We start from the raw sequence: 144,179 nt of genomic DNA on the forward strand, positions 1-144,179 counted from the left end.
TCGCCGCGGCAACATGCCCGGAGGATGCTCAAGAGAGGCGTCATCAGTGACAAAAACAACAGAGGAGCAGAAAGTGAGTGAGAGCAAAGCTGGAGAAAAACAGCCCTACAGCTGACTCTGGTTATGTCTCCTCAGTCAAAGAAGTGCGAGTTTGACCTTCAGGGTCTTAGCTAAGAAGTTTAATGAACGCTCATTTGTCATTTTGATTAATGTTTGGATACCCCAGTTAAAGTTTCACCAGCAGCGACGCCAGCCATGTTTATGGGTGTGAATATCACTGATATCAGCTCAAAAAAAAAAGAGAGAGGGGACACTATTATGAGATATGAAATTGGCAGAGTTAATCAAACCGAGGCTAATGCCGAAAATTTTGAATTAACGAAGCCATTAATGCAGCGAGCTGCTGGTCTGCTAGATAGAGTGGTTAAACCACCACGGGGCGAAATTAAACAGGTTAATTAAAGTCTCCAAATTTTTCATACACTGCTCCTTGGTTCATGGAAACACACACAAACATAGACACACACATGGTTGCTGTGGCTTTCTGCTGACTAGTTTCTAGTTTTCTGTTATTAATCATACATTAAACTCTGAACCCATGTTGTGTATTGTGAATCTAATATAATCATATTTCACCAAAAAAAAAAAAAATACTTCTTCTTCCAAAGACCCTAGAGATTTAACTATTCATTTAAAACATAAGAAATAACACAACTACAGTACTTTTATACGGCGTGTTTTCAGTTATCAGTCTCGTACCAGTTCACAGAAACAGTGTGGACAAATAAGAGCAATAATGTAAGTGAGAGGAGAGTATTAATAAATGCAGATACGTGTGCTGCTGACACGAGGGATGAGGCATCAGTGAACATTTAATGAGTAAAATAAAAAATGAAGTGAATCATATGTGATGGCCTTCACAGTTCTAATATTCCAACTCAGCCGAATAAACCAAGGCGAGATGTGCACTGACATAATATGCTGGGTGCAGAATATCAACTACAGTGTGTATAATGCTGCTTACATTATACCTTGAATATGATGATGCAGATTGCAATTTTTGAAATGTATTTATTCAAAGGGGACGATGCATACTGATGAGCGTATCAATGTAAATATGCCAGAATTAGCCAAAAGGCTACGCTACATCTGTTGTGCCTGGCAGCTTGTGACGAATACAACAAATCAGGGAAAAAAAAATAACACAACAAAACAGACAATTCACAACATGAATGAGAAACCAGAGTGCAGCTAGAAAAGCACTCGGAGAGCGTAGACCTCCACCAAGGCAGCTCAACCCCCCTCCTTGTACTCTTAGCGTTGTAACCAGTGATAGCGTCTACAGATCACGCCCCAAAATTTAATCACGTGTTCCTGGTCCCATTGCGGACATTTCCTGAAAATTTAATCCAAATCTGTCTGTGACTTTTCAAGTTTGTTGGTCAATAACAGACAGACAAACAAACTCCAGCGAAACCATATAACTCATGAATGTTTATCAGCATACTGAAACTCTCGGGTTTTTGGAGAGTTTGTGCACTGTGGCTAACTGTACAAATGAGATGATACACAAAGTCAGGTCAGATTTTTATAAACTAGTTTGGACCTTGAGTGGTCAAAGCTATCAGCTATCTTTAATCACATGTACCCAGCCTGCCAGCATGTCCATGTGGGCTACATCAGGGTTACATTCAGGCTGACAATACGGGTCCCAACAGGTTTCTTTGTGGTTTCCATGGTGGCCTCACTCGTGACACCTGTGTGAGAACTGCAAACTTCAAGCCTTTACCCACTTCGTACCCAGATCACCTGAAAAAGGTATTACTAAGCGGACAAACCCAGCTTCAGACGCATATTTTCAGCCTAAATTTGGACACGCTGGCTGGGTAAACTGGTCCAATACCACCATCATGGCAGTTTGCCCTTTAATTTGTCACCTCAGCTTGCAGGGTTTCGTGGCTGTTGGCAGAATTTTTCGAATAGCGTCCTCGTAATGAGGTGATAATGATTAAACGTGTGATGTTGCTCGCTGCACATGGCGCCACAGTCTTTTAGTCAAAGTGAACGCTGAACAAAAAAAACACACATGATTGTGCTCGATATTTTCCAAGCACGTTTAATGGTTTGTGAAAATGAACGTTGTGCTTCATTGTGTTTAAACTGTTTCTTCAAACCGATCGTACACACGCGTTTCAAAACATCACTGCAATATTCTCTCTGCTCTTTTAATTAAGAGCTTATATTTTTCCCTAGACAGTTATTGAAACACACACACACACACACACACACACACACACACACACACACACACACACACACACACACACACACACACACACACACACACACACACTGAGCATGTTTTGAGGGGGCGGGGCAGCTGAGAAGATGGACATGTGAGCGCATCTCTGCCATCAGAGGGCGGGTTTGTGGTGTGGTGGTTGTGTGTGGACCCTGCTCCTGCTCCTGCTTCTCCTGCTGCTGCTGCTGTTGGTGATGATGATGATGATGATGATGAGAGGAGCGGCACAGACACACACCTTCATACGGAGACGCAGCGTCTTGGATGAGATTCTAAAGCAGTGCAAAGAAGACAAAAGGCGCAGCTGTCAGTTGTGAGTGCAGTCGCCTGCCCTTGTCCTCTCTCTCCACCTCCTCACAGCCTGGCCGTTGTTGCAGACTTGTCAAACAAAGGCACAGACTTGAAAGTGCGCATAGATTTGGCACAAGTGCAGGAAACTCGGCCGCGGTCTCGTGTGCGATGGCTTTTGAGTTGAAGAACACGTAACCACGCTTGCTGTCACCCTGGTTCAACCCGTCGTTAAGGCAACACCGGGAAGTTGAAAACGGCGTCTTTTGGCCGCTGGGATGTTGTGAACGACGCGTCTGTGGGACAGAAAGAGCCGGGACGCAGAGCGCAGAGAGGGGAACCGGGACTGGACGCGCACCGGAGGGGGATTATGGCTCTCGCAACGTTTTTTCTCAGCCTCACCACGCTGGCGCTTACAAACTTGCACCTGTCGAGAGCCAGCGACCGGCATGCGGTGTACTGGAACAGCTCCAACATACTGTGAGTGTTTGATTGTTTGTTTGTTTGTTTGTTTGTTTGTTTTTCTGCAGCGATAGCGCTGCTTTCTCCCTGTCCACAGCAGTGGATGAAGTTGTTATTGCGCACCTGTGCTGAGAACTTGTTTCCAAGACAGCGGTCAATGTCTGCAGCGACGTGTTTCTATTTGTTTTTTTTTGCTGAATGAAGTCCAGTGAATGAGTGAAAGACACAGACGTAGATGTGACACGACAATTAGACAAGAGAAGACAGTTTATATGCAGAAGTGTGAAGATAATCAAATTAATTTCATGCGTTTGGGTCATTTTTTTCCATCTTAAATATCAAAATGTCTTTGTTAAGCAGTCATTTAGAAAAACCCCTCCTCCTCCACCTCCAGGTAAGAAACCCCCAGAAAAACTCTACTGACCACTAGAAGGAGCCAGTTTTCAGTTCAGTTATTTTCTTATCAGCTTATCTTTGACTAATTTCAATATTTAACTGATGTAATAAACACAAGTGGTTTTGAGTTTTTTTTGTGACATTAATAGGTTACTTCCATTGATCAGCCACACAAGTGTTATCTGTAACTGCAAATCTGTGAGCCATAAATAAATGGACGATGATGACTGAACCCACAGAATAGGCCAGAGATTCACTGATGAGACACAACATCACAACCAGTTATTCATGTTGTGGCTGATGGTGCAGAGTAGAGTAGAGCTGAGCTATTTTGAGTACATGTCTAATTTGCGATTATTTTGGATGAAATTGCGATTGCGATATAAATCGCGACATCAGAGGGAATGGTCATTTGTATATCGTTATTGTCATTTTCATTTGAAAACCATATTTTAAATGATTAGATCTGTGAGAATCAAAGTCTGTTATAGTATCTGATGTGTTCAGATCTCACATTTTGGCAAATTCTCATTCATTCAGCCCTAACATTAGAATCGGTCATATTATGAAGGGCGATACACAAGTTTGAACTAAAAATACTTGTCTGTGTAGTATAAGAGGAGAGCAGATGCTTTCTGTCATTTCAATAGGAACTCATCCATGAGTCTGCAATTTATCAAGATTAGAAAAGCGAGGCGTTGAATAGTCGAGTTTTTTGCTTTGGGCTGAATTATGTGTGCCCTCGATGGTTGCCATGGTAAAACACATTTAAGACAGTTGTCAGTGACTGTGGTTTTAAACGTCTCTTCGGGCAGAAAATGGTAAATGGTCTGTATTTATGTAGCGCTTTTATAATCTTGATAACCACTCAAAGCTGCTTTACACTACGGTTTTTTGTGCCACCCATTCACTCCCACTTTCATACAGCGCATCTTTGTCTATCACTCAGCGTTCATTCACACACACACACACAGACAGCCGCCAGGAGCAACGTGGGGTTTAGTGTGTCAGTAGACTAGTGGGGAATCGGGAATCGAACCCACAACCTTCAAGCTGAAAGAAGACTTGTTTCCGTCATCAAGAAAAACGGTGTCAAACAGTTACTCAACATCGGTAAAGTGTGTTTGAACTAGAGCTGCAACTAGCCATTACTTCCGTAATCGATTAATCTGTCGATTATTTTCTTGATTAATCGTTTGGTCCAGAAAATCCTCAGTGTTTGTCAAATCAGGAAATGACGATGTTCTCGAATGTCTTGTTTTGTCCACAAATCAAAATGACTCAGTTTGAATGATTTCTTTGTTATGTGGAGCAAAGAAACAGAGAAAATATTCACATTTAAGACGCTAAAACGATCGGAAATCTTGTTTTAATAATGAAAAAAATCTTTCAACCGATTCATCGATTATCAAAATAGCTGACGATTAATAACTGCTTACTTGTTTCAGCTCTAGTTTGCACTAAACAGTACAGTTATATACTGAACTTTAGCTATTGCCACTGAAGGAAATTACATATATTATGATAATTATTGTTGTTGAATTATTCCCCAACCCTAGATTTGCTAATGACTGAGCTCAGATGAAGTATGTGCAGCGTCATGTAACAAAAACACAGTAGCATAAATGATGAAGTAGGTGAGTTTATATAATGAAAAATGACATGAAAGTTTGATTTGTCATTCTGTTGTTGCTACTGTTCTAATGTAATCTAAGCATTCATGATGTGTGTGTGTGTGTGTGTGTGTGTGTGTGTGCACGTGCGTGGTAGTAAAGTGCGATGATGTTTTACGACATCACTTTTTGTAATTACAAAGTCATCTCACCCAGTTCCAAGTACAGCGATTCATCTCCAGGTCGAGATGTGTTCCATCTCTCCGGCCCTGCATGCAGAGTGGTTGCGATATAAATATTTAATTTCTATCTCACTTTGAGTCCATACACTGCTTTACAATAATGACTCATTTAGGCCATCATCGTTTTCATCCAGCCACTTTCACTTGTGTGCTCTCCGTCATCCGACCTGCTGCATCTATGCAGCACAGATCGCCTTCATAATTCATATGCACGGCTCAGAGTCCCATAGATCTGCATGAGCATGTACACTCACTATAAATAAGTATGGCTGACACACACACACACACACACACACACACACACACACACACACACACACACACACACACACACACACACACACACACACACACACACACACACACACACACACACACACACACACAGTGAGGATGCCTACCTCAGGTAAGCTTCCCCAGGCTCTTCTCTGTTCCTCCACCTCCACCTGTGAGAAAGCTGCCTCTCTGCCCCACAGAAAGCCGCCTTTCTGTGGGGCAGAGATCAATGTGGATTCCACTGCCTTTGTCTCCTCATTAGGCAACAGTGAATCCATCTTTTTCACATTCTTTTATCTCCTCTCTTCACTCAACCTCCTCCTTCGCCCCCGCTACTCCTCCTTCTCCCCTATCTGTGTTCCTCCTCTGTCCATTTGTATTCACCTCAGATGCAGGTCTCTCCTATCGCCTCTCTCTATCTCATACTTGCTTATTTTCTTCCCTTTCTTATTTTCCCCCACCAGCAGGCCTGTCCTCCTCAATTCTCTCTTTTTTTTCTGCATCTCATTTGCCGGCCCCTCCATCTGCTCCTGGTCTGCCATTCGCTTCCCGAACTCAGCTGGGATGCACACACATACAGTGGATAATTAGAAAATATATTACGAGTCATTTGAATGTATGCGAGTGTGGGACGCTTCCAATATTCAAAGGTTTCCTTGAGTCAAAAAGCCATAAAAGTGCTGTAAACCTGCCTGGATCAGTTGAGACGGTGTCACTTCCTCATTAATGTTAATGTGTGAATGGCACAGTCACATCCAAAACTATTGGAGATTAATGGCTGCAGTTAATCCCATCAGTGTGACTTGAATATAATAGAAATGGAGACTTTGGTCTCATTTAAGTGTTGTAAAAGTGCACAGGTTTTTGAATGTCACATGTCACTATTAGTCCCATCTATCAGTTTTCATGAGTGCGTGAGCGTGTGTCCATGTGTGCAGGCTGAAATGATTTTCACAGCTTAGTGCTGTCATTCATTACTTTGTTAGCACATTTTTTCGGCTTTAAATTGACATGCATGTGTTAAAGTGACAAATATGTCCTCATATTAATGAATTCAGAACACTTTCATAGTGTGTGTGTGTGTGTGTGTGCGACAGATAGAGAGAGATGGAGCGACACAGATAGAGTGAGGGAGGGAAATAGAGTGAGACAAAGTGCAGGTGTGGGTCCACATGCCTGCGTGTGCAAAAGCCCTTCTTCCCCCACGGTGAGATACAAATCTCTAAAATAATGCAAAATTTGACCCAGTTTGCAGGTAGCAGACAAATCCTCAGAGGCTATTGCAAGAATACTGATGGTCACCTCGCTTTAAAAGGCCTTATGCTTCTGGCCACTTTGCCACCTCTCTGTCCACATGCATGGAAAACAAACCCAAGCCCTTGCATGGTCAATGAAGCAGCTCCGTCCCCGTATGCCGATCTGAAACTCAGGAGGGAGCAGGAAGAGATGAATGCATTGACAGAGCCAGAAAACTAAAGGCCTTTTGGGCCAAACCCGAGTTGGGGCCTCAATGTTTTACCCTTGAGCTCAGCATTTAGCACAGATGGTTATGGCACAGCTGCAAGAAATGACATCAGTTGGACGCTAAGCTGTTTGTGCCAAAGCCATGAAAATGCCCTTTTTATGATAACGCGCAGCTAAAAATGTCCTGCTCTGGTTGTACTGAAAGACAACAGGGAGATTGTCGCGTCGTCGATACCGTGCGTGCGAGGAGTTTGATTCTTTTCCAGGTGAACAACGTCAGGCGGCATTTTTCTCCGCCTCAGACAATGTGAGAGAAGTTAATCTTGATTATCATATCCCAAACGAAATAAGCTCAGGGTGCTTTGATTACCGCCCGAGCCTGTCATGACCACACTCTGCCCCATTAGAAAGTGTTTCTCTCAGCTTCCTCTCTCAGCAGTGCGCCTGGCCAACTCGTTACAGATGTCCCTGCTAATGGCTGACTGAGGCAGGAAAAAACACACGCAGGCCATTAAATCATCCACGCATCTGAGGCCATCTGCCAATTAGAGAGGGGAGATGCAGAACATCTTGAGAGCACGCGGGAGCAGCGGTGCACTGCAGTAGCCTCGCCTACCTACAAGCAGCCTCCCCTGGTCTTGCCACCTCTTCCCATCAGGTGTTTGGCCCTCGCTGCATAGGCAGGCTGCAGCTCCATAATTGGGCACCCTTTTGTCAGCGTGATCAAAACAGCAGTGCAAGCTTTCATTCATCCTGCCACTCAATTTCCCCAAAGTTAAACAATGTCTCTACAAATGTTCATAATTTAACAGGACACGAGAACAAAAAAAAAACATCGCTTCATAGCGGCGGTTAGGAACTGACTTTGAAACGGTGTCACACGTCTCTCTTCTCCTGCTCGAGATGAAAGTTATATTGTGCCGTTTGTTTTTGTATGAAGTCACAGCTCTGCATGTTCCATATGACACGTTATGAACCTGAATTATACAGTATGTGAGAAAGTGTCTGTCAGGCTCTTAGTCTCCACACACACACACACACACACACACACAAAAAGCCAATCCCTGGCACACCAAAGCTTGTGCTACAAAATAAATTATCAGCTTGACAAATAGCTTCACCGAGAGTTGGAGGTACAGAGGCCTGGTGACAAATGTTGAGTCGAGGTGCAGTCTTACTCAACAGGCTCATTAACCGCCAGGTCAGTCTGTGTGGGAGTGTGTGTGTGTGTGTGCAGACGGTGTGTGAGACTTGGAGGTGGTTTCCTGCGGAGCACCAAGATGTCCTGTAGGGAAAAAGTTTGTCGGTATTTAGTCACATGTATTGGAGTCATTGCTGGGAAATGAAGAATATAGATAGTCAATGATGGAGAAGGTTATTTGGGAAGAATAAATTAGAAAATGGATGGCAGGAAAGAGAAGAAAAATGTTACTGTAGGGAGGAGGTTGGCTTAATGGAGAGAGAACATGATGGAAAAGTGTGAAGCGGTCTCTGAGGAGGAGAAAGAGAAATATTGAAAAAGTTAGAGAAGTCAGAAAGGTTGAAAGTGAGGATGGGTTTTTACCGCTACTATAGGTATGACTGCTGTTTTCTGAGGAGATAATACTCCTGGGAGTTGATCCATGCTAATGTGGACATAGACTGGGTCATTCATGTGGACCAGTGCTCAGAGACAATAGCAACTGTCACTCACCTGCCCCCTCGCCCTGGGCAGCCCGATGCTAACGGAGCGTACAGGAGACAAGCAGATTTGCTACCTGATTACATGCGTGTCTGTCTGTCTGCCTGCAGCCTTGTCTCTGGGCTGCCTCGGCAATTTTTGCATACAAATGCATCTTATTCACTCGCGTTCGCGTTCTTTCATATTCATCGCGCCCCACAAGTGCCTCAAAACGACGTGGGATTGAAAGGTTTCTTTTTCAGAGAATGTGTAATCTACAGTAATTTAAATTTGAAATAAATATTTATCTGTGCAACTATGGAGAAGATGGGTTTGATGTGCTGCACTGTCGAATAGACGGTTAACTTGATTGATTTATCACCTGGCTTCATTAATGCTGTTGATCTGCTGTGTTGTCTCGTAGCGTATTGCTCTGCTAAGTGGTGCCGTGTCCAATTTTAGCTCATTCAAATCTGCTATGAGTTGCATAAATGGACGGAGAAACACTGAAAGGATGTTTAATGGTTTTCGCATGGATCCAGGAGTGGGTGCACAGATCAATACTTTTATATGCTATGGGAAGGTGAATGGACCTTGGCTGAACAAAAACACGACAGTGTTGCTGTCAGAGCAGCAATCAATCTGGGTGCATCAGGTGATCAATCTCCAAATGCATTTTTAATTTGATTTCACAGTGTCAGTAAATTGCCATGAAGTGTTTCGGAGCTCAGCTTAGCAGTCTCAGATTGAGTATTGCCTTGGAACAGTGAGCTTGAGAATTGATTATTACAGACTTGTCTGTCACTGCTTTGGGTTCACGCACCATGGAGGCTTTAACTAAGTCTGCATTTACCAAACGCTCCGTTGTGGATGCAGAGGCAGCTTAAGGGAGGGTAAAGGTTACAAAAAACAATGAGCGTGCACAGATTAAAAAAAAAAAAGTGTTAAAAAAAACATTGAAACGAAAGAACAAAATGCAGTTAAACGTCTACGGAACATAAACTGCAAATAATCCACAAGATAAAACTAAGAGCTTTTCATTAGCGCATACTTCAGTCTGCACTTGTTTTGCCAAATTTCTCAATGCTAATTTGCATATCAAATACAAACCTAGTCAAATACCATCTTGTTCAACCCGGATGCCAACTGTTATATACAGGGGTTTTTATTATTACAATCAGTCTCTGAACACACCGGCTTTATCATCTGGCAATTACGCTCTGGGGCCAGTGGTAAATATTGTGGGTCCTCCAGTGTAGAGAGTGGACATTCAGGCCAAGATTTTAGCTCCTGTATTCTGAATGTAATCTGTTACCTTCAGGCAGATGTTATACTGCAAGCATTATGCAAAAAAAAAAAAAAAAACTGTCTTCAGCTCTCTTTTATTCCAACACGTGTCACTGTACTCAAGGACGCAGGTTAATTCCTGCTCTGTCACTTTACTCTTGCACATTTTGCATTGAGGCTTCTGCTTTGTTTTAGATAATTTTTTATCCAGTCTACTCATTTTGAAGATGATAATTATTTATGTACTTACGTACTTACTTATATACGTATCCTGTGAGTTACGTCTATGATGGCGGTCTGTCGCGCTTTGCCTTGTTCTGCAGCAACTGTAGCGCCTTTGCAGGGACAGTAAAGTATGTTTGATTTCAATGGATTTGATCTGATATTAAGATTTTAGTTCGCTAATGCTTTTTGGTTAATCTCTGTTAGCCATCTGCACACGAATGTAGGCAATCTCAAAAAGCCGATTCATTTTGGTCAGTGTCTTTTCCCTCAATCAAAGTCTGCTTGAATGAAATTGGTACCTCCAGAAATGGAAAGCAGAAGGCTTGTGGCAGATTCTGCATATTCACATTCAGGATGTGGTTATAGAGATTATGTGGCCATATGTAAAGGATTTTCTACACGTACACACAAACCCGTGTGAAAAGAAAAGTCCACAGATGTATAATTGTTTCTTCACAAATCAGATTCTACAGTGTGATGAGCTCAATTAAAAAAAAAGGTAAGTGGTAGATGTAGATGAAACCCCACGAGGAGGCACTTTATCAACCTGGAAGTTAACAGCTGTGAAGTGAAAGGAAATAGCAAAAAAACTTTGACTAAAACTCCATCCCAAAATAAAATCTCCCGTCTTGGTGTTTCAACTTCACTGTCCTCTATGTCCCTTCTGGAGCTCCAATTCCCAAAGCCTGCTCTGCTTCATTATGGTGAGGAATTGGCAGGTTTGGTGGACTATTATAACCTGTTCTTGGGCTCTGATGGGAAGGTGCGACGGGACTTATCTAAGAGTTACCCCAGGCGAAGGAGAGCGCCGCTTTCATCAGAGGAGTCCAACGAAAAAACACAGTTTGGCCCTTCATACGCCATCAAAAGCCATTTGGATTCCTTGCGCTCCGAGGTTATAAAAACTGCTCTTAACTGGCAGTGGGAACCCACAGGAGATAGTTCCGATCCCAGACAGGTAGAACCAATTTCAAACTTAATGATTTGAATGCAAATGCTTTCTACAAAGACGGCTTTTCCGACTTCTGAATGGCGCCTACACAGTACATTACACTGGGAGTCTGCATTGCAGCACCCGTTTACCCACTGGGAAATTACATTGCTACTATGATGGAAATGGCTGCCATGTAGGAGGAAGATCAAAGCTATTGATCGTTGGATAGTCACCAGCGGAAGTTTTGATTATTGGGGAAACGGACCTTGTTGCCGCACGAGGCCTGTGAAACGATAAGGCAGCCACAGCGGCTGGACAAAATAATTCATTTTGTTATTGAAGCAGAAGGCCACTCTTGGCAATTGAGGTGGTATTTTGCACCAACAGGCGCCCTCAGAGTTATCAGTGTCCCCTCATAAAAAAAAAAGGCAGCGAGTAAGGACACAGGTTTGTGCTCCGTCATATCTTGTTCTCTGCTCATTCCCTACAGGTCCTGAGCCGTGACAGGTCTCCCCTCTAATGCTCTTGGGTGCTTAACAGCAGCGTTACGAGGAGTGCAAACTGTCCTCGCAGCTTAGTGGATGATATGGCTCCAGTTTTCCTTTCATGCGAGGGCAATTTCAAATACGAGTGGCTTAATAATTAGGTATTATGTTATAATTGAGATTTTTCCTATTGAAGATGTAATTATATGAAGGTCTGAGACCCTTTGGCAGTCTTCGTTTTCTGTAATGGGAATATTTGAAGAAAATTGAAATCTCTTTCAAGAGCTCTGTGCATCCAGAATGACTGAAAGTAATTTGACCCTTCAGCAGCGGCAACTGCCACCTCCAGTGGCTTAATGTACCCGCTCAACCCCCCCCCATATTGTGAGAGTGAACATTTAAATCAGTACATCTTCAAGCGAAACTGCTCTATTACAAATATGATAGCAAAGTCTTTAGAGCTTGAAACTAAGATATAATTGGATTGGACAGTAAACTACCGCCTTGAAAAGAAGGATTTATATTGTGGTGAGGAGGCTGGAGGCCTGTGCAATCTTTGACTTTTACATCGCAGGTATTAAAAACCTGTGAACTGTTACCATGTAACTTGTTGTTGTGTATCGCACAACATGACAGTACTTTCCTGGTGCACTGCAAATAAAACACTCTGTCTTTTGCGGTTGAAAATATCAGATATCGCAGTTCTGGTTTGATTCAATAAATTTCAGTTCAGTATTCACAGATTTAAAATATGATGTACCACGTGACAACATTAAAACAGGAAGTATTCTATTGCACGGATGAGATCTTTATCTTATTATTAAGATTAATCCTATTATCTCATTAACTCCTTTTTTGTAATTTGCACAGAAGATAGATGAAATGAAATATTGAAGAATTAAATTGCAGAGCAGAGGTGGCAACCTCGCAGCCCGTGGGGCACATGTACCCCCCACCACTTCATATCATGTCCTAATGAAAACATGGCCTGCGACCTCATCTTCCTTGTAAACACAGTGTGTGACTGAGACACAGCTGCCAGAGAGGTGATAGAATATAATATATTACATTTGTTAGCAATAACAGCAATAATAAGACATTCGGATGTAATTATTGCATTAATATGTGTATTGAACTCAACATTTAATGACGCATATATAAGTTTGTTTTTATTAATAGATTTATTTAGCATCACACGTTTTCATCTCATTCCATGTCAAAACAAACACTTTTACTTCTGATAAATATTATCGTGAATATCTTTATTGCTGTAGCATGATGGAATATTGTGTTTAAGCTCACATAGAACGGAAGTTCCAATTAACGCTGTTTTTTTGGTGTGTATCTGCGTCATTACCTTGTTTATGAAGCCCTGAAGGTTCCAAACAAACAGTTCAGCCACTGCTGAGAACGCTGTGTTTTATTGTAATCTCGGGCTCAGCGAGATCTCTGAAAAAACCCGCTCTGGTTATGTAACCAGCATTTCTCCTCAAGAGCGGATCCTACTGCTCCGGGCACTAGTCCGGGTACATCCGGTTGCGTACATTGAACCGCAGAAGAAGAATAACGTCCGTTGAGGAGGTTTTTCACGAGCGACAGTGTCTTCTGACTCTGGGTCTGACCCCAGGGAGTCGTGACGAAGCTATTTTTAAACATTGTTAAAGCAATGTTTTGATAATGAGTAGCGGTGCATCCACCGTTCCAGAGGGGGGAGCTGTGCTTCTGAGAGCGGGTGTGCTGAATATGTCACTTCTGGGTATTTGCCAATCACAAGACAGTTGGGAAAGCTCTCGTTGGCTGACCAATCACAACACAGTCTGTCTTCCGGGAGTGAGATTTCAGTCTGAAACAGCGCAGCTGACGAGAGCTTCAGTGAGGAGAGATTTATATCAGCTCATTTACAGCAACTAGGGTTCTTTTTACCATAAAAACAAGTAAGTGTATGTAAGTAGACCTCCATAAACCACATATGTGCGATAGGACCACTCTATGTGAGCTTTAAAATGTTTTCTTTTGACCAGACGAGACAGCTCATTGTTGCTCAGGTGATTTTGGGAGTTTGACATCCCTGATATAGAGGGAAAATGGAACAGTGTCACATTATACTTCCCCTTTCATCAAGCCTTATCTGTGGCACTGTATTGTATTCTACCACTTTATCCTCCATATCAGGATTTTTCATATATTCAGTACAAGAATAATCAAGCCGTACCTAACCCAACAGGCTGACCTAGTACAGGCTTTGGTCATCTCCCGCCAACTACTGCAACGCCCTGCTAACAGGCCTCCCGACCTGTGCTGTGAAACTCCAGAGTGCGGCGGCGTGCCCGGTCTTCAATCAGTCTAAAAGGGCACATGTCACCCCTCTGTTCATTGAGCTCTACTGGCTGCCCTTAGCTGCCCGCATCAAATTCAAATCACTGATGCTAGCCTACAAAGTGCTTCATGGGTCTGCTCCCACCTACTTAAACACTCTCATAAAGGCTTATGTTACCACTCGACTACTCCGTTCATCAGAGGATTGTCGTCCGGCATTGACAACACCCCGCACAAGACAATCCTCTTTTTGTGTGTCGTTCCACACTGGTGGAAAGACCTACCAAGTGTTACCAGAACAGAGGGGTGTCCCTGTCTATCTTCAAGAAGCTCTTGAAGAGCCAGATCATCCAAGAGCATCTTCTGCCCTAGCACTTACCTTTACCCCCCTCCCCAACACCATCTTCTTCTGCACTTGGATCCACTTCTGCACTCTCACCCGCTGTGAGTCCACTGTTCCTATCTAGTGGAATTCTTCTTTGTAGCTTATTCCTCTTTTGTACGTTGCTTTGGATAAAAGCATCTGCTAAAATGCTTAAATATAATATATATGAGGGTTGCAGGGGGACCAACAGAGCCAATCCCAGCCGACATAGGTCAAGGTTGTACAGGTTGCCAGTACATCACAGGGCAAACGTATAGATCCAAAAAAAAAAAAAAACATTCACTGTCATATTCATATTTATTGTTAATTTAGATTGTCCAATTAACCTTTAGACTTGTGGGAGGAGAATGGAGAACCCGGAGATAACCCACCTGCACATGGGGAGAACATGCAAACAGATAATACACACATTAACCTAAGCACCTGAAATGTACTCTCCTTTATTTGACTCATTACATTGCAGTGGAGTCACATCGGACAGTTAGATACTGCATAAACTGATTGTAGACAGACTCTTTGTGTACCCTTTGAATGGCGTGCTAATGTGAGAGCTAACAGAACAAGCTGGTGCTCAGCTCACAATGACACTGATTAAGGTAATTAAAATGTTAATATGGTGTATTTTAAGTGTAGCGAGAGATTCCAATGCAGTGTTTGGTAGAATGAGCTGTTGGTTAGTGGCCAACAGCTCCTGTGCAGAGCTGTAACTGTCACCTGTCAGTTATTTTCTCAATTAATCAAGTACTTGTTTGGTCCATAAAATGTGAGAGAAAAATGTTGATTGGTGTCAAAATGATGATGTTCCCAGTTTTAAGGGTTTCTTTGTTATATGAGAGCAAAGAAACCAGGAAATATTGACATTTAAGAAGCTGAAAGCTTGTTTTAATTATTACATCTTGAATAATTGATTAAGGAAAATACCTGACGATCAATCAAATAATTGTTGCAGCCATACTGCTGTTTAACTACATAATACAGGAGTATAAATCCCATGTGCAGGCACTACATTTACTCTTTGTTTGAGCCTTTGACACGTCAAAATCATACATCGGTTCATTTTGTAGTTTTGCTCAACAAGTAAATGTTGATACAGCTCATAAAAACGTGAAATGAGGAGCCTCTTGACAGCTTTGATTTCTGCCTTTGTTTTTATGGGAAACAACCGGGTGCTCGGAGCTCGTGGTGATGGAACATTTTATATTTTAAAGGGGTCATTGCCACAATGGCAGTCCATGCTCTGGCTCCAACACTGAACATGTTGTAAAAATGTCAGAGTAAGATCAGACTACACCAGCAGAGCAGCACTCTCTTCTCTCTGTCCTTGTTCCCTTGTCTTCAACCTCATCATTTAATCAGGTCTCGTGTTGGTCTGGATCAAAAATCTATTTGGAATTCATTTGCTGCCTTGATGTGTAAATTCAGTTATGGTTTATACATGAGCTACGGCACATGCATAATCATGTCTGCCTACTCATACACGCGTCTTCTCCTCTTCCTCGTATCCTCGCTCCATTGATTGATGCGGCCAAATCGTGACTCATATACTGGTATTCTCCATCAGTGGGAGGTTTCCTTCCCTTTTCTTCTCTCTCCGGATCAGTTCGAGCAACAACTCTCCAGTTGCAGTCGTTTAGTTAGTCGTGTGATTTGAGGAGGAATGAGGAGGTGGGGCCCTGTTTGTTGTGACTACATTTTGAATGCTTAATTGTAAGTGACAGATTAAAGAGGAGAGTCACAGCAGAGTCAGAAGTCTACCAGCTTACTATATACTCTGGCTTTGTTTGCTGAGGTACTTATTTGGCTTGTTCAGCTGCTTTCCAGTAGCTGTGGGTACTTGTACTTCGTATTGTTTTCCCTGTGCATCAGAAAAATGGTGAACAACACGTTTTCTCGTAGTAAGAATCTCTTTAGTGCTGCATGCGACTGTGTCTAGACCAACACTGTAACTGAAAGACACGCAGAGATGAGCCCAGATCCTTACCATGCGGTGTGTGTGGGTGTATAGAATATCAATGTCCTGCTGCGCACGCTCGCTCGCTGTGTGTGTGTGTGTCTTGCAGTCATTATGTGTCATTTAAGGTGTTTTCATGTCTCATTGTTTTGCTTACTTGCTAGTGCGTTTGCGTCTGTGCATGCATGCTTGTTTTATTGATTGCAGGTGAAAGCAGGGTAATGATTCTGTCTCCTCGTCTTGGCGCTCTCTGTCTCTTTCGGTCAGCCTCTCTACCTCATCCCCGCGGTTCCTTCGCCGTATACCTCGCTTATTGCCTCGCGGAGCAGCAGCAGCAGCAGCAGCAGCAGCAGCAGCAGCAGCAGCAGCAGCAGCAGCAGCAGCAGCAGCAGCAGCAGCAGCAGCAGCCCTCTCCGTCTTCCTGCCGTCATTTCGAGTGTTTCTGCTCAGCCGTCTGTTCCTGCTCCATTCTCACCTTGTGTGGAGTCAATGGGAAGTCCCCGAAGACCGCTTCGCACAACCGCATTGCCGTGCGTGGGAGGAGAGTGGGCGCCTTCCACACATTTTCCTTGCCTTTAATTTATGACTCCATGTATTGTATCAATTCTTAGAAATAGTTACACTCACTGTCCATGCTGTTCCTTTTTCTATTCCAGCATGCAAGCACACATCAGTGAAGCCTTTTCCTTTTTCCTCTTGCTGTCTGCGTTTGTGTGTCTAAGTGTGTCTTTTACAGCATAAAGTGTAGGCTATGTACAGTAAGAGATAGATGGTTATGATAAATAGATTTGCTTTTGCAGCACTTAAAGGGATTTCTGTGCCACTTCCCAGGAGGGGAAGAGAAAGTGTAACCAAAGGAAGAAGAAGAAGAAAGTACGGTTGGGGGCAGGGAAGCGTTGCACAAAAGGAGACGGAGGAAAAGGAGATATAAGGCAGTAGAGACGTGTAAAATGGGGGTACGGGAGGAAGAGGGTGGTGTTTATGGAGAATATTAATGGCGTGTCAGGAAGTGGAGTAAGCTTTAAAGACCTCAACCTTTCTTTTGGTGCTTATGTGTCAAAGCGTATCAGAGAAAGCAGCTTAGAGACGCTGCTGTGAAACCAGGGAATCGACAACTGCATTTTTAACCCTATCTATCTATCTATCTATCTATCTATCTATCTATCTATCTATCTATCTATCTATCTATCTATCTATCTATCTATCTATCTATCTATCTATCTATCTATCTATCTATCTATCTATCTATCTATCTATCTATCTATCTATCTATCTATCTATCTATGCATGCAGTATGTATTCATTCACTCCATTACTTGTGCTTTTTTGGGGGGGTTTTTAAATACACACATCGTGACACGCACTCTCTGATGCTGCTGTGTCAGGACTCCCTCCCTGCTCCTGTCAGTGCTGGGGTCCTCAACAGTGTTAGTGTGTGTGTGTGTATGTGTGTGTGTGTGTGAATTGCATACTACAGTAGAGGAACAGTATCCAGAGAGAGAGAGAGAAGGAGGTGATGCTCATTTGCCACATGATGTAAGGCAGAAACATGTGCGCTGCCGCTCGTGGAGGCCCGTGTCACAGGTGACAGTGTCACAGGTGACAGTCAGTGACAGGGCCAGGAGCACGGCCTGTCACTGACACAGGAAACAAAGAGGGGAGGAATCCTGGGAAATGAATGTGGTATTCCTCATATGTGGCGAATGCCAGAGAGAGAGAGAGAGAGAGAGATGCAGAGTGGGTAAAGGGCGTAAGAGTATTGTGGGCATAGTGAAGCAACAGTGAAAACACATTGTTAAGAGTTAAATGATGTAGAGAGGAGAATAACATATACAGCCTGGGGTTGTGTTTATGATGGGGAAAGCAAGTGTGACACATGGCGACTGCAGAAGATGGATTCCTCCTGTGGAAATTGTTCTAATACCAGGAGGCTTATTCCTGGGAGCCCTGACTGCATTAAAGAATATTGTAAGTTGTACTTGGGGGGGGGGAGGGGGGGTAGGGAGGAGATCTCTACTTGTTATTTGATCTGTAGTAATGTAAATTTGAACATCAAGCTCTTGTTTCTTTGGCAACATAAATCCTGTCTGCTAGTTGTGCTGGCATTGTCACACTTTCCTAATGTCTTTTCCGCCACATTCTGACTTGGCATTTGCAATCCCTAATACAGGCTGTAATCCGTAATTATTGGTCTTTAATTTTCCTAATGGAAATGAACTTTTGGTCAAATTAACGGTTCCATTATGTTTTCATTCCCCACCTCCAGCGCCTGCTGTAAAGAGGTAAATTAGTGCCAAGGAAACTATATATCGCTGGGTAATGTGCAGTGGCAGGAAGATAACAGCAGTTTCAAAAATGCCAAGGACATTAGCATTCCTGCATTGTACTGTGTGTGTGTGTGAGGTCTCCGTTTTTAAATCTATAAAAATAAATAACCCTGCTGTTCGTCAGCAAAAACCTCACACGCACACACACACCCTCTCCCTCTCTTCGTTAGACAGTTCATCAGCAATCTATTATAAATGTATTATTTATGAGCAGAGCCAATTTCATCTTTAACACCTCATCAAGTTGCACTGTATATTTACAGTATGTAGAAAGAGAGGAAGAGCGCACTCTGAACTCAGTGTCTTGTATGCAACAATTCATTAAAAAAACAAAAATACCAACATTGTCGTTCATTCTTAAGTCGTATTCACACCTGATGGTCCACTAGACTCGGCACGATTGACTCGGTTCAATTGGGGTTTGCAACATTCAGCTGGTCTGAGTTTGCTTTCACACTTTTGCACTTTGGTGAAACGAACTGAACGTTTTCATAACGTATTCCCCTCCTCGCCTGAGGTGGCGCTGCTTCAAGAATCACTGAAGGAGAGGACGAGACAAAAAATGAACAAGAAAACTCGCTCATCCGTTGGTTAATGCAGGACAACTTCTGCTTCCTCTACATAGGAGCAAAACATAGAGTTGCGTCAAATCCTATTGTTTTATGTGAACATACGACACATATACGCTGCAACAATGGTTGTGTTTACCCACAATGCCCTGCGTTGTAGGCTGCTTGCTGAAGTGAACCGAGACCTATGTTTTAGGCGAACCAGAGTTTGCCTCTTTGGTGCGGATCGGAGTTCAAACGAACCGGACTTTCCGAGCAAACGAACTTGGATTTGAATAAGAAGGGCTAGTGTGAATACTACTTTAGGGTGTATTCACACCTAAAAACGTAGGTCTCGGTTCGCTTCAAGTGAGCCAAATGAAGGAAACGGACTACAACACAAGGTAAACGCAACCAAAACATACCCACGTGTAGAACGATAGCCGGGAGAAATGTCTAAGCCCATTGTTGCAGCGTATATGTGTCGATAGGATTTGATGCAGCTCCAGTTCTTATGTGGCGGAAACAGAAGTTGTCCTGCATTCACCAGCAGATGAGCGAGTTTTCTTGTTCATTGTTGTCTTGTCTTCTCCTTCAGTAATTATTGATGCAGCGCCGCCTCAGGTGAGGAGGGGAATACATTATTCGAAGCAAACTTGGACCGGCTGAATGTTGCAACCACCAATTGAACCGGGTCCCCAACAGTATCGAGTGTAGCTGAGACTATTAGGTGTGAAAACAACATTAAGCATTACATATGAATATGCCCTTGTGCGAGGTAATTTACCCAGAATTCCTTTGACCCCCAAGGCCACCCGGTGATCTCTCTGTGATCGCAGCCTTCACAGAGATAGAGACACAGAGAGGTCACTAAAAGTGAACTATCCTGAGTTTGTGTTAAGTGAAGGTGCTGGTGATTGTGCCACGGCCCTGACGACAGCATCACTGACTGCTGTAACACCTTAATACATAATCGAGCCAGAATTAAACCACCAATTGATAAAACTAATGAAGGAAATAAATATTGAAAGAAGAAAAAAAATCACACTAGTCGTGTCACACACGGTTAAGAACAAATCTACAAATATACATCAATTTTTTCATCAAGTTTGTGTTTTTATAGTTATTTTTATGTTGAGATGAGTGTGAAGGTTAAGGAAGGCGTAGGCAAGTAGTAGTTCAGACCGCAGCAAGGTTACAGCCACACTAATGCGATGTCATGTGGCATTGTTAGATTGTGATAAAATATGAAAAATGATGTGGATGTAGCTCCAGTGTCAAGGAAATGAATGTAAGTACTGTAAATGCAACGTCCTTTGAAATTACTCTTACTCTCCCTCCCTCTCTCTCTTCTTCTGTTCAGGCCTGTGTGTGTGTGTGTGTGTGTATGTGCATGTGTGTGTGTGTGTGTGGTTTCTTGTCTATTCAAATATTTGAACAAAACCCTGTGATTTACATCCAAATCCTCTGTCAAAGCTGGAAGTCATGTTGACTTTATGTGGAGGTAAAGTGTAGAAAGACAGGACTGTACAAGACCTGAATCAGGAGTAGGGGTGGGAATCACAGGGTTCGTCACGATACACGATACCAATAATATCACAATACAACAATTCTGATGATAATCGATATATTATGAAGACGAAATCTGTCTAACTGAAGAAAACAAAATGTCATTGGAAGTTAAAAGTGAAGGATTTCTCTGTTCATTCACAACATAGAGAATAAAGTCCATGTATTGAACGTGGACGGGGCATCTCTTAACGTAGCTTTCTCCGCCATTATCCCGCGGTGAACTCCCTCTTCACAAGAGGATCCTGTCTTAGAGCTCAAATTACGACAATTTTCCCGTAGCTACTATTTATTTTCCATTGAGTATTTGCACATATATGCACAGCTGCGGCGCCGCATTAAAAGGCAGCGGTTCTATCAATAAAATATCTGGTTTTAAGTCCTTGGAAGAGAAGCATTTTGGTCACTTTCAACATCAGTGTGCCTTTAAGCAAGACACTAAACTTTTAATTAGTGAGGCAACTTTGGCCAGCTGTTTTTGTCTGTGTGTGTAACTCCCTCGTCATTGTCACTGGAGGCCACTGCTGTAAAAAAAACAAATGTTCTTTCTAAACGAGTCTGGATACCTAAAGCAGTGAATATGGTGTTGTCTGAAAGTGCAGGGAGGAGTCATACGCTTACTTTTCTGATGCTCACCGACCTCAGCGTCCACTTCCGACAACTGTACAGTTTATAAGGTGATAGAGCAACAATCTGTGCAAGAGGACACTTCTCCTAACACCTTAACTCTCAAACACAAACACCAGATATTCTTTGCTTTCCCCCTTAAGCCGCGTGATTTATAGCACGACACGTAACAAATCCATCTGAAGATAATGTTCACACCAGCAGACACACACACATGTACGGACAGTTTTGTTTCGACAGTTTTTTGGTTGGTTTTGGCTGTCAGGAAATTGTGCAGAAGTGGTCATTAAAATTGATTGAAGTTCTGATTGGGGAGGCATTTTTGGAGGCTGCTGATTCACCACTAATGTGTTTTAATAAAAGAGGTAATCAGACAAAAAAAAAGTATTCGGATGATCTGAGAAATCTGACTAATGAAGGCGGGAAGGGCACGCTTATTATAGCTTTTCGATGTAAAAATGTAAAAACTGTGGCTTTAAATGAACATCTCTGCATAATAGCAACACAATCACAGTCTGAAACATGTGATTAGCAAAGAGCAGGATCAGTTGGAGGACCCACTCTCAGTATTGGGGCATGTCTTCATACCTGCTGGTTCGGTGTCGCTGATCTGTGACCCAACTGCAGGATTGTAGCTCTTCAGTCTCAGGCTTGCGCGTGTACCGACTCCTGTTGCCTCTTCTGTGATCTAAGTGATTTCCAAACAGCTTATTATCAATCTGAAGTGAGTGATGCACGATTGAATAAACCACCTGGAGGGAGAGGAGCTTCCACGGGGAGATTTGGGGGAAAACGTGCATACTGTCCATAATTCATACTGTAGAGCAAATATGTCCTGTCTTGTTTTGCATTGTAGTGTCAAATGATATTTTATTATTTATCGAAATATTATGATTATTTATTCAATGTCCCCTCAGGCAGCGGCAGCACTGCACACAGACACAAACATATGCACGAGCAGAAAAAAACAAAACAGATTCTTCTCTGTAAAGCCCTGCAGGTGTGGTCCACTTCTCCGGCTCTGGCTATTAGCACAGCCGAGCATTGGTATTCATTTCCCGCTCTTAATTCCCCCACAGTATTTTTTTCCCCCCTCTCACTTGACAGAGGACCGTGGGTTAAACACCAGGGGGAGGGCTCCATCATGACTAGATCTGATCCAATTAAATACAGATTTAATCAGCCGCACAGTCGGTGAGTGAATACAAAATGTGATCAGGCTGGTGGTAACTAGAGCCCCAGCAGCGAGGACACTGATTTCCATCCCCAGGCCGGACAATAGGCTTAGTGGCTGAGGAGGATCTGGGATCGTATCTGAAACTGTCAATGGAGCACATCCACATATATATATGTACACAGATTTAGATTTCCCTTTTAATAAGCCGGCGACATGTTGAAGCTGTTTCTTAACTCTCTGCAGTGTCCTTAAACTCTTGCTCCAAAGACTCGTTAAACCGGGGATTTAGTGCTGCTTTGAGGGAGATACGGAGGCAGTGATGACACAGGCTCCTATGGAAGAGCTGCAAAATTTACTGTTGATGAAAACTCTATTAATTAATGATTTAAGGACTGGATTATATCTGTGGTGGGCAGCAATGATCTGGAGGAGGTTAATCTTTCCTTTGCTGGCAGAAAATCGGAGCTCATCTACTATCAGCCATGTTGAAATCATGGAGCAAAAAGTACGTCTCCCCTGCCAGAGAAGGAAGATTTTCCTTCTTCTTCCTCTCCCAAAAGGCTGCAGCTGCTGATTGTTGAAACCTTTTACTCTGCAGAGGAAGCAGTCCTGTGATATGAAGTACAGCTCCCCAGTGCCCCATCAAAGTCCACTGTAACTGCTGTGTCACCTTCAGAGTTCCAAGGGAGAATTGTAGATGGGGAGCTGCTGCAGAGCCTGCTAATGAGAATTCATCTGGAAATTGGTTGTTTTTCAACGTAGCCTGGTGTCTGGGGTCGTTTCAGTTATGACCCGAGACTTAATTACAAATCCTGCAATTTAACGTATGGTGGTGTGGCTCTCTGTGTGGCGAGATGTTGCTGTGAAAAAAATAACGATTCTGGCTGGGGATTAAATGTGCAAATAATGATGCAAACATGATACACCGTGGTATTAAAGGTACAGTTGGCAGGATGGTTAGAAAAATAGATTATTGTTGAGCTTCATCCACTGGTTGTCAACGGATGATGTTTTTAAATGGCAGTTTTTCTCACCAGATGAACATCTAGTAATGCTGCACTGATATTGATATGTTATTAATTGTGTTCTCTTGTAGATTATATATATATATATATATATTTTTTTTTTTTTTTTTTGAGCACAGGCAGTTGTTGCTTCCATCGAAGGTATCTGTATGCAGAGTATAGTTAGATGTCTGTGAATGTATTCATTGATCCAGGTCATAGTCATCTTCAGGAGTTAGCTGCAGTGTTGCAATGTAACAAATTACAGATACTTTGTTACTGTGCTTAAGAACAAAATTCACGTATCTGTACTTTATTTTGTTATTTATATTTCTAGCAACTAATGGTGATGGTCTGTTTTTTGTATAGAGCTTTTCTAGTCTTGATGAGCTACTTTATGCCACAGTTTTACCCTTTCACAGACTTCAACATGGGGTTAAGTGTCTTTCTCAAGGACACACATAGATTGGCAGAGCCAGGAATTTAACCCAAAACCACTGAGCTACCATGGCTCACTTCTTCTCACACTCAGAAAATTGCTTTTGATACTTAAGTACAGTGAATGTCATATACTTTAAGACTTTTACTTAAGTAATATTTAAAAAAAAGGTGACTTCAAATTCCACCAAAGTCATTTTCTGGTAAGATACTCATACTTTTACTGAAGTATTCCTTTAAGGTACTTTATACAAGACATGGTTAGCTGTAGGCAGCTGGATTTGTCTGAGTCAGGTTTGAAGACGTTTCATTTCTCATCCTTTCGGCTTCTTCAGTTCATTTCAAACCTGTAGTTATATCTGCTGCTCGCACTAAGTCGAGGAATGATGTTGTTTTCTCATCAGTTCACACAAAACACCTTTCACCTGTTGTTTCCGCTCTTTTCTCAATAAAACTGTTTCCATTGCACTCATTCGCAAATACCTTTTCTTGATACGCCAACCTCTCCACCTCCCTCAAGCATATAAGACTTGAATGCAATATTTTTGAATGTTCTGTTTCCATGCAGTGTCAAAAAAAACAGCTGTCAGGATCTATATATATATATCTGTGTATATTCTCATCAATACAGGTCATAGTTCTCTCAAAGTAATTGAAAGTAAACAGAAAGTAATTGGCTTCTTCAGCTCTGTATGCAGTGTAAGTTAAAGTAGAACGGGCAGGTCAGAGCCTGGACACAGAGCCTGGAAGAGTTCCAGAAGTCTAGTTCTGGCTCTGATGACTTGTTTTTACATTATGCTGGAAGTTTATTACCGAATCATTTATCATGACAAAAATATGCTGCCTCCTCCAACTTTAGGTACACAGTTTAGTGTCTAAAACAAATCCGGGCTGGCACGCAGATCACCTTGATCGGTGATTTCAACAAGCTGGAAGATTGTTCCTCATTGAGCGTGCCAGTCATTCATGCTGATGCAAAACAAGCCCTCCATTCTCTGTCCATTTAATATTTACAGTGATGAATTGCGTGTCAGATCGAAGCCTCGCATCCTGTGTGTCATTGGCATTCGACTCATTCCTGCAAAGCTCCCCTGAAAAACCACAGAGGACAGATTTGTTGAATTCTTTGCATTATTCAGAAAAGCTTATCTCAGCCTTTTGTTTGGGAAAACTCACAATTATATTTCTGCGTGATCTCCCTGCGTTTCATAATGAAAGGTCTAAAGCGGTATAATTCGTTAATTACACCAAAAGGATTCCCAGGTTCTCGCTGTTTGCATTTTAGCCACACTCTGCCCCTGGGATGTGCATCTTTCTCTCTTCTTCCACCTCAGATCAGCAGCCTTTAATTGCCTCGAGTGTTTGCGTGAAGACTTACCTCACTTGTTATTTCCTGGTGTAAATGAGATGAGGAAAGAAAGGTTACCCCGAGTCCCACCAGACAGTTCCTCGGTCCTTCAGGGTGGCCTTGGCTCAGCCTTACCGTCGTCTGCTATCTCAAACAGAGCTGTGCTTGAAGTGCTCGGTCGGGTGCCTGCTCGGTCTGCACTCGGGCAAGAGTCACGGTGCTTGTTCAACTCCGGCAGTCCCTCTGTAACTTCCTTCTTTTTTGTATTTGCATAAGGAACAAACAGGAAATTGTGTTCATTTGTATGCAAATGTGTTTGTCCCCAAGGCTGGGATTTTGAATTAAAAGTTTTACCGTCCCATTAATTTCAAATTACACACAGGCACTAACATGGGCTCCTCCACGTGACGGCGGGGGTATCCAGTTTTGCCATCCAAACTCCGTCTCTGTCACTTTAAACTGTTTGGATTGCCATCTGCAAAACAGAGTCGGAATTTGGATTTAATCTGGTCCACTGATTTGCAGATTGATCATCTGCACCGCGTCGCAATCTCCTCTTAATTATGCCGCAGAAAATATGCAAAGCTTTGGGTGTGATTGATATTCGAGGATACTACTAGAGACAGACGTTTGGAGGCCTTGGACGGGTTGACTGACAGGTTTTGAGCAACGTGGTGAACGAGAGGGAGTGTTGAAGGCTTTCCTTCATGCCAATGTTGCACACCTCATCAGCCCTGCTCATTAAAATACATGTACAACCTTATGAAAAATGCATGACCCCATCAATGATGTGTGGCATGTATGGCTGGATACTGACAGTCAAGGTAATATGAAAAATTAGCACATTCACATTGGCTTCTCAGCGCCGAGTCTGATAAGAAAGCTTTGTCCATAGTGTTGCCAATCAAGGGCTAACATTGTATTAATTCACCTAATCAAAGTATTGATGACAGTGATTGAAAACCTGACTGTAATGTTGAGTTTGGGATTTGCATTTATGGTTAAAGTTGAGCATGATTTGACCCCACACGGTGGTCGATGTATTCGTTCTTATTTAATTCAGGATTGAGATGTGAGCAAAGCAGCTCGGCGCGGTCCAAAGTGATGAATGAGAAAGAATGATGAGAAAGATGAATTAATCACAGGAACCAATGGATCGATCCATGTTGTGAACTAAATCACGCCCTCCCCAACCTTCCTCTTTTCAGCCATGCCGAGTAAGAAAAAGAATTTGCTGTGGTAATGGTTCTGTCTTTATATCAGTTAATTTATTCATCCACCGTGGACATTTATGGGAAACCATAAAGGAATAATACACATTTTATTTTAAGTTTAACCTTTTAACATCTAAGCCTCAAAATGTCCCTCTGGACTTTTTCTTTTCTTATTTTAACCATAAAAGGGTCAGAAAATGTCCTGTAACTAAGTGGCTTTGCCCATTTTTCCAGAATAACTTTCAATATCTGGCAGTTGAGCTGAAACAATTAGTCGATTAATTGATTATTAATCCATTACTAAATTAAACCTCATCTATTTTGATAATTGAATATATAACAAAGAAATCATTAAAAACTGAATACTGTAGTAGCACATGAACACCAGAAATGTGAAGAGTTTAAAAGATATTTAACATAATATTTGTTTGAGTCTTTGTCTCAATGTCCAATAACAGGCTAACAAAACTACAGTGTGTACAGGCGTTTTCCAACTCGCTTCTCTCTGGTGACTAAGGGTGAATTCCAATTCCTTGCTTACCCCTCAATCTCAAAAATGCGCGCTCCCTCTAGTGCAAGTGGTGTCACGATTCTCAGAAAAATTAAGTTGAGGGGCGAGTTTAAGGGCTGTATCGCCCTCAATATTGAGATTTTCCGAGACCACCCTTGGGAGCAAGGGCTACCCAGAATGCTTTGCGTGTTTTGACATAACAAAGATGGCGCCAAAAGCAGCGAAGCGAGTGTGATACAAATTAAGTATTTTCTTTGTTAATAGAGATATAAAAATGATGAAACCCATTGTATTATCTTAGTTTAGGTCCATATTATGGATTACTGACGTCATTGTTGCGTAACATTTATTTTACGATCTTTTGTCAATAGCCGACCGGTGCGCACTAGCGATCGTTTGCTATGGTTTACTTTTCAATAAGCCGTGGTGTGTGGTAACTGTCAGCTGAATATGTCCGTGGTTGTGGTATTTGTATGAGTATCATCTTATAACTAACTGACAACCTAATAACTTGACTGACAAACGGATCGTAATAAATAATCGTGATGTTAATGTTTTCTTCTTCTTTTTTGGAGTTGACAGACTGGACGCAGCTTTCGCTTTATTCTGCCCCCTACAGTCTGAAGACGTAACTGTATTTAAGGGGTGTCCCATTTCTAAGTGACAAAATAACCCTCAACACTTGGTTTTGAGGACCAGTTAAGATTAAGGGTTGAGATTGAGGGTTAAGATTGAGGGTTAAGATAGGAATTGGAACTGGCCCCAAGACTCTGATTTCGCCGCCTTCCTGAAACAATGCAAGTGAAATTACCGAATGGATAGAACGAATACAGTGTTGAACTAGTGATAAACTGTGCACACAAGGAAAACCCCCCCCTCACATTCACACGGTAATGCTCACAAATGAATAATGTATGGTGCGCATCATGACGAGCCAATGGGGAAGCATCGTTTTTGACTCTCTCGTCAGAGAATGACGGCGGCTCAGTGAGCAGCTCTGCTTATGAAAGAGGGGAATTGAGCTTTGTGTAGTTTTCGACCCAGATAATCACGTTACTGAAGATTGGAATCATTGATTTTAATCTATGTGATATTATATTTGTGATATCACTTTTTTGTATACTAATATTTGTATGTTTTACTGTTATTTAGTCAAAAAATAAAGACACCATTACCTATAAAAAAGTACATCTTTCATCACAATCTCCTTGTATTGATTATTGATTTTCACAAATGTAGTTATTTTTGGCCATACGTGAATGAGCAACAGTAAAATAATATTCCTAACATATATTTAAAGATATTGGTTTGCACACGTCATGCAGCTGCTTGTTATTTTAGTCAACGTGAAGCCTTTTAAGAACAGATGGAAGCTTGATTGTTTTTGCACCTGAAATAAATCATCTTTGCACTTTGAAGGCAGGTTTCTGCTTTCATAAACAGAACTGGCAGCTTCACTGTTTGCTCATTACTCGGACTGAATAAGTGCTTATAAAACCACTTATCCCTGTATACTGTATGTATAAAGTTAAGTATTTGAATATAAATAAAATTTAATGGCTCATTTAATATTTAACGTATATGCTACTAAGAATGTTTGCCAAATTGTTGCAAAATGATAGGTTTTTGTGGTTACATTTAATATAATAATAAAGTAGTTTCTTATGGTGCAACTGTTTGTTTGCATTCTGTGTGGTGTGCCGTTAGATTCAGGTAATTGGAGAGAAAATGGAATGGAGCTATGATAGTCATGTTACTTCCTCGCAATTTCAGAGATGCTGCCTCTGTGACATGTGCGACAGCATGTGCTGCTTTGTAATGAGCGTTGTTGATATGTTTCTGCACCAATACCACTGAAATAACACAGAGACACTTTATTGGACTTTGTGAAAAAGGTAAAATGTGAAAGGATAAAATGGAGCACGTTTTTGAATGAGCCTGCAGGCTGTGCAACAAAACACTGAAGCAAAGTATTGCGTTAAATAAAATGATGAGACACTGTTGATGTGTTTTGTAATGGAATTTAGATTGAAACAATGCTCTTTTTGTACCATGGAATAAATAGTAACAGTAAGTGAGTACATGTGGGAAATAAGAAGTCGTCATGTGACAGTTGATTAATATTCGTCAGAGGGAAAATACTACGCTTTGCTTCGAATCTTAATGCAAATGTGCTATTGCATTGTAACCATAGAATCCCTTGACTGCTGTCACACGTCTTTACTGTTTCCATCCCCTGCTATTGTTCTCTTCACAGTCACAGAGCACAGTATAGACTAGTGTACATTTTGCCTGGAATCATAATAAGCCACTCTCTTTTGAGACGTTAAAAGAAAGGTGGTTACTTTGAGCAAAGACTGTCGGTACAAAGGCTTCCAGGACCAAGCTGCCAAAACCTTTTCTGCCTCTCTGCATGACTCCCAGCAAGGGTCAGCAGGAGTGTGTGAGTGGGCAACAGCCAGCAGTCACAGCCACTCACAGACACCCTGGAAGGCGGAGAGAGGAGAAAGCTGACCACAGCTTGGCAGCTCCATTGGAGTCTGATAAGCTTTAATGGCACTGCTACAATGATTCACACCCTGTGAGACACGCACACAGTGACATGCACGCCCAGAAACACACACACACACACACACACACCTCTAGCAGCCTTGTGAGGAATCATTTCTGGACCCCGGATAAATTTGCAGTAGCAGGGAGTCTCTATTTACCAGTAATTGCATTTCTCTGCCCTCTTTCAGCCCTGCCTTCAAAAGTGCTCTGTGCCTCAGGAAGTTGAAGGTGGCTGAGGGAAAAATCAACAGAACATGTTGTCAGCCTCACACACTGCTTTGCCACAAGTTGACACTTTATAGGCCATTCTGTACCATACATGAGCGCAAGCTGTGTACTGTACATGAGCTGTCACATAGACGTGTTGCATCGTCCGCGAGCCCGTTCGGCTGGAACAGAATATATTTAACTACAGCGCATGTTTGTCGACTCGCCCGCACAATGGCTTAATTGATCCATTTACTCAGCATCACAGGAGCAGCAGAACTACGCTTCGGCGACTCAAGATGTTCAAACATAACATCTGTATTCGCCACGGCTGTCCGCTGCTGTAAATGATGATAAATGCTCCTAATAGTCGGTTAATTTTCCGTAGTACAAGTGGCCTGTTTGGCTCCGAGGCAAACGGGTGAGGAAGAAACGGCTCTCTATCACAAGGAATTATGGTCTGTAACGCGCGACGCCGGCCACTGCCAACATTAAGTTCGGTGCAGGAAAGATGGCGAGAGGATATCAGTGTTTTCATCCAGTTACAACACAATCATTCACTGAATTATGTCAAAATCACATATAGTAGTAGTTTAAGCTGGTATGGATATACTCTATACAATTTTTCACACAATTCTTACCCTATTAAACATCGCCTCGTACATTTCCCATAATACATCTTGATAGATAGGTGTTATCATCCCTGCTGGAGAATCACATACATTTTTCAAAACACCAAACAGACAATTTGTAAAACAAGCTCCTGAATGTAATTATTTCATCCCCCACGCTCAATCAAAGATAACTCTGATTGCATCACGATGACATCTACAGTGTTATCTTCTCATCAGGTCCCAGAGGACATCATCACCAAAACACATTACTAATACATAACTAGAGAAAACACACTGGGTGAGTGCAAAGCTCTGCCAAGGCCACTCAGTTTCACACAGTGTCAATATACTTTTCCCTATTGTGCAAAGTTAACCATTGTTTAAAAAAAAATCCTGACTCCAGATCCATAACTGGATCGCTACCAAATTCTCAAACTTCCCCCATGGACGACAGCCTACAGTACATCCTGAGAAAACAGACAGATTTGGCCAAAAACACAACCTTCTTGTCAGAGGTAACAACTATCACATACAGACTCCCCCGAAATGTCTAATGTTTGTTTGATTTAAACTGCAAATAAACAATTTAATCATTCAGCTGTGAATGTAGTTTCACATTTTTGCAGACAAGGAGTGTGTGTGGTGAAATGGTGAGAACGCGGTGAGAAATGCACCAACTGTGATGTACGGCAGACAGACTCAGAGTCTTTGGTGACTGATCAAACATACCATTAATATGGTGCTGTGCGCTGTGCTCAAGAGAAGTAGGCGTTGCATTTATGTGGGACAGAAGGAGCGCACTTCAACCAAGCAGTGCCACCAATTAACCCCCACGCGACAAAGGAATCGATAGTCTGAGAAGTAATAAAAAGCAAACTCGGATCAATGTAGTTTTTGAAGCTTCGCCCTCTCTCGGAAAAATGAGGAAATATCTGTTCCTTGTTAGCGGGAAGTGACCACAATGCGATAATCTACTTAGCAGAGCGTTGTCCGTGGTGAGTGACTGCTGTGCGGACTGTCAGCAAGTGGAACAGATTGCACGATTGCATGTGACTCAAAATGTCCATTTGCCCCCGTTATGTGTGCAGTTTCTTTTTTCCGCCTCTTTTTTTTTGCTGCTTTCAGCATTATGCCTGAAGTGTGCTTACACATCTCTCTCTGCTTCTGGGAGCTTTGTTTTTTTTTGTGCATGTACACACACATACACACACACTCTGGTTTACACTGACTTCCTGGAAACTCACTCGTGAGGCAACGGTAGCCCAGTGGTTAGAGCGAGTCGTCTTTCAACTTGAAGGTTGTGGGTTCGTTTCCCTCCTGAGATGTACTGAGATATCTGCAACATGCCAACATGTCCTTGGGCAAGATGCTTAAGTCTATGTTTCTCCTCTCCGCTGTGCACCGGCAGCAAAGATGAGTGATAGAAAATGGATAGAAAACATAGATGCGCTGTACGAAAGTGTAAGTAAATGAGTAGGTAAAGCAGCCTGAGTGGTCATCGAGACGAGAAAAGTGCTATATAAATACAGACCATTTACCACTGACGTTTCCTCCAACCTTAACCATAACTACCGACCTAACCCTAAACTTATTCTGACTGTACAACGTGTCCTCGGCTTAACCCTTAGTGCTCACCGCAGGGGCACCATGGTAAATTACTGTAGGAATAATACACAAGTCCTTATATGGACATCCATAGGGTTTGTGTTTATAACTCACATATTCAGGCTTTAAAATGTGTTGTTGAGTTTTTTTTTTGAGTGTTATAAAGTAGCAATAATTGTGCAGAAATCACAAAATTAGACCGTTTTTCTTCCCTTTTTGTTCATAAAAACGAGTATTTACAAATTTCATTTTGAGCACTTTTTGCTCAGGTGTGTTTATGTAGTTAGTGAACATTAAAGGTACAATATGTAGTATTTATGGGTTTATATGACCCAAAATCCACTTTTTTATACATATTATGTGCTCCTGCATTGTCTAGTCGCTGTATAATAGTTTTTGTTTCTTTTTTTTCGTAGTGTTTCAAAAAGTCATGTTAAATAACATGACCGCGGACCGCGGTTGCATAGCCACTGTTAGCAGAGAGACGCCATGTTTCTACCGGAGCCTGTAAGGACAAACGCGAGAGAACAAATCAAGCGTCTCTTTACTTGTAGCGGAAGTCCCGCCTCCACTTTCTCCGCTTCGTCTGCTACGGCCGCGGTAGCTCGCCCTCTCCCTCACCTCACAAACCTCATCTGCTGACACGGAGAAAGACGACGAGGACGACATTTGACCAGCTGCGGATACCGTAGCGCTCAGGGAAGGGAGGGGGTGAACAGAGCAGCAGGTCTTTGTTGTAAATTTCAGCCTCTCCTCTAGATGGCACTATAAACTACTTATTTCCCCTTTAAAGGATATAAGACACTCCATATTGCACATTCTTATAGCCTCTGCATATGCTGTATGTTTGAATGTAGTAATGGGAAAAAAATTTTTTTTTCAATCTTGTCTCCATAAGGAAGAAAGTCCCCATAATATGAGTGTGTAAACAGAGTTAGGTCCCCACAACATGAGTAATACCTGAAACACATACACACAAACACACAAAAAAACACGTGCTTGGACAGCTTCGGCACAACAGGTAATTATTTGTAAAGAATGCTGGTGCGTGGGGTGCAAATTGCATTGTGGGATGGCTCGGGCAGGACTGAAAGGTGTAAACTGAAGAGGCTGCCATGTTTACATGCACCTCGTCCATTGTTCTCTGTGGTGAATTGTAGTGTCGCTGTTTTTACACGTATCCGTTAGAACGTGGGCGTAGATGTTTCTCTCTGTCAGGACATGGATGATTTTGTCCCACAGTGGAGAAACACTGGCTGAGCAGAAAAACTGCCAGTAAATGTTAACATGGGTGTAGCAATAATTCCAAACCCCCTCTGGAGAGTGACACTGAGATGCACAGAAAGCCTGTCGCCACCTGTCATAACCCTGAAAACAGCAGGGGGAAGCAGAAAAAAAAAAGCCCACCTGCTTGTCAAAACTCCTCTCACTCTAATTGTTCTATCCACATTCACAGGATTACTGGTTCAGTTCTGCTTTATAATCACCGCGCATTGTTCACACTTATTGTTTCCTTGCTCAATTTGTTTTGTTTGTGTTCACACTTTGGCTACACAAATGTATGTCATGCCAACCAAGCAATTTGTGTTCAAGGCAAATGAGTTTAATTTAATTTAAGGAGAGCATAGAGGAAGAGCGGGAGCAGCAGAACGGGATAAAGAGCCACCTGCAGACTCGGGGAAACAAATAAAGCAATAGCAGATGCAAAATTAATGCTGTTTAATAATTATTTCAGGCGACATGGACACAGTTCTAACCAATGGACTGAAAGTGATGGATTGTTCATTTAAAGAGGACACAATTACCATATTAAGTAGGCTGGCTTTTAATTCATGAATCAGTTTGGTACACACAGGGCTTATTCGTCTGGAGATGCTAAGAGCAAAGCAACTCTATCACTTATAGCTGCCTGTGTGAGCCCATGCTCATCCCATGTTATACACTTAGATGTCCTACAGGTTCAATCTTTTAGATGTCAGCAAACATCTGTTAAGACTAGTGTTAAATGAGTTGATAAAACCTATGAGTTCCACATGACATGGGTGGGAATCTTAAGGCGGCTCACGGTTCGATTATAAAACAATTACTGATCCATCTTGATGCACTTTCCGTCAGTCTTTTGAAAGTCTTTGTCTCACTGTGCGACTGCTCACGTCACTGCTATTCTTAATAACAGTGCATTTGTAACGAGAAACAAGAGTTTAATTCATTTCCATTATCATTAATTAAACTGCAAAGTTACAACTGCATTGTAAAGAAGTAACATCTTGAATCACAATTTACGTGCAATAATGTTCAACAGCTCAGCTTCATTAGCACCTGTGTGACATTAGCCTCCAGTCATCGGTGATCAAGTGCACAGTTATTGTGAAAAGAGCTGCAACTAACGATTATTTTCATAATCGATTAGTCGAGTAATCGCTTGGTCCATAAAATGTCAGAAACTGTTGATCAGTGTTTGTCAAACTTGGAAATGATGATTGAAATGATTGAGTGTTAATGATTTATTTGTTATGTGGCGCAAAGAAGCAAGAAAATAGTCACATTTCAGAAGCTGAAGCGGCCGGAAAACTTGTTTTAATCATGAAAAAAAGCTTCATTCAAGCTTTCAACTGATGAATCGATAATCAAAATAGTTGACAATAAATCGATTAACCGAGTAATTGTTTCAGCTCTAATGTTGACTTACCATTCGGTGGCGACAGATGTCAAAGCATCACATTCAATATCTATCCTACTGTCTTTCACCCGTGAGGCTGTGACTTCTGTTTGTTTGTCTCGTTGTTGAGTGTCTTGATCACAGTGTCAGTGAAATAGCGCCGCTGTATCTCGGCTCCATGCGTCTTTGTTACGTAACGTGTCCGGGTGTTCCGCCTTTTGTATCTATTTCAAGAATAAAGAATCAATATTGTTCTGAGTAGACCTACAACTAACGATCATTTTTCTCCATTAATTGAGTAATCGTTATATCATGTCCATAAAATGTCAGAAAATGCAAAAAAATTGGAAAATGGATCATTGTTTGTCAAACCTGGTTCTCAAATGTCTTGTTTTGTCCACAAACCAAAATGATTTTAAAGTTTTAATGATTTCTTTGTCATATGGATCAAAGAAATTTAGAAAATATTCACATACAATCAGAAATCTTGTTTTAATCATGAAAAAAGCTTCAAACCGATTCATCGATTATCAACATAGTAGACGATTCATTTAGTATTCGATTAATTGAGTAATTGTTGGAGGAAATGGAAACATTGGGCTGTAAATGTGAAACAGTTTTGAGAATAATTGGAAAAAAGTCACATGGATAGTTTTAAAAGTGAATTCTTCTGCTCAAAACAACCCTGGTGGTTCAGCAGTTCAAATGCTCCCCCACTCAGGTCTGATAGCTTGACAGAGCCTGGTTTCAGGTGAAGGACACAGCATACAAATAATGTTACATTGATTCAACTCAAAAAGACCAAACAACAGCAGAATAATAAATTCAACAACAAGAAATCTCCAAAAGTTGCACACTGCAGTTTTAAATATAGATTATTTCTTGGCTTAGTCGGGATTGGCACTTGTTTTGGGACTTGTAAGACTCTATAGAGCGGAACATGTCCAACTGTGGCTCTGGGTGGTTCAAGGCCTTTTGCCCAGCACATATGGGGGTGTCCAGGGGCAGCGGGAAAAGGAAGCTGATCGAACTGGTTTTACACCGGGGTTGTCAGAATTCTCCTAACTCTCTCACAAATCAATATGAGCCTCAAACTGCAGCCAACCGGCTGAAACTGGCTGCAAATATCCTCCCAACTCAGGCTCGGTCCATGTTTCCCATCAGTAATAACAGTGCGGTTTGAGCCAAATGCCTCAGCGGGCCAGAGAACACTGACTCATGCTAATAATGCATTGTCGCATGTAACGCTGAATAATTAACTGTGCTGCTAAATACAAGATCAGTGCACATGCAGTGCCGTTCTGCCAGGACGCTGTTTTTCCTGTGAGTGAGAAAGCGTCGGGTGATGACTAAGCCATCCGTCTTTGTTGTGAATGATTATAGGTTTTACACTTTTCCCATTGCTGTTGTTGTTTGGTTTGCATTTTATTTCATCATTAATCCGTCCAAGTGGCACAATTGGTTAGATATTAATCAGCGGCTCAGCTGCAAGTCAAGCAGAACTTTTTCTTTCCCTTCCGTTGAACAATATTCAAATAGCTAAATACGTACAGGTTCAGAACAACTAACAAAAGAACATCATATTTGATCATTAAATGAAAACCTCTAAAGCGGAACTAGACCGGAAGTTCCTATTATCGCTGGTTGGTAACGCTTTCTTTTACAGTCCCCTAATTACCTGGTATTTACCTGGTAAATTCATGGTAACACTAAAGTGTTGCTAGGTAATTACCAAGGGTAATAAGATAAGTAAATACAGTGAAACCGTTGCCAAAATACTGGGTAATGCACGGTAATGTACTCGGTAAGTAAAGTAAAACTGTACTGTAAAAGAAAGTCAAGCTTGTTTCCATGTAATTACACACATTTTTAGGGTTAGGTTTGTTAGGTTACCCCTTGGGTAAATAGCTAGTAATTAGGGGACTGTAGGTACCTGCTTATTACCAGTTTATAACCCAATAATACACTTACATTTACCATAGTTTTGCCATAGTTTAGCTGTACATACCTTCTTATTAACAGCAGTAATAACACGCTATAATTAACTATATAGTTACCAGGTAAATGCCCAGTATTTTGGCAACAGTTTCACTGTATTTACTTTCTTATTACCATTGGTAATTACCTAGTAACACTTTGGTGTTACCATGAATTTACCAGGTAAATACCTGGTAATTAGGGGACTGTAAAAGAAAGCGTTACCCGCTGGTTTTTTTGGTGTGTATCTGCGTCATTACCTTGTTTATGAAGCCTGACGGTTCGAAACAAACAGTTCAGCCATTGCTGAGAACGTTGTGTTTTATTGTAATCTCGGGGCTCAACGAGATCACTGAAAATCCTGTAATAGTTACATAAGCAGCGGTTCTCCTGAACAACCGATCGTCCTGCTCCGGGCGCTAGTCCGGGCACATCCGGTTACGTACATTGAACCGTAGAAGAAGAATAACGTCCGTTGTGGAGGTGTTTCACGAGCAACAGTGTCTTCTGACTCTGGGTCTGACTCCGGTTTAAAGTCATAAAGGGACTGCGGCAGGGAGTCGTGAAGAAGCTATTTATAAACACTGTTAAAACAATGTTTTGATAATGAGGAGCAGTGCATCCGCCGTTCCAGAGGGGGGCGCTGCGCTTCTGAGAACGGATGTGCTGGATAGTACTGGCCAATCACAAGACTCTGTCTTCTGGGGGTGAAAGTTCACTCTGAAATCTCGCAGCAGAAAATCACTATCAGAAAAGAGGATTTCTATCGGCTAGTTTACAGCAACTAGGAGGTTTTTGACCATAAAAACAAGTTAATATATGTAAGTAGACCTCCATAACTAACTCTATGTGACCTTTAAATCAACCATTTGTTCACCAGGAAAGTAATCAACAACTGTATTGATGTAGGTATTTATGGAAATCATTTAGGATCAATAAAAGACTCATCATCAAATAGTTAAATATTCTCTTCTATCTCCGCTCCTCTGCTTTTATTACATTTGATTGACTTCTCAGTCGTTGGTTCATCAACAATTGGATGAAATGAAAACAAAATATTAATGAGTTGCAGACATTTGAAAGGATATTCTACGATAAGAGCAATTTTGAAATCTATTTATATCTTCTTCAGTCTTCTTCTTCTTCCTCCATCCCCTGAGGAATAACTTAAGGTGTGGCTGAGCTCTTAAGTGGAATTCAATTATTTCTAAATTGTTTTTTTCCCCCTCTTTACAAATGCCTTAATTTGTCAAGCTTACATCCAAGACCTAAATATAAAGTCATAATGTTTCCTCAAAACAGTGTCAGATAACAGTATATTGAGCCTAGAAATCTACACAACACTTTCGTGTATCATCGCAGTACAGTTCTCCTCTTTTTCTCTGTGTTGTCCATTCTTTTGTTCTCTTATTATGTCCCTCGCTGTAGACAAATCACGTTACATGATTCATTTCATTACAAACGGATTGATTCTCTCCGTGATTTGCATTGTCGGACCTAATCTGCCCAGTGTAACCGTCTAATCATTCACACGAGCGTAATTGGAATCATTCCAATTGTTACAGTCCAGTCCGTGTTCGCCGTCCCCTTTTTTTTACGCTTGTCTTTATCTCCAGTGGTTCTGGTTCGCTGCTCTTCGTCCATCGTCCCTTGCTCTTTATTGACTGTTGAGTGTGAGGCGGTGTTAAACCAGCGTTGATGTAATAGTGGGCATTAGCCCTCTGAACTGCTCTTAATGTGACTGTAATAAACGGACATTTATTTTGGTGGCACGGGCGTTTTTTTTTCCACACATGCACACACTTAAAGGCGCCATATGTAAGAATGTGGCCAAAAACGGTTACTACACTCAAATTCAAAATATTGAGGTCTTTTAGGTTTGGTTTTCTGACGTAACTGGCAACCCGTGGTTGCTCGGCAGCTGAGACTCCACTGATTGCAATGATTGGTAGACGGTGGTAGGTGGCGCCACATGCCAAAACATGATTTCAAAACATAAACATGATTTGCAGTCTGCAAAATATTTTTTTTAATGCGAATATTTTGTCTGTACTGTTGTTGTTGGTGAGTTCAGTTTGTTATATGAACATTATTCATGAGTCTCTGTGACATATTAGGAGGATTTTATGGCCAGTTGATTTAGATTTATTACATAATGCACCTTTAAATATATGTCAGCAGATAGTTAAAGGAGGTGTGTGTACTTGTATTTGTTACTTCTTTCGGTCCTTTTTTTGATTAGGCAGTACAAATATGTTTGTAATGTAATTTCTTAATAAATTAATTCATATATAAATCAAGTTAGGTTTTAAGCATGCGTTTTTGCGTGACCAGTCTCTACTGGTATATTTCAGAATTTGTCCTGCATTTAACAATACAGCAAGTCACTGAATGTGTAACAAAACAGAAACAGTCAGTGGGTGATAACGTTTAATAGAAATAAAGGCAACAACTGTGTCAATTATTTTCACATTTCAATTAATCTGTTGATCATTTTCTCCATTGATCGAGTACTTTGTTGCGTAAATAGTCAAACAGTTATGAAAAATGTTGATTGGGGTTTCCCCAAATCTAGTTTGTTATGTCCACAAACCAAAATTATTCCCTTTTAATAATTAATTTGTTAGAGCAGAAACAAGAAACCGGAAAATATTCACCTTTAACAAGTTGAAAAATCAGAGAGTTTGTTTTAATTATTAAAAAAAAAAAAAAATAAACCCACTCAAACCGATTCATTAATAATAGATTCATCGAAACACAGAAACACTGACCTTGTCAGGAGCAGTAGTCCTCAACAAAACCTGGTCTTAATGAGGCATAACCTCATTTGCTGAGGAACTGGTTAAGTTTAGGACTAAAGGCCACATTATACTTCTCCGACTGCGTATGCGTTATCCGTCTGCGTCACCACGGAGACGCCTCGAGCATTTATACTTCTGCGTCGTGGTGACGGACACTCGCTGCAATTTCCCGCCCGATCAGTAGGGGTCGCTGCGCAAGGTTGTTGTGCTTCTGGCTACAGTGAGCAATGGTGTCCGAGAAAGAAAGAGAGAGAAAGACTGTTGTTGTTGAAACAGTGGCCGTTTCTCACTTTTCTGTGTCACCGAACGCAGTTTTAAGATAATTTGAGGTGAGAAATTGGCCATTTAGAGTCTAAACATGTTTGTGTGTGTTAAGATATGACGTATTTATAGTTCGGCAGCGGCGTTATCGGCGGGGATCAGCTCCGCCTCTGTCAGGACGCCCGGAGCGCACTGAGAGCCGGCACAGAGCAGCTTAGCTCGGCCTGTCCTGAGGACCAATCGCAGCTCTTGCCGTCTCCGTAGTCCCTTGACGGAGTGACGGACACTTAAAAAATATTTCGTGCACCCGGAGACGACGCAGAGGCTCTTCGACAGGTTCTGCGTCGACGCAGAGGACTCTGCGTAGCTACGCAGAGCACTTTACGCAGGAGTATAAATTGGGCTTTAGACCTGAATTGTGTTTAACTGGTTATGGTTAAGGTTAGTGATAATGCTTTGTTGAAGCTGTGTGTGTGTGAGGGAGAGAACAGGCCTCTGCATAAATGGCCATTGTTATGGAAACAGCATACAAGCCTGTCAAAAGCTCTTGTGCGGTGCGATGTAGTAGAGCCGTCCCTGAGACTCTCCTTTAATTGGAATGTAATTGGAGAAGCACCATTGATCATGAATCACATTCTGCCTCGTCTCCCTCCTCCCTTAACTGCTTTGTTGTTTTCCACTGACTGACCGACTCTTTCCCTCCTCCTCCTCCTCCTCCTCCTCCTCCTCCTCCTCTAAAAGAACGTCAGTCATGTGCAGTGAAGCGAAGCAGAGGAACAAGGCCCCCCAGTGGGACCGGCGCTCGTGGGTCAATGCGGTCTGGGGCACAAACCACAAGAAACGGGGAAAAAGGAACGAGAAAAGTCCTCTAGAGGAGAGAGGAGATGAGGAGATGAGGAGGAAAGGACTGTGTGAGCAATGAGGTGGAGTCCACGTGTAGGAATCATTTGTAATAGCCGGCGCGCTCTGTTGCGCCATTTCATTCAGCATTTAGTCGAGTGAGATTTGTGTTGTATTGTTTTTTTTTTTTTGTTTTTTTGGAATGCGCAGAGAAGTCAATTTGCTGGCTCATATGTCAAACGCTGGACCGCGTCAGCGGCGTCTCGGCGGTGTCACGGAGCGGAGGAAAACTCCCTCACTCAGCTGGAGTGTAGATGGGAATCGGGCTTGTGGAGATTGCCTGAGCACCATTTTAAAAAGTTGACTGGAAAACAATGGAAGGCCACTGGCAGAGAGAGTCTCTAGATTGATTCTTAAGTGAAACAGGGCAGCATGAGTTAAGTGAGGGGAAGGAGCTTCTGAGACACTGTGTGGAGAAGATGGCAACGTACTATAGATACTGAAGATACTGTAAATACTGTACATACTATATATAGATACTATAGATACTGAAGATACTGTACATACTATATATACTGTAGATACTATAGATACTGAAGATACTGTACATACTATATATACTATAGATACTATAGATACTGAAGATACTGTACATACTATATATACTATAGATACTATAGATACTGAAGATACTGTAAATACTGAAGATGCTATATATACTATAGATACTGTAAATACTGTAGATACTATAGATACTGAAGATACTGTAAATACTGTTCATACTATATATATTATAGATACTGTAAATACTGTACATACTATATAGATACTGTAGATACTGTTAATACGGTTGATACTATATATACTGTACATACTATATATAATATACTATAGATACTGAAGATACTGTAAATACTGTACATACTATATATATATACTATAGATACTGTAGATACTATATATATATACTATAGATACTGAAGATACTGTAAATACTGTTGATACAATATATGCTATACATATTGTAAATACTGTAGGTACTAAATATAATGAAGACACTATATATACTATACTGAATATACTATAGATACTGAAGATACTATAGATAATGTAAATACTGTAGATACTATTAGATACTGTGGATAGTAAAGATAGTGTAAATACTGTAGATACTATATATACTACAAATACTGTAGCTAGTGTAAATACTGAAGACACTATAGATATTATACACACTGAATAAACTGTAGATACTATAAATAGTGATACTATAGATGCTGAATATACTATAAATACTGTAGATACTATAGATATTGTAAATACTATAGATACTATAACTGCTGTAGATACTATATACTATACACACTGAATATACTGTAGATACTATAGATACTCTAAATGCTGTAGATACTATAGATACTGTAAAGACTGTTGATACTATACACACTGAATATACTGCAGATACTATACACACTGAATATACTGCAGATAATATAGATATACTGGTAGATACTGTAGACTCTATACATACAGTACATACAGTGGATATATAGTAGATACTGAAGATGGGTAAGTAATAGATTTACATTAGATTTGTGACATATAAAAACTGCAATTTCTAAGTATTTAAATCACAATCTGTAATTCATAGCCGTTTCATGGAGATGTAAGTTTTACTTGGCGACCAGTGAGAACCTAAACTACCATGACAACTGTTGGTGGATTGTTTGTTTGCTCAGCTGAAGCAACATGATATTAGACTTCATGGCTTAATGGCTGTTGCGTGATTAATGTGCTTTATGCATACTGATGTACACATGTCCAAGCATGCCTCTGTTGAGGATGAATCACCACTTTGTTTTGATTAGATTTGGGGAAAAACAGACTGTTGATTCCATAATGTAATCTGATCATAGTACATTGCCTCAATCAGTTCCAGACCGACACGTGTTGGCTTCTTAGTTAAAGTGTGTAACTGGTGCACAGCTGCTTCTTGTTTTGTAAAAAATCCATTTATAGGCCAATGTTTGACATTTTGGCAGTTGTAAAAACATACTTTTATATAAGGAAATAAACATAGTACCAAAAAAAGAAGTGATTTGTGCTCAATTTGGTGAAGGAAAAGGGCACGGGTTAATGACGCTGTACTGCTCCAGTTAAAGAGCTGCATCAAGGAATCTTTAATCATTATATGCGGTAACATTTTCATCATTTTCTCAGGATTGCTATTCATTAAAAAATACAACATATTTTAGTCTGTGCTTCACTAAGTGCCATTGCAGCGCCCGGAATGTGCTGTATATTTATGAGGTGCGTTTACATGTTCTATACAGTATGTTAAACTCAGGAGGTTATTTGAGCCTGTGTCGTCATAACAACTGTCAAGATCCAGCTCATTTATATTTTAGCAATCAAGACGTTTATTGTAAGTGGTTCAGAAGAAGCATGTAGCATTATTTTTAAGCCGAGACCCTCAGAGAAGTTAATGTGGCGGCGACAGTGCAGACCTGTCAGAAGGAGCATCAAAACACCATCACCACCAACTTATGACGCTTGGAATTATTACCACATATTATTAATTATATTAGTACCATATAACTGGCGTTATAGTAGCTATAACCACTGTTAAATGTCATTATCACATTTGAACATTTTCCATTGATGTCAGATATGTTAGTAATGTAATATCTTTATATATTAATTCATATTTAAATCAAGATTGTATGGAAATATTAATGTCAATTGTCACAGAGGACTGCATTTGACCATACACATGACGAAAAATCTGCACTTACTTGCACACAGCACATATGACTCGCACCGTATAGTTTGGCATATTTGAAGCACTTACTGACTTCTAGCTCTTGTTTGTACCCAAACATTGAAATGCACTTAGTTTAAGTCGCTTTGGATAAAAGCGTCTGCTAAATGACATGTAATGTAATAATGCTTAATACAAATAAGGGCTGCGACTAACTAATAATCGATTAATCTGTCAATTATTTTCTCGTTTAATCGAGTTATTTTGTCTGTAAAATATCAGAAAATATTGAAAATGTTTCCCAAATCTGGAAATAATATGTTTTTTTTATGTCCACAAACCAAAATATTGGTAATCATTTATTTGTTACCGCAAAAACAAAAAGAAACCAGAAAAAAAATCATGTTTAACAAGTTGGAAAATGAAAGAGTTTGTTTTAATTATTAAAAAAAAACACATAATTAACAGATTCATTGAATAATCGTTGATACAATACAATAGTCATAAATAGACCTGATGTTTAATTCATAATCTGCGTTGCAATTATAAATTGTTCATCACCAGTAAAGAGTGGAGTAGAAAAAAAGAAAGAGAGATTGAAACTAGAGGAGGGTCAGAGATGCTTCTCTGATATTAATGACACTTAAATGTGACATTAAAACATGATCAAATGAGCGAGAGATGAATGTTTGAATGAGGACTGGTGTCAGGTTGCAGTAGAAAAGAAAACCGTAAAGAGAAGAAAAAAAAAAAAACTTGTCAAAAACCAATAAATCATAAGAAATCCAAACAAAGAAGACGGAGCAGGCAAATGAAAATGAATGAGCGGCGGTGAAGTGGGGACGGGGGTCGTGATATGCGCGGTGGCAAGGAGAGGAGCCAGAGGGCAGGTTGAAAGTCAGGGTGAAAGAGATGAAGGGAAAGATGGAGAGGAGGAAAAAGAGCGAGCGCGGAAGGCGAAGTGGTGGAGGAGGAGGAGGAGGAGGAGGAGGAGGAGGAGGGGTTTGTTGTTTTAAGATCAGTACAGATGAGTGCGTTTCCTCTCTCTGGGGAGGGGGCCCATCGGCTCTCTGTGTCTGTCACTCTGCTCATTTATGCTTCGCTCCTAGGGAGAGGTAAAGGGCGCTCAGTTGTTGTGTGTGTGTGTGTGTGTGTGTGTGTGTACTTGTGTGTTTGTGTATTGTGTGGATTTACATTTAAAGCTTTAGGGTGAAGACGCTATCACCCGTCCTGACTTTGTGACACGTTGTCAAAAGGCCATTTCAGGGTTAAGGTACCTCGTGTTGTTGTGAAACCCCCGGTGGCCGTTTCCACCCCGAGATCGCTTGCACAACCAACAATTGTGCGTTTGCAGTGTGTTCAGAATTCACCCACGAACCAAGCTATAGAACCAAACAGCTAACCTCATCTGATGCATCTTCCAAACACAAACTGTGGGGTGAACAGGTCATCATATGCATCCAGGACACGTCTTCTCCTCCGGACGTGTCTGGACGCAGCAGCAGCAGCAGTGCGTCTTCTTATCATCATCATCAGATATACGGCATTGTTTTCTCGCCGTCGCCTGGTTGTTCGCTCAAATTGAAAATGTTCGTATATATCACCACCCAGAGAACGCCACTCTCGCTGGTGGTTATCCGTGTGCGATTCTGGGACTGTGAGGGGGTTTGTGAGAGAAAATTCTAATCTTTGGCCAACTTTAAGTTTAATTACGCACATATTCTTATAACCAGACCTGGTGTTCAATATTAACAGTCATAACTTAGGGTGAGACACAAACTAGGTCTTAGATACCAAGTCGCCAGGCATCTGTTAGGAGTCTGACAGTTCAGATGTCAGCCGCTGTCTCAGTTCTCCTCGGAGCTGAGCCGTCTTCAATGAAATCTTTCAACTTAACTCACTCACTGACTCCAGAGGTTCCATCATCGCTCATCTCACCTGATAATCAAAAATCTCCGTAACAATATTACTCCCTCATCTTAGTCTTTGATCTTGCTTTGATGGTTTTTTTATCCGTCCAAATTTACTTTACTAAGTGTTGTCCGTGTGTGATGATGAAGACTTCTCACTTCACTGTAAACCAAATCTACCTTCAGGTATAAATAAAGTAACATTGAACTGCAGGTTTGAAAGCAGATTTGTTTTTAGTATTATAGGTTAGAATTGTGTTTAGCTAGTAGTATACTGGGAAATGCTTTATATCAATGACATTCTCTACTTAGCTTCATCCATAATAAATATAAGGGATCTGCATCTCAACGAGTGTTTCAGTGTTTTCAGGAAGTTGATTCTCTTGAACAAGGATTTGACTGGATTAGAAGGATTAGACTGACAATGAGATGTAAAGTTAGTTGCAGCCGAAGAATAACTAATCAGACAATGAATGCAAGTAACTGCACCAAAGGTCTAATTTTTACCTCTCCATACTATAGATTATATATGTAAAAAGTTTGGTATATGAATGTACAATAGAGTGTCTTATATCCTTTTTTTCAGCACCTATAGGCAATCTGATGAAAAAAAAAATACATTCCCCAACTATATAAACACACCTGAGCAAAAAGTACTCAAAATGTTTTAAATTCAGATTGAATTTGTGAAATTTTGAAATACGCCACAGTTTTTATGAACAAAGTAGAAAACAAGTGGTTTATTTTGTGACTTCTGCACAATTATGCTACTTTATATAACTACTAAAAATGCGATATACAATTAATCGTAACTTTGACTCAACAACACATAAAGAAGAAAAAAGAAATAGACATTTTTAAAGCCTGAATATGTGACCTATAAACACAAAACCCCTGGATGTCCAGGTCCGTGCTGCACTAAGGGTTAAATAACCACCAGGGGGCGACACCTCTTCTTGCAATAAATAGCTCAGTTTGAATGGAAGTCTATGGGGAAAATTGTTTAACATTGCCAGTAAACATTTTCCTGAGGAGTTAAAGGTCTCAATCACTCATCTCAGGTCTTCAATAACACACCATGTCAATTGTGTAAATTATCTTCCCATAAACAGACAATGAATCACAGCACATAGTGGACACCAGTGTGATTGACAGCTCCAATAAGGAGCCTGGTTGCAGGTGACGTCTGTGAACGTCTGCTTGCAAAACCACAACACGGCGCTCGCTCAAATTGCAAATCTTAAGTCTTTAAAGTAACAGTTCAGATTCTTATGGGAGACGTTCCCGCCGGTCACCACTTGGTCCACACTAAATCAGTCTTGGAGTTTTCAAATGAAAACATAGCCAGCAGCTTTTTTAAATGTCTCTGTTTTTGGGGGGCGGCTTTAAAACAACAGGGGGGAGTGTGGGGGGGACAGGCACATCCAGAGCACAAGTTATGTGTTTTTATGTGGAAATGGAGGCCATTCAGAAAAGGAGTGTCATGCTCTTTTCATCAGTGAATGAGTCAGCCCTCCTTAGATTGTTTTTCTTTCGTCCTCCACCATTTTCTCTCCATCTCTTCCCTCCAGTGTTCTTGCCTCATTAGGACAGCTTGCCCTGTTCTTCCAGGTTGTGTTATTGCTTCTTGTCCTTTATTCTACCATTTTTTCCTGGTGTTTGGTAACTAGAGTTGAGGTTTGAATAATTTGGATTCATGATGGACTTTTTTTTAAAGCCCATTAGTGGTCAGAGGTAATGAAGAAAAGTCTTCAAATTAAAAAACCTGTGACCATTCAGTTTTATATAAAAGATTATATAAAAACCTGCAAAAGAAGCAAATCTTTAGTAAAACCTTTGCTGGTTCCAGCTTGATTAATGACTCCAATTACCACAACTGTTGTCAATTACTTTTCTGTCAGTCGACTTATCAATTATTCAACAGTTGTTTCAGCACTAGTTTGTTTGTTGTCTCGTTCTTTATGAGTTTGACTAAAACAGAAGTGAACACTAAGGTAAACATACAAGATAAAGAAAGATTATTTAAATTTACATTCGATATGTGTGCAGATTAATCCAATTTCAACAGTTTATGCAATTTAAACTTTGCCTATAATGGTGGAAATAGTACACCATATTTACTCAAGTGGGAATTTAATGTAAGAAATACAGGTGTACAAAACCTAATGTAATTATTGCAATGGCTCCTTATTCCAGTCCTGCTGCTAAATTAAAATCGCTCGCTAATGAAATTAATTGAGAATCCACAGGATATTACAGAACCACAGAAAAAAACCTGGCATACATCTCTGCTTTTTTAAGTGAATAATAAATTCACAAAATATATTACATGGATAAATGAAAGTAAAATAAATGTCACTGGAGATTTTTCTTGGATTGAAACGCCACTATTTCACGTTATAATAGCGACTTTAGCCGACGCCTGATATTTAATTAAAGGCCAGTATCAGTCAAACATATTAGCAAACTGATTTACCTTTCTGCGCCGTGCAATAAGTAACATCTGCCTGGTTATAAAATGAACATTAAAATAAATCTCTGCTTCAGTCTGATAATGTGTTAATGTGGCTGAAATTCCAGCGAGTCAAATCCTCCGGTTTTTGGTGCTAATAATCGTATCAGTATTGTAATAAACTGGCAGCAGCAGCAGCAGCAGCAGCAGCAGCAGCAGCAGCAGCAGCAGCAGCAGCAGCAGCAGCAGCAGCAGCAGCAGCAGCAGCAGCAGCAGCAGCCTCGCAAACCCCCAAACAAAGTTATCATTGTTTCTGCAGGTTTGCAGAGCTGCTGTCACAGTGTGTGTGTGTGTGTGTGTGTCTGTGTGTGTGTGTGTGTGTGTGTGTGTGTGTGTGTGTGTGTGTGTGTGTATAGCCCTGTTGCCATGAAGGTTATCAGGCCAGTGCACAAACTAGACTAGAGGTGGAAGGAGGTGGAGCGGTTATCCCCACAGGTTATGAAGCATAAGTATGCAGCACCAGTCAGGTGCTTATTTTTATGTGTGTGTTTGTGTGTTTGTGTGTTTGTGTGTTTGTGTGTTTGTGTGTGTGTGTGTGTGTGTGTGTGTGTGTTCCAGGTTTTACTCATGTTGTTGAGACTTGTCTTCCTTATGGGGGACAAAAAGCATGTCCCCATAATGTACTAACTATTGCATTTGAGGGTGAAGACATTGTTGTATATGGTTAGGATGAGGTTAGGGTTCAGTCAGTTGTGGTTATGGTTAAGGTTAGAGTAAGTGTCCAGGAAATGAATGTAGGTCAATGTGATGTCCTCTGTAAAGTGATGGAAACCAGACTGTGTGTTTATGTGTGTGTGTGTGTGTGTGTGTGTGTAACCTCCTCGCAGGAGCAGCCAAAGTTCGTTCCTCCATGTCATCCCGTGGCTGCCCTCCAGCTAAAAGCCAGCGGCTTGTTCTCCTCTGCACTCTTCCACCAATGTCACCTTTCTTACCTGCACTTTTTACTTTCTCCTCCTCCTCCTCCTCCTCCTCCTCCTCCCTTCTCTTCTCCCACCCCTTTCCTCTCTCACATCCGTCCCCCGTGTTTGTCATTTTTCATCATCTGTCCATGTTTGCTAATCTCCGTCCTTTCTCCGCTCTCTGTCTCAATTCATCATCTCTACCCGGGTCTTGTGCTGAAGGTTACCGAGTCGCTGATAGAGAGGACACCAGGAGTAGACGATCATAAAGACTGACACTAAAGGAGGAGGTTATCCTCTTATCTCGTTTTTCTTTCCCCCCGCACTTTCTCCTCCTCCTTTTGCTTTCATTACGCTTCTCTTTTTTTCTCTCTTTCATTCTCCTCCGCTCTGGTCGTCCTCGCCTGATCTCTGCCCCTCCATCTGCGTCTTCCTGTCATTGCTACCCTGACAACGCTCACCTCTCCCTCCCTTCTCCTCCTGCTGGTGATCCCTCCGTACTGACAGCTGTCACTTTTCAGACAGACGGACACACTTGGCAGAAACAGCATGTGAAGTGTGAGAGTTTGTGCTTAATGTGACGCGAAGTCTGCGCACAGGTCAGCAATTAATTCAGCGTGTGCTTTGTCACGGTGAACAGCATGTGTTTACAGTAGGATGTGTGCATTTAACATATGTTCACATCATCTTTCTTTGTTTGAATGTAGACACACACACACACACGCAGGTTTGTGCTGACAGCTTTCCCACATTCAAATCTTCTTAACCTTAAAGGTGCCATATGTAAGAATGTGGCCAAAAACGGTTACTACATTCAAATTCAAAATTACCGGGGACTTTTAGGTTTCGTTTTCTGACGTAACTGGCAACCCGTGTTTGCGCGGCAGCTGAGACTCTACTCGCTGCAATCATTGGTAGACGGTGGTAGGTGGCGCCACATGCCAAAACATGATTTCAAAACATAAACATGATTTGCAAAATACAAAATATTTTTTTGATGCAAATATTTTGGTTGTACTGTTGTTGTTGGTGAGTTCAGTATTTAATATGAATATTATTCCTGAGTCTCTGTGACATATTAGGAGGATTTGATGGCCAGTTGCTTTAGATTTATTACATAATGCACCTTTTAGCTTCAACCACTTCAACAGAAATGAGGTTGTGCCTTGTTCGGACCAGGTTTTGCTCTCCATCAGGACTACTATTCCTCAGTTCATGCCTGAAAAGGCCCTAAAGAGTTAACTCCACACACACACACAGGCACACAGAGACAGCTCGATACATAAAGCTGTTAGAATATTCTATCTTTACACACCTAAGGTCACATTCACAGCCGCTGTTTGCCTCGCTACACAGGCCGCCAGCATTAGGCCCGGGAATCATGGCAAAGCAGTTCACCCGTCTCTATCTAAAATTCTAATCACCGCTCGCATGGACATTACTATTCAGCCTGTGTTGCCGCCGTCTGCCTGCACAGCGGCAAAGCTTTGCACTAAAGTTTTGGTTAAACCATGAAGGCCAAAGCCCATTTCATAGCGCCCACATTTGTTGCCTATTACATATTGATAAACACTATCTGTCTCTTACTTTCTGTCCCCAATCTGCTCTTGCCACCGGTCTCTCTTCACCTTGGCCTCCGCTGGTCCGCTGGTCCAACTTCAAAAACAATGATTTGTGTGTTTTTCCACCCCACATTCTCTGGTGCTTTCAACAGATCCACACCTTATTTATGCATTACACATCACAAATAATCTCCCCTTAACATCTTTCAATATTCCCTCTTCTTCTTCCCCCTCGTTTTTGCATCCCTTTCTTCTGCCTCGCTAAAACGATATCACCTCTCCACTATCGGCATGCCGGGGCCACACTTCCTCCATTCGACACAATTCTTATCTTCTGCTCTATATTCGTGCATCTCCTTTTTTTTTTTTTTTTCCTATCCTGGTTTTCTATCTTTCTGCCCAGCTACCTTTTGCATCCTCTGTCCCTGTGCCCTCTCCGCCTCCATCCTCCGGGCCCCTCGGCTGAAATTAAACCCTGTCGGTGTGAGCCTGGCCCGTCCACATCTCCCACTGAGGCTCAGCCGCACGGACCGAAGAAGCAGACCTTGAAAAACAAGATAAAGTACATCAAAACTGCAATGGGATCACCGCTCCATGGGCAGTGTATATTTTTGGATACCATTTCACATTCATGCGCTCTCTCCACCCTGCTCCACCCAGTCTGTCTGTTCTTCTCCCCCACTGTCTTTTTTCTTCTTCATCTTTCTTTCCAGTCTTTTATTGTCAGAGAGTCACAGTCACAGCCTTGACACTGACGCGGGTTTGCAGTGATTAACATCGATTAAAGTGGCTAACGAGTCTACTTTTTATTCTGTGTGTGTGTGTGCGATAGTGCGTACATTGTGGGTGTGACAGTGTGTGTTTTCGTGTATGCGCTCCTGTGAGTGTGTGTGTGTGTTTTTTTGTGTTCAGAATGGGTTCATAAAGCTGTCACTCATCTGCGTTTGAGCGTGTAAGAAAAGAAAAGCCCAGCTGTGAGTGCTTAGCAGACGAGGAACCTGTGGATTTAATAGGATTGTACATTGTGTTTGTGTGAGTGTGTGTGTGTGTGTGTGTGGTCCAGGTATTACTAATGTTGTGGGGACTTAAAGCTGTTTACACAGTCACATTATGGGGATAAAAAGTAAGTCCACATAATAATCTGCGTATTGTAAGCGCATTTTGCGTTACTGTAATTATTCGCCGGTTTGTGGTATCGGAAAAATTCCATCAGTTTCTGAAAGCTGAGAAGTTGCATGTCAAAATCAACATGTGGTTATTACGGTAATTTAACTCGCCCTGTTGTGTTTTATACTGTTCAAATTTCAATTTTAGAACTACAGTGTTTTTCTTCATTTTAAATTCTTAAAATTTTGTTTAAAATTTTAAATAACTTCCTGATATTGGACAAAATCACTTAGTTACAGGACATTTTATTGTCCTTTATGGTTAAAATAAGCAAAAGAATTAGGTCAGAGTTAGTGTTCGGTCAGTACTAGTTATGGTTAAGGTTATAGACTAATTCTCCTGGAAATTATTCTAAGTTAGAGTAAGTCCTCTGATGTCATGGAAACCAGACTCTCTGCGTGTGTGTTTGTGTGTGTGTGTGTGTGTGTGTGTTGAGTACTGTGTGTCCGCACATAGCCTACTCACTAATTCAGCTGCCTGTTGAGCAGAGACTCTCAGTCTTTGTTTTCTCGCCACATGGACCTTATTACTCACACATTCGAGCAATAAGAACCCAGCTCCCCGCCGCTTAAATCAGCTACCAATCAAATGACCAAACAAATTTATCACTTTACACTGATACCACACTGTGTGCGCCATGCTGTTTGATTATTTAAAAAAGAAAATGTGTCATTTTTAATGTTGCATTTTGGGTGAATTAAAGTTCTCTTTATTAATATCAGATCATTTTTTGCAGATCTGTTCTCTTCAGTCTGTAGAATAAGATGTGTATAGGTCAAAACAATAATTCATCTAAAGTGATATGTGACACATTTTGGCTTCAACAAATATGTTGAATTATATATTATCATTATTATTATTATTATTATATTGTATTCTGCCTTCTGTGATTTGAATATTGCAGTAGGTTGTACTGCAATTCGATACAATTTCAATTTGTTGTTCAGTTCAAGTTAATGTCGGCCTTGTCGTGATTATAAAAGCTTACCTCCTAATATGTTTGACCTGGTCTCACTAAATTAATTATTATTATTATATTATATTTATAATATCGAAAAAGCAGAGGTGGAAAATTCTACTCAAGTAAAAGTACAACTATTTTAATCAAATCTTACTTATGTGCAATTAAACATACTGGTCTAAAAATGTGCTCAAATTGTTTTGAGGTGTTTAAAATTTACTTAGAGTAAAAGTTACTTAGCCAGGTCAAGGGGACACAAATCACATTATTTTTTTTATTAAAGGCAAAACTTTACAAATTAAAGTGCAGACAAAATAAAATATGTAAACACATAATGTGTCAGTCAACATGGGTCAAAGGTCACAAATGCTTCAACTTTCTCACTCACTCAGGGACCTTAATGCCAATTCACCTGTCCTCATCGTTCACCTGTCCTCAACGTTCACATGTCCCATCATTCACCTGTCCTCATCATTTCCTTATCATTTACCTTTCCTCATCGTTCACCTGTCCTCAACTTTCACCTGTCCTCATAATTTCCTCATCATTCACCTGTCCTCAACTTTCACCTGTCCTCATCATTCACCTGTCCTCATCGTTCACCTGTCCTCATCGTTTACCTGTCCTCATCGTTCACCTGTCCTCATCGTTTACCTGTCCTCATCATTCACCTGTCCTCATTATTCACTTGTCCTCATCATTCACTTGTCCCCATCGTTCAACTGTCCTCATCATTCACTTGTCCTCATCGTTCACCTGTCCTCATCGTTTACATGTCCCCATCGTTCACCTGTCCTCATTGTTTATCTGTGCTCAGCATTCACTGCCAAAGTTTATGTGATTACTATGTTTTTATTTAAAATTCAGGCCAACATTGTTTTTTTTAACTCAGTAACGGATGTGATTTAAAATGTAGTGAGGTACAGCACTTCCAAAAAACATACTTAAGTAAAAGTAAAATGACTTAAAAAAGTACAAGTACATAAAAAACCTACTCAATGATAATTTTGCGAGTAAATGTAATTGATTACTTTCCACCTCTGTGAAAAATCTAGTCAAAAACTAGTCAAATCATATCTGATATTGAGAAAAAACACACCATATTTTGGCTTTTATGACATGGCAGTGTTTTCTGCAAAGGTTGCAACAAAAGCAGCAGATTTGCGTTTGCTGTGTGACCCCACGTGTGATTGAGCGTGTTGATTCTGTGCTGTATGGATCCTGAACACAGTAGCTCGAGCACTAACCCTTCTGGCTGTGGTGGTGTGGGCTGAACTGAGCCTTTGAGGCGCTCAGATTCACATCCGACATGGCTGCCTGAGCCATAAGAACAACTCCATGAATTATGAAAGGGCATAAGCCCTTCGTTGGGCCGCCTTGAGAGGGAAGAGGAATGGAAGGAGAGATAACTACGCGATAGCAAAGAAAGATAGTGTGGAGTGAAGCAAAGTGGGGAAACAAAAAGTCAAGATGAACTGAAACAACGAGAGAGGAGGATGACGCATGCATGTGTAGTGGAGTGAGAGAGTGTTTGTTTTGGAGTGAAGGAGAAAGTGTGTGCGGTTTCTTTGTGTGAATGTGTCACTGATTGTCCGTGTGTGTGTTTGTGTGTGTGTGTGTTGATGCTGCGTTGTTACCAAATCTACCTGCATGAAGAATTGTTATCTATGCAAGTGGATTTATGTTAATCACTGTGTCCAGAAATATACTTCATTATTATTATTATTATAACAGAGACATAACATGCAGCACACAGTTTTTACCAGGCAGAGATCTGCTGTCCACTATTACCAAAGCAGAAGAGGATTTTCTTTTCTTTTTTCTGTCTTTTTTTTTTACACCAATTATCTAATGTGTGATCTCCAGGCCTTCTTGCTTGTCATATGAAGTATCTGGTTTATTCCATCTTTTTTTCTTTGTGCCACTGCGGAGCTGGTGTCACAGCAGTAAACTCCAATTCCATTAGGAGATTTCATGAGGTGGCATTCATTAAAGCATCCACGGCAGATGCTCCACCACACACACTGATGGGGGAGGCGTTGAGTGAAGGGATGAATCTGATTTGATTCCCTGGGATAATATATTGCGCCTCATCATAAGGTTGTTTTTGAAATGGGGTTTTTACATGTTCCGTCGTGGCTACAGTGGGTGTTGAGGGAGCAGGTGTTACGTTGTCATGTGTCAACCTTCGTCCAACACTGCTCTCTCTGTGTTTATCTCTGTGGAGCTTCATCTGAGTCTGTTCAGTATTCAAGGCTCTGCCATGTCCACTCACATGTTCCTCTCCATCCACTGTAAGTGCTTTAACCCTTTAACACAGAGCGTATTTACACGGCGGTTTGTGCTATCGGAACAATTCCAACAGTTTCTGAAAGCTGAGAAGTTGCACGTCAAAGTCAAAGTGTGGATATTACGGTAATTTAACTCGTGCCAGCGAATCAGCGTCTTTGTCACCAGAGAGGAGAGAGTCGGAAAAAAAACGTCTGGACATAGTGTCCATTTTCTGGCCTGTTTTTCGATATTGAGACAAAGACTCAAACAAATATTATTTTAAATATCTTTTATACTGTTAAAATTTCCAATTTAAAGGCACCATATGTAAGAATGTGGCCAAAAACGGTTACTACATTCAAATTCAAAATACAGAGGTACTTTTAGGTTTCGTTTTCTGACATAACTGGCAACCCGTGGTTGCTCGACACCTGAGACTACTGACTGCAATGATTGGTAGACAGCGGTAGGTGGCGCCACATGTCAAAACATGATTTCAAAACATAAACATGATTTGCAGTCTGCAAAAGATTTTTTTTAATGGAAATATTTTGTCTGTACTGTTGTTGTTGGTGAGTTCAGTTTGTTATATGAACTTTATTCCTGAGTCTCTGTGACATATTAGGAGGATTTTATGGCCAGTTGCTTTAGATTTATTACATAATGCACCTTAAACATGTACAATCTGGAGTTCATGTACATGTACATTGTTTTTTTCTAAATAAAACCTTTTGTTTTTCTTAATTTTAAATCGGTAAGCCTTAGTTTACCAATGGCAAATTGCCGTGGGAATAATGCACAACTCCTTATATGGACGTCCTGGTGGTGTGTGTTTATAGGTCACATATTCAAGCTTTACATTTTTTTTTATCTTCTAATGTGTTGTTGTGTCAAAGTTAAAATTTATTTTATATCACATTTTTTAGTAGGGATATAAAGTAGCAATACTTGTGCAGAAGTCACAAAATAAGCCAAGTGAACCTTGAACTCTGACATTTTTTAAACATTTTGAGTACTTTTTGCTCAAGTTTGTTTATATAGTTGGTGAAAATTATTATTTTATTTTCAGACTGCCTAGGTTGTGCTGAAACAAAAAGGATATAATACACTCTATATTGCACATTCTTATACCCTCTGTATATACTCTATGTTTACAGCCAAAACATGCTCTGTGTTCTAAGGGTTAACACTATTTTAACATGCAGTAAATTGTAAATAGCTGCCAGATATTGAGAAATGTGCAAAAGCATTTAGTTACACAACATTTTCTGGCCATTTTATGATCAAAATAAGCAAGCAAAAAAAGGTTTTTAAGGCTTAGGTGTTTAAAGGTTTACAGGAAGCCCTGCACATACGTAACCCCCATGCCCAATATTCCCACTTTCACTCTCCCGTCCTCGTCTGCAGGCTTCACCAAGCAGCAGCTGAGGTGTTAAAAACTGCCCTGAAGAAGTAAACATGCTGAGACGCATCGCCTCTCCAAGGATTTCTCACACAAAAAAAATAAAAAAATACTTTCAGAAATGCTTCCCTGTCTTTATCTACCAGGGTTACATAAGTGCCTATATGTACCAGCATTCTTCACAATCCATAGCCTTGCGAGGAGAATAAAAAAAATGATGGAAGGGAAGAGGCAAGATAGAGCTGTAGGCGAGGAAGGCATGAAAGAAAACGATAGAGAGCGATAGGAAGTGGGGGAGAAAAAGAATAATAGAAGCAGGTGAACTGTGCAGGTGATGCAGAGGAGACGGAGAAGAATGAACGGGAAGAAGAAGAAGGAAAAAAAAAAATAAACGCTGTCAATTATTCAGAAGAGAAACATCTATGGTACCTGGGGTGTTACTTTGAACATGTCTGCTTGCGTCACCTGCTAATGGGACACAGATTGAGACGCTACCTGAGCACACTCTCCTCACCCGCCTCGAGCTGCTCTCTCGTCCCATACGGACTCTTATCGCTGCTCTCTGGAAGAACGTGTAAATAATTACTCCATGACCACTATGCTGCGCCAGCTGGAGGGGTTTGTTTGTGTAAAGAAAAGAGAATAATATTTTAAAAGGTCCATGGGTTATTTTAGGAAAAATGGGTGAATTATTTATTGGGGGCCCTGTGAGGAAGTGTTTGTGGACGTGTGACTCTAAATGTTCTTCTCTGGAGACATCACAATTTGTAAGTGACATCGGCAATTAGGGATGTGTTCCCTCCTCTAAGAGGTTTTTTCTTTTATGATTTTAAAAGTGAATTTGAGTTTGTTTGGATGCACACCTTCATGGAACTAATGCCATTTCCACGGCTTAGAGATGAAAGAACAAATCATTCTTCTTGGCATCCATTAGGCCGGCACTGCCTTAATATCATCCAGTCTTAATCTGACCCAGAACTACTTTGCTTCATCTTTCTTTCTCTCCTGTCTTTGTTCTTCTTCCTCTCCTTCCTGCGTGCAGTGGGAGGGATATGTGTGCCAGGCCAGACTAGAGGCTTAAAGCTGGAGGCATTTTTTTCTTCTTCTTTTTTTTTTTTTTTAAAGTGAACACCATACTGTGGTTGACTTCCTGTGAGAAAGTGAGTCCCTCACATTCTGGGCTTCAAAGCTTGCATACTGCACTTTATTAAGATAACAAAAGTGGCATTTTTGTCTAAAAGTCTGTGATCCTCTCTGTGGTTTCATGATATTTACTTATATTTCTTCTTATGTGAGGTGGATTTCTGTCTTACCTGCATATCTTTCCAGTCAGACGCCATATTTATCACCTTACTTTTAAGATGCAGGGCGTGTCAGATGATACGTGTGAACCCTCTTGCATCTTTCACTCTAAAATTACTCAGTATACCCAAGATTTATTTTATTTTTTTACTTGGATGAACTATTTATTATTCAACACCCTTCCCGCTGTCATTGTTGGTCTGACCTGTGTTGTTTTTTCACCCATGCATGAAATATAACATCACAATGGAGCTCAGTAACAATGGTACAGTCTTTACTATTTAGTTGTTTATAGAACACGAGCATTTTGGCTGCTTTTTTCTATTACTATGTTTAAGAATGTACAATACACTCTTAGAAATAAGAGAAAAGTGTCCTTTTGGAACACTTTTGGAAGGGTTGAGGTTTTTCCAATGGTTTTTGGTAACACTAATGGTTCCAGTAAGAACTATTTTCATCCAGAACCCTTTAAAACCCCTTTAAAAAGGTTCTTGGTGGAACCCTCCAAAAAGGGTTCTTCTATGAGGACAAGCCGAAGAACCTTATATGGTTCTACTTAGCACTTTTATTTCTAAGAGTGTATAGAGTGTCGTATCGTTTTTTTTAGAAAATCTGAGGCAATTTTTCACCAACTTTTAAACTCACCTGAGCAAAAAGTACAAAAATGTTTAAAATCGTATTGAATCTGTGAAATTTGGAAATACGTCACAGTTCAAAGTTCACTTAGCTCGTTTTTATGTAAAACTTATTGAAAAACTCTCTACTTTGTGATCGATACTGCTAAAAATACATCATAACTTTGACTCAACAACTCCTAAGAAGAAAAAAACCCCACCTTTTTTAAAGCCGGAATATGTGACCAATGAACGCACACCAGGATGTCCATATAAGGAGTTGTGTATTATTCCCACTGCAATTTATCAAGGGTGCACCTGTGGCACAGATCTGTGCCGCGTGAGCACTAAGAGGATAATTTAACTCAATGATAAAATTAAGTAACATATGTTGAGAGCTGTCATATGTTATAAAATGTAAGGTTGACCAAAATCATTAATGTCTAACAGCGACGCTAACTGCTCAAAGACTGCATTTTCTGTACATTGCACAAGAAGTAATACTGGAATTTGCATTGCGTCCAAAAATGGAGCAGATGAGGAGGAACTTTGTGCGTTCACCTGTTTTTGCATTCCCAACTACGGTTGGGGTTGTTACGATCCAGATTTTAAATTGAATATTGATCGAAACGACGTCACAATCTTGACCTTCGAAAGCAAAGGTGGCATCGAGGATTCAACCACGCCCCCAGTGTGACGTCCTGCAGGCGTGCCAGAGGTGCCAATGCATAGTAACCATGGCAACTGCTGATTTGGGCAACACATCAACTGAACTCGAAACCCCCTCCCGCTTTTCTGAAATCACCAGGGTGGTAATATTTTGCATTTCCTGCAAGTTTTGTCAAAAATTATGGCAGGACGACATCTCTGCATGCATCATTAGGGTTAGGGTTAGGGTTAAGAACCTAAACCTAACTACTAAAACACCTGCATTAACACAGGCAACTTTTCTGTCCTCATTTGGAGCAAAACTTCCACAAAAAACTTTTTAGTAAAGTGTATATAGATGTGTTTGTAGCATCAGATGTGACCTTATTCTGTGGTGGAAAACCCTGGATTTAAGCATTTTAATTAACGTATGCTGTGAAATGCCAAGCAGGTCACATCTTACCACGAAGGTGTTGCCTTCCATGTATGATAATGTCAAGGATAAAGTCATCAGAGGCTCTGAGCAGTGCAGAGTTAGTGATGATGTTAATGAATTATTTAAATTTGACAATACGGTCTTAGTGTGGTTCACTGCAGACAAATGGATGGACATTATATCAGTCGCGACACCATGCAGACAATCGAAATGGGAGTTAAATGAGTTATCATGACATTAAACCAATGATCCCAGACTGAACTAGACAAGTCTAAAAATGGCAGACCCATCTGTGCCGAAAGAGAAAAACAAAAAAACAAAAAAAAAGATTTAGAGTCAAATGGATTCAAGGATTTTGAGAATCGTGACTCCCCTTCCGCTGATGTTGATGGTGGCAGAAGTGGATTAAAACCCCCTCAAGCATTGCAGAGTCATTTGACCTGGGAGTAAATGGCAATTAAACATATTCCCAATGGTTAAAAAAACAGAACAACAACAGAACATGGACTGGAACCTGGAATGAAACAGGGTTTTTTTTTTTAGTGTGTGCCCTCTGCTCTGTCACAGCACAGACTCTTGTTGATGGGCGAGATAAGCACTGAGCATGTGTACTGTAGAGAATTCATCTTGATGAGAGCTTGTGTTGTGTGTCAGAGTTCCTCTGCTATCTCCCCGCGCCTGTTGTCTGACTCTCTCACCCTTTAAGCCCCGACACCCTTTACAGTTAAGTGGTAACATATACAGCAGAAGAATCGAAATGGGCCTGTCATCACAGGTAATATCTCAGGTTTGTGACAATTGCTGCAATATGCCCTCACCTCCGCTTTAGACATTTCTGGAACCATCATTTCCACTTTGGGCAGATGAAGCGGTTTTCTGTCATCTCAGCTCAACCACAATTTAGGAGGTTCAAGAAGAAAATATATGGTTCAACCTTTGTTTTTGTCTCAGTAATTCTCAGATGTTTAACAAAATATCATACATTAGTTTTTTCGGAAAACTGTTGCCTTTATCTTTTCAGTTTTTAATGTAATGTAGGTTTTAACTCTGGAAAGTGGCCAAACAAATCAAAATAAGTGGGAGCAATGAAACAGACACACCACATATGCACACTTTCATTTCAGCCTTTTGTCAATCCCCACCGGGCGCGTTACGGCAGCGGCGCGGTGCCTTGGGAGCCAGCGGTATTCACGGAAAATCGCGTGATAATCTTGAACGGTCGCGAGATCCCGCGATAGACTGTGTGTATAAAGGAAACAACAACAACAACACAGCTTCTTTTCATTCTCCGACGTGGAAGAACTGTTGATCTCGTGTGATAAATGATTTTATGTTTCTCCACTTGAACAATCAGTCTCTCGTCGTACATTATGACTCTCCGAGATGCTCTGATTAATTGACTGTTGACCTGGAAGCACCGGTCACGACGTAATGTTGATGTGAAGTTGTGACAGGCTGTATGACCTGCGTATTGTGTTTTATTTTGAAAGGGGGGCGGAAATGTTTTACTTTGATTCTGTGTCGCTTTTCCTGTCTGGTGCAAACTGCTCTGTTCGGAATTTACGAGGTTCAGCAACGGCAACGGCAAAAATAGAACTTCTCTATCGTTTGCGGTTCAGATGGACAGTCCGCTTCTGGGACGCTGCAGAGACGCGCCGTAGCTCACCCAGTGGAAATGCTCTCCTTGATTAGAATGGAAGCGATTTGCAACGGCGACCGCGCCGCTGACGTTCCGCGGCTGTAACCGCGTACCTCGGCTTGGCTCTTGGATGAAGTCTTTGGAAGCGGACGCCTGCGAGATGTTAATAAGTCTCATGTCTTTGCAAATAAAGCGTACCAGTTTGTCTGTAATAGCATTCTGACGAGCAGCTGTAAACCCTGTGATGTGAAGGGAGGAAAAAAATACGTAACTCTTGCCTGCTCTGACTTAATCTCGGCTAGTTTGTCAGGGTGCAGTGTTGGCAGGTGTCCCCTCAGGTTGCTCGTTGTCGAGGGATATTTCATTTCGACGTTGCATATTCTGCAGATTACTCTGCTGTATTATTTGTAATTTTTTTTTTTGTTTGTTGATGGAAAGCCAAACACTTTCCACACATGGCTTTTTAGATGGTCAGCAGTGGTGATCTCTGTTGGTGTGTTATCGCTGAATGTGAGATTGTTGTGATTCAGAAAACTATTGTTCTATAAGGGTGATACGTGACCAAAGCAGCTGATAAGCAGAGGAAAGAGGTCCGGGCTCGAGTCGCCTCATTATAACAGTAATTACAACATTCGATTATTATTGATCGATTGACCCTAGTTCATTTTCTATCTCATCTTTTACTCCTCATTTAAAATAAGCAGGCGATAGCTGATTTGTTTTTGGTTTTTTTCAGATTAAATCTCCACGTTGTCCTGATAGCCATCTCGTTCACTCGTGTATATGTGTGAGGTATATTGTTTATTTATCTCTTATAAGAGAGAAGATGCTTCTCAGGGGAGCTACCAGTTTACTAAAGGTAAAAATAAAGAAAAGCACAAACTTTTGATTTGCCCCCAGTGTCACATTCAGCAAACATATTCATTTCCATCTTGTTTGTGCCCTTACCTAAGCAAAAACACACAAACACATTGAGTTTCCGCAGGAGTTGGCCGGTTATCTCCGCGTATGAATGTGTGACCTTTGTGGGAGCAGTGGCTTCCGCTGGATGACGGAACGAGGAGAGTGAATTGTGCGTTTCATTATCTCAGGAGCTGCGTCTGCACAGGAGACAAACGGTGAACGATAGGCAGAAGGTTCGGCGCGACTCATCAGTGAGACGTGGGCTCATGGAGAGAGTAGGAGAACAGATGTGGGCGATCAGGCCTTTAATGGTGAGAAACAATTAGAGTCTCACCTTGAGAGAGATGAACGCGTGTTATTGAGGATTGTCACAGGATATAATCATCAATGCAGAGTGAACACAGTCTCAGATTCATCCGTAGAGTAAATTAGGGATGGAACCACTTTTTTTTGTGTCTGATACCGATATTGCAAACTCGAGTATGTACTTATACTGATATTAGTCCCAAAAAGTAGAAATAAATGACTCATCTAAAATGCTTTTGCCGATTGTATTTACATTTTTACGGTCTGTGCATAGTCAAGCATGTAATATATAGGATTTTTGGCTTGTATCGGATCATATCATATCCAATCCATTGATTTTTACCAGTATCAGACCGACACTGATACTGACTGATAACGTTTCCCATCCCTATATTAAATGGAGTAAAGTATAGCATTTACAAGTACTCTGCTACTGCTACCACATGTATTTTTATTTTCTAAATCTAAATTTCACTCCGATTTATCCATTTTTGTCTTTTTGCTGTTTTGCAAACTGTAGTTTCACTTTTTAGTGTCTTTCTGCATGGAGTTACATTTTCTCCCTGTGTGATTTGGTGATTAGGCAAATTGGACACTCTAAATGGACTGGATGGTTGTTTGTCTCTGTGTGATGACTTGTAATGGACTAAAGCAGTAGAAGATGATGGGTTTTTAGTTCTTTGTTTTCTGTTCCTCGTTTGCTGTTTTATTGGGTATTTTTTTTCCCTTTTCTGTACCTTGTCAAATTGTACTTCCTGTCCCGTCTTCCCTTTTGATTGTCTGCCCCACTTGTTTGTGTTCCCACTTGTTTGTGTTTGTGTTCCACCTGATTATCCCGGCGTCTTTGTTGCTTCATTTGGTTCAGTCCACGTTGTTTCAGTCCGTCCATTTTGTTTTCGATGGTTTTCACTTCTCAAGTTTCTGCCTCCTTCTCACCATTTGAACTTTTTACCAGATTTCCGGACATCACAGAGACTATAGTACGGATACTTTCTAAAATCTCAGTTGCACAAAACTCAACACAAGTCATTAAAATAGGACTTTTTTATTGCTGGATTTGAGTGCTCACTTAAGTTTAAGTCATACTGCTGCCACTCTGAGTTGCCACACAGTTGCAAAGCCTTAAACCCAGGGGCCAATTATAACCAGAAAAACCTTCCCAAGTGGCACTTGGTAAGATACTACTGTAATGAAAGTTTAAAAAAAAAAAAAGATTGCTGGTGGCCTCTCTTATATTTATTTTATGCAAAGACTCTCTCTGGATGAGAGCCACAGTTGAATATTCAACGGTGTCATCCATATTTCTGTTTGATATTTAACAATTCTCTGTGGATGGTTTGAAAGTAAAGAGCAGCTTAAGTCACATGGATTAATCAGTGAAATTTACGCCTGTTCATATTTCTTCGTGGAACAACCTGGCAGCGACCCATAATGCTTTGCTGGAAATGTAATCACATTTGCAGCTGACATTATTGGCATTATTATGTCAATCATGATCAGTTTAATTTCCCTCACTGCCACAGTTTAAATAAAAACATTAACAACCAAGAAGAGCGGTGGCTCCCAAACGCTGGTTATTGGCTTTTTTTTTAAAACCGGATCAATATCTGAGAGTTTGTTTATTGTTGCATATATGAGCAGTTTTCACCAAAGGAGGATTTTATTCCCCCCCTTGGTTATTTTTGCTTACTTCTATAATCCTTTACAAAATGTATTCATTTAATTTTAACAAAAATCAAAGACAATTTTGACAAACAAAAAAACTAATTTCTCGTATAATGACAGCAAGTTGATAAATGGATTTTAAAAATGAAAAGCAATTACTCGTTGAAAGCATTTATCATTTCCCTGCTTCCCATGAGTTTTGTGTTGTTTTTCTGTGCCGTGTCGTAAATTGAATATTTTTGAGCTGCTGGTTAGACAAAGCAAGCCATTTAAAGATATTCCCTTGGGGGGTGATAGGGATCTCTGACAATTTTCTGCTGTTTTGTTAACAATAGCATTCATCAGGCTAACTGACAGGTAGCACTTGTACCGTGCCATAAAATCATTGATACCGTTATTATTATATTTTTTGTACCTGCTCTGTCCTCCTCACCCTGGGATCATTAAAAACTCAGTGATGAAATAAAAAATCTGTCTCTCTCGTCGGGGACGTTTACCTCCAACTTCGTCGTACCCACTTCACTGAAGCCATGCTCGGAGCGAGGAGGCTGGGGGAGAAACGGACACACCAAACAACAACAGTAGGCCACAGGGTTGAAGAGTGAGCACACAGGCCATCCATTAACTGAACGATCCATTTCTCAACTCCATGCGTTGGCAAGAACTGGCCTCACAAGCTGCTGGAAGCTGGAGCCGCTCTGTGACTTCCTACTCAGAGAAGGAGGCAAATCGTTTTAATTATAAAAGATCAGTAAAAAATTTGAATTTAAAGAGGAAATTTGTAACTTGATGCGTGTTGCAATAAGAGAAAGCACTCGGAGAGCAAAAACAGTATAAACACACCTGCGCAAATGGTACTCAAAATGTTTAAATTTGTGAAATTTGGAAATAGGAAAAAGTTCACTTGGCTAATTTTTTTTTAAAAAGAAATAAAAACTTACTAAGTCACTAATTCTGTGACTTTCTGCACAATTATTGCTACTTTATATCACCACTAAAAATGTGATAAAAAAATCAATCAAATTTTTTTTCTTTGTGGCCTGTAAACACACACCTCCAGGATGTCCATATAAGGAGTTGTGTATTACGGCAATTTACCATGGGTGCACCTGCGGCACAGATCCGTGCCACGTGAGCATTAAGGGTTAATAGGTTTGCATTGCATTAGAACAAAAATATTGTGAAATATGAAATACTGTGTCAGTCAGATTGAACCCAGGTTTCTGAAATACAAGTAAACAAATGTTATTCTAACTGATATTGTACTAAAGTGAGCTTCACAAAGTCAGACTACAACACGCACACATCTTAAGTTGGCCTTGGTGCTCAGTGCATGCTCCTCAGTGCTTGCATGGAAACACGGTGATTGTCAATACATTCCTCTATCTTGTAAGGTTAACACTTGTTAACTTTACAAAATAACAACAAAAACTAGATCGATACATCCTTCACTTTTTGAGTTGCTCACAGTCAAAAAAAACCAAACAAACGCTGCCAAAACCATAACCTCATGTTGTGACTTGGAGCAGAAAACCGTTTTACTCGGAGTTAAAGTTGCTCCACTGCATTGTAAATGTCATGACTGCAAACATCAACACAAATGTTTTAATTAGTGAAGTGCTGAACGCGTCGATATCTCTCAGTAGCAGAGTGGAGTTATTCGCGTTGTTCAATATTTAATCTCGACGCTCATAATCACAACCGGCGACGTTCCTTCAGTTTCGATGAGCCTCAGCTTTGTGCGTGTTTCGTTTACCGCAGACGCTCGAAAACACGCTCTGTTCGCATTTTGCTACGCCGGGGCACCAGAGAACTCACCTGTGAGTGCTTTGAATTGATAAAGTGCAGTTAGCAGTGATTGGTGTTTAAAAAGGCCATTGCTGTCGAGCAAGACTTGTAATTACTCCCGCAGTATGTTATTCATTGTAGGTAATGTAGCGGTCAACAGATGCCACTATAGATCTACAGGGTACATTGGATGTGTGCAAAGGGTTACAGTTAAAACCTTATAGCAGAGCATTTCCCCCCCCCAAATACATAAAGGCGAGGAAAGAAATGTGGCAGAACTTTTTTTTTTTTAAATCATGGAAGTAAAAGGTGGAGGGTCAAGGGATAAAGCGCGGAGAGAGGTTTACTGTGAGATCTGTAAATATGAAACGGTAATCTTCCTCAATATATCTGAGGCCGGAGAGGACAGAGGTGGTGGAGGAAAGCGCCGGATGACTCCCAGTGGTCTAATAGTGGAGAGCTGCAGTGTCTGGCTCTTCCCACACACACCGCCTCAGCACTTGTTTCACCCTCAGTCCTCCATTTTGGATCGAAACATTATAAATTGGGCCGTTAATTGCGCCGTTAACTCAATCAGTGATGACTCAAAGGAGATTGTGTGTGTGTGTGTGTGTGTGTGTCTACTTGTTTGACGGTTTGTATGTGTGTGTGCACGAGTAATGAGGTTTGGTGCTGAGGTACGGAGAAAAACAGCCTAGCTTAGCTTGTCGCTGCCCGGGGGACTTGATTGGATGAGTCTTGTCGGTGGTAAACAGAAGATTGGTATTTAATAGCATTTATGTCGCAGGAATTCGTGGATTGGCATCTTCACCTCTTGATGAGCCGGATGTTGATTACCCCGAGGAGAGTGTTTCTTTAAGGTCACGGCTGACGACGCCACGCCGACCTTTTCTTTACTGAGAGAAGCTTCGACAATTAAAGAAAGTGAGATAGCAAGATTTTACATTCACGGTAAAGTGTAATGAAATGAATTTGTTATTAAATTCAACATGATGTAGCAGTGCATTACGGTAACCCTTTAACCCCGAGCATATGTTTGCATTAAGCCCAATTTATACTCCTGCGTAAAGGAAAATTTTTAAGTGTCCGTCACTCCATCAAGGGACAACAGAGACAACATGGGCTGTGATTGGTCCTCAGCCAGTCTCTGGGCGGCATCGACGGGCATGTGGTGGGTGCCCTGATGATTAATATGAGGTAGCACAAGGTGTAGAAGTTGATCAAATTTGCCAGCCGACATTTGGAAGTACCTGATGTGGGTTTCTTCGTCCATGTCCCTCGTCGGTCCCATTAGACTTTTAAATTTGCCTGCCATCAGTCTCGGTACATTTAGTGGACGTACATACCACCTCTGGACACGTGTCCTCAGTCTTTCACGTCTCCATTTTTGTAGTATCTGTGTTTCAATGTTATTCAGCTGCAACAACAACAACAGTCTTTCTCTCTTGGACGCCATTGCTCACTGTAGCTGGAAGCACAACAACCTTGCGTAACGACCCCCTAATGATCGGGCGGGAAATTGCATTGCCTATCCGGCACCACAGTTGGATAGTGCATTACGCATGTTGTCGAAGTATAATGTGGTTTTTTAGCATAAATACGCGATGGTTTGTGCTTTTCTTCATTTTAAATTGTTAATATACTACTTTAACATGCAGTAAATTGTAAATAACTGCCAGATATTGAAAATTAATCTGGAAAAATGGGCAAAAGCACTTACTCACAGGACACTTTCTGGCCATTTTATGGTTAAAATAAGTAACAAAAAAAAACTCCAGATGGACATTTGGAGACTTCGGTGTTAAAGGGTTAAGACGTTGCTGGTTCAACAGGAGATGGAGTTTGCATTTTCCCCATGTGTGCTTAGGTTTTCTCCATGTACTCAAGGTTTATATTGATTGGAGAGTAAATGAACATTGAGTGTGAATGTTTTTTTCCACTCTGTATGTGGACCGTGTGATTGGCTGCTGTCCACAGTGAACCCGGCCTCTTGTCCATGATCAGCTAGGATTTCCTCCTCTTTCCTCTGTGAGCCTCTAATTATAAGCAGAAGAGAATCTTTTTTTTTTTTTTTTTGTGGCATTTTGGTGAGAAATAATTCCAACAGCTGCACACACACACAAAACAACAGTGTACTGTTAATTAGACATGGATTACTTCCTGTTGGTGTATTGAAAGGAGCGAAAGTCTGAGAAGTGACAAGAGCATTTATGCAGAAGTCGATTCTTTCATTTAAATGGCTCTGACTCTGCAGTGCTATTTCTGACACGGAAAAGCTCTGTTCATAATTGCTTTGTAGATATTCAAACACAGGAAGCCAGTGGGAAGGGAATCATAGGACGGATTATTTGCAAGAAATTAAATCTCGGGAAAGACAAATGAAGCACATGCTGTCAAACAGTGCAACATTTTTCAATTTCCAAGTTGTTATTCCACAAAAGTGAGACTCTGACAGTTGCTGATACAGAGATTTGTAAAGGATAATACTGCGATGAGCATTAATGTCCTTATTTTTCCCCCCATTATGTCTGTGTTTTCGAAAGTGAAGTTCGTCTGCGCTCATCAGAAGCAACAACTTGTCTCTTCCAGGTGCTTTAAAGTGTCTGTGGTAGTTTTGTGGGGTGAAGAACTGACTTGTGACTATGAGAAATACCTCATGGATTCAGACTTTCCGTGTCATGTACAAAGTCAGTGGTACAAGGGCTGAACAAATGAACTGAGCCAAAATGTTTGTCAAAATACAAATTTAGATGAATTATTGTCTTGATCTAAACATATCTTATTCTACAGACTGAAGAGAACACCTTTGTTTCTCACACATCTGCACAAATAGTCTTTTTAAATGTGTTTTTCGAATGAAAATGAGAATAATGATGTAAAAATGACCATTCCCTCTGATATCACAAGTCATTTCGCACTCGCAATCAGATATTTATTCTAAATCGTTCAGCCCTAAGTGGTACACACAGACATTTTCGGGGCTCAAGTGAAAAAGGCATCTCTCATAATAAGTGTAAAAGAACATTATAGAGGCAACTCTTGTACTTACTTAGAATTAATGCCTTGGGCCATAATGAGCACCACCTGCGTTCTATCTGTATATGAATCGGAGGAAATCTTTTTCTTTCTTGTTATTTTGTTGGCCTGTAAAGCAGCAGTGTTGTGTTGTTTTATGCCTCATAGATTTTCTATGGTAGCACAGGATGCTCCTTTTCTGTCCATTGTCTGTTTTGAAGTGTTTTTAGCTGTAGTGTTACCAAGTTACCATTGTTATTTACTGACACCGGCATTCTTCCGACTCTTTTTAGTGCAGATGTGAACGGTGCAGTGGTGCTATCTTTGTCTCAGTCTTCCTCGCTGCTTCTTCCTCTCTGTCTCTCCTTGTTTTTTTTTTTGTCTTTCTCTTCCTCCTCCTCCCCACGTGTTTTCTGCCTCCCCTGGCAGCCTTCACCGCGTTGTGCAGGCTTTACTAACTAGCTATGCTCTCCCACTCATAGGAAAAAATAATGATGAGACAGCAAAAGACAATGCACGAGCACAGCGAGAGGAGGAGAGTTGGAGGCTGTAGGAAAAGAGGGAGACAATGAGAGAAAGAGAGCCATCAGTCTTTTTCATGCACTTTTACCACATACATGTCCAACCCTTGGGGAACACTATGTCTCTGTCTCAGCCTCTGCCTTTCTTTCTGTCCCATTCTTTGTTTTCATCATTCAACGCATCATTCTTCTCCCTCTCATTCCCCCTCTTCCCTCTACTGTAAGTTATTAAATCTCATCACACTATACCTTCCTCTGTTTCTCTTCTTCTCCTCTCCTCCATGCGTTCCTATCTGCCCTGCAACCTTTCTGTCTTGTCCCACTAAGTGGACTGCTTATATAACAGCATACACCTAGCGGGACTCCCCGCCTCCTCTCAACCACCATCTTCTTCTTCTTCTCACCCCACCCTTTTTAGTCTCTTTCCCCCCTCTGTTTTTTCCCTCTTCTGCAGCACCTTGCCTTCTCTTTTCCTACAGTTATTTTTACTCTCCTGCTTCATCTATTGCTGACATTATGTTTGCAAGAAATGGTCCCCCTGCTGTGTCGCAACATCTAGTGTGGCTGAGTGATAGCCAAAACAATGAAACAACAGGGTTGCATGTTGAAATAGCTCTGAAACTACAGTATTATAAGAAGAGCTGAAAACAAATTATTATTATAATATAATGATTATTTTTTCTGGTATATGAAGTAAAATATGTCCAACAGTACTTTGTTTTGTTTTAAATAAATGTTAATTAAGTAGTGAACAGGGCTTTGGACCATAGACTGTATAATGAAGTCATTCTCACAGGAAGTGAAAGTATCTTGACTCCATTTTGAATGGAAGTCTGTGGGAATTTGTCAGTCACTAGTTTCAGGCTTCCTTCAATAGCACATGATGGTGATTTTTCTAAATCATGTTCCCATTTAGCAGCTTAAAGATGATAAGTCATGACGCGTATATGTGAGTGGACTGACGGCTGTTTTTTTTGCCGAATAGGAGCCTGATTGCAGGCGCGGTGACATGGTGCGCCGGACAAAATGGGATTCTGGAGGCTTCAAAATGGTAGTTCAGTTTCTCAAAGGTGACGTGACGACCGGTCGTCGCTTGGTTTTGGACAAAACTGGCGGCGTCCAATCGTTAGCACTGGCTCTGTGAGAGATTTTTTTTCCACTTATACTGACATTTTATATATTTATTTAATAGACAAAATGTTAAACAGGTGACACACATTCTGCATCATCTCAGCCATATTTACACACCTCTCTCTTTATATTCAACACACTCTTATTTTCTCCTTACTGTTCTCTTTATTCCACTTGCATTGTACCTCTTTATCTCAGCTCTACCTCACCTCTCTCCCCCCATTTCAAACTTCCACCCCCTTTTTTCTATCACCCCCTCTAAATATAGTCCCTTTGAAGCATCGCTGTGTTGTCTCTCCTCGCAACACTGCAAGACAAAAAAAAGTCTTGTCATCTGACATCTGAGCAGCGGTGATAGAAAGCATAGATAAGATTGATGGCCCCCGAAAAGAACCTCGGTTAAGAGAACTGATATTCATCTGCCTCAGCGTGTGTAAATGAAGAGAGGAGGTGGAGATGAAAGGGAGGATGGGAGTAAAGGATGAGAGGATCCAGAAAAGGGAGCAGTTGTAACACCGCGGCGATAAAGACCGAGAGTCTGGAAGAGAGAGAGCAGTGTTATGACATTTCTGATCCTCATTTTGTAATTGAATAATAATCCCTCTGGAGGCCTGACCTAGTAACGCATTGTAACGTATAGGTGTGTGTGTGTTAGAGCGTGTCCACAGCTCCTGAGTATGTGCTGGCACAGTGTGTGTATAATGAGAGGCTGGTGTGTGTGAAAATGTGTAAGAGAACGAGGAGACGAAGCAGGAAAGGGGAAAATAAATGGGTGCAGACAAGAAAGACAGCAGGTTTGGTCTTTAAATACAATGCAGCACAATATTTCCACCTACTGGTGCAAATGTGTCATTACAGCTAGTTAGTGCAGGCTACGCCTCACTGCAGCCAAGGACAATTCCCACCTCATCAGCTCACCTCTAATGACTTCTGCTTTGTCTAATCACATATTGTGTAATTAACACAATAAATGTACTTAGTTTTAAAAACAGTCAAGATCGCAGGATGGCGGCTGAATGCGAAATCATACGACATCATAGTCACAGAGTTTTGAAAGTGCCGTCATGTACATCACACACACACACACACACACACACACACACACACACACACACACACACACACACACACACACACACACACACACACACACACACACACACACACACACACACACACACACACATGTACTCGACCTTACAGTGTAGTTCACCTGCTGACACTCACAGTCTGCTCCTTCACTCACTGGTGTGTGTTTCCAAGGGAGCTTGGTCTTTCATATGCACCCCGTGCAGACCACTTCCCCTGTGGCCAGAGCATACATCGCCAATGACAGGTTCTCCCTCCCACCTCAGTGACCGAGCCTGTCGCTGACCCAAAGAGGAAAATGAAGGAAGGTTTTTTCAGATTATCATCCCGAACATAGCAGGCATGTGTGTAAGACTGTGTGCTTCTGAGAGAGAGGGAGGGGTGAAAAGAGCAATAGTAAGAGAAGAGGATGTTATCAAGTCTCGGCGAACGGTTTAGAGAAACTAGCCTCGTTGTGTTGTTGTTGTGTTTTAAACTGAGCTAAAAATGTTTTGATTCATTGATGATATTTTCCTGATGATAATTTGAGGATCTGTTGCTTAACAGCATTGTGAAGTAGCTTTAAGTTGACTTTAGTCACTCACAACACAACATTGTACGGATTTAATCATTTTATTATATTGCATTGGATTATCTAAATAATAATAAATACTAAATAATGAATGCTAAACATAAATAGTCAAACAAAATATGCTTGAGGCTTGGAAGGAATAGTTTAGTTTAGCATGAAGACAGAAATAGAAGGAAACTGCTATCGCAGCATGAAAAAGGTACACAAATCCACCTCTGAGCATCACTAAAGATTATTTATTATCATATTAAGTTGAAGTATTATGTAACATACAGTATAAACAGAGGGTATAAGACTGTGCAATATAGAGTGTCTTGTATCCTTTTTTTTAGCACAACCTAGGCAATCTGATGAAAAAAAAATATATATATATTATATAATTTATATCGGATTGAATTTGTGAAATGTGGATATACGTCACAGTTCAGAGAGGAAAAACAGTCTAATTTTCTGACTTCTGCACAATTATTGCTAGTTTATATCACAACTAAAATTGTGATATAAAATGAATCATAACTTTGACTCAACAACACATAAGAAGACGTAAAATTCTTCCAAATGTTTAAAGCCTGAATATTTGACCTATACACACACCTCCAGGATGTCCATATAAGGAGTTGTGTATTATTCCCACAGCAAATTACCATGGGTGAACCTGTGGCACAGATTTAATTAAGGGCTAAATACCAATTTGTTACATAAAGCGTACATTTGTCCAGTTGGTTTCCTTGCACAGCTTGGGCAGGGCTGTGAGAAGCAAATGTCATGCGGACAAAAAAAAATAATGAAATAAAAACATTAAAAAAACCTTTTTCCTTAACCCGCCTCTAATTGAATGCCACTTCCTCTTTTCTGTGTTTTTATTTTAGGCTACGGAAGGAGGGATACACGGTGCAGGTCAGCGTCAACGACTACCTGGACATCTACTGCCCACACTACAACACCAGCCAGCGAGGGACGCTGGAGCGCGTCGTGGCCGAGCAGTACGTCCTCTACATGGTCAACTACCGCGGCTACCGCACCTGCGATCCTCAGATGGGCTTCAAGCGCTGGGAGTGCAACCGGCCCCACGCGCCTCATGCGCCCATCAAGTTCTCTGAGAAGTTCCAGCGCTACAGCGCCTTCTCGCTGGGCTACGAGTTCAATGTGGGCCAGGAGTATTATTACATCTGTAAGTAAGGCCACTTACTGTGATGGATTAGGAAAAGCCTGAGGGTACAGTGAATGTAATAGTTTATAAAAAATCAATGTGAAGGGTTTATATACGATCCAGTTGTGAATTTGTATATCGCAGCAAAGTGATACCCGTTCAAAGTGTTTAGAGATGTTTGTCCATTCTAGGATTACAACATGGTGCAAATTTGCAAAAAACAACAACAGAAATGATGCACACTGGATCTTCAATCTGAGATTAAAATGTGCATATTCGCTTGTCAGCTCCTGTTAAAGGGACAATATGTAGTATTTATAGGTTTATATGACCCAAAATCCACTTTTTTATACATATTATGTGCTCCTGCATTGTCTAGTCTGTATAATATTCTTTGTTTCATTTTCGTAGTGTTTCAAAAAGTCATTTAAAATAACATGGTCGCGGGCCGCGGTCGCATAACCACTGTTAGCAGCGAGATGCCATGTTTCTACCGGAGCCTGTAAGGACAAACGCGAGAGAACAAATCAAGCGTCTCTTTACTTGTAGCGGAAGTCCCGCCTCCACTCTCTCCGCTTCGTCTGCTACGGCCGCGGTAGATATTTGACCAGCTGCGGATACCGTAGCGCTCAGGGAAGGGAGGGGGTGAGCAGAGCAGCAGGTCTTTGTTGTAAATTTCAGCCTCTCCTCTAGATGTCACTATAAACTATTTACTTCTCCTTTAAACTCAGACTTGTTGATGTTTCTAATACATTCAGTTGTTGTTTTTAATTCTCACAGCTGACTGTTTAGGGCGGTGTTGCCTGCAGAGGGCACAAGGTTAACATGTCGGGTGTGTTTTTTTTTCAGCCACACCCACCCACCACCACGGTCACAGCTGCCTGAGACTGAGGGTTTACGTCTGCTGCTCCACGGGTGAGGCCTAATAACTCTAATAACCCCCCACTCATTTCATACAATTTCCTCTATTTCTGTGTCACTTTGTCTCCACTTTGCTCTCCCCCTGCTATCTCTTTGTATCACCTGAGCACACAAACACACACAGAAAAATACGGGACAAAGAGAAAACGAGAGAGAGAGAGAGAGAAAAAAAACAAACAAGATCTGACAGTTGTGTCTCAGAGAGAGGATTTTCTGCCTCGTGCTGTCTTGGCAAGGGTTTGATGATAGCGTCTTTTTTTTTTTATTCCCTCGAAGCGGCGCTTTGAGTGTGATGGCTTAATGTTATTCCCTGTCTCACTGCTATTACAGTGAAGCTCCATCTCTGTCTGTGAATGACATGCTCTTGTGAAAGCATACAATAGATAGAAAGGAAAAAAAAAAGGAAAAAAAAGCACAGATTAAGCTGAAAGATCTCTGCACACCTTGTCTCTCTCTCTCTCTCTCTGTCACTGCATCTTTGTCTTCCTCCACTATCTTGACCACGTCTCCCTCCATCTCCCTCACTGTCTATCTCTTCTGTCGTTCTGCTGCTCTATATTGTGCGTGTGTGTTTGTGTGTGTGTGTGTGTTATTTTTACCCTGGTAGCCTGCTCTCTCCCCTGCAGGCCTTTGATCAGAGAGCCCAGTGCTGAGAGCCTCCCCCACTCCTCTAACCTTGTCAGCACTAATACATCCCACACTTAAACTAGTGTCAGCCCCTGTGTACACATCACCTTAACACCATCCCCCCCCCATTCCAGTGTCACGACTAATCTATCCAAGCATCTACCACGCCTCCGTTTGCTTTTGTATGTATGTGTATGTGTGTGTGTGTGTTTGTATGCACCGTGCGTGTCCAAGCTGCAGGAGTTCAACGGTGTAGTCGTTTGTTAGCCATAAAACGAACGCGTGCGTGTGCATGAATGGCTGCGTGTGCATTTAGTCACAACCTTTGCACAGCGAGGTCAGTTTTACAGCTTGCCATCATAAACCCGCTGCTGCTTCCACGCCATTTTTCTCCTTAACCGTTAACGAGATTAAAAAAAAAAGAAAAAAAAAAGACGTGAATATTCATGTCATACGCTTTTCATCTGCAAATAGATACCTGCCAACTTCCTGCCAACACTGGCATCACAGTCACACGCAGCGGTTTATTTCGTTTTTTTTTTTTTTTAAAAGCACAAAGATGTATACACGTCTTGCCCTTCAGCGAACCCACACATCATTTATTCATGGTTAATTTGGCAGACTGAAAGTAATTCTGTGTCTAGACGAACAGCAAATGGAGTAATGATTTCAATCTTCAGATGGAAGCTTGGATTCAGTCCACAGTCCAGGATTTCTCTGTGGTTTCTCGTGTACTTACTTCTTTGTTTTCCGCTGTATCTGTGCACAGTTTAATGAGGCCTGAAATGCACGTTTTACCAAGTGTTGTCATTTTAATTGGACGTTTTCTCTTTTTCTCTTTGTCTCTCTCTGACTCTTCACTTTTTCGATGAATTTTTTTTCTTTAATTGCCGTCTCTCTCTCTCTCTCATCGTGGATGTGTGGTGTCCTTTCTCAGTCTCCCAGACAGATGACGACTCCAGTCAGACTCCTACCGACTACACAGTTAGGCCAAACATCAAAATACACAACCTCGGTGAGTGATTCGACATTAGTTTCCGTGTTGCTGAAAAAAAAATGTGCAGCAGCCAGTCGAGAGTCGATAGTCAATATTTGGCCGCGGTTGCAAAGCTTGATTTGTCTACCAATCATTACAGGGAACAAACTGCGTTATTATTATTATGTATATGTTGCTGGGGAAAAGAAAATCCATATCAGGTCATAGCTGATTGATTAGCAGAGCCTCTCTTTTTTGCTGATGAGAGTTTTGCAACAGGAGGGAAAACCTTGATCACTGCAGATACAGGGATTCAGCAGTGTACGCCAGAACTGAGGACAGCCAGTGGCCAAGTGGAAAGGGAACTTGGCTTGTAACCGGAGGGTTCGCGTCCCCATCGGGTCAAAAAAAGAGCATGGGGTACCTCTGAGCAAGGTACACAACCCCCATTGCTGCTCCTCAATGGCTGCCCTGCTGCTCCTCAATCTAGCAAGGTTTCTAGTAGAGGATGGGTTAAATGCAGAGAAGGAATTTCCCCCTGCTGAACTGTTAAAGGACTGATTTACAGCTGCAACTAAAGATTATTTTCACAATCGATTAATCTGACTATTATTTTCCCGATTAATCCATAAAATGCTGATCGGTGTTTGTCAAACCTAGAAATGATGATGTTCTCGAATGTCTTGTTTTGTCCACAAACCAAAATGATTCACGTTTAATGATTTCTTTGTTGTATGGAGCAAATAAATGAAGAATATATTCACATTGAAGAAGCTAAAACAATCAGAAAACTTGTTTTAATAATGAAAAAAGCTTATTTATTCATTCATTCACATGATTTACACTGTTTATTATAACTGTACAGACCATGTAAGAAAGAAACACATGTGTATATACATTTATCTTTCTATGACAACATTTTTTATTACAACTTAATAGATGTTAATAGTTACACAAACAGACATTAATATCCAGTGTCATCGTTTCATGTGAGCACACATGCTTTTAATGAGTTGCACATACTTGGACGATGATGATCTCTAATATATGAGGACAGTCTGGGGGAAAAAGTGTAATGTTTGTCTTACAAATGAGTTTGGCTAACCTGTGGGTTTGTTTAAGACCTGCTGTTTATCAAATGGCTTTTATTAGCCCATCAGATGTGTTCCTGGATCTCAGCTATTAACTTGAGGCGAGTAAAGTTTTATCGTTGCCAATAAGAAGGATGGCCAAGACTAAGTCGTAACAAAGCAGAATTATCCCTTAATGTTTTGAAATACAATAACCCACAAACTGTACCTCAGGTGCACAGAGAGAGAGAGAGAGAGAGAGAAAAAGTCTTACTTTCTCCTCTGCACAAACTCTGCAGGGTCAGCAGAGGTCTTGTACGGAATGAAAGCTCCATGTTTACTTAAGGAAAAAGCTTGTCAGCGAGCGACTGGATTGTGCAGCTGACTGGTTACATAAACCCTCTATTTTTCTCTCCCTTTCTTTCATTCTCATCTCAAACAAAAGCCCCCTCGCTGGGAATCATTTAGCATGGTTGTTTCTGGGAGCTGTAGGAAGCGTGTGACCAGGGCTAAGAGAGTGTGACCTGCCTAAGATGGAAACTGAGTCCAGCTGAGTAACAGTGACAAGAGCTCTCGAGCCATCAGCCACAAGTAGCTAGATTCTTTAGCTTCACAGAGAGAGAGAGAGAGAGAGAGAGAGAGAAAACTGAAAGGTGAGAGAAGTAGACGAGAGGGACAGAGGGGAGAGAGGTAGGCAGTGTGTGGCAGGAAAGAGGGGGAGAGATGAAGTCAGACAGATAAGAGAGAGAGAAAACTAGAAAAACTAGAAAGGAGACAGAGAAAAGGGGAGAGAGAGAGAGAGAGAGAGGGGGCAGAGGAGAAAAGAAAAGCTCGGTGGTGGGCGAATTGCTCAGCACTAACTCTGGCTCGGGCTTATGTGGAATTTAATATAAAAAATAAAAAAAACACACACAAACTGGCAGAGGATCATAAAAAAACATAGCCTCTGGCGTTTGTGATGCATTTTGCTGAATACATTTGGAGGAATAACACAATCAGGACACACAGATCTACACACACACACACACACACACAAACACACTTGAAAACAATCCATACCCCTGATGGCCCTGCTGACCGCTGGACACCCACTCATGACTCACCTCCAGGACCAGACCAGCCCACAGACTCAGGCTTAGCATCAACAAAGCGTTCTTCCCCACTGCACACGGTTGGACTTCCTGTCATCCGTGTTTATTTTATCATTGCCTGTGTTTCCGCGTCACGTTTTCCTGATCAACATAGTGTTGGACCGTTCTCATCACGTTAATCGCTTAGATACAGGAACGTTTGTGGTGACCCCCCAGGTAAAAAAATAAAAAATAAAGGCAAGAAAAACGAGTAAACAAATCCTCAGGTCAGCCAAGCTTACATGGAAGAGGCCAATTATGAGCTGAGCTGTCTCCTGTAAACACTCATCGCAGTTTATGTTGGTGAAATGAGATGCTGTCACTGTTTGCATATCTGCGTGTAAGCAGTGTAAGCACTATCAACAAGATAGCTTTTATAAAAACCTGTCAGATAATCTGACTCACAAAAGCGCTTCCACGTCTCAGCAATTACTACATTTGTAGATTCTACTTCATAAAGGCACAAACAAAACAAGACCCACGGTTTAATAAACAGGAAACGACATGTTTAAGTGTGAATTGACTTGATGTGCTACAAGAATTCAGCCTCAGTCTTGCTGCCTCTTGCTTGAATACATAATTACTTTATAGAGTCCTGCAGCAAGGCTTAGTATACTGTGTGTGTTCTTCTCCATCCGTGACATATTTACCCTTAAACATTTCCCTCTTATGAAATGAAATATGCAGTGGACCAGAAAATACAGTTTGAAACAGGATGCAGGAATTTACATTTGCATCCTTGAATCATGTGTTTCTTATTATGAAATGTCCATCTGTAACCTCGATAAACAGATTCTGCTCGTGGATTTGCACAATCTGTAGGTGAGGGACAAAATTATTGGGCCTGAACTTTTCTGGTTACCTTTCAGGTTCTGACCAGGTGGCAACTAGTGGTGACGTCAGCCATAAAAAAAAGAGAAATCTAAACTCCTACTTTGAAGCCTCAGGATAGGCAATATGGCCAGCGGAGACTCACAGACCCGCAACCAGGCACCTATTGGACGATACCAGCTGTCAGTCACACTGGTGTTTTATTGTATTTTCCTCTAAATGGGCTGCGTTCTTTACAAAAGGGACATCATGTTCTTCTGAAGACGCCCTGGAACTAAGAACTGACCATTAACTCCTCAGGAAAATGGACTTTTATTCAAACAGTTGGTTTCATATAGGCAAACAGTTTTTGTAGAGAGCAAAAAAGGAGATGTTGCCTCTTAACGTCCAGCCTTGTGTCTCATGTTGCTCATCAGATTAAACAGTGTAGAAACCTTTATAGAAGAGTGTTGGCCTGGATACATGGGAAGCCACAAAATATCGGATGATAGAGCCAACAGGTTCTAAAAAGGATACCAAATCCTGATTTCACATCCCACCTACACATTTTTAATTGGTCAACTGCTCCTCTCATGTTGGAAAAGTCACCAATGAGCATGATACGGGATCTATAAACAGCTGAACACACCAGATGTCTGTTGATTCTGTTGCCTGACACAAGACTCGCAGGCTCCATTGTTTAAAACTGTAGTGCATAACTTTTAAATATGAACAAATGACTGTTACATTCAGATTCACATGATCAGACCACATCACAAAATGCTGCTCAAGTCTATCAGCTCTCAGCAAAATGATCTGCCAGTGCAGCAAGAAAATTACAAGTTTTCTTTAAACAAGAAAAAATACCTTGAAACAAATCAAATTGCATTAAAGGTGCATTATGTAATAAATCTAAAGCAACTGGCCATAAAATCCTCCTAATATGTCACAGAGACTCAGGAATAATGTCCATATAACAAACTGAACTCACCAACAACAACAGTACAGACAAAATATTTGCATTAAAAATGTATTGTTGTTTTGAAATCATGTTTTGGCATGTGGCGCCACCTACCGCCGTCTACCAATCATTGCAGTCAGTAGAGTCTCAGCTGCCGAGCAACCACGGGTTGCCAGTTACATCAGAAAACGAGACCTAAAAGACCTTGGTGTTTTGAATTTGAATGTAGTAACTGTTTTTGGCCACATTCTTACATATGGCACCTTTAAGTATCTTCAGCCTTAATAAGTAAATCAGTCCAAAAAATAGTGTGATTAAATAAATAAATAAATTGAATATAATATAGTTAAATTTTTTGCAGTATGTCAACTGTATGTTGACAAACATATTTCCACACTGCACACAGGAAGTGATTGGATTATGTCAAGACAGACGGACGCAACAGCAACATTGTGCGAGTAAAGTAAGACGGCTGCAAACAGTTAATGCACCCATGAAAAGTTTCAAATGTGATTTTTTTTTTTGCTCAAAATAATAAACACAGGCATTCAGCAGGTGAATGAGATGAATGCTTCTTAGCCCCACCCACTGCTGTGCTGCTGGTGGATACACACAGACGCTCTCATAGTCAGGTCTGATAGTATTGCTTCACAAAGCCTGTTTTCAGACGAAGGATGTAGCATAAAACTAATGTTACTTTGTTTCTGTTCAGAAAAACCAGAGGCAGCAAAATAACAACAACAACAATGATCAATTAAAAGTTATGCACTGCAGCTTTAAGCTACAGTGATTATTTTTTATAGAGCACAAAGATATCAGATGTTGATGAGTAGATGCTTCTTTCAGGGCTTTTATTCCCTAGGTTGCAATATCAGAGTATTAGGATTTCACCTTTATGTTCCTTACACCATTTCACAATGAATGAATGTAATGTAATGTAATGTAATGCGTAATGTCTTATCTTAGCGGTGCTTGATGGTCATGATTGGATGAACATGCTGCTGCAGTGTAAAGGCAGGCGCTGGCATTAAGCCATCAATCTACAGAGCAGTGGGCAGAGAGTGTACTAATGTCCTCTAAACTGTTGCACCTCTCTCGCTGACCTGTACAGCTGTAATCACACATGATGGCTCCATCTCCCCCCGTGTTGTTTACACCTTGCTGCAAGTCTGCCATTATTGGGTCGCCGGGTTTTATCCGAGCAGACAACACATTTCCTCTCATTGAGAGTCTAGTGCTGATGCTTTTTTATCTCACTGTAAATGCCGGGGGCAGTTTATCGTGGACAGGAGAGCTGCCCAAGCATGCTTGTCTGTAGTTATACACCATACAGACAAGACTGCACCCAGTTGTGTACTTGAAAATTGATTGCTTGTATCCCACAATTGTGCTGTGATTTTAACTGTTGTACGGGGGACCTCTTGGTAACTTGTTATTGCCTCTGGCTCCCAGCGTCCTCCGTATTCATCTTCCAAGGGCGTCCTCTCTAAATAACAAGGGCTTAGAAAAAGGTGCATATTCTGCAGCTTTGTGACTGTCAGAGAATCTGTTCACAAAGCGCCTGTGGAAGTTGTTGCCGCAGAGATTTGTTCGTGTGAAGACGCGGATGGTCAGAGACTATACATTTTACCCCTGTAATGGCTGATGTAACCTTTTGGAGACACACAAAAAAAACGATGACGGCGATGCCGTGACTTGCAGTCCCAATGTGGGGACGGCGCTCTTTACTTTAATACTAGCCCTCCCGCCTTCACAGTGTTGTCTGTTTGAGCTCCTCGTGGTGTGAATGTCACTGTTGTGTCATCGTCACTGACAGCCACACAGTCGCACACACAGCCGGAAACTGACTGGATGGTTTACTCGGAGACGGAGAAAAACAAAATTCCACACATCTGTCATGTCTCTGTTATCTCTGCGTTTCTCTTGTAGCCAATTAATCTCTATTACGTTCAGTAAATACCAGACAAGGCTTTAACGTCACACTCAAATATCATTTTGTGGGTGTTGTTCCCATTATATCGCAAGAGGTTAAGGTGACCTGACGGCTGTCTGGCGCGACAGATACCACACGGGCTCGTGTTCTGTGAGCAGCAGGTCCCTGGTTTGACTCCGGGCTGTCTGGACCACTTAAGCCCAATGTATTCTTCTGCGTAAAGTGCTCTACGTAGGCTACGGAGACCCCTCTATGTCGCTGGAGAGGCTGTCGGAGAGTCTCTCCGTCGTCTTCGGGTGCAAGAAATATATCGTCACTCCGTCAAATGACAACGGAGACGGCAAAGGGCTGCGATTGGTCCTCAGGACAGGCTGAGATAACGCTGCTCTGTGCCGGTCACTGTGCGCACAGAGCGTCTACAGAGGCGAAGCTGATCACCGCCGACAACGTCACTATAAATACGTCATATCTTAATACACAAACCACATGTTTAGACTCTAAATGGCTAATTTCTTGCCTCAAATGATCTTAAAACTGCGTTAAAAAATATAATATTTCAGGTGAGAAACGACCACTGTTTCAATGTTATTTAGCTGCAACAACAGTCTTTCTCTCTCGGACGCCATTGCTCACTGTAGCCAGAAGCACAACAACCTTGCGTAGCGACCCCTACTGATCGGGTGGAAAATTGCAGTGCGTATCCGGCACCGCAACGGAGAACTATGAAAGCTAGAAGGGTCTCCGTGGTTACACAGTTGGATAACGCATTCCACAGTCGGAGAAGTATACTGTGGCCTTTACTGTGTGCCGTTGCCTCCCCCTTTTCTCTCCCTTATGTCCTTGTTGGAATACATTTTTTTATACTTTTGTGAAGTTTTTAAGATATAAAAAATTTTTTTCCCCCTAATGCAGCATGAGAATGCCCCATCTTAAGCTTTTAAACCCTCCCGTCTTATGTGGGCATCAGTGACTGGCATCAGTAAGAAACTGCGTCTTTCTTCTGCACTTAGTAAGATTACCTGATAGAAAACCAAACAGAAAACAGGTTCAACCAACATCTCACCGCAGCTTGCCCAGACTGGCCTCAAACATTATTGTGATAGATTTGTTTGGGTTGTTTTTTTTTTTTGCTTTATTTTTGCTTGTAACAGTGCTCCCGAAATAATGGGAAGCATTATGTGGAGACGAGATTTAATGACTCGGTGTAATCCAGTTTTTTACTGAAAATTACACAATGTGTTCCCCCAGTTTTTTTTCCTCAATCTTTCCCCCTACAGCTAACGTTCTGTTGTGTCTAATCAATGGTGCGGCCATAGTAATTTGGTTTGATTGAAATCCCTCTAGGATGAAAACATCGTTAGTGTGATAAGAGGAATACATGTGCAACAAAAGAGACGGATCAGAAACAAAAAGTGTTTTTAATTTTCCCTCCCACAGGGGAAATAGCCATATGTAGCAGTGCTGATGATAACTGGTGGTTTGTTGATAATTGCGTCGTGTCTCTTTCTCTGCATATGTTAAAACACAATTTGCATGCAAGCCTTTAGATTGATGAATTAATAATGTAGTAATGGTTCATTTCCTTCTGTCTGGCACACTCACTATCTCTGTGGCTTTGTTCACGCTCACTCATGCTCCCTCTGTTTTCTCACTTTTCTTATTTACTTCCCTCTCTTCCTTCCTCTTCAGATGAATTTAACCCTGAAGCTCCCAAGCTGGAGAAAAGCGTCAGTGGCAGCAGCCCATCACGCGACCGCCTTCTTCTCACAGTGGCAATGCTGCTCCTGTCTGCAACGCTTTTGTCCTAGCGACTGTCATACACTGTGACACTTCACATGCATAGCTGGACCGCCTTGTGCAAAGGGCTTTGTATCCACCTGATGTGAGTTTTTTGGTGTGAAAGTGGGAGGAAAGATGGAAGCAGAGGAACAACAGAAGTGAAGGAAAGTGAAGGAAAATAACTTAAAATACATTTAAAAAAAAAAAATAATCCTTGAATTCAACTTATGGACCTTAAAAAAAGAGAGGCCTTTCTTGCTGTCATATTTACACCCGTGTGTTTTTGACACTCCATGTGTTGTTGGACATCATTATCATATGAATAGCACAGCATTTCACGAAAGTGTGTTTAGCCACAACATGGAGACCACAACCGATATTCAGAAACAGACTCCAACGCTGCTGCTGTGCCTGACACCCAACGGGGGCAAGAGAGAAAGTGAACTTTGAGTTGGATAAAGACTACATACTGTTTTGTAGCATTCATGTTAAAACACTCAAAGAGTTTCAGAAGGTGAAGACGCTGGCAAACGTCAAAGGAGCAGAGTTTGCAGTGGATTTTTAAGCCTTGAGTGATGGACTGGAGTGCGCCGATGGATCAAAACTTAGCTATAATGTAGTAAAAGAGCAACCTGGAACTGATGATCTCACCTGGACTATACAGGATATCCATATAATCAGTGAGCGACACAAACTGCTGTCGCTCTCCTTGACACCGAGGAATGTTTTCATGTCAGAGTGATGGAGGTGTTGGTAGTGAGTTTCTGAAGCAAAGAGAAACAGACTTTGTGAAGATATCCACCAGGCCTTTGAAGAATCCATTTTCTCCAGACATCAAAAGTACTCCCCCCTGGCTTTGTGATAGGTGCAGATGCAAAAGCCTGTGTTTCTTAGAAGATAGCGAGTGGCCCATCTGAGAACTAGTCCTTTGTCTGCGTTTCTTGCCGTCACAAATATCTAGAAAGGTACTGACCCTGGACTGGTAATTTGACGGCACTTAGATGTGATAGATGTGGTAGAAGTGTGATTCGTTCTGAGGCATTTACATACAACTCTTGATGACATAGATTTTCCAGATGTCAAATCTTTCCCCTTGCAGCAGTCACCAGTCATTGTTGGGCACATTGCTAATTTTACAATTGTTAAAAACCTCCAAGGAAACAAGATCCCTTTTAATTCCCGACTACCCTCATTCCTTCCTTTTTTTTTTTTCCCACTTCAGAGATTCCCAGTCAGTCATCGCTGTCGGCCATTACAGCAGTTACAGCCACTATGTTAATGACCCCATACAGTCGCCAGCGAGCGGCAGGTGCCTGAGGAGAAATAAAGCTTTGAGTCTCAAAGTAACGCTGCCACCATTTTGTTATTAAAATAAAAATGAAAGGGAAAAAAAAACAAACAAACAAAAAAAAACCACCACACGTGTGAATGTGCAGATAAAGTTCACTTTTTTTATATTGTAATACAGGACAATGTAGGCTGGCATTAATCATTTAACAATGTTGTGCTTTTTAAATGTATTTTACTTTATAAGATGTATTTATTTAAAAAAAAAAAAAAAAAAATCAAATATTTATTTACTTCATTTATCCGTGTGCATTTGTAGGCCTTTGCTCAATAAAGCTGTTGTGCCATTTTTTTTATTCTTTTTTTTTTTTTTTTTTTTTTAAACAGTGGGATTTTTACTGCAGCATTTTTTTTTAGCTTGTGTAGATAAATATTCAGATGTGAGTCAGCGTGACAAAGAGAGAGGGTCATCGGTTATGACTAATCAGTGGGGGACATATGCTCGGTTACCCTGCTCTCATGTAAGCGGATAGCGCTGACCGGATCATGTTGCTGATGACCATGTCATAACCCTACTGTGAACGCACAGACAGACGGACAGAGGCGATGGGGATGGAAGGGGCGGCACTCTTCAAGTGCTGCGCTTGTGAAACGAAGGCGTCTGCATTGTAATGTATATTTATGATACATGCCATTTATGGAATGTGCGTGTGTATGTGCACTTATGTGTGTGAGTGTGTGTGTGAGAGAGAGAGAGAGAGAGAGAGCGAGAGAATAAAACATATGTGTGCACATTTGTGTGCGTATGTATGTCGAATGTGTTTGTCCGCGCTTTTCAAGTATGTGGCATTTAGACATTTTTGGACCCATAAAGGAGTCGTTTGTAGGATCTGAATATGCAAGTGTGTCTGAGAGAATGTGCTATATTGTGATGTTAGTTTACCTTTATGGAATTCTTGGGAAGTGGATGAAAAGCATTTACTGATGTTGAAGACAACCACAAGAACATGTGTTTACCTTTGACTAGAGAGAATAATGATGATTAAAAAACAACAACAACTGTAAATTGATCCAAGAATGATTAAAAACAACGGCAATTAAAATCTTTTTTTTCAAATTTACTTGTGTTTGTTCTTTTACATTTTACGTAAAAAAAAATACCCAAGCGCAGTGCTCTACCTCTTTTTCTGCGACTGCCGACCACCTACAGACCCATCTTCTACCGCTCTATCCTCCACATGAGGGTCGCTGGTGCCAATCCCAGCTGGCATCAACTGAAAAGCAGAGCACGCCCTGGACATAGTCCATCACATCGCTTCTAGTACAGGCTTTGGTCATCTCCTGCCTCGTCTACTGCAACACTCTGCTAACAGGCCTCCCGACCTGTGCTGTGAACCCGCTGCAGATGCTCCAGAATGCGACAGGACGTCTGGTCTTCAATCAGCCTAAAAGGGCTCATGTCAGGTTCAAATCACTGATGTTAGCCTACAAAGTGCTTCATGGGTCTGCTCTCACCTACTTAAACACTCTCATAAAGGCTTATGTTACCACTCGACTACTCCGGTCATCAAAGGATTGTCTCCCCCAGCGTTGCCAACACCCCGCACAAGACAATCCAGACTCTTTTTGTGTGTCGTTCCACACTGGTGGAAAGACCTACCAAGTGTTACCAGAACAGGGTGGTGTCCCTGTCTATATTCAAGAAGCTTTTGAAGAACCAGATCATCCAAGAACATCTTCTGTCCTCGCATTTACCTTTACCCACCTCGCCTGCATCTCCTTCTGCACTCTCACCTGCTGTGAGTCCACTGTTCTTATCCAGTGGATTTCTTTCCAAGACTTCTTCCATGTAGCTTATTCCTCTTTTTAAAGTCCCTTGGATAAAAGCTTCTGCTAAATGATTAAATGTAATGTTAATGTACGGCCACATAGACAAACAACCATTGACTCTCACGTTCACGCCTATGGTGAATTTAGAGTGTCTAATTTGCCTAATCCCCAAATCCAAACCTGAACCTGGAACACCCCCCCCCCCCCCCCACACACACACACACACAGGGAGATCATGCAAACTCCATGCAGAAAGGTCGACAGTAATCATGATACACGGATATTCTTTGTGTAAAACTATCACCATTTCGCTACGGATTCACAAACACTCTTCTCCTGCTATAAAACATAATGACAGCATGGGGGTAAAGTCACGGCTGCACATCCCACACTCTATCCGTCTCACTTTCCCCTCACAGAAAAGGCATAAAAAAACACCTGCGAGCCATTCGTGTCTCCACAAATCTGTCTGATCTGTCTGCCTCGGTCTCTCCACGTTCCCTCTCCTTCCCCTTTGCCCCCGTCAGCTTCTCACTAATATCTGTACGCAGCACAGAAAGAAGCCGACGGTGGAAAGGGACTCTGTCTCTGATGCACCAACCTCTGTGATGAGAGAGAGAGACAGACGAGGCAGAGGAGATTCTGTCTTTGATGATGTTACACATCACACTTGGAATTGTCTAAGAAAGTAAAGAAGACAAGATTTTTTTTCACTTCCTGACCAGAGTCAAAATAGCACGTGTGCGTGTGTGGAGGTGCATAACAAAGACATTTTCAATGTTAATAAAATACGTTTCGAGTGATTGACGACTCACTCGACATAATGTGTGAGCTGCACTCAGCCAATGAAGTGATCAGGTGCATTAATGTCTGTTTCACAGCTGTTGGTTCTCCCCTGTGAGGCAGCGGCTCCTGATTTGGGCTGACATGCGTGCATTAAGCTGACTGACAGATAATTGCCGAGTATTACATTAGGTCTTGGCTTACAGTGCCTTGCCTGCTTATAGGTTTGGACTTGCACATAAACGTTTCAGTGTTTTGACACCGGGGAACAGTGGAAGGGTTTTAGCTTTTGCTCCCAGGCCTGAGCTGACAACTTAAACCATCATTTTGCAGGAAATGGGCCTGCTTTTCTTTTTTTCAAGGAGGACATCTCTGCTTTGTTATGCAAGAGAATTAACAGCTTTATACTTCATATTCCTGCCTGGAAAAGGCTTATGTTCCTGAATGAAACATTAATTGGTGTGTTTACTATTTTAAATGAGCAGCTCAGCGACGTTGCTCGTGGATTAGCTATGGCTTCCTTCCTGACACCGTGTCACATGTTTCTACCGGGGAAGTGATAACTAACGAGTGCTCAGTCCGGTCCCCAACCAGGGAAGACGTTCCATTAACCAAAGCAGATGACCTCTTCTATGTTTGGAGGCAAATTATCATTTTCTGAATCATTTACTGTGAGATAAGCCATCTGTAGCGTGAGGACGCCGCTGCCGTCGAGAAGAATTCCCCTGACAAGCTGCACCGTCTGGCCTGCACAATAAAACAGATGCTTCCTCCTTGGAGAACTTGTTAAAGCTCACAACATCAGTGAGACGATCACTGAGACAAGTGCTGCCTTCAAGTGTTCCTTGGAAATCCCTAACACCAGGTTGGGAGTCATAAAAATGAATGAAAATGCACCTGAGCTGGAAACTATCTGATAATCATTATGCTTTTTTTTTTTTCTTGATATTTTACTTTGAAATAAAGCAAATTGAGAAAGCGATTTCATCCATGCATTCGTTCATCTTCTACCGCTTTATTCTCCACATGAGGGGCACAGGGGGCGCTGGTCTTCACCATCACAGGGACACTACCGTTCAAAAGTTTGGGGTCACCTATACAATTTTTGTGTGTTTTCCATTAAAAGTCACACTTTTATTCATCAAAAGAGTTGCAAACTGAATAGACAATATAATCAAGACATTGACAAGATTAGAAATAATGATTTTTATTCAAAAATAATAACTTTTCCCTTTTTGTCAAAAAAACAGCAAAACTGTTTTCAGCTGTGCTAACATCATTGTACAAGGTTTTTCAAGGGTTTTCTAATCATCCAATAGTCTTCTAACGCCATTAGCAAACACAATGTACCATTAGAACACTGGAGAGATGGTTGCTGGAAATGTACATATTCCATTAAATACCAGACGTTTGCAGCTAGAATAGTTGTTTACCACATTAACAATGTAGAGAGTGTATTTCTGATTCATTTAATGTTATATTCATTGAAGAAAACTGATTTTCCGTGTAGTGTAGAGACAAACAACCGTCCACTCTCACACTCACACCTACAGTCAATTTAAAGTGTCCAAATTGCATAATCTGAAAGAGATTATTAACTCCAAAGCAATTTAACCATTTTCCTAGACGTACACACAAATCCACACAGGGATTGAAAAAACCCCCCCAAAAAAACAAACACCTATATGATTAATGGCCAACCTGAGCAACATTAATTATGACGACCACATTTGGAATAGTGTCACAGCTGTTGACACAAAAGGCTTATTTCACAGTCCATTTCCACTGGTGCAGAGATTATATTTACTTTTCCTAAAGCGCTTTGCAGTCTGCACACACCGACGCTATCTGTGCTCGCTTTTATTCATGATATTTTTTAAGTCTAATTATAATTATATGTATTATGTCTTATCTGCATTCCACATCTGCCTTTTGTTTTTCCTTGGTATTATCCCGTGACATTGTTTTGGAAGCCTCTCTCCACACGCTGTCCTGGAGCAGCATTACCTTATTATATTATGAGCGATCAGTGCATGAGTTGGATTCATGTGTAAGAGGTAAGGTTTCATTTTTCGTGTGCTCTCTTGTGTCAGATGTGTTTTCTAGCCACTCTTTTAAGACAAAACTATGGCAGCATGGGAAACATCTGTAACATGCTGGCACAATATACTGTAACCAATACTGTCTCTTTTCCACCCATAGGTGTCGCCAAAGCTCGTGTTCACGCTGGGACTTTGCATGGTGATGAAGAAACAAATGAATGCCACAGATTTTACTAAGTAAGCCTGCGTATAATATACAGATTGGAACTCAGGAAACACAACAGTGACAAAGCTGAGATGATTCATGTAATGTGTGGTTCATGCAGCCTGAATAGATTCCACTATATTTGAACATCTATATGCAGAGACTGAATTGCGGGTTAAGCTGCTGAAGAGCCACAGGACTAACATGTAATATCTGCTCTAACGCTCTCAGGGAGTTTAGCAAGGCATTGTTACAATGCTTTGTTTGATTCAGCACAGGGACGGCGACTATTATCAACAACAAAGAGGCAACAGCCATCTAAGGCCACGAGGAGCCAAATAAAAATAGAATATTGTGCCTTGTGTAACAGTTGAAAGGATAAACTGACCTAAAATGTACCAACGTTTTTTCCCAGATTTTCAGGATTATTGGTTCAGGGCTGATGACTGTATTAAAAAAAACTATTTCTTTTACATAAAAAGTTGAGTTTATTCCTGTGTTAACCTGCGAGCAGCTTGCTAATGTGTTTGTTCTCCTGGGCGCTGAGCTCAGAGAGAATGTTGTTGTTTTTTTAACGTTCATGTTTTCTGCGCTGCACCTGCTGTATTTATTATTACACTGCTTTAAATGAAGTCTATATTTGATGTGATTTGTATACTTCCAGGCTGAATATGAAATATATCAATAATGAGTTCAATATTTGCCTGTAGTGAGATCTGCCTGTCAGCGTCTTTAAGTTAACTAATTAGGATTTAGTGGGCGAAGTTCATCATATAAAACTTTGTTTATTTAAGTAACGTCTAAGCCACTAATATAAATGTGGGTTCCACTCCAGGGATTGAGAGAGTCAGGGTCAAGTATACGTGGAGATTGCAATAAATACTTAGACACTTTGAGAATCAGAATCAGAATGTATTGCCAAGTACATTTACACATGCATGGAATTTGAGGTTTTGTGCATTTAAACTAGAATAAAAGTAGAAAAGAAAAAGAATAACCTAAGATGCACATTTTTTTTATATTAACACAGAAACAAAATATGTGCATAAGGTGCAGTACCTGCAGAAGGTGTGAGTGTGTGTGCATGTGTGTGTGTGTTGTTGTATGGGTATCTTTGTGACCGAAAAGCTTATATACCTAAGGAAGTGAAAGTCTCACACCCTTAAACATGGCCTTTTCAGGGTTAAGACCTGGTTTTAGTTTAGGGTTAGGGTGAGGCACTTAAACTTTGTGATGGTTTAAGGTTAGGATAAGGGGCCATGGATGGAGTTATGTTAATGAGTGTCCTCTCTTTGAATGTGATGCAAAAGTGAGGATATTTTGGCTGATCCTCACATTCTCACACCCCTAAACATGGCTTTCTGAGGGTTAAGACCTGGTTTTAGGGTTAGGTACTTGGTAGTGATGGTTTAGGTTAGTGTAAGGGGCTAGTGAATGTATTATGTCAATGAATATCCTCACTATGAATGCCGTGCACATGTGTGTATGCGCATGTGGTAAAGTTGTTGCTGTTTACCCCTTAAATCAATTTTTTTTAACAGACTGATTCAAACATTGAGACTCAGGTTTATCTTGGTTGAAGCAAACACATCTCTTGTGTAAAGTAACTGAGTAAAAACCCTTATGACCTCAGCTCTAGATCTGCTATACATGTGAACAGATCAGATAGTTGTCTCTTGTTCTGAATGCATCCTGACAGAAACCTCTTCATCTGACAGTGACAGCTCTCCTCCTCTGCAGTTGGAAACTGAACCAGGTGGTGGAGTTTTTCTCTGAGATGAAATGAAGGAGATGCTTTGGAATCAGTGGCATCATATAATCCTCCAGGACACATATGATGCCAGCTCCTGCAACAGAAGGACACTGACCTGGCAGGAGATCATGACACGATGGTCCAACTGCAAGCTATCAGGGGAGGTAAGGAGTGTGATTTGTCTGCTTTTAGTTTATTATGTTTCAGCATCGCTGATGTGATTCGTGCAGCACTCGGGGTGAGATGGATCAGGGAGGTCGGCGTTGCAAACTCATTAACAGTTCCTCTGTGCTGATAATTGACCCTCAGAGCAACAGAAGTAGTCTGGAAATCCAAATGTGAGTCTGAAAGCGAGAGCAATAATGCTGTCTTCAAATAGGCAGAAACTTGTTGATGCTGAATATTCATAATGGCCGTAAATTAAATAAAAACTTTTGAGTTTTGCAACGACAGCGCAACTAATTCAAGGTTTTATGAGGCAGACTTTCTTGGACATGTTGTTAAGAGAGGCAGGGAAATGTGAATGTGCATTTTAATTAGAACAGTGTTAAGCTTCCTAGAGGGCTTTGCTTTTGCGCACATTAATTTGGGCTCTTGCCAATCCTCTCCAGATCAGTTGGCTAATGTGTTGACATGTGGAGGAAACTTATCACAGAATATCAAGCAGGCCACATTTGCCATCTGTACCAGCCTCGCTCTATAGCGGCAACAGTGTGTGTGTGTGTGTGTGTGAAATAGTTTGAATATTAAAGAGAGCAGGATTTGACTGTAACACTTGGCTGGAGGGAATGAAGGTTTATATCTCAGTATGCAAAAGGGCACAGATTTTATTTCCCTTGTTGAGGTATTTACATAAACAGATCAGCAAATATACACTCAGGTTACCTCTTCTTTTTTTTTGCAGCAATGTAAACAATTCTGCTCCAAGTCTTTTATATTCTTCCCGTGAATTACATTTAAACTCTGCTGGAAGTGTCACTGTTCCTGTGCACAAACACATGAACGACACCAAAATGTCATAGTTTAGTATGTCGTCCAAAATGTGACAAAAAAGTGCTGAACATAGTCCAGTGGACAAGGACGTAGCATCACTGCTCAAAGGATTGTGTGTTCGAATCCCACTGGAGGTATGTGTCTACGAATATATGTGTGCGTCTGTCTGGGTGTTTCAAAACAACTTACAAAATCATGTCCCAAACCAAAACTCTCTGTCGTGTTTGTTTTATTTACGTCATTTCAAGTTCACAGAGGATTACAACTTCATCATCAACAATTCTGCGATAATGGGAGGAATGAGCTAGCCCTGAAAATATCAATAAGACATGAGTTGTCTAATGAGCAAAGAATATAATATTAAAAAATGTCATAGCTTAGTATGTGTCCAAATTGTGACAAAAGTCAACATGTGTGTGTGTGTGGCCTAATGGATAAGACACTGACCTCCTAAGCCAGGGATTGAGAGTTCAAGTCCTATCTGGGGTGTACCTCTTTGGAGCTACCCAGTCCTAGTACTCACTAATGAATTGAAAAAGATACAAATGCTTTGTTGTTACCCTATCAGGGTACAAGCACTGTAACTTTAAAATTACTACATTGTGTATCTGTATTTGTTTGTTCCTCTAAAGAAACATTCTGACAAAAATGTACTGATTGGTACACACGGAGAACGGTACAGTGCTTGTGCCCTGATAGGGTACAACTGGAGCGACAAAGCATTTGTACCTTTTTTAGGTACAGTCTCGTACTTTGATTTCTTAGTGTGTAGAGTAAAACGTCCCAAATGTTCACCTGACTCTTTCCAACGTGTGAGCATATTAATGGATGTCTGAACATGCTTTAACTGCAGCTCCCTCTTGCCTGCAGCAATGCAGAGCCCTCTTTGCGAAGAAGTCAAAGAAAAACGGTGAATTTGTTAGCATGTGAAACAAAAAATGGGGATAGTTTGTCTGTTCAAGAACAGTTTTCAGTTATTTTCTAATTTCCCCGTCTTCTTGCCTGTGGCCTCTTCATCATTGGCGTCTAATCTTCCTATCATCAGGCTGCATTTCCTCCATCCTCCTCTTAACCCTTGTCTTCATCTTCAGTCTCACCATCCCTCCAGTCTCTGCACTGTTCCCCGGTCACACACACCCTCTTCCCTCTCCTCCTCCTCCTCCTCCTCCTCCTCCTCCTCAGCCTCTTCCCCCCCTTCCCCCTCTAGATTTAACTGTAATCCCTCATTTCTGGTAACTACATCTGCACAGCACTCAACAGCTGGGGGACCGCACATACAAGCAGTCGCGCATGTGTGTGTGCGCAACGCGTGTGTGTGTTTGTGTGTTTGTGTGTGTGCCCACATTTTCTGCATCTGGTCAAACTTAAGCCCAGGAATAGCTAATGCTTGTCTCCAAAAAAAGACCTTGTGACAGGAGTATTTTTGTCGGATTAGACGAGTCGGTATGTGTCAGACTAACATAAATCAAAGCGGTATTAAGAGTTTACTGGAAAGCTGCAAAGACGGGGTGTCTTGGTCTGGTTTGTAAACACCTTTTCTTCAAGAAAATCCATTTCAAAGTGAGTGTTAACACCACTTTGACCACAGTTCGTCGTCTTCTCAAGTGTCAAACAGAAGATGTCATATTGTTTCATGGCGCTTATCAAAAGACAGATTTTGGCGAGAGCTTCTATGGAGATAAAAAATGTTGCCAAAACTTTTTATGTGACAAATTAAAGTGAGCATGAAATAAATACCAAGTCAACTAAGAGTGTGCATAGCCTTGATTCTGCGAGGGAGTAAATGACCTCTTTGAAGCCGTTGGAAATGCCATTTATTTTGCAGATATCTGATCATAAACCTGATGATGGTGGTGGAAATGAAAGTGTCACCATAAAAAAAAGAGCCAAATTTCACGCCAATTAATATTTTTCGAGCCATATGGTTGGAATAAGACAGACTCTGGGCATCTGATACCCCAAACATTTATGACAATCCATTTAATATCTGATGAGATATTTCAGTCTGGACCAAAGTGCTGAGTCATCCCTGTAAATCTGTGTCGCTCGTATTACTCAAAATGTCTGTCTCTAATGTGATGTTAGACAAGTTGACTAATATTACTGTAACCACAGATCCTGTGTCATGAATGTGTTTTTTTCCCGTTGTATGGCGCGTTGGTGCTGCTAAACCGATGAGGCATCACTGATATGACGCGGTATTTCTTTCTTTTTCTCTTAAGGTAAAGTTTGCGATCTTCTACCTTCAGTGATCATGTGCCAGATCCACTTAACTTCAGATATCACAAGGTATCATGACTCACCTGGGGGAATAATATTTCCTCAAATGTCATATTGACAAAGTCATTTTTATAAATGCCAAACGAATCTTTTCTTCTTCTTTTTTTTCCAGGTTTCTCAGACTTCAAAGTCAGGAGGACAGGTCGTTTCACGTGAGAATACACGGCAACACTGAAGCGGATTCTGTCTTATTGCTTTTTCACTGATAACACAAATCTATTTATACTTCTGGAGCATGAATATCAGAATCAGCCAAATAGATTCTCACGCCACATGAGATTCAGTGCATTACATAACAAATAGTGTTAAAAAAAAGTGTTTTTATCCTTATGAACCAGTGTTGTTATTTTTTACTGTGGGTATAAAGATGGACTGGCAACATCTGGTGATACTGTATAATATTAGCAGAGTGTGCAGTCTTTACATGTGTCAATTATTTAAAATATTGAATATTTCTTCCCTGGCTGCTTATATCTGCAGAAAATTCAATATGATGTGAACACAGTGTGAGTGTGGGGAGAAAAGCAGCAGAGGTCTAGTCATTAACAAGCCTCACCTGTGTCTAATCAGACTCCCACCTCCATGTGTGTGAGAGTCAGAGTAAGACGAGGACTGAAAGAAACATATGGTAAAAGCAATGGAACCAGAGCCACAGTGAAGCAGAAACCAGCACTTTGTGTTCATCGACCAACTCCAATGTTTAGTGGTAAGTTTCACAAATTATTTCTGTCATTTTTATGTGGGTGGCATTGTTGTCTTGTGCACTCAACAAAAATATAAACGCACACAGAAAAACTTTGTGTGCGTTATTGTTATGTGACAAAACAGAGTAACTATCCAAAAATAACAGTACACCTTTGTCAATAAAGTGGCTTTATTGGCGAGCATTAGGATGAATTTCAAAACAAAAGTCCTGGAGTAATGGCAGGAAGAACACAATGGGGGTCGATGATCCAAGTTCACAAACTTCAATAACGTGTGTGTCCACCATTAGCCTCACGCAGAGCGGTACACCGGCCACGCATGGACATCACCAGGTTGTCGATCGTGGCCTGGGGGATGTTGTCCCATTCCTCCTGCAGAGCCACGTGAAGTTGGCGGCCGTTCTGGGGAACTGGAACCCGGTTCGCTGACTTTCCAGTCTCTCTGAAACGAGTCCACAGGCAGCTGACAGTGGAATGATGCACATTCAGTTGTGTTGCCACTAGTGATGGGATCGGCAGTTCATTTGACTGAATCACTAGAATCCGTTCATTAAAATGATTCGTTCAAAAGATTCGTTCACCGAATCGTTCAGTGCCCTGCTACGTGACTCACGTCCTCCCTGAGTGCAGTACGTTCGAAAGAGATTCACGTCCTCAGCCACAGTTCTCTGTGTGTCAGTTCGTTGGCGAATCATGACTGAGTCAGTGACTGGCAGCGCGAACGAATCACAGCAGCACGGCAGACACAGTTCTTCTTACTAGTCACTCCCTCCCCGCTCGGCGCACGTTGGCTGGCGTCGTTTGCCGAAGATTCACGAGTGAGTGACGGCGTCGGCGAACGACTTCACAAGTGATTCACAGAACGCGGCAGTTCCACTCCCGGCCGCCACGATCGCTGCTGAGCTCAACTGAACTAAGAAAGGAACGAATCAGTTCATGAAGTGATCCCAGTCAGTTTGTACACTCAAATGTTCTTTCGAACGAATCATTCATGACCGACACAACACTAGTTGCCACAGCTGTAACGCTCAACCCAGCACTCAGCATGCCAATGGCACGCTCTCTCATGATTTGTGACATCTGTGGCATATTGGCAAGTGACAAAAGTCCACATTTTGGTGTGCCCTTTTATTGACCAGACCATAAGGAGTGTCTGTGCACTGGTCACGCATATTGACCACCACTCTGCCATGCTCCATGACTCTGAGGAGTTGAAATACTCGATCTGAGATTGTAGTCAATAGGAGTGTCAGAGTGACACTGGACTACTGGGTTTGAGCAAAACAAATCATTCCATAAACAAATGCAACAAGAATCTGAGCAAATGTCATGACATTCTATTTTTGTTCACCATTTCAAGTTTGTGTTTATATTTTTGTTGAGTATACATTCTTCTTCTTTATCTTGAGAATCATTTAATTATGAATAACAGCAAAGCCAAATCTGTTGTCAAACAACATGACTGAAAAAAAAAAATAATAGAGAGCATTTCACGCAGGCAGTTTCAAATACTACAACATTTTGGATTTCTCTAATTCTTCCATAAATACGAGTGGCTTTACTTGGCGTCTCCACTAACTCTTGTGGGAAATATCTGCTTCTTCATCTGCTTAGCGCTCCATTATGTTCGGCAGCTCCTCGCAAACTTTGCTTGTTTGGTGCCGGGCACATAGCATGCAGCGTGTCGCAGGCCCTTTAAACCAAAACAACGTGCTGTTGTAGGTTAATGCCTCACATCACAGTGTACAGTACGTTCAGTGGAGTGTGCGATGCAGGCATCATTTGGCACATTAAACGCTCCACAAACACTGATCAACCCAGCTTATCAGTAAAGGCTGCCTGTGGCTTTCTTGGCCTGGTTTCTCTGCTTGGCTGCAAGTCACAGCATGTTTTAGTGTCTTATCCATATTAATACCCATTACAGTGCATTGTAACCCCAATGCTCTCCACTGAGCATTCATACAGCTGCGTCAGATATGTCTTCACCCTATTCTTTCGATACTTGAATATGTATATTCTGCATTGTTCCATGTTAGCAATGCTTTATTGCAAATGTCCTGCCAAAAGTACACAGTATATGGTTCAGCAATATAACGACCCAGTTGCCAAACTCATTTGATGATGTTGTAAATTTCTGAAAAACTACAGATATTTATGAGCTCATGTTTGTTAACCCTTAGAACACGGAGCATTTCGGCTATTTTTCCCCATTACAATGTTTAAACAGTATATACGACAGAGGCTATAAGAATGTGCTATATAGAGTGTCCTTTTTTTTCAGTGCAACTTTTTCACCAACTACAGTATAAACACATCTGAGCAAATTGTTGGAAATACGTCACTGTTCAAAGTTCACTTGGAAAAACGGTCTAATTTTTTGACTTCTGCACAATTATTGCGACTTTATATCACTACTAAAAATGTGATATAAAATTAATCATAACTTTGACTCAGCAACACGTAAAAATACGGATTTTTAAAGCCTGACTATGTGACCTATAAACACACACCCCAGGATGTCCATATAAGGAGTTGTGCATTATTCCCACAGCAATTTACCATGGGTTAAAGATAGGGTGGAAAATCATTTTCTGGAGCATTTTTTTTTACTGTAGTATTGCTTAAAATCTTCTCCCCCGATGCACGTACACCATCGTGCATGCTCAGAAGACAGCACCAGAGCTTATGCTAGCTTGCTAAATCCAATTAGACAGTTGAAGCAACGTTATGGCAGAAAAGGTGACAACAACAGGTGTTGGTCGCAAAACGGAAGACATTTTTTGGGAAAGATACTGCCAAGAAAAAGGCAGATGCAGAGTGATCCAAGACCAGAGTGAACGTCGGTGCTGCGTTTGAACGGTGGCAACAACTGAACGCCCAGAAAGGGCAAGTGATGACATGGTGGCCCCGTTTCTACTGGGTTTAACTTTATGTGTTTGTGATACTTTAAATGTATTTGTTCTTTTTCATCAGGGTGTCATTTGAACAAGTATCCAAAAATCTTAGCGTCACCGAAAAGTATGGAAAGTTACTCGTGAATGCGTGTTTGTTGCACGTTGCTGTGCTCTGAAGGTGTAGCTTCGAAAGGGAAATCTGAAGAAAAGGGGTTTGGATTTTTTAATTCCAAATGTAGCCTGCCTTTAACCAAAACTATGTTACTTTTTCCACATATACAGGTATGCATGTCAACATGATAGGGTATTTGGCAGAAATGAGGGTAATGATAACAATTTTCTGGTTTTGAATGTGGAAAAGTTGAGACACAAAAAGCACCTGGTTAGAATACTATCACGTTTGCCTTCGTAGTGTCTGTTATTTCCCCAGAGTCTCACTTTTCCTCTCTCCTTGTATCTCTCTCTGCTTGTGTGATTGTATGATGGATTGCAGATGTGCCTGATTATTTGATTGACAATGTGTGTGTGCATGTGGATCCCGGGAGCTGATTGGTCCAACACAGGAGGTTCCAGTATAAGAGGCCAGATTTTTTCCCAGTTCAGATGATGGCTTTGAACCATGCACAGCCACAACTGCCAGCAGATATCCTGCTTTGTTTTGTGTTGTTTAAGAATCCTTTAAAATTGTTTGTGGCTGTGTTTTTGTGGGTGGATTTCTTGGAAGTTGTCAAAAAAGAGAGTGTGTCTTCATGTTGTGTCCAGGTTTTCCTGTTGGCCTGGATGCAACAGCGTCCCAATATACTCTCCATAAAAAGTCACCAGAATGTCGTCAGAGCACGTCAACAAGCCAAAAACAAACCCTCAGACTTTTGGTCTTAAACTGTGGTCTGTCACTGGACGGATGTCACTTGGGTGTCTCGCTGTGTTACCACCAACCCCTTCCTCACGACTTCAGAAATGAACAAAAGTACAATGGCAACAGTCCTGGGAGATTGGGCTAAAAATAATGCGATGGAATAATAGAGAAAGGAATATTTAATTTATAAAATTAATGTGATATCTTCGTACAATTAGAGTATCCAGTCACTTGTGCATGCAGGTATTTTTCATCTCACTGAAAACAATTAAGTTTTTCCACTGCTTACCTTGAAAGCACAAGAAAAAAAATCATTTTAAAGATGAATTGATCTTTAAAAATAAATTACCACACCGGCGATCTCTAATACATCTCCTTTTTTTTTTTTTTTTTAACCCCATCATGGTTTATTTCACTTTTGTGAAGCTCAACAAGGATCTTCAAGTATTTCCCATTCATTATTTGTCTAATGTGATTTAAACAAAAGACGGCGTTCAGAGAAAACATGGGGCTATGTGTTGTTCATTACCCTTCAAATGACCCAGAACAAACCTCACTCCCGCTGTGGCATCAAGGTCCCAGAATGAACATAACAGTCGGCGCAGACGGACACTAATGACTCGGAGGCACAGCCTCAGTTTATCCCCGTGACACTGATGCTCATATCCACAGACATACACAATTAACGTGAATTTGAGCACGTTTTTCAAGTGGAAACCTGGATGAAGAGAGTCATTAAAAGACCTTAGCTTGGCCTTTTGTCCACAACAAATGGCCTGGAAGAAGGACATTCACTCTGCCCATATATACTGTATATACACTACCGTTCAAAAGTTTGGGGTCACTTAGAAATGTCCTTATTTTTGAAGGAAACGTAATTTTTTTCATTGAATATAACATTAAATGAATCAGAAATACACTCTATACATTGTTAATGTGGTAAACGACTATTCTAGCTGCAAACGTCTGGTTTTTAATGGAATATGTACATAGGTGTATAGAGGCCCATTTCCAGTGTTCTAATGGTACATTGCGTTAAAAGGTTATTGGATGATTAGAAAACCCTTGTGCAATGATGTTAGCACAGCTGAAAACAGTTTTATTGGTTCTTTGACGAAAGGGCAACATTATTATTTTTAATAAAAATCATTATTTCTAATCTTGCCAATGTCTTGACTATATTATTTTCTATTCATTTTGCAACTCTCTTGATAAATGAAAGTGTGAGTTTTTAATGGAAAACACAGAATTGTATACGTAGGTGACCCCAAACTCGAGTGGAGCTCAAACTTACATCTGTGCCACTTTGTGAGGTGTAAAGTGGAAAAACTGGAGAAGATTCGGGATGAGTAAAAGTGACACTTGTGGTCCGTGTTATTGTCAGCGAGGACTCATTTGTTGAGTGCAATTGTGTGTGTGTGCATGTGGATACATGCTGAAGGCAGTAGTTATTCAACAGAAGGAAAAACAAGTCAGAACAGAGCTGCATGGTTCACCTGTCGTGGCCGAGATGTTACTCAATCCCTGCTCATCTGAAGGCAGACCTCAGTGAAACAGAACAAAAATAACCCCCAACCCCTCAACTTATACGTCCTCTTACTTTCATCATTATCACTTAATTAGAGTCAGTTTTTGGAAAAGAGGAAAGTAGATATAGACAGCAAAACATCCCTCCTCGCCCTGCACTGTGTCATCGACTGTGTTTTTGAGGTGAATTTGTCATCCTGATTTCCCCCACCCACAGAGGGAGCAGCTCAGGATCATGTGTTTATTGTGTATATGAGAGGACTCACTCTCATGTCAGTGACTCACCATCGGGCATTTACAATTTGGTAAATGGAAATTTTCCAATAACCCCAGGCTCGTAACAGACATTTTAAATAATAAACCGATGTTAAAAACAGGGTGACTTCCAAAACAATTCTGCAACCGCTCACTGTTTGTATCTGTCTGAAAAACAACATTTACTTCTTACTTATTTATTTTAAAAAATAAATAAAAATACCAGCTCACACAAATGAGTTTGAAGGCTGTACTTACAGGTTTGTCTGCAAAACAGTCGCTATCATCAGTGTCACAGGAGGCAGACTGACATTGTGGCTTGAATCCAGGTGATTCTGACACAGTGAACATAGATCGTAGTTGTACAGCGATTGACTCAAAGCTGCAATGTGCTGCTTTTGGTGAACTTGGTTGTTGTTAATGTTGTTATTATTCTGCCTGTGTTTGGTCTACGTAAACAGAAATAATGGAACATTATTTGTATGATGCGTTCTTCATAAACTGCCTCTGTCAAGCAATACTATCAGACCCGACTGAGGGTGCGTTTTGCTGCGTTTCCACCGAGTGGAACGGTTCAGTATGGTGCATGTTTTTTTTTTGCATCAGTACCAAAATAACTGGCCACACAGTTGGTGTAGTGATTAGCACTTAACCTTTGCAGCAAGGAGACCCGGGTTTGCGACCTGGCCAGAGCAAGGGCCTTTCTGCATGGAGTTTGCATGTTCTTCCCGTGTGTGCATGGGATTTCTCTGGGTTCTCTGGCTTCCTCCCACAGTCCAAACACATGCAATATGATGATTAGGTAAACCGGACACTCTAAATTTACTATAGGTGTGAGAGTGGGTGGTTGTCTGTGTATGTATCCTTGTGATGGACTGGCGATCTGTCCAGGGTGTGACCCCGCCTATCGCCCTATGTCAGCTGAGATTGGCACAGCTCACCCCATGACCCTCATGTGGAGGATAAAGCAGTAGAAGACGGATGGACTCATTTCAAACCGTTCCACTTTTTGATACCCTTCCCTTGGGGTACCAGAGTAATGGTACGGTATGAGTGGAGCTAGACCCACGACAGTCTGCTGATTGCGCGAAAAAAACGATGTCACTCCCTCGCGATCAGTGTTTCTTGAACATCCGCAGTCAGCTTGACGTCTTGTTGAGACAAATCGAGCAATAAAAACGAGCTGCTCAGTTGACCGTTGAGTTGTTGGTGTTGTATTTATATATCGGGCACAGTGCACACCCGGCCTACCAGGTAATGGAACTGTTCTCAGTGGAAACGCAAGCCTGACCAAGGGCTTTACCGTTTCAAACTGCACTGTACCAACCTGCACCATGATGGAAACACAGCTTTTGTGCAGCACAGGGTCAGGCGGAGGTGAAGAATCAATTATCCCATCAAACTGCCTAATCATCAAGTTATTTTTTTGAGAATTTCTGAAATTATTAATTAATTCACTTCTTTGTGTTTTCAGTCATACTCCAACTTGTTTGCAGCCGTCTCATTTTACTTGTGCAATGTTGCTCTTGCGTCAGTCTGTCTGGCCAAAAAACAACAATGTTGCCCGGTGATACAACATCTAAACACTGTTATACGAAGACACACAGAGAACTCGTTTGACAACGGTTTAAATGTAACACATAGCTAATAGTTTTGGCTTTAGTGTTCAGATGAGAGTCAGCCTTATGTAACACAACAACACATTCAGTCGACTAACCTCTTACTTATCATTGATCATGCGCGGTAAAGAAGGAAATAATTTTTCCAAGTAATCAGGACATTATCACCACTATCTCTGTCTTGTGAATCATGTGTGAATTAATTTTGCTGTGCAAATTTCAAACATCATATGGTTCTTACTCTGCTCTCTACGTGCCTTTAACTTTTAACCCACCGCTTCAGGTAACATCCTCTGCCGTCCAAAGATCATCAGCCCATTAATAGCAGATCACCAGCACCAGGAGTGTCCACTACCCCAGTGGCTGACATGGACGCCGAATAATCCTTCACTAATACGTTTTTTCCCCTGGACGCTGAAATTTGCCAATAGCAATGGGATGATTTAGAGCAGGAGTCTGGGCTGAGCCCCTCATATCCCTTGAGATGAACATAGCTTACTATATGTGCACTAATGCCTCCTGGAAGCCTATTGGTGGAAAACCAAATGAGGGCACATGATCCCAGATAGTATCCATATGTATGAGCCCACAGAGAGGTCCAGGAGAGGCTGCAAACAGACCATCCAGCTGTTGTGCCAGTTGTGAGGTAAACACAGCACGGATTAGCTCCCGCTCTTAAGCTCGGAGATAATGACTCAAAAATGCCCTGAGGTCAGAGGTCGATTGCATCTGTCCTGTTCTGTGGGCGGCATAATATGCCCAATATCCTGTCTGCCTTCAGAAATAGAAAGACCTCTGGCTGGAGCTGGTGCCCAAACATTTTCCACCACACCACAACTTCTAGGCTCAAATAGACATTTTGGGAGCGCAGAAATGAGAAAAAAAAAAGAAAAAAACAACTTAATATTTATGGTGCAGGACAAGTAACAAGGCTCTGTATATACAATATGCTGCACATAATTTGCACCTTTCACTGTTATGATACGAGCGAGGGAGAAGCCTTGAGTGACCTTTAAACCTCTGAATAAAGTGTATAATTCACACAAGGTCACAAGAGGTCTTGCATAATAGACATTAACGTGCTCCAATATGTGAATACCGCTCAGCCCATTAAGGTCAGCTAATGAATACGACCTCAACTCCCCTGAAATATTAAATGTGATTGCGTAGTATCAACAGAGCAGGAAGAATAATCCCTCACTGCAGCAACAGTTGAGTTGTAGTTATTGGATATATATACAGTAAAAGTCCTCTTTTTATGAGTGCAGAGAAATCCAATAAAGAGCTATAATGTACCTTTGGACTTTAAAGCCATAAAGGGCTACAGCAATCACTGATGTTGGAAAGCAGGAATTTGTCACAGGGAAAGACAACCTATGTCATAATAATGGACACACATGGACATAATATACCATACAGCCTAAAGCATGTCCGATGCTAACCCTGTAAATACAGATATGATGTGCAATTCTGTTTCAAGCTGTCTTGGCTGCAACATCATCTCAGTATTGGGAGTTTTAGCAGAACATTTTAATTGTTATTGTCCACAACTCATGATTGACAAGAGTAAAAGGCCCTGGCAACCCACGTAAATTGAACATATGCCTTTGTGGCCTGGATAAACTGTAACGTGAAGGGAAAACTCAGACTAAATACTCAAGCAGACCATGAGGCTGAAGGAGATGGCGGCCATGACACTACAGACATAGCTGAAAACATAACAAAAGAGATATGAGATGGAAAGACAGAATTTAAACACAAAGCATCCAAGGACAAATATCACCTTTGTCAAACCCAGTGCATCACTACAGAGACATCCATTTGTCCACTCATCAGTCAGTAGAGATCACATAACCATTCATAATCCCACATCTTAACAGTGCCACAGTTCAAGCTCAGTCTGATTCATGTTGAATCATGTTCAATCCCCTTTATTGGTGCAAACTGTTCATCATTTTAATACAAACCTGGGCCCACACATGTCCTGCTTCAGCTTCTGCAACTGTCTGTCTCTTATATTGTCATTTTCATCAGGGGGTCAGGCTGCAGTGCACAAAGCTACTTCATTGGTGGTTAAGGAAACTCGGTTCATCTTGATTAATATTCATCTATTTGTTTGTTGACACCTTGACTGTGCTGAGTGGGGTCAAATTATATCTCCCCAAAAGGTCGACTTATTAAATGTAGCTCCTCGATCAGTATTACAAGTTCACCTAGTTCTCTGGTGTCCTAATGAACATGTCTGTGACATGCTTTGGTCAAAATACCTTAAGGATGAAGCAACACAGCAGTTCAATCACCCTGCCAAAACAGCCCTGTTCAGAACGCTCTGTTTTGAGTGCCTGTCTTTTTAAATGCAAATGACACAGGAAACTACGTCAGCGTCACTGAGGCTAACCGCAGTTAGCATTTGGAAAAGCCATCATTTACCGACTCCAGCCGGCACATTGCCGTCATATATAACATGTATCCACTGGACACGTAAATCCTCTGAGGCTGGAAGTTTGTGTGGAACTCTGTGCTGCACTGTGCAGCCAAGAATAGAACACTTCTCTGACTTCCACTCGCAATGAGCACGGAAGTGTTCATCACATGTTTTATCTCCTGTAATAAATACATAGACTGAGGCGGACCACAAAAACATGAGATTCATCTATTTTCATACTTTGTCTACTCACAGGGTCCCACATATTAAAATATTATAAGTATTAAAATGATTAAAATATTGATTTTGCAGAATATGCCCCCTTTAATGGAATTTACCTATTTGTATAATGATTTCAAGTTGGCTCCAAGTCAACTATCAAAGTTCATTTTTGACTTCAGGAATAACACTTTGAGAAAAATACATTCATCATTCAGAGCCCTACCTGGTATAGTGGGATCATGTTCTATAGCTGGAAGCACTGGGATAAAAAAAAATGAACAGCTAATGCATTGGTTTTTGGCCCAAACCTGCAAAACTAAACATTCCCATCAGACTGACTTTTTCTGATCCTACGTAAGAGTTCACCGTGTTCACGACTTCAACCATGAAGACAAATGAAGAAGCAAATGAGATCTTTATCAACTCTCTCATGTCCAGTCGCTCTAAAGAGAAAACCTGCTCAACAGATAGGACTTGTCTTGCACTCGCTCTCAAAACAACATATTTTCCTGTACAAACATGTTTTTAAAGACACTCCAACTCTCCCCGAGGAGACGGTATACGTACAAGTGAGCATGCATATTCATGACGGGCATGTGTTATCATGTTAGGAACAAAAGACAAGCAGGCATGTGCTCCTCTGGATGTGCTCGGGTGAATCAGTGAGGACTTTTACATGCGAGAAAAACACATGTGCTCGATACGCAGTGGTGTGAATGCACAGGAGGCCGTGCAGACATAGATTTGGAAAGATAATGGATGCATAGTTCCAGAAGGAAAACTAAGCCTGAAAGCCAACTCTTTTCTATAATGCAGAAATCTCGAGGAGCAGCACCTGCCTTCTTATACAGACAAGAATACACACATTTTCCCCCCCGAGCACTCACACACACACACACAGTGTGCAGGGCCAGTGGAGTCTCTCAGTACGGTGGTGTGAGGTGCAGAGCTGGGCCCCTCTTGGGCTGGGGGTCTTTGTTCCTCTTTCATGGGCTCTGCTTCCCTCTGATGATGGAGCCATTGTCCATGCTTCCAGTGGACCTGCACCATTCAGGCGTGCTGATAAAGCCCCTATTCACCGAAGCAAAGCAGGGGAAGGAGAGGGAGAAATGGGAGAGAAAGGCAGTGATGGAAGTGTGGAAAGGCAAAGGGGATGGGATGGACAAATTTTAACAAGAAGCAGACAGGGTTAAAGGTATGGGGGGGGGGGAAGGCTTGAGATGGAAGACAGACTTCTTGGAAGTAAAACTAGTGAGAGTTTTAGACATTTTAGTTTAAAAAAAATATATATCAGAGCGAGAAAAGAACAAAAGAAAACTGGATTGAAGTTGAGCGTTTGAAGGTTTCACTTCCTGATCTGAGATTATCCATCACGCCAACAGAAGCTCTTGTTTCAGTTGTTTCCATGCTGAACACACACTGTGCGGTTGAAACCATCTCACATGTAATGTGTGCATTGTCTGACCCTCAATGTTTTTTTTCCCAGCCTAAAACTCAAAAGCACCTCAGGGGGAAGGGGGTAGAAGTTGACGATGACACACTTTTTCTTATTGTGAAGAGCTCTGTGCCACCTATGAAGAGAGCCAACATCACCACTTGACTGCTTATGTAACTATGCAGATTTATTTATCGTGTGTTATTTATTTATTGTGTGTAACCATGCAACGGAACCAAACTTGTCATTTTTTCGCCCAGAAAGGAAGGAGAGGAGGAAGGGAAGAGAAGAAAAAACAACAACTGACCGCTGTTGTTGTCATACAGAGCCAGAAGAGATGCTGCTGAGAATGTCACACAGCGTTCGGTCATACCAACAGGGCTTGGCCTTGAAGCAGCCTCTCCCCTTTCTCCTCCACTGGATTAGAGGGGTGAATGGTGAGCAGGAGTCATGCGTTTTTTCGCCAGCCGGCAACATGAGCAAACACAGGGTGAATGCACAAGCAGAAAGCAGACAAAAGTGTCGGACAGTAGCCAAGTACAACCGGAAGACAAGGATGGGGGCCATGGAAGGACAAGGGAAGAGTGAGGCAGCTGGTCGCTTCGGATGGTTGATGATCCAGTTGCCTTTTTACTCCGACGGGGGCAAAAGACTGGAAATGACAGAATTGAGCTGAGAGAGACATTAAAGGTGTCATATGTAAGAATGTGGCCAAAAACAGTTACTATATTCAAATTCAAAATACAGAGGTCTTTTAGGTTTTGTTTTCTGACGTAACTGGCAACCCGTGGTTGCTCGGCAGCTGAGATGCTACTGACTGCAATGATTGGTAGATGGCGGTAGGTGGCGCCACATGCCAAAACATGATTTCAAAACATAAACATGATTTGCAGTCTGCAAAATATTTTTTGTTATGCAAATATTTTGTCTGTACTGTTGTTGGTGAGTTCAGTTTGTTATATGAACATTATTCCTGAGTCTCTGTGACATATTAGGAGGATTTTATGGCCAGTTGATTTAGATTTATTACATCACACCTTCAAAGCAGATTTGTCCCTGAGGTTTTTTTTTTTTTTTTACATATTTTTTGGGCTTTTTATTGCCTTTAATTGATAGTTGCTAGTGGAGATAGACAGGAAATGGGGGAGGCAGGGAAGGGGAAAGACATGCAGGAAAGGGCTGTCCGACGCGGGATTCGAACCGGGGCCACCTGCAGTGAGGACTATAGCCTCAACAGCTCTACCAAGTGAGCCCCCGTCCCTGAGGTTTAATCTTTCACACTTCACCATCTTCCGACCAAAAAGTTCACTAATATGTCCTGAAACATAATAACCTCAGTTGTGTAGTTGCCCCCGAACGATGAGAACGTGTCACACACAGATTCGTTGTACTATTTTTGGATTATGTGTCTTGATGTGATCATAACAAGAGTCTGATGATCCATATCAAAGTGCAATGGCTTGAACTGGGTCATCATGCATTAATGCATACGCCGCGAAAAACATACACACACACTCTGAGTGAACTGAAAAAAAAGGTGGAAGGGCAAGTGGGGGGGAGGGGAGGGGGGGGGGGGTCTGCTGAGGGCAAGCTGCAGGAGATGAAGATGCGAATTGCAGATACTGAAAAATAAAAATCAAAGCGGCGGTGACTCACTTTGACAACTCGAGCACTCTCATTTGGATTTTTCTGAAGCTCCACTGTTTAACCACATCTGTAGGAATATACTAACAAATTGCTTTGCAGTTCCTCATTAGAGGCAGCTCCACGCAGCCTTGTATGTCATACCATTTAGGGTCAAAATAAAAACAGAACTCACTAAAACGTTAAAAATACACAGATATGATTTTAAGTACCGTCAAAAGGCCTCTGAGGCGACATTAAGCCAGAGCGACGAGCCATTCTGGAGGTGCAGTGTCGGAGTTTGAATCACTACTCTGTCATTTTAATCCGGAGACTGTTCCCCACGTTACATGTCTGATATTTCACAGAGCCGTGTGCGCGTGCAGGGTCATTCTGAGGCACAGACGAGATTTAACAGGTATCAGGAATAGAGCTGTGCAATTATGTAAGCAAAGAGACCCACTAAATGAGCATTTGCATAAATCCTTGCACACAAAAAAGAAAAACTCTTGTCGCTGGGTTAAAAATACTCGTTTTGTGAATGGAGAGGGGGGTTTGCAGATCCATAGGTTAAAGTGGTAATTATAGGGGGGTGGCGGGTTGGGGGGGGGGGGGTGCAACTGAGTGGTGAGTGAAGCCGCAGGGAGGATATGTTTTTAGAGGAGACATGGAGGTTTTTCAGGACTTCTGTCCGCACAGAAACAGGCACCGTGACAAAACAACAAGGGGAAAAGACAAGATATGTGGAGGGAGGAGAAAATGAAGAGTAAATAGAGTGTGATGGGGAAAGAGGAGAATCATGGAAGAGGTCATCTGTCTTAGATGTCATTCTGACATTATTTGAAGTGTATACTCAGCAGTAAGTTGAGATTATTTTTGAAGCATATAGAAAAAAAAGTGAGAAGCACAAAGATTAGTGTCATTGGAGTATGGGACGTATAGGAAGATGGGGGAAGTGAAGGAAGGCTGAGGGAAAGGGAGGGAGAAGGAGGGTTAGGTTAAGTACAAATTTGGAACCACACAAGCCAACCACACGGTGAAAGACTGTAATTTGGATTTTCCCAGAATAGCCAGTAAACGAGGGAGAGAGGAGGGACAGAATAACATAAACTCTTTAGCAGCACGCAACACACACACACACACACACACACACACAACACACTACCCGAGAGATGGTCTTCATATCTCCTACTACACACACACACACACACACACACACAGTACCTGTAAAGACACGAACACTCTCACAAACATGTGTTTCAGAGTCACATGTGTGTGTGTGAGCAAAAACAAAACACTGCATGTGTGCACTGAAAAAAGTTAAGAAACTTGGTATAAAATAATCAAGTTCAAGTTCATTTAAATAATTTTCTCAACCATATTTCGTGTGGAGGGTAAAAGTTAAATTAAAATTAAAATTAAAAAGGTGTTTTTTTTATTTTTTTTTTATAGAAAATGTCTTGCAGAGTTTGAGTTAACCCCAAGTGCTCACGCGGCACAGATCTGTGTCGCAGGTGCACCTATGGTAAATTGCCGTGGGAATAAGACACAACTCCTTATACGGACATGCTGGGGTTGTGTGTTTATAGGTCACATATTCAGGCTTTAAAAAAGGTGTTGAAAAAAAAGTTATGATTCGTTCTATATCAATTATATGAAAAATTATATTTTTAGTCGCGATATAAAGTAGCAATAATTGTGCAGAAGGCACAAAATTAGACCGTTTTATCTTTTCCTTTTGTTCATAAAAATGAGCCAAGTGAACTTCACGAACTTTCACAAATTCCTATTTTAAGCATTTTGAATACTTTTTGCTCAGGTGTGTTTATATAATTGGAAAAAGCTTTATCAGATTGCCTAGGTTGCACTGAAAAAAGGATTTTAAGACACTCTATATTGCACATTCTTATACCCTCTGTAAATACTGTACGATTAAACATAGTAATGGAAAAAAAGCAGCCAAAATGCTCCGAGTTCTAAGGGTTAAAGATCAATACTACGCTTGTGTCTATGTGTTAATTAAAAATGTGTTAAAGCTGCTTTATATTCTACACACATGCACTGACTTTACAATTAATCTGTGCAAAAGGACAGTATTTTAGATTTGTTTTATCTGTTACATCTCCTGCAGAAATAATGTCAAATTGCAGCATCTTGATTCAAGGTTAAGTTTTTACACTTCAGTATTTGTCCAAAGTAAACCAAAAAAAATATGAAGTGCTCATTAGCTTTAAATATGTTGTTTGTTTGTTTTTCTTAGTTATGTAGCCTAAAACAAGATCATTATAAGTAATTAAATTCCTTTCATATTAGGTGTTTTGTTTCATGCTCTGGCAGCCTCATGTTTACACACGTCAATCTCCTGCAAAGAACCCTCCAACATTACATGTTGGATAATTCCCGCCTCAATCTTCCCACCGCCTGCTGTTTTAATGCTAACAACACACATGATACATTCTTTACTTTTCTTTTATTTTCCATATTTTCTCTTTCTTTTTTTTTTTTTACACGGACACAAATCTGTTCCTGCAAAGTCCCTGCGGTGCATCTTTAAAAAACATCTGAAACCAATATTCTCATCAGTATCAGTAATGTCACTGCAGATTTATGACTTTGCATTTAACACTTTCTTTCGCGGGGGCCTGCAACGCACCACACACTGTGAGCCCTAGATATCCATCTCTGCAGAGGTTACGTCCTCGTCAAAACACTTTCAGCTGCACGTCAGTTGTGCAGACAATGCACAGACATGCGTGGCTCCCAGCAGCTGTCTGTCAAACTTGCCGATCGTTTTAAATATACATGCAATTCGGCATAACTGGACACAGATGTTGTGAAAAGCTCGGCAGGATCTGACATGTTGTCCAAAACGACGGCAGTATGGATTGCAGAGGAGTATAAACAAAGTGTCAGTCATCACAGAGCACTGGAAAAACTTGCAAAAAAAAATCTGTTCTAATACATAAAGCCTTTCAATATCTGTTTTACGTGCAGCTTAACTTGATTATCATGTAGGAAGAGGAGATTATGATTGCACCATTCAGACTGGAAAATAGCTGGTTTCAATTCTGACCCCTGCTTGGAAGAATAAAACGGGAAAGAACATAATCTGTTCAATAAAAAAAACACAGCTCACTGTAAATGCAGTAACTGCTGTTGGGCAAAGTATTATTCTTTTAACGATGGCGTGTTTTGGGTAAATAACACAGCTACATGTTTCAAAGGAAGCAAGCTTTGTTGAAAGAGTGAAACTAGTTTTTTTTAATGACTGCTTCATGGGAACAAACTGCAGGAAGAAGTCAGTGGAAAGAGACTTTTGTTTAGTAATGCATGAGTTTGTTTCGGTAATAGGTAAATGCATTAAATGAAAGGCATATATATAAGAGCAAAGAACATTTGCATTTGCACGTACTAATTTTGCAAATGCTTATAAATAAAGCCACTTACAAATTCGTGACAACCTTTAAATCGTCATTGCAGTGCTAAGAATCTTTTCCAGAAGAAAAGTAAAGAAGTCCTGTTTAGAGTGGAAACTAATATAAAACCAGGAAAATAAGAAGCTGATATTCAGTAACCTGTTATCTTAAAGGTCCCATATTATGTAAAATCAACTTTTTAATCCTTATATTTGGGACTCTGGAGGCTGGAAGTGTGAAAAAAGATGACTCACTCATGTTTTTGTGATCCTCCTCTGTCTAAGTACAGGAGATGAAACACGAAATGTTGACTTCCGCGCTCATTGGGACGTCACAAATCGCTAAATTCCTGCAATTGTTGTCTCACGGAGCTCCACTTTGTCCGTAAAAAACACAAGGCCTATGGTATCCGAAAACCGGAAGTCCACAAAAAGTTCTATTCTTGGCTCCACAGTGCAGCACAGAGTCCTACACAAACTTCCAGCCTCAGAGGATTTATCTGTCCAGTGGATACATGCTATATATGATGGCAATGTGCCTGCTAGAGCCTGCAAATGATCACTTTTCCAAATGCTAACTGCTGTTAGCTCCCAGTAGCCTCTGTGGCCGATGTCATTTCCTGTCCTTTTAAGTTTCGTTTTAAGTTATTTATTGTTGTTGTTGTTGTTTTTTTTAAAGCGATACTACTAAACAGAACGTTCTGAACAGGGCTGTTTTGTCAGGGTGATTGAACTGCTGTGGTGCTTCATCCTTATGGTATTTTGATCAAAGCATGTCACAGACATGTTCATTATGACACCAGGGAACTAGGTTAACTTGGAGAAATACGGTATAATATGAGACCTTTAATATTTTGATTATTTGTTATAATAATCAAACTCCCTGAGCTTCTGCTAGAAAATACAGTTAACTTTCTACAAAATCACATAAATATTTCACTTCATCTCTGCAAAACATTCACTGAAGGGTCACTACAGTATAAACCTCACTCTGCCAAACTGAAGTGCACTTTCCCTGAAAAGTAATGTGTTTTTCATTGCTATGTCCACATTTACATCATATTAAAAATAAACCCTGCTTATCTATCGTCCCTGCATGTGTTGGCGTAGCATTGCCTCGTGGCAAACAAAAATAATATTTACACAGACCCTGCTGTGCTTTTTACCAGAACAACCTTTTTTTTTTTATTATTTATTTCCACTTTGCTTCACTTATTGTGTTTTTAATTATCGGCGAAGCACTCGTTTGGAAGGAGAATGGAAAAAAAAAAAAACTGTGAAGAAAAACAGCCGCGGCGATGCCGTCAGCCCTCTGCTCGACATTCTGCCTCAGCAGGTCAAGCAGAAGAAGTAGGTCAGCTGTTGATTAAAGTGGGTCACGCTGGCCCCATCGCTGACGGCCCTCGAGCCGAGCAACGTGGGCATTTAAGTGTACACTGCCCTCATTAATGAACATTATTTTTCACTCTGCATTAGCATCCTCTGATTCTGCTTCACGGCCTAACCTTAAGAGTCAGACTGTTAACACAAAACACTTTAGATTTAGAGACATTTACAGCTCGTGAGCTAAAGCTGGAGTGAGTGAATATAGGGTTTGTGTGTCTATAAAAAACCTTTAAATTCATGTTTCAATTCATCTTCTGGGTCATCCAGATGTACATATATAGTTTATCTGGTATTGAAATGAGGTTTAAACAATGGTTTAAACACTTTTCTCCACTATTTTGGACAGCAGAGCGATGAAAATAGATGCTGTCAGTCACAGAATGTATATGAAGCTGTGATATTATACAATACGACATATTATGCCTGTCTATGACATGATTGCAAACGTCATATGCTGTTTTTTAGGCATTCGGCAGAAGCTTGAGTGAGTGAGCAAGGATCATATGGCTTGTGTTCTATAAAAACCTTTAAATTAATGTTTCGATTCAATAGTCACATCTTCTGGGTCGTCCTGATATACTAATATATTTTATCTGGTATTAAATTTAGGTTTAAACAACACTTTTAAACACTTTTCTCTCCTTTTTTATATGACATAATGTATATGAAGCTGTGATATTATACAATACGACATATTATGCCTGTCTATGACATGATTGCATACATCATATGCAGTTTTTTAGGCATTCGGCAGAAGCTTGAGTGAGTGAGCAAGGATCATATGGCTTGTGTGTCTATAAAAACCTTTAAATTCATCAGACTGTTAAAACAAAACACTCAGATTTGGACACATTTCCAGCTTGTGAGCTGGAGCTGGAGTGAGTGAATATATGGCTTGCGTGTCTATAAAAAACCTTTACATTTTTAAATCCAATAGTCACATCTTCTGGGTCGTCCAGATATACAAATATATTTTATCTGGTATTAAATTTAGGTTTAAACAACACTTTTAAACACTTTTCTCCCCTTTTTTTATATGACATAATGTATATGAAGCTGTGATATTATACAATATGATATAATTTGTTTGCCTACGGTATAATAGTTTCATATTTTCTCAGTACTCAGTACTTCTCAGTACAGGTTTCGAGGTCCTATTTTAATACTTCAACCACAGAGGGAAACCATCCTTCCTGTGGGATAGTATTCACTTACTTGAATGCATTTGTGATTTTATTGGTTCTGAATGTGTGTTATTACCACAATGTTCTCCTTTTCTATGGTTTCTGTAAAAACAGCCTCGGGAGCTATAGTCACTGTTGAAATGAGTCAGGCCATCAGAGAAAAACCAGTATCACCACCGACCATGTGTCATTATAATGTCCCCGAAGTTCCCAGTCGCAGCTCTGCAGCTGTCCTCGTGGTGGTTCCACATTTTGAAAGGCATTGAACACATCTGTGATTTTCATTGCTCATTAGGTAAAGCAAATAAAGCAACAATAGAGCGTCGGGGCGAAACCGCAAAGATGAGCCAGATATGGCTTTACTTGTTTGGTTTGATTTGATTTGAGATTGAATTTCTTATGAGCTGTAAACAAGCTGGAGGGCACACTTGACATCTGGGGAAAAGAAAAATCGTTGGTTGTCATGACACGTCATGGAGATGGGTTTGATGGCATTGTTTTGCACAATGCTCTGGGCATCATCAGGCAAAATGTTGCCAAGAAAGAAAAAAAAAACAATATGTGGTTATTCTTTTTTCCCTCTTTGTTTGGTTCTGGATTTCTATGGTGATTGCTCGTTTGCCGCGATGCCAAGACTGGTAACGGGATGCAGTGAAGTGGGTAAGCTCAATCCCGTGTTGGCCTTCTGTTTGTCATTTAGACCAAATTATACATTTGATCGGGGTGACATCTGCCCACACTGTCACTGAAGACTCTTTGTTTTTCCGTGTGGAACATTTTTTTCCCCTCTTCATTGCAGATTTGACCACATCATTTTACTGTCTATGGACGCAGTGACATTTTCTACTTCACTTAATACAATCCTCCATACACAAACAATTATTTTAGAACACCAAGTCCTTATCCCCCTATAAGTCCAGATATGAAGACATTATGGCGAGCCCTTAACCACGCCTGGGTGGGAATAAATCATTTTCGTGCACACCGACAGTCAAACGGGATAATTGTATTTGAGCTATAGGAATTCTCCTCATCGCAACTTTCTCCGCTCCTTAAAGAAACTGAGAATGGGGCTTAATGTGAGATTGTTATCGCCCAAGCTGAACGTGCTCAGGTGTGTTTATTCTGCCTGTAAAGTTGCCGTGGGCCATTAAACACACCCGTCAAACACGCTGGCGTGCAGACAAAGTAACGTTTAATCACACGATATGTGCTCTCATTCATACAAACTGCTGTACACAATCACTCTTTGTCTTCATTACAGGAGAGCACATGATTTATTATCTGTCCCGCCGTCCACACCTTTTTATAAAAAAAAAAAAAAAAAACACTAATCAATACATTTACTTTCCAGTTTCGGATGACATTTCTGCCACAAATTGCTTGACTGGCTGAACTGTGTAACCACCATGGAAAGAGCAAACTTACCCCGGGGTAGATAAGATGCTTATTATTGAGCAATGATCCAAAATAACCTTTCAGTATGAAGTCAATCCAATGTTAAGAGACAGCAACACTACACACTGTATCCAGGGACACTCCTCTTCACGTAGACACACTTTTAAATTCTTTTGTATATTTTCACACTATGCTCCGTACATTCTTTTGAGTCCAGTCTATAATAATAATAGTAACAAAGGTGCTACTGCACCTCCTCTAGACTCTCTGTTTATAGTTCAGAGAGACTGCGGCTACTGTTCTACGAAGCCGCCGGTGCTCACGGGTTCCTTTTTGGTCGAGAGATTGCGACTTCACCATCTGTGGCAACCTGCCTGAACTGCAAAGAAAACCAAATGAAAGAGTCTAAGAAAGGATTCAGACAAAAGCGTGCAATGAAACACACGTGTGTTAATAACATGTGCGGAGACGGGTCGCTCCGGGTCGTCTGTCATATGTGAAACAAACTGTCTGTCTTTTTCAGACGATACCAAAACACTTTGCACAAAAGTCACGTCAGTTGTTCGTGTCCCGCTCCAAAATCCTGCTGCTCATGATTGCTGGCAGCAGCTACCACCGAACACACCGAACACACTCTAAATCCAAATGAATTGATGAATGGGGGTCAGTTGTTTTATTCCCTGCACCCTGCTTTCCAATGATTTATCTTTTGCCGACTCTCTGCTGAGTAGCTTTGATGTCATTTGTATATTCTGTCATCACAATAAAGTTTTAAAAAATGGGTTCAAAGTACATATCATATCCTGGCATCGACTGTGTGGAAAAACAATAGATTGTTTGGGGGGAAGGATTTTATTTCATACCGCGTTTATTGCAGTTCTTTTTAACATGGACTCATGCAGTGATGTTTGTGGATGTTTGCCTCTCACTTACACCCCCAAGGCTTCACTGTTGTTAAAGATAAAATGAGCTATTTAGTCCTGACCCATGACTGAATTTAAATAAGATGGTTTTCAGGCCTTTGTGGTCTGTTGTGTTTGGGTATTACACAGTGAATGTTTTGTTTGAGCATTTCTTATGTGGTCAGCGCTCACACGAGAGACATGCTTAGTGCATGGTTGTGTGTCAGCATGTGAACGAGCAGGGCTGCGTACGATTGTTACGGATGTGCAGATGCTGCACTTTGTGTTTTTCGGTGTTTTAAATGCACGCACTTCTGGGAGTTCGATTTGCTCGCTCTCGCTTTCGCTGTTTTCCGTTTCCATCTGCGTGTGTTTGCGTATTTGCTTTGGAAGAAACCTGGGGGACGAGGCTTTTGCGTCTGGACAAACTGAGCCGACAGACACACGAACATGCCAAAGTGTGACCGAGAGAAAGGGAAGGCGACGCTAAAAAACAAGAGAGGACAAGAGGAAGAGCGGGCAGCGAGAGCTTGGATGGCGGAGAAAGCGGAGAGACGGGGGCCCCTGACCTGACCACACTGACACACTCAGGTCTCTCACTCCTTGCCAGCTGTGCATTGTGGTCAACTCGGAGAGGACACACTTGCGCACACATATACTTATCGACGCATGCTGGCGATGAGGACATACTTGGCTTGTGTGCGTGTGTGTGTGTGTGTGTGTTTGAGTTTGTTTGAATGTGACAGCGCCACGAAATGTGCTGAAGAGTGTGTGAATGCTACCAAAAATCCTCCAGTCTGTTTGTTTATCTTCCAGCGTTTGTGCCTTTGTGTTCACGTCCATGAACCTGTATGCACATGTCTGTGTGTGTGTGTGTGTGCGTGTAAATGTGTGTATTTACATGTCTGCTGGAGTGTGCTGCTGCTGCTGCTGCTGCTCATTTCCATCTGTTTTTCTTGCTCAGCAGCTCCAGCAGTCTACATATAGGTTAGCAGTGTGTCTCCGTGTAGCACTCCATCATCTGAGCCTCCTCTCCCTGTCCCAACATGTGTGTCACGTCTGCGAGCCATTAGCAACATGGAGCACAAACGGAGTAATTATGAATAAGTGCTCAAAGGTGCAACTGTTAGACCCCGAAAAACCTCCCAAAGATCTCTTCCCACAATCCTTTGCCGCACTGTGAGGCCGTCTTTCCCACTGCCGGAGCCCGACTGTTGCCCAATGCGCACGTCTCCGTAAATAGAAACGGTGCTGCTAACAGGCGATGTGGGCACCCTGTGTTTTCAGAGCGGGGCCCCAGTGAGTGCTGACTGGCCCTCGAAAGGGATTATTTTAACCATGTGTGTAGTTCCTTTGGACTGGCAGAGAGGAGAGGAAATGCAACATGGTCAAAGAGTCAAGGAAGGGAAACTTCCCTCTTAACACAGCACTTTGTCATGTCTGTATAGCGTGAGTAGCAAACAAGCTGAGTACTTATGTGTAGCTATACAGTAAATGTGTATGTGTAGCTATACAGTACATGCAGACACTGAAACAAAATGCGGGTCTGTCTTTAAAGAGATCTGAGTATTGTGGGTGTCTATCTCCCCTGTTTATAGGAAAGAGGCATTCCTCAGCAGCCAGCAAATCTGCTCTAACCCCTGTAACCCCCCACCCACTACCACCGCCACTACCACCACCTCCATCTCTGCCCTTCCTCACCCTCCAGGAGAGAAGCAGGGGGGGAATCGATACTCCACATTCTGACAAAGTGAGCGAGCCAGCATCCATACGCTGAGGTTTGGGCAAGGAACTGCGGCGAGATACACGTGCACACGAGCGCACAAACAGTTACAATGTAAACTTGCGCACATGCACGCGCACACGTGTTAATGTTTGCGTGGATGTGGGGACTTCCCACACAAGCTCATGACATCTTAATTCAACAAGACCGAGTGCAAAGTGGTACAGAGTGGAGGGGGGGAAAAAAAGCTGAGTGGAAAAAACCGTCTTGCTCCAGGCTGAGGTCAGATTTTGAAGACAAAATCCATTTTGAGTGAGCAAGTACAAACCTGAAATATGTGCCTTAATCGCTATCCTTGCTCTGCTCTCCACCGATACGTGCTCCTGTCTGAGTCAAATAAAGGACAAAGAGGGAAATCAGCACAAACATATTTGCATATGCTAACAGTTTACTCATGAGCAAGTGCAAATGTTTTATGGAAAACAGATCCAAATAATCGTAGGTGCAGTCCAATTAAGATAACGCTTTTTTCTCCCCGCGCTGGTTCTAATCACTAACACATATAAACAAACCAGCTTGCTATGCATAGATTTTATGGATAAACACACCATATGTACACATACACACAAATGTGAATGCAGCGAGGCCACCGTAAATTACAGCCATCCCATCTGGGAGCATTAAGAAGCTGTTAATGAATAGGGTGCTGCTGCAGCAGCCACAAGTGGAGCGGGGAGGAGGGAGGAGTAGTGGAGGAAGGGAGAACTGGGGGGTGGATAGCATCTGGGCAGCAGATATGTGTGTGTAGTCATGTGAAAGAAGTTGTGGCATGGGTACACATTCTGGGGGAGGAATCAAACGAGCTGTTTTGATGCCAGTGCTGTGCGTGACCTTCCTGGTAGAAAACGTAGCTGTGTGTAAAAATGTCTATTGTCAAATGAATTCACACAGTGTCAGTGTGTTATCATGCACGGTTTAATCGAGCTAAGGCCGTAGTCAGACTAAGACAGGCAATCGGACAACTTGCCGGATCTGAGTATACTGTACGTGTCGAGGAGAAAATAAATTTATTGGCCGTGACTCCGCCTCCATAGGTGGCGCTGTGTCTCTCCATAAGCTAGTGCATATTGAATAATCAGTTTCCTGTTGACCTCCATGTCACAGTAAAGAACACAGTGAACGGCGAGATGGGTCGTGCAACAGTACTGCATTTTATACGTCATCTCCTTCTCCTTCTACTTCTGCTAGTCTAGACTCGTCTGACTCTAGTCCGGCTAAAGGCCACATTATACTTCTCCGACTGCGTATGCGTTATCCGTCTGCGTCACCACGGAGACTTCTGCGTCGTGGTGACGGACACTCGCTGCAATTTCCCGCCCGATCAGTAGGGGTCGCTGCGCAAGGTTGTTGTGCTTCTGGCTACAGTGAGCAATGGCGTCCGAGAAAGAAAGAGAGAGAAAGACTGTTGTTGTTGAAACAGTGGCCGTTTCTCACTTTTCTGTGTGACGGAACGCAGTTTTAAGATAATTTGAGGCGAGAAATTGGCCATTTAGAGTCTAAACATGTGCTGTGTGTGTATAGATATGACGTATTTATAGTTCGGCAGCGGCGTTATCGGCGGGGATCAGCTCCGCCTCTGTCAGGACGCCCGGAGCGCACTGAGAGCCGGCACAGAGCAGCTTCGCTCGGCCTGTCCTGAGGACCAAACGCAGCTCTTGCCGTCTCCGTTGTCCCTTGACGGAGTGACGGACACTTAAAAAATATTTCGTGCAGACGGAGACGACGCAGAGGCTCTTCGACAGTCTCTGCGTCGACGCAGAGTCTCTACGTAGCCTACGCAGAGCACTTTACGCAGAAGTATAAATTGGGCTTAAGCTTATACATGCAGGAGTAAGATTAAGGCTTGATTTCAGTCGGACTAACGTGTTTACATGACATGACAAAACCATAGTATGTAAATACGCTGATTGTCCACACAACTCTGTGTTTCTCTGGAGAACAGTGTTTAGATAATGTGTGTTTCCTGGCAACAGGAAGTGGTTTGTTTTTTGTCCGGACAGACTCTAAATGTTTGAGAAGTGAATTCTACTGCTCAGGAAACCAGAGTTCCAGCGTTCGATGTGATTAATCTCCGCCCATGTACCGTCACCTCAGTCAGGTCTGATAGTATTGCTTGACAGAGCCTATTTTCAGCATACACATAATGTCATGTAATTTTTGTTTGCAAACACCAAAAAGAGGTAGAATAACAACAGAATCGACAACAACAAAAGAAAGGCACTGCAGCTTTAAGCTCAAACATTTAGTCGTGCATTACCAAGATTTAAAAGTCCTGATAAACTCTGCACACAGAAATGAGGCTGCAGGGAAAAGGGCAGCTCAGCACCAGACTAATGACTTCACTTTATCTAGGGGAGGTGTGAGAGGAGGTGTGGCAACAGAAGGGCCAGTTATCTTAAGTGACCTTTTAGTACCCTCAACCCTTTCACAATGCCTGCACGAGCTTTGGACACAAGGGCAGTACACACAGAGCAGAAGTGTGCCTCAGAAGGAGACAAAAGACACCACCTGTATGCTAAAACACTGAGCTTTCAGCACACAGCACTGCAGAAGCAGAAGGATGAAGTGTGCCGTTCCTTTGGAGAAAGCCAGGGGCTGTAAAATTGAAGCAAAGGGCAGAAATTGATTTTCGGACCTTACATTTCAAAAGGGAAGACACAAGACAAATCTGAAGTGTGCTACTTTGTGGAGGAGAGGGTGCTGTAAAATTGATTTTCTCCTTCTTTAAGGCTCCAAAGGAGAGAGACAATATGGGCAATGTAGATGAGTAACTGTCGGGAGATGCTGCAGAGAGAAGAAAGGGCACGGGCTGTAAAATTCATTTGCAATCTTTGTGTTAAGTAACGAGAAAGAGGGAGAGTGGCAAAGTGTGCCACCTCAGACGGAAGGACGGGGGATGTTTGAGGAGACAGATAGGACCGAAGGCTGTAAAATTCATTTTCCCTTCCTCTCTTCAGGTAATGGGAGAGCAGAAGCCATTGAGGGTGAACATCGTGCCTTTGTCAATAAGCAAAGGGAGGGAAAATGGGGCAATAAAATTCATTTCCTTAGTCCTCATTCCATATTTTCTTTAGAAAGGGAGGTTTGAAAGAGCGGAGTGTGCCGTGGCTGAGGGACGTCTGTTCATATGGAAAAAAGGGAAGTCAGGTCAGGGGCAGTAAAAGCCTTTCTCTTATTGCCTATGTAATAAGGTAAGAGTGGTAGCATGTGCCTGTTTGAATGGAGGGTGGAGTAATTGCTATTAAGCAGATTTTGAGCACGGGACACAGAGAAAGAGTCAGCTCCTCCTTGTGCAGCCGTGCAGAGACCACACATGCATACTTACTCGCGTTCATTCATAAACATTTTGTTCTGTTTACACATCTTCATGCACACAGGCGCACCGTCTGTGACAGTCGGATTTACTGCTATCTCTGTGCTCCTCCAGACTATAGAGCAGCTTTCCTCTCTCCACACTATTTTTGTTATAGCCCCCGAAAAGCCCCGAGTCATCTATCTGCCATGCTCTGTCTCTGAGTGCGCGCATACATCCAGACCTCTGTGCTGCATATATTTCACACCATCCACTGGAAATGATTCAGCCGTGTTCAATTATATAACACACATCGGTGCACGTTCCGTCTTCAAACAAACTGCAGAACACAAGCTCAGAGTTGAGAAGTTGCATCAGTTTTAGTCCATTTGCAGCGACGTCACAATCAGTACTTTCCACGCACACTTAGCTCGAATGCGTCATTTAATTGGACCACTGTCCTTGTCCTAGTATACAAACACTAGCGGGAATCCATTTTATCGACTGTGTGTGAGGTGGGGATATGGACACTTTCAGCTTGTGAGTAGGTTTTTTTCCCAGTGGATCTATTATGTCACAGATATCAGCAAGTTTGGCTGACAGCGAGTCATTATCGTGTTGAGCGCCATTCCATGTCTTTCTACCATCCATTAACTTTAACATATTCAATACTTTAAGCTGAATGAATCCTTGTCAGTCTTCCACTCTGGATTTATCCATGTTTTTTGTTTCACATCTTCTTCTTCTCCTGTGTACCTTCAGTTATATTCCAGACACTCTGAAGCACTACTGAACATTAACAGCATTTGTTATTATCATAATCATTTTATATGTTTGTGTTATAGATTAATACACCAGTATGTAGGAGCTCTTTAACAAAAATGATATTGTTAATGCTAAAATATAAATGTTATCCATGAATTTTACTTTCTTATATTTCTATTTAAAACAAAACAACTGAAAAAAATAGTAAAAGCACGTTATTATTACTTGATTCAAAATGTCAAATTATAGTTATTTACTTGCATTCTTGAAAAGAAAAAATAGTTATAGTGGTTGAATTTTATGCTTGATTAATTTTTGACTTCTCAGCCCAGTGAGCCAGCTCAAATTTGGTGAACTTAGTTTTCCCAAATAAATAACATTAACGCTTTTAGATTTAAACACGTTTTTGAAATATTTCTAATGTTTGGTGGTCTAATAACTTTCTAAAGCACAGTATATCCAATGAGAAACTTGATTCTCGATCGTGTGTTATTCTGAGAAATCCAATTTCATACAATGTCAGTTGAATAAACATGTTATTGTATTTTTGTTGTAGTCAGACTGTCAACTTTTATCTTATATTGTGAGTTTTGTATCTGAAATTGTCTCGTTTCTGTAACTATGTGTATTATCTATGCTGCTTGATCTTGACCAAGAGAGGTCTTGTATCTCAATGGGATAAATACAAAACAAAGTAAATAAATACAAATATGCTGACTGTCACTGTGCATGTGGTGTATCATTTGCTGTTGGTGGTGTTACTTGGTGTTTCTGTGACCGTGACAGTCTGGATACTGTGTGTGTTCCTTTGTTTTCCCCTCAAGGTTCCTCAGGGCCTGTGAGTGCTGGGGAGGTTCTGGACACTTTGGACAGATTGTTGCTCTTCATAGGAAGGCACAGGCACAGGATGTCACTTTCAGTTTAACATGTTTCAGTGGGTAATGAGCGAATGTGAACAGCTTTCAGCATACTTGGGGGCTACAGCAAGGTTTGCCTTTCTAATCCGACTGTGTTGACTCTCGTCAGTGGGATCAGGTGCACGTATTTCTACAGCTTCTCCCCCCTAAAAAACATCAAATCTGTCAGCGGTATTCATTCTTTCTTTTACCTGTTTCCTCTGGAGAGATGGTGCTCAGCCGGGGCCTGATGAGATTGTTTGAGGTTTCTCTTTTATAATCCCACTACTTTGTAATTCAGGGCTGGGTTATTTACCAAGTGATATGATTTCGGTCTCCCTTTCAGACTCCGTCTTGTATGTGTTGTAATGATGTAATTGTGCTTTGGTGTGCCATTGTGATTCAGTGGGCAGGTTGTTCACACTGAGCCCTCTCTGCTCTCCCAGGCTGTTGTGTTGTTGTGTCAAAGCAGGAAAAGCAGGGCCTGGTAAACAGAGCCTCTGTCTGGGTGGTCCTTTTTTTTTTATTTTCTGGACTCCAACTCCCTGGACACACTGTAAAGTCTGCTGACAGGAGAAGAGCCCTTCTCTTTTCAACACAACCTTGCGTTCCTGCTCTCCTCTCCTTCTGTCGCTTGTTTGTGGCTGCTCTATGGAGCTGCCCTCATACATATTGAAGGGGCTTTTGAGGAATCCAACAGTATGCAGCCTTTTTCATCCTCCTCTCACTATTTAAATTTGAGTGTCAGTCTCTCCCTCTTATTCTCCCCGCATCCGTCTGTATCTCTCTAAAAAACTACTTTTCCACTGCACTATTCAATTTCTGTTTTTTTCTCTCACCGTCCTCCACCTGCCCACTTTGATGCAGACCCACTGCCTTTCTCACACCACTTAGCTCCAAATATTTCTCTGCATTTGTTTTGGCTTTTGTTTTGTAGTTAAAAAAAAACCAAAACTCTTATTTGCATCACTCAAACCCTCCTACCTTAACTCCTCTCCCCAATCTGAACATTTATTGCAGTGTATTTCTGTTTTTTCTCTCTGATCTCTTATCAATGTTCCGTCTACTGTCACTCCTCTGCTCGACAGATCCTCCAGTAAATACAGAAATAATCTATTTCTTTCCCCCAATCATTCTTCTCACTTCCTCTTTATTATTTTGCTCCATCTTTGCAGCCTCTCTACCGTGTCCTGTTTTCCAATCGTGCATGTTATGCCTCATCTCAGCATCTTATTACATCTTGTGCCTCTCCACTCTCCAACAGTCCTTCTTGTTTATTTCCTGTCTATTTCTATCTTTCTCACTCTCCCACCGGCCCCCTCCTATTCATTTGGCATCCGTCCCTTCTTCCGCTCGTCCTCTACACTTACTTTTGCCTCAAATTTATTCGTGTTTATGCTCTGTGTCCCTTTTCACCTTTCTTTCTTTTTATATGTATATATATATATATATACATATAAAAACACAACCTTCTTCCGTCATATCTCCTTTTCATTATTAAACTTCCTGTGGCTTTTTGTCCCACAAGTAAATTTTGCACTCCTTTAAAGCTGAAAAGGATGGATGAGGGGGACTTGCTCTGTCCACTGTTGCTACACAACCTTTCCAAAATTACTTTCCCCCCTCAGAGAGTGCAGTGCATTTTTCAGTTAGAGTCACCTGCAATATCTGTGACACCACTTACTGGACTGTAACAGGAAAAAGGGAAATGATGAATCATACGGCCGTCATTTCACATCCACCCCAGAGAGCGGCCCACAATTACAGGTCAGTGAAGGTAGAACGATTGCTAATTATTGGCTGAGAGGTTTCATGCATCATTAATCTGTTAAAACAGATTTATTGTAGCTCACCTCTGCTTTATTTCCCGTGTATCGTTTTTTTTTTTTTTTTTTGATTTGCATATTGTCCCTGCTCTTCACTCTCCTCTCGCACGCCTCCTCACTTTTGCTTTCATTCTTAGTTTTTACACTCTTGTTATCTAACACCGTGTTTGCATTTCTTCTCAGTCCTCCTCTTCCTTATCCGCCTCTTTCTCAGCTGCTCTTTGTCTCTCAGCGTGGCTTGTATGGTGGGTACGAAGGCGTAAGTATTTGTCTGTGTGTGTGGGTGTGTGCTTTCCCAAATGTCTATAAGCACAATGACTGCTCGACAATCACCGAGGCCATTCTCTGATAAAAAGTCATTGCAGCCTTTACCTCCACTCGGTCAGATGACACAATGATCATTGGCTGTGGCCACACATAATCAACCACCTCTTTGTTTACCACTGATAATTAACCACCGCTAATTAGGACCTGGCACTTACCGCCTGGTCTCTTCACAGCAATGCTACACTTACTCGCTGATTAACTTTGTTTTGCTTTAAAATCGCTCCACCTGATAATTAACACGGCTTCCTCCCGCCTCAGGAAAGTGTAAGAAAAATCAACATTTGCACCAGCACAGGAAAAAAAAAAACGAGGCCGCGGACAAACTTGCCGATGAATGGCTACAAAATGTTTCATAAGAAGAAGAAGAAGACGACGACATGTGCATGCCTAATTACAGGAAACACTTCACTTCCACTATTTGCAGGAACCGGGCTAGAATAGATTGAGGAGAAAGTGCTGCAGTGGAGCTGCATTGACTAACAAAAGAGGACACAAACCAAAGAGGTCAATGTAGTTAGAAACACACAGTGCGGATGACTGCCGGGCCGTGCACTGTGATTTATTTTCGTGTGGGGATGGGAACATGATGACATGCCAGTCATTAAACCATCGTATTTGTATTCACAGCACTGGGCAACAACACTTCTCCTTCCGTGGTCATGTTTGAGAGCCAAACAGAGGAAAGTGGCGACAAGATTCGGCAGAGGAATAGGCAACTCGCTGCGTATCTGCTCAAACCTGCACAGATTATGGTCAGAAATATGTCATACAAAGTCATAATCACTAAAATATAGGCTGTCACCAGAGAGAGAGGTAGATATTTTCATACAGACCCAGTGGTGGAAAAAAAAAAATCCTGTGTTTTGATTTGTCTTTTCAGGATCACAGAAAGTGCAACCATGACATCATCTAATTACTCTGGTCGCAATGGTTGAAGAAAACAAATTATGGCCAGGCAAGTTCCCATGCCTACATTAGATGGTTTTCCCTATCATTTCCCTATATCCTATTTCCATGCCACAGGATAGGCTCATTGCAAATTCCATCAGGAGTTGAGGTGAACGGAGTTGTGTTTAAGTTTGAGTCTATATTTGTGTCTATAAAGAAGAGCACGGCAGCAGAGATCCAGCACATGAGTGTTTGTGTGCCTGTCTGTCTTACTGTGCTTTAAAACAAAGAAAATACATATATATCAGGGCTGAGCTGCAGTTTTGTCAAATGTCAGTGGCGTGGTGAAAGCTTTCCCACATTGCAACGCAAATGGCAATTATGTCACCTTCTTATCGTCCCACTGAAAAACAACCAGACAACAAAATAATTTAATCCAGCAGGATGAACACCCCTCATGAATGCAGAGCACGTCACATGGGATGACCTGCTTTTATTGACATCAAATAGCACACAATTAATTACTGTGCGTTTCTGTATTTGCACAGGCAGAACTGATATGGTTGGTAAGTTTAGACAGATTGTGTTAAATACAGACTGCATAGACCTCACTGCCTGTAATAATAACCTGTGGGAATGATGATCAGGATCCACTCCGATGCGCGCAGCTAATAGCAATTTGCAAGAGATTAGCCATTTCTGGTGCAACGCTACGACATGCATTCATCATCCATCCATCAGCAGAGCCACTAGCATTAATGTTTGTCGTGATCCTTTACTTTTTTAAACTCAGGACAGCACTCAAGGTCATTTATAAGTAACCACTGCAGCATCAACACTGGGGGCTATGATGTTTTTACTCTCCCATGTTGGTTTCTACAAATTCTCGATGTCTTAATTCATGCACGGGTGACACAGGGGCGGAAATGGAAACACCACAGGGCAGAACAACCACTTGTTAATCCACCTTTTTTTTAACGGGCTCTTGAGCTCAGGTTTTTCCCTGCAGAAAATAAAAAAAAAATAAAAAAATAAAGAGTTTGAATATACTGCTCCACAGAGTCAGTGTGGGTGTCTCAAGAGCAGTGATTATTCAAAGACAAGGACATCTGAGCACAGAGTCAGACCTGGGTTAACAGCAGATGCACGCAGATATCAGTTGTTGCTTTATCTGCTCGGAGCTTCGTGGTGGGAGTCACAGCATTGCAACAATTAAACTGTCAGATAAACCGCTGATGAGCAATCAACAATCTACCTGACAGATTAATTATCCTGAGAAAGTATCACATCTACTGTGGAGACTTTAATCCTATCAGCATTTCTTCTTCTTTTTCCACACTTAATCCAATCTTGACGTGTTTTATTTAAACATAAATTAAAGTGATTGATTCCATTAGCTACATAAAGCCTCATATATTCTCAGAATGCTCTTTTTATTTCGCTCCACTTAACCCTCTCAGATTACGCTGTTGTTACACGGAGGGGATTCAGCACAGCTACAGTGCATTTCTCAAATATGAAGTTTATCTGATCACATCTCTGAGGCCTATCAGTGGATGTGACTGAACTGAATAAACTGCGATCACCTGCTTGAATGCACCGTCCAGATTGGTTCCCCTTCTTCTCTCATGTGTTTGCTGTCATACCTGAGGAAGCCGACGTGCCGCTAAGCAGGCACAGCAAATGAGGTGCCATGTCGAGCAAAAGCCGGCTTGAAAAGGCCCTCCGGCAACATGGCTCACGAGGCTGAACAAGCATCTCCAGGGTTCCGATTATTCACGTCAGTGGAACGGAAAATGAGGATTTCAAATTCATCGGACAAACATGTGGAGGCTCTGTGCCTCAAGTGTTCGCAGCACAAAGGTTTTCATTTCATTGAAATAAAAATGTCCATGTCGATATTGCCAATGAATAATCTGAGAATAAAATGTGAGACTTGCCTATAGTGACAGTGGTGGCATAGAAAAACCTGTCTGCAAATACTACCATCAGTGCAAGAAATCACTGTGCAAACACACCAGATGTTGCCCAACCAGTACTCAAGCAAGGGCAGTGCACTTAAATGACAGATAAGGAGTGTGGAGAAAAACTTAACAGTGCAAACTTACGTAAAGGTGGACAGAAAAAAATACCTGGAACTGTGCAGGATATTGTCAAAACCTTGCAGATATTATTAAACAAATACTTGTCAGCTTGTAGGCGTAATATTCATGTCATGCATCAGTGAGCTGTTTATTTTTTGGCTGTTTGTATCATTATGCCCGGTCCCGAACGTGGTCCCAACAATGTGTTAAAGACATGTATATGTGTGTGTGTGTGTGTGCGTGTCTGTGTGTGTATGATCTGGTCTTTCTATGCTTGTGTGGACCACCTTCTGGCAAAACACCTTTTTAGTGGGGACATTGTTCCTTGTGGGGACATTATGCCAGGTCCTGAACATGGTCCCCACACTGTGTTAAATACATGTAAATGTGTGTATGTGTGTGCGTGCGTGTCTGTCTCTTTGTGTAGGATCTTGTCTTTCTATGCTTGTGTGGACCACCCCCTGGCAAAACACCTTTTTAGTGGGGACATTTTTTCCTTGTGGGGACATTATGCCCAGTCCCAAACATGGTCCCCACACTGTGGTAAAGACATGTAGATGTAGTGTGTGTGTGTGTGTGTGTGTGTGTGTGTGTGTGTGTGTGTGTGTGTGTGTGTGTGTGTGTGTGTGTGTGTGTGTGTGTGTGTGTGTGTGTGTGTGTGTTCTGAGATTCTGCATCTGTATGGGCTTTTATCTACATACAAGCACATTATGAATTAAACAACAACCATTTTATGAATAAATGATGAGTAGATTCCTTGTTTAACGACTTTAGCACAATTATTGCCTTTATTATATCCATTTAAAAGTATAAGTTTATCCATAGGATATAGACAGGATATATGCGTCCATAAAAACCTACCATCTATTTAAAAAAGGACATTTCCATACAGATGCAAGTGTGCTGCTATGTGTACATATTAATTAATGTATGTGTATACTATACTTATATATACTATAGTTTTTTCCATTATGACAATATTAAATGTGGTTATTATTGTCCTGTATTATGCTATATGTTATCTATGAGCATGTAGGTGTATGACTGAATTAATGTGTATATCTCTGTATGAAAGTATTTAGCCAGGTGTGTGTATAGATACATACAATTATTATTAATGTCATTTATTTATTTTTGACATATCCTTATTTAAATATTGCCATCACTGTGGATGGATTTAAAACAAGAAAAGACAAAAATAACTCCATTATCTGTTGTTCTACGTGAAAATATCAGTAAATGTTTGTTTGTTTTGTCTTAAATGTGTTGTGAGCTCATTTGGACACAGTTACTTGCTGTGATGTTGTGTACAATAACAAAAAAATGTATGTGTGATTATCCGGAGAAACCTGTGGAGCGCGCGTCTCACGGACAGCGCTCTGATTGGTCGTCTACGGTGGCTGGGGGCGGGGCTTACTGCCGTGGGCGTTTCACAAAACCACAGTCCAAGCACAGGCTTCCACTCACTACTACGGATTTGGGAAGATCACACTAAACTGTCCGCAGTTCACTCTCTGCGAACTCACATGTTTGGTTTACCTTGATCCACTGCACGCGTAAAGTGTTTTTGCGGATAATCTCTATCTCCTTTAAACACTTTTTTTGTTGATTTTGTTTTTGTTTTTTTCACGACCTAACCTGAGTTGTGATTCCTCTCCGCGCGCCTGCACTCCTCTCCACCATGGATTTGGTTTGGATTGTGGGCTTCGTTGTGCACTTCTGCGCCTGGTTCGCGTCAGCGGAGCGACACAGCGTCTACTGGAACAGCACGAATCCAAAGTGAGTATCTGGGTTCATCTTTTTGAAATTCGCTACCGTTGCTCACACATCTGCAGCGTTTTCTTTATTTATCGATGGAAAACAGAGATGGGTCAACTTTGAAACTTGTTCTCGGCGCACATTCTGATCTCTACGATGCGCATTCAGGTGCAAATGAATTGCGCCGTTCATGCATATTCAGGCTTCTTTTAGCAATGACTTTGTGACACAAGCAACTGGCTGCTGTTGTTGTGATAATGTGGGGTAGTTAAAAATCTCTCTCACACGCACACGCACGCGCACACACACACTCTTCAGGACTAGAACCTGTTATTATGGTGCAGTTTACATTCACCTGTAATTCTTTGTTTTGCCTGTTCAGATTTGATCTCTTTCGCAATCTGTGTACCTGTGCACTCAGGATGATTTACCTCCGGGTCATGTGACCTGTTTATCTGAGTGAGGAGAGAGAGAAACAGTTCATTCTTCTGGAGGAAAAAAAAGGCTTCTTTATGTAGTGGCTTTGTGGAACAGAGAAATTGCAGGGACTTACTGTGGAGAGCAGTTTTTCATTTGAAGCAGCATTGAACTGTGGACACTTTACTCATGTAGTAATTATGTGCACGCACACACACACACTGTTGTTTTGTACCATGCAGGTGAGAAGTGAAACAGTCATTGTTTGTTTTGAATGTGTTGCATCTCGTTTCATTGTCTTATCATTCGTCAAATTCAACAGGGATTGATTTAAAATGTTGCCTTGGCAGGGGTTGATTTTCACACACCTGAATCACTAACACACACACACACACCGCAGCATGTTGAAATATCTGTTGCAATATCCTCTCCATCTGACAGAGAGTCTTAACCTCTGTGTGGGAGTGGGAGGTTGCCGTATAACCTAAATCAAGAGATATCTCTCTCGAGGTTTGCGTTGCTGTCAGGGAGACGTAGTGGTGTTCATATTTCAGGTAGTAAGACGAGTAATAATGGTGTATGACAGAGACAGAGGAGGTAACTTGAGATCTGCCCAGTAGGTCACGCTGTGGGAGAGAGATGGATTGCTCAGTGAGGAGAAATCGGAGCTGAAATTGTTGGGGTTAGGGGCCAGTCGGTATAAGTAGGGGTCAATTAGAATTATGGTTGATGATGGCTGGGGTGAGATGTCTTGGGGGGGGGGAAGGGGTTAGATTTACACACCGCAGATGAACTCGTATGTGCACTTACACGTAAACACACCCTCCAACACAAAGATGGGCAAGCACAAACACAAACCACTCAATCACACACACTGACATTATCCAAATCAATCAATGTTGTGCTCACACACACACACACACACACACACACACACACACACACACACACACACACACACACACTCTGCCTCGTGCACAAACACACGTCTGGTCTTGATTTAAAACAGCCATTTATTCAAATGCTCCTTCTTCATTTGCTCTTACACTGCTTTAACACCATTCCCCCCCCTTGTTCTTTCCTGTAGTTAGAGCGACAGCCTTGACTGTTCTCAGAAAAGCCATAATTACAGCAGCAGCAAAGCCTTTCACTGAAAATCAGAATGGAGTCTCAGATGGAAAGGCGTTGTTTTGTGTCCCTTCTGTAGAAGGACAGTAATCATTCCTGTCTATATATTTGTAATCCGCTCTTTTGCACTTGCTGTTTTTCTTTTTTTCCAGATGACTGTGCTAAATCTGCCCCCTTTGGCGACTCTTAATCCTGTGTTCTCAGAAACAGCACATAGATTCCTGGCTGTATTTCTTTTGCTGTAATTTGGTGCTTTTTCGTCTTTCTCAGAAATCTGTGCTCCCCTTTGACCTGTGACTTGACACACACTGTGTTGACGTCCATCTTTCCCCTCAGGAGCCGTCTACATATTCCTCTTTTATGGCCTCGGTGTGTTCTTCCGTCCCATTGGACGCAAACAAAAAAAAGCTGTTGCTAATCGAATTGATCTCCGATTGATCACTTTGGTCCATGTGGTGCAGACTCATTTCCTTTCTCTGTGTGTGTGTTGGTTTAGGGATTTCGTAGCACATACATACACACTCATATATATCCATGCACAGTTGCCCCAGCTCACCACTAATTTCAGCATGAGAGTAAGGAACGCCTTGGGGCCTGCAGACTTCGAAGGTCGTATCTCCCTGTACTTTAATGACTGCTTTGTTTCAGCCTGACTGAAATCTATTCCTGACATGAGAGTGAGTGCCTGTTTCAGCACTTTTTTCCTCCCCTCTTACTTTGTCATTGCATTTGCAGACTTTTTTTGTGCACGATTAGCGGGAGCTAGCTAACACCTCGGTGCAGGTTGGTTCCCAGAAAGAGGCTCACACTTGTGCCCAGTCAGCCTGGGGTCCCTGCGTGCCAGTGTGTGTACGTGTCTCTCGCGGGAGGGAGTGTCAGCGCTCGGGCCTCGCTCACATGTACAACATCACCAGATTCAAGTGACTCACTCACCCTGATACACATTAACCCAGTGTCTCTCTCACACACACACACACATGTGCCACACACTTGAGACTGATGTTAACATTGTCCCAGGAGCCCTATGGACTCTAATGTGAGGCAATAATCTGCTCTTTCACTCCTTCTGTCTCGCCTTTTTTCCGTTTTTTTTCCTTCTTGCTGACTGAGCATGAGTCGACCACCACCCCTACTCCTCCACTACCACCTCCTCTGCTTTGTACCTGTCTCTCCCTCTCTCCAACTCCCTCCCCCTATTCTTGGCCAGGTTCCATTTTCAACTTGGTTCTGTGGTCTCTAGTTGTGTGAGTCTATTAACTGTTTCATTGCTCACTTTCGCTCTCTCTCACACACACACACACATCTGTTTGAACCTGTAGTTTATTATGACACCCTCGTCTACAACACTTTCATGATCACCCTTTCTGTTATCATAACACTTTGAAGACTCACTTTTTTTTTTATGAGTTCTTAGATTTTGATAGAACTGTTGTTTTAGCTCACCGTGTCTGGATCAGCAGTTTAATTTGAGTGAATATGCTTTTTTGTTATGCTGTGTTCTAACAAGAGACTTATTTAAGGTATGCTTCACCCACATGAAGGATTGTCTTGGTTTTTATCCCGCCTGTATGGCTGTTTTAGGACACTTCCTTTACAAATTGGGGAAGGGTCTTCGCAGTGAGCTACAGAAAGAGAATAGTAACCGGTGTGACCGATCGGGGGTTAGAGTTCACTCTGTGATGAAGTGGCACAGCCTCTATCAATCTGTCAGTCATTCTGTCACAGCAGTGGTCCCTGAATACTGGCTGCCACTCAGACCATTCCCCCTTCACACAGCAGTGGCTTTGCCTCTGGGAAACTCTCCTTCTTCACCCTCGTGTCTTTTCAGTCGCCTTCACTCCTTCAACCGGCTTTTTATCTCAACTTTACAAGCTGTCCCTTTTCAGTCTATTATTTCTTTACCTCCGACTCTGGCTCTCGGGGGAAAGGGGGAAGGAGAGAAACATGCTAAGAGGTGTGGATTTTTTATTTTTTTTTATCTTCCTTGGCACCCATGGCAATCTGTCACAAGGCACTTTGCCCTCTCCTTCACACTTTCCTTCCCGCTCAGCTTTCTCCTCGTATGAAAAGCCACTCTCGTTCTCAGCAAACCTTTTCCCCTCTTCATGGTCCTTTCACTTGTCTGCCTGTTGTCCAAGTGTGCTTCTGCACTCTTGAAGTGTCCTGCTGGAGCGATGGAAGAGGTTCACCCAGTGTAACAGCTCGGGGCATGAAAAGACTGTAATGAAATTCAGGAGAGAAAAAAAAACCCACAGGAGGAACTTAAAGTGTTTCTTTTAATTTTCATGGATTTGTACTTATGTAAGTTTGAGAGGGGAAAAAAAGATTAGATAGTCAGATCAGAGGGTTGATTAGGTGGCTACAATAGATAAAGGATTTCTGACATTTCCAAGTAATCTGAACCGGCGCCACTTTCCTTGGAAAAAATATCCAGGTTTCCTACTTCACTTCCTAATCCACCCTTTGCTCTAAACCCACCACAGACCCTTCCCCCCCTTTTTCTCGACATTCTCTTCAGTAAATTCCTAAGTCTGTGTCCATGTTTCTTTCGCATCATCTGCCCCTCTTTCCTCCCCAACACCCTTAATCTGGTTTTATAATCTGTCTGGTGAATTCAATCTGGAGAAAATACTCAGAGAGATTTTCAAACGGGTGGTAATCGCTTCTTACAGGCTTATGATCACTAAAGTAGGTTGACCTTTATGATCTTTCTTATGTCTGTGAGAAGTCTGCCTCGTTGCTGACAAAAGTTTCTTTTTTTTCCCTGGAAACATGGATTTCCATCCTGTTCAATATTCCTGCATATTGTTCCAGTGTCTCGGGGAAAAGAGCTTGTTTTATGGACTGTGCCAGATAGTGAATCAGGCCAAAGGTTTTAGCTTCCTAAAGGCCTGCTGTTGGTGTTACCAAAGTCTGCACACGGTCTGCTGTGTGTTTCCCTGTGAAGTGCTGGCTCTTCCTGGCCACGTCTTTTCCCGGGAAAACGGCGTATCCTGTCTGCACAATAAACAATACAGTTCTCACACACCAACACACGCAACACCGTAAGAGTCCTGGGGCTCAATTGATTGAATTTCCCAGCCTCGGTTTAGAAACAAATACAGTTGAACTCGGGGGATAAGTACAGTGGAAGTGATTCATTTGTGAGTAGTTGTTTTTATGAAGGTTGTGCTGAAAGTGTGAGAATAATTTTGAGTCCGCCTGACACGCTGTCAGAACTCTGGCTCCGTATTGGATTCTCGTCCGATCGGTGTCACCCGAGTCACCCCCGCCACAGTTTGTCTGACCCATCCCCACGGCTTGTCCTTATCTACACTGCAGACTTCCTCAGCTCCTTCCCTCGCTCTCCTACGGTCTTATTCCCACACAAAAAATCATAAGAGGAAGAAAAGCTCCATTAGGGCACAGATTTATAATCATGGTAATATTGTGAGTGGAGCCTTCACTTTCTTGTTCCTGTTGTGTGTGAGAGGGAGATATACAGAGTTTGTCCTTCAGACTTGTTTATGGGTTAGTGTTTGGATGAGGAAGAATCAGCCCCAAAGAGTCAGATACGATCTCTGAAAATGAACCATTGTTGTTTAATTAAGGGTCATTGTGTAACTTTTTTTTGTTTTTCCTTCTTTGTCGTGTTTGTTGAAAGTCTGGATTTAGCGTGGAAGAGTTCCCCCCCACAGCTAGAGGTCAGTTTTATGGTGTTATTTTACTGCCAGATATCTGTAAGCAAGAACTGCTGCCACCACTTCTAGAGATCAATTTAATGGCAATGGCCTTTTCTCGCACGGAGTGAATTTCCCGTGGGATTCATTAAGCGCGACAAGTTTTTGACCGTGTTTGCAGAAAAAAAAAAGAACACGGAGCACAACAGCAGAATCCGGAAAAAAATTGATTCCTCTGCACAGATCTTTGCATCGGGAGAAATGTGATGTCATTGGTGACCTTTCTGCTTTGGCCCTTTTTAAGATACAAATGGCTCAGGGGACAGCGTGGGACAGTTGGAAAGAGCATATGTATTCATCTAAGCTTCCTTAGTGCGGAGGAGTCAGCCAATTATTTCTCTGCTGGACTTAAAGCTTTGTCATTTCGCTGGGTGGCAAAGGGAACCCAGTGAGTCGAGTCAGGAACGCTGGCAGAATGACCAATGATCCGCACAGACAAAGGTTGAATGGCAGATGAGAGAAAGCTGATTGAGATGGATGACAAAAAGTCGCACGGCGCGAAGAATGAAAGCTGGAATATTATGTAAAAAAGGAGGAGCTGAAAGAGTTGGAGCATATTAGTTTCTATGACGACCCCAGCATGCCCGCGTCGCATTGTGCACGGATCCGCAAACAGTGGGTCAGAAACTTGCATATTTGGAATGCCACCAGTTCAGGTTGTGATTGGTTCGGCAAGTCTGGGATGGGGGAGGGACAGAGTTGACATGAGGATCTGGTTTGCTTATTGAGCGTTGAAAGGTGGACAGGGAGTGGGAGGGGATGGTTGACGTTGATGGATGAGCAGATAGACAGATGAAACAAAAAAAAAAGAAGAGTTTGAGCAAAATAACGTTTAACAGTCCTGCTTTACTTGGCTCACGATGCCCCTCAGATGTGCTCTGGTTGCCACCTCCCTCACAGGGAGATGCACCGTGAAAGAAGCAGATCTCTAATGCCAGATGTATGTAGTTCTTCTATCAACACATTTCACTTTCACCTTTGTTACAGTGGACACTCTTTCACGCACACAGTCATAGTCAGTATGTTTTCATGCTAGGTTAAGTAAAGATACAGTTGTAGCCACTCGTGCCATTTAATTGGTCATCTGTCCTTGTCTCGGTATACAAACACTAAAAGGGGAATTGATTTATTAAGTGTGTCTGCCTCTGCTACCCTTGGTGGCGATATGCCTCCTTTCAGCTTGTTTGTATTAGGTGTTCACCAATTGACCCATTACATCACAGATGACAACGACTTTAGCTGGTGGCTAGTGAATAGCCTGGATTTTGTTATTTCAAGGTCAAAGACCAGAGGCAGGGACACGGAACATCTAGAAAAGCTTGAAGTTATACATGGAATAGCTAATATTTTAAAAGTCCAGTTTTAGTCTAACACAATAGTTTGTTTTTTTCTGAGGTCATGTAAAAGTATGTTGTTTTTTAACTTCAAATAAAAGTGTAAAGAAGTAATACCCCTTCTCTATGTGAGAACAATAGAAGAAGAAAAAAAGTTCCACTCTCCCTCTCTCACCCCCCTATTCTGCACCCAGGGCCTCGGCCCATGCTCTGGGCCTTGCTGTCCACTCTAAGCCCCCTGTATTAAGCAGGATCTAGTGCTGATGAATGGACCCAAGCTCAGCCTCTGGTCAAACCAATAATCCAGGCTTGGTTGTAAAGATTAGGTGGTCCCCACATTCCGGTTTACCTCATCTGTGATGCTGGCTGGTCACGTTAATTGCACGCGTAGAGGGTGTTTCAGTGCTTCTTAGGGCTCTTGTTTGGAGATACAGTGGTCATACGTGTGCAGTTTGTCCTCATCAAAGCGTCCGCCCTGTAGACCTCTAAATGCACAAGGCCACTTCTTTGACAGAGAATTCTCCTGTGCTGACTTGGCGATTGTCCGACCTTTGATCCGCATCACGGCCCCTTCACTTCTGAGGTCCAGCATTCCATAGGGCGATAGAGTGCAGAGATGAGAGGGTGATGGATGGATGAAAGGAGGGGCCAGAGGTGGAGAAGAAAGCAAAATGCTGGCCAGAGAGATTAAAGAAGAGAGATTAGACTCTTGCTCCTGAAGAGGCTTCAATAAATCAGGAATTCCTTCCCAGGAGAGGAGAAAGATTTTGTACAGTCTGTCGTCTCATTTCAACAAATAGTGCTCTCGTTCTCTCTCTCACTCTCTCTCTCACACACACACAGGCATGTACCGTTTGACCACTTGACATTCCCTCACTGCTATCAATGCTCTTCATGATTGTATTCATTATTTTCCTTATCACAACTGAAACACACTCCCAGATTCCTCAGTGCTCGACAGACGCAACACACACAAACCCACCCACACACACACAGAAACATAAACAATCACACATTTATATATTTGTGGCTAAGACGGACACACACACTACACACACACTCTCCTCACTGCATGCCATAGCTCCACTAATCATCGTTGACTGCCGAAGACAACATCTCCTCAATGCTATAACTTTGAGACTCCACGCATTACTGTCAATAAAAGAGAGCATCCTGGGATCAATCATGGTAATAAATCAACACAGTCCATTGACACACAGAGAGAAACAGTCTGTTAGAGGGAAATGACAAAGGACGCACACTGGGGGGAGTCGGGGGGGAAAAAAGCGGATTTTGTCTGCTTAACTGAAGGTGGCATGATTTGACTTTGTTAGCTAAACCTTTTCACGCTGAGGCCCCAGTTCTCTTTGAACTGCATTACTCCGATCAGTTCATTAGCCTGTTGATGTGGAGGGCTACAATGCTGAGGCGTTAGCAGGGAACAAAAGGCAGCAGGATAATTAAAACTATTTGCCATTTATATATATATGAAAAAAAGGGGCTACTCTGCCTCCTCGGGTGAGTATTCAACCGCTGTCCTCTAAGTGAGGTGTTCCATCAGCCGGGACACGTTGTGAATAGAGACACTGTATGAAATGGTTGCATTGATGAAGCAACTGTAACACTTCGACAGAAACGCTGAGAGAAACTTCAAAAGCCATTCCCAACTCGAGCCCTTTGACTCCCCCCAGCCCCACCTCTCCCCTCCCATGCCTATTCATGCCCTCGGTCTCCCCCTCAATCTCTCTGCTAAAAGGGGTTGGGAAGTGGGGAGCAGGAGGGCATAATTACCCCCCTCCAGGGCAACTTTAATACCCTTTTTTGTGTTTTAATTGTACCCCCCCCCCACACAACCCCCTTTTGATGAACACATTGGGACCATACCACAGCCAGTTAGTAATCTGGCTGAGGGAGGGATCGGGTGTTTGTGTGTGTGTTTTCAGAGTTTGCAGGGGATGATAACTCTGTCAGGCAAAAGCAGACAACAGTGTTTGCTCAATAGTGTTGTTGATTTGACTAGAATTAAAAGTGGCAGGGGGAAAAACACTTTAGCGCCAATCTGGTAAACAGAGCGTGGCAGGCAAAATGCAGATAAGCACTAAGCTGTCTAGACCACACCAAAATTAGAATTATCACTCTCTCCCCCCCCAGATGTTGGCTGGAGCGCACTATTATCAGCACAGTTAGATGGAGGTTTCATCATGTATGCTTAAAAAGGTGCTTGTTTTCCAACGGTACCGCGGTTGTTGTTGTTGTAATTGTGTTGCCAACTAATCTGGTCATCAGTATTGAGGGAATGCATTCAGGCGGACAGGGGTAAAGGGATGTGGGGGAGGGAGGCATGGAGGGAGGGAAGCCAGAGGGGAGAACTGGAGTCGGGGTCCGGGGTTTTGGAGCCACATCGTCTGTCCTTTTACTGGAGGGAACCAGGCAGACCCCTGGCAACAAACAACAACACCAGCTAACGAGCAACAGTGGCTCATGCACTTTGATCGTTACTCGCACATGTGGACCTTGTCACACAAGCTCAAAATCTGCCCCCCCCCCCCCCCCCCCCCAAATGCTGCTTGTTGCATTTAGTTGGTTTTATGACAAAACATGAGCCCTTTTTTTTTTTTGAAAGAATAGCCTTCTACACAATTTAACTGCACTACTGTCTTTGTCGCAGTTAACAAGCACTATAGGGAATCATTTTTATTGAATCACGTGTATGTGTCTCCACAACACTAGATGGTGATATGCTCCCTTTCTGCTCTGTAGTATTGGGCGTTTTTTCCAGACCTATTCTATCACACAGCAAAAACTTTAATTGGGGGCTAGTTGTCGGCACGTAAAGTGCCATTCTCTGTCTTCCTATCATCCATTTATTTTTTATCTGGATTCCGTCGGGTTTTGTCTTTACATTGCCTTCTTCTTCTGTGTCAAAGCCCAGAGGTGGGGACTATGACACATGTACACGGCATATTTTACAGTTTACATTCCATATATTTCCCTTTTTCTTCACATCGTGTACAGTGCACAAGTGGCGACTGGGATTATTTTTGTCTTTCTAAAGGTGTCAGTTTAACACAACACAGAATCCACTTCTTCAGATCTGTAGAGCTGATTAAATAGCTGTCAGTAAGTGAACACAGTGACTGGCTGTCTCTATCTTGAGCTGCTGAAAGCCTGCTGAACCAATGCGTGTATTCATTGCAAAAGCAACAACCCCTTTATTAGACTCGCATTCTTCTCATGTGTTGTGAAAATATTTTGGTCTGTCAAATTTCATCCACTTCAGGGAACCCCCAGTGATCCCAAACAGTAGAAGATAGTAAGCTGATAGGCATCACTCGGGCGCACAGTGCCAGGGGAGGGTGTGTGTGTGTGTGTGTGTGTGGGGTGGGGAGGCGTCAGTGGGTGTAAATAGTAGGTAGCTGCTGCTTTAAAGGCCACATTATACTTCTCCGACTGCGTATGCGTTATCCGTCTGCGTCACCACGGAGACGCCTCGAGCATTTATACTTCTGCGTCGTGGTGACGGACACTCGCTGCAATTTCCCGCCCGATCAGTAGGGGTCGCTGCGCAAGGTTGTTGTGCTTCTGGCTACAGTGAGCAATGGCGTCCGAGAAAGAAAGAGAGCGAAAGACTGTTGTTGTTGAAACAGTGGCCGTTTCTCACTTTTCTGTGTCACGGAACGCAGTTTTAAGATAATTTGAGGCGAGAAATTGGCCATTTAGGGTCTAAACATGTGCTGTGTGTGTTAAGATATGACGTATTTATAGTTCGGCAGCGGCGTTATCGGCGGGGATCAGCTCCGCCTCTGTCAGGACGCCCGGAGCGCACTGAGAGCCGGCACAGAGCAGCTTAGCTCAGCCTGTCCTGAGGACCAATCGCAGCTCTTGCCGTCTCCGTAGTCCCTTGACGGAGTGACGGACACTTAAAAAATATTCCGTGCACCCGGAGACGACGCAGAGGCTCTTCGACAGGTTCTGCGTCGACGTAGAGGACTCTGCGTAGCTACGCAGAGCACTTTACGCAGGAGTATAAATTGGGCTTAAGTTGTTGATAGATGGGAATTACTGGGAACTGTGTGTGTGTGTGTTTGTGTGATTTGTTGGTGGCCTGCTACCGCTCAAGGCTTCTGATAGATGGCTCTGGCTGAGAAGAGAGCATTAGATGTGAGCCGCCCCCTGGAGCAGTCACTCAGTAAGGAGGGAAGGGGACAAAGCTGAAATACCTGTAGTAATGATTCCCCAGAGTTAAACTGTCTGAAAGCAGGGTTAAGGAATTATGGACAGTTGGGCCAAGGCCAATTTAACCTGCCCCAAGTGCGGGTGGTGTCCATGGCAAAATGTTTTCTGTCTTTGCTCTTTTACTTGGGTCAAGAGGCAACAGGGAGGGTGTCTGGTTTACTTAAAGACCATCGTAAAGAGGGTGGAGGAGGGAAGGGAGGGATGCAGGGAGGAATAGAGGAGAGGCAGACTGACTGTCTCTCTGTATTTGTAATGAAAGGGAGTTTGGTAGGAGACAGTTGTAGGTCGTCACCAGACTCGTGTTGTATTTGCCTCTGACCCTAATGAATGGGCTAAAAAAAACGTGTGTGACCTTTGTTTTTAAACGTGTCTCTGTCTGGAAGAAACTCAGATGTGTTTCTGCTTCTGCTGAGGTGAATTTGTCGTCCGCATTCTGCCCTCTCTCTCTCTCTCCTTCTCCCTCTCCTTCTCCTTCTCCTTCGCTCTCTCACCCGCTCCGTGTGTGCAGCCCTGCAGATGTCGATACTCATCTCCCGTCTTGACGGGGCAAACTGACTGCTAATGTTTCTCTGTAAACATCATTCAGCTCCGGTGGGACAGACGGATCAATGTGCACTCACTGTGCTAACTCACCACAACACCGAGCAGCTACACTGGTCTCTCGCTCGTCTATATATATGCACATGTTTTCTCCTGCTCACCCTTCCCCTTATTGTGTTTTCCCTCTTCATTTTTCTCTTACTGACACACATGTATCCTCTCACACAAACACTCTCTCTCTCTTTGCTCTCTATATCTCACTCCCAGACCTCTAAGTCTTTCCTCTGATTTCCCTGTTGTACACCGGCGTGTAGCCGATCAATATATAATCACAGGTTTTGAGGCTTATATTTATTACCACTCCGATGCTATAACCACACTCATCAGTCTCTTGCCACTGGCGTAACTGTTCTCTGCCTCCTCCGTGCAGGTTCCTATGGGACGACTACACCGTGGAAGTGAAGCTTAATGACTACCTGGACATAGTCTGCCCCCATTACCCCGAGGGTGAGGTGCCGTTGCTGGACGCCGAGCGATACGTTCTCTACATGGTGGAGCGCGAGGACTACGATACCTGCAAACCCCAGTCGTATGACCAGATGCGTTGGGAATGCGGGCACCCGTTTGCCCCTCACGCCGCCGAGAAATTCTCTGAGAAGTTCCAGCGCTTCACTCCGTTTACTCTGGGAAAGGAGTTTCGCCAAGGAGAAAGCTACTATTATATCTGTAAGTGTCACTCTGCCCTTCTCTCCGTCTGAATGTCTGCGTGCAAAAAATGACATGGCAGTCCGCGCAATAGTCACCAAGACATTTCACACAAAACCTCAACCTCATTGTGGCACTAGGAATAAAAAAAAAAAAGGAACGTCAGTTTTGATTTTCCAAATCAGTTATGACTTGAAATTCGAAATGGTCTGTACCAAACCGTAAGGACATTTCAATCAATATCTGTGAATCAAATCAAAGTGTTTGGCTGATTATTGCCAACAAATTGGACCTGGGTAAAGTTCTGTGGCTTTTTGTATACTGTTGTACTAAGTGTGACATGCTGGATTTGTTTTGGTCATATCTTTGAAGCTTTACTTTGACATAAAGGAGGGTGTTGGCTCAGTTTGCCAAAGTATATACAATACTTATCCTTCTAGAAATGTGACAACAAAGGGAAACGCCATGCTGTCACCCTGACCATGAGTGTAATTAGCTAAACGGCAGGACAAGACACACTCCGTCTGGTCACAGATGGCCTCCTAAAGCTTTTTGCCCGTGTCTGTTGCCAAGTGTTGGTGTATGTGTGTACGCGCACATGCACGACGGTGGATTAAGAGGCCAGGGGAGGATAAGTGCACAAGTTTAGGATGTTAACACTTGTGTTGTTTGTTCCTGCTTCCCTATAACAGCCAAACCTTTGCACCACCATGGGAAAGAGTGCCTCAGGCTCAGGGTGGACGTTGTAGCTGCTGATGGTAAGTATAGAACTGTAAAGACAGTCACCTCTAATTGTTGTGTTAGGCTATTGCAAGCAGACTAACTGATGACCTTTTTCTTTTCTCTCAGGCTCTCAAGAGGCCAGAGTGGCTAAAGGAGGCACAGGTGGGGCTGCAGTAGGAGCTGGGGGTGGGGTTCACAACCCGACCAACAGATTGCCTGCAGGTATGCTGACCAACCCTAGCTCCTTTGATAATGACACCTGACCTCTGAACAAATCAGGCAGAGTCAGGATTATGTCAGGGTGTAAAATGTGTGGTAATAATGTGTCTTCTTTATCTTCCCATCTTCAAGCAGATGACCCAGTGGTAATCCTACCAGATGTCCAGAAGAGTGTACGGGCGAGCTCTGCAGTGGTCACTACATCCCTCTCAATCCTCTCATTGCTTGTCCCATTTTCGTTACTGCTATTGCTGCACTGAGAACTCATAAACAACTGCTGCTGGCAGACGATTTTTTTTTGTTCAGGGACTACAATGAAGACAGTCCGTGGGGAATGAAACCACTGACTCAAAAAGACCAGTGCTGGCCACACAGGGAGACTTTTGAAACTTGCAAAGCATGGATGGACTCACTTGCACAAATTGTGCTGAGCAACTCTTGGAGCTTTTGAGTACAAAGTATGTCTGCTTTGTTAAATCTTTCAAAGGCTGACAGTATTTTTTCTTTTTCTTGAAAAGACCAAGCTCCTTGATTCGTGTGTTTTGTTTTGTTTTAATCATCTGTCTCCCAAACACATACACTTCTTTGGTTGATAACCTTGGAAGAAAATATGAAGAAGTGGAGGACGGACCTAAAGTGGCTGAAGAACAATCAAGAGCAAAGACGCACACAACCCCGACACAATTTCCATACGTAAAAACATGTGGACATCGAATGGGAACGTGCGTTTTGAGCCAAAGATCAGTCACCTCTCCAGCTTGTATTATTGTGTACTACCTGTTGTATTGTTGTCGTAACGGTATGGAGTTGCATTGAAGTCCCGAGCGATTGCTTTCTCTAAATGTAGCATTGACGACACACACACACGCGGGGGCCGTTCTCATCGCAACCGTTCTTTTGTAAACTCGACCATGTGCTTATACACTGTAGCACTAAAACTGCACAGTACACACACTAACACACACATCAGTGTTACACACACACACACACATACATATACATACATGACATGAAAACACTACATTGTACTGTTCCTTGTACATTCTGTGAAGATAATTTATAACATTTGCAGCTGTTTTACTGTATATACCGTGAGCTTATGAAAGGAAATGTTTACTGTTGGCAGCGAGGGAGGCTCTTTCTCTTTCGTTCTCCTGGCAAAGTTAGTACTCGTGTGAAAGGGAAAAAAATGTGCGTGTTGAAGAGATTGTGTGCGAGCTCGGGAGAGATTGATTGATAGTGTGATGAGACAAAATGTTTTTTCTGCCAAAAGCAAACACTGAGATGTTGTGTGTATTACAGAGAGGCTGGCCCTTCTCAGTTTGTTGGATCTTGCCGCTGTGTTGGTTAAACTGTCTGACACAGAGATGCCCGTATCGGTGTTTTTTTATTGCTGCCAGAAACAGACCCAGTGCGTCACGGTGCTTTCATTCAGATTTCAACGGAATGGAACGCTTTCAGAATAACTGTCACATATTTGATTTTTTTTTTTATTGTCACCAGTTCCACTCAGACAAGGCATCAA

The 144,179-nt window shown here is 41.8% G+C and overlaps 2 protein-coding genes across 2 annotated transcripts; both read left to right on the forward strand.

Moving 5' to 3' along the window:
• Window positions 1–2,960: 2,960 nt before the first annotated feature.
• Window positions 2,961–83,025, forward strand: efna3a (ephrin-A3a; the record flags this gene model as incomplete). Its single annotated transcript, XM_083900124.1, has 5 exons — window positions 2,961–3,070; window positions 72,509–72,810; window positions 73,639–73,704; window positions 75,275–75,352; window positions 82,907–83,025. 5 exons carry the CDS (start codon window positions 2,961–2,963, stop codon window positions 83,023–83,025), a joined length of 675 nt encoding a protein of 224 aa, XP_083756250.1.
• Window positions 83,026–129,556: 46,531 nt separating this feature from the next.
• On the forward strand, window positions 129,557–142,914 carry efna1a (ephrin-A1a; the record flags this gene model as incomplete). Its single annotated transcript, XM_083899269.1, has 5 exons — window positions 129,557–129,654; window positions 141,438–141,733; window positions 142,405–142,470; window positions 142,562–142,657; window positions 142,787–142,914. 5 exons carry the CDS (start codon window positions 129,557–129,559, stop codon window positions 142,912–142,914), a joined length of 684 nt encoding a protein of 227 aa, XP_083755395.1.
• Window positions 142,915–144,179: the final 1,265 nt, after the last annotated feature.

The sequence above is a fragment of the Microchirus variegatus genome (assembly GCF_963457635.1).
Source record: "Microchirus variegatus genome assembly, chromosome: 13".
Classification (NCBI taxonomy): Eukaryota; Metazoa; Chordata; class Actinopteri; order Pleuronectiformes; family Soleidae; genus Microchirus; species Microchirus variegatus.